Source organism: Carcharhinus amblyrhynchos, chromosome 8 (genome assembly GCF_965287045.1).
Source record: "Carcharhinus amblyrhynchos chromosome 8, sCarAmb.v2.hapA, whole genome shotgun sequence".
NCBI lineage: Eukaryota > Metazoa > Chordata > Chondrichthyes > Carcharhiniformes > Carcharhinidae > Carcharhinus > Carcharhinus amblyrhynchos.
Window position 1 is genome coordinate 59,387,648 of NC_137331.1, and position 109,207 is coordinate 59,496,854.

Consider the following 109,207-nt stretch of genomic DNA (forward strand, 5'->3'; position numbering starts at 1 on the left):
ACCAAAAACAAGAGGCATGGATTGGGAATTGGTTAGCAGAAAGGAAACAGACGATAAGAATAAACATGTATTTTTTAAACTGGCAGGCAGTGATTAATAGGGTTCCCCAGGGATTATTGCTTGTGTCCCAGCTATTCACAATATACATCAATGATTTGGATGAGTGAACCAAAAGTACTATTTCCAAGTTTACTGATGACACAAAACCTGGTGGGAATGAGGGTGTTAAGAGGCTTCAAGGTGATTTAGACAAGTTGAGTGAGTGGGAAAATACATGACAGTTACAACATCAGCAAATGTGAAGTTATCCACTTTGATAGAAATAATAGTAGGAGGGAATATTATTTAAAGGGTGAAAAGCTGCAGCATGCTACTGTGCAGAGGGACCTGGGGGCCCTTGTGCACGAATTGCAAAAACGCAGTCTGCAGGTGCAGCAGGTGATCAAGAAGGCGAATGGAATGTTGGCCTTTATCGCGAGGGGGATAGAATATAAGAGCAGAGAGGTCTTGCTGCAGTTGTACAAGGCACTGGTGAGGCCAAAACTGGAGTACTATGTGCAGTTTTGGTGCTCTTGTTTGTGTAAGGATATATTGGCCTTGGAGGGAATACAGAGAAGGTTCACCAGGCTGATACCGGAGATGAGGGGGTTAGCTTATGAGGAGAGATTAAATAGACTGGGCCTGTATTCGTTGGAGTTTAGAAGGCTGAGGGGGGATCTTATAGAGACTTACAAGATAATGAAGGGGCTAGATAGGATAGAGGTAGAGAGATTCTTTCTGCTTAGAAAGGAAAATAGAACTAGAGAGCACAGCCTCAAAATAAGTGGGGGGGGGAGGAGTTTAGAACGGAGTTGAGGAGGAACTTCTTCACTCAAAGGGTGGTGAATCTCTGGAATTCTCTGCCCATTGAAGTGGTGGAGGCTACCTCATTGAATATATTTAAGTCATGGGTAGATAGATTTCTGATAGACAAAGGAATTAAGAGTTATGGGGAGAAAGCAGGAAAGTGGAACTGAGCCACTTCAGATCAGCCACGAGCTTATTGAATGGCGGGGCAGGCTCGAAGGGCTAGATAGCCTACTCCTGCTCCTGTTTCTTATGACAGCTGAGGTATAATGTGGATAAATGTGAAGTTATAAACATAATGGCAGAATATTATTTAAATGATAGATTGTGAAATATTGATGTACAAAGGGACTTGGGTGTCCTTATACACCAGTCACTGAAAGCAAATATGCAGGTGCAGCAAGCAATTAAGAAAACAGATGTTGGTCTTCATTGCAAGAGGACTTGAGTCACCAACAAGGATGTCTTACTACTGCTGTATGGGGCCTTGGTGAAACCACACCTGGAATACTGTGTGCAATTTTGGTCTCCTTATCTAAGAATAGATATACTTGCCATAGATGGAGTGCAATGAAAGTTCACCAGACTGATTCCTGGGCTGACAGGATTGTCATATGAGCAGAGATTGGTTGACTGGGCCTCTATTCGCTAGAATTTAGAAGAGTGAGGGGATTGAATAGAAAATTCTGACAGGACTGGATATAATGAATGCAGGAATGATGTTTTCTCTGGCTGGGGGGATCTAGAACAAAGGTCAGAGTCTCAGGACATGAAATAGGCTATTTAGGACTCAGATGAAGAGAAACATCTTCTCTAAAAAGTGGTGAACCTGTGGAATTCTCGACCACAGAAGGCTGTAAAGGCCAAGTCGTTGAATATATTTAAGAAGGAAATATATAGATTTATTGACTCTAAAGGCATCATGGGTTATAGGGAGAATGTAGGAGTGAAGATCAACCATGAATGATCACATTGAATGACAGAGCAGGCATGAAGGGCCAAATGGCCTACTATTGCTCCTATTTTCTATGTTGAAACTTCAAAATCTACCGAATTGACTCTAAGTTGCATAGATTCGTCCTGAAGTAGATACAAGACTTACTTTCATCTTTTTTCATCACTTACTTTCATCTGTAAATGCAAGACTTACTCTCATCTTTTAAGTGAAATGTTGAGCTAAAGCCTTGTCAGCTTGTTCAGGTGAACATAAAGAGAAGCAGGGGAAACAGCAACACAAGGATAGCAGTAACACAGAAACCATTTAGTTTATATTCTATAGTTTACTGTGTGAAATGCCAGGGGAGGTTGGCTGGAACAGGCACACAATCTCGCACGCAAACCAGCATGGAGATAAAAACAAAACACTGCATGCAGCTGTCGTAAAACTAAAATACAAAAAATTTGAGTCATATAGATTAGAAACGTTATCCCTGCTTTCCTCTCCTTAAGATGCTGCCAGACCTGCCATGGAAATTGCAGCGGGCGGGACACGAACCATGCAAAGATCCGCTGACCTCGCGCAGGGTTTTCCGCTTTTAGGCAAGTGCGGTCTGTCCCAATACCTGTGACAGTAATAAATCAAACCAAAGTCTACACTTTTGATCACTTTGCGCCCGCCCCGCTCCCTGTTACTACAGCTATCACACAAGATGGCGCTGTCGCTGAAGGTCCGGAACTCAAAGCGGAATAGGAACTACAAAGACCAGAGTGCTCCGCGGAGACCCGCCCCTTTGTGGGGCGTGACGTGTAGGCCCCTCCCCGCCCCCGCTCCCCCCTCGCGCCTCCCCCGCCCCCCCGCCCCCCCGGCGGACGGTGGGCCTATGAACGGTCAGGACGCGTGCGCACATTCAAATGTTGACGGGGGATGTTTGAGAGGGAGGCTGGGCGCGAGATTTGGCGGGATATAGAAACGGAGCCGGAGAGCGGCAGGAGGAGCGGCGCTGGGCAGATACCGGGGGGCAAAGCGGGGATATGGTGACTCCACTGCTGGCACTCAGTCAGCCAACAGCAACCCTCAGCCGATGTCTTAACTACTGGAGACTGTCTATCTCGGAACCCCCGAGTGAGTGACAGACAGACAGAGAGAAGGCAGTGAGTCGGAGTCGGCAGGTACAAACCGTCCTTGTCAGTGATGGCCAAGCGAGCTCGGAGGTGAGTGAGTGCGCAGCTTCTCACCAAGCTCTCCAGAGCGGAGAATCCGGCAGCATTTCGACCACTGATAAAATGTGCTTTTACAGCCTGCAGCGGGTAATACTGGGACTGCGATCTTGGCAGCTTTTCTCCTACTATGTTTTTAAAAAAATACCGATTGCTTCCTTTTCGAGGTGACCTATGAACGAATAATTGCCATGGCGTGATGAGTTGGTTTTGCAAAAGTAAGCTTTACGCACCTTCATTTCCAATTGAAAAATGTTGCCTGGGAGCAGTTAAACTTGGCAGTGAAGTGTGCGGGGTGCAGCAGCAGGTATAACGTGTGAATTGGGTTATAATTATTTCATAAACTTTGATCTGTTGATTTGTCACCCATCCGTGTGTTCTTGCAGATGAAATCTGCCACATCATAACTGGGCGTTCTGCACAATACAGTATCATTGTGAAACTGATCGGAGAAGCCGGCCAAAAAGTAAAATTGGCAATACTGTAAGCCAATAGTTGCAATTACAAGAATTCAGGAAAAATCGTTGCAGGTTTTAGATGTCTGGTTTATTGGAGGGTTATGTTAGCCATGATCTGACGTTCCGATACAAATGAAATTATATAATAACATTATCCAGGTTTTGTTTTCTGTGCTGGATTAGAGGAGAGGAAGGCCAACTATCTTTCAAATTAAGTTCTAGGTTATTCTGCCTTAAATCGTAAGAGATTCCACTGTATGTTTATTGAAAGCTTGTTAAATATTTTGATCAGGATAGTTTAGTAAATAGCAACTTGAGTAGAATTTCTATCCTGTAAAATAAATTGCAGAAATATAAATCAAATGTTAATTTTTCCTGATACTCCTGGCACCTTAAATTGTTTACCTGAATTTTATTTATCTGAAATGATCAGTTAAATAAACTGATTAATTGAATCATGGAACAGGATGGAAGGAGGCTATTTAGCCTGATGTGTCCATGCTGCCTCTCTGCAAGAACAACTCATCTAGTCCTAATCCCCTACCCTCTCTCTGTAGTTCAGCACGGTTTATCTTCAGGTGCTTCTTCAATTCTGTTTTGAAAGCCACAACTTAACCTGCCTCCACCATACTCTTGGGCAGCGCAGACCAGATCCTAATCATTTGCTGTGTTTAAAATAAGATTTTCTTTGTGCTAGAGTATGTTCATTCACCTTAAATCTGCATCATTTGTTTCTTACTCTTCTGACATTGGGAATAGTTTCTCCTTATCCACTCTGTCTACATCCCTCATGATTTTGAACGCCGGCATCATATTTCCTCTCAACCTTCTCTTCTTCGAGGAGAACAGACCAAATTTCTCCAATCTATCCATATACTTCAAGATCCTCATCCTAAGAACCATTCTCAATGTTTTCTGAATCTTCTGTAAAGTTAATATTGCCTTTCTTTATTCTTCCTACCAAAATGTATCACTTCACACATTACATTACATTTCATCTGCCCATTCATCAGCCTACCCACATTCTCTTGAAGTTGATCACCCACTTCCTCATAGTTACCAATGCTTCTAAGTTTTGTGTAATCTGTAAATTTTTAAATTTGTGTCCTATGTACCAAAGTCTAGGTCTTTAATATAGATAAAGAATAACTGGAGTTCTAACACTGATTCCTGGTGACCCTCAACTCTTTCCAGTCACTTGGCCAACTTCGTATCCATGTTGCCACTGCTCCTTTTATCCAACGGGATTCAGCTTTGCTGACAAATAATATAAATCAGATTTAAGTTAGTTTTTCCTGATATACTTGTATGACACTTATTAAACACAAAATAAAAACAACATGCTGGAAATGCACAGCAGATCAGACAACTGTTTTTCTCTCCACAAATGCTACCTGACTTGAGTATTTTCAGCATTTTCTGTTTCTGTTTTGGGTAGTTAAACACTGTTTGTTTTAGCCAAATCTGTGCTAACTTTCCTTAGTGAATCCACATTTGTCCAAGTGACTGCTAATTTTGTCCTGAATTATCTTTTTTAAAAGCTTTCCAACCATCAGTAGTAATACACTGGTGGCACAGTGGTTAGCACTGCTGTCTCGCAGCACCAGGGACCTAGCTCAATTTCCAGCTTAGGTCACTGTCTCTGCAGAGTCTGCACATTCCTGTGTTTGCGTGGGTTTCCTCCATGTGCTCCTGTTTCCTCCCACAGTCCAAAAAACATGCTGGTTAGGTGCATTGTCCATGCTAAATTCTCCCTCAGTGTACTCGAACAGCCACTGGAATGTGATGACTAGGGGATTTTCTCAGTAACTTCATTGCAGTGTTAATGTAAGCCTACTTGTGACACTAATAAATAAGCTTTAAAACTTAATCCTCATACACTTTTTAAGTGTGTGTAACATTTGAAGTTCTCCAGTCGTTTCAATATCATTTATCTAAAGAGCATTGGAAGATTGTAGCTGATGCTTCTGCAATTTCTACTTTTGCTTTCCTCTTGCGGCCTACTTGCGACAGGTGCTTATCAACTTTAAAGTACAACAGCTTTTCTAATGCCTCTTCATCAAGTTTTAGCCCATCTAGCATCTGAACTTCTTCCTTCTTCACCGTGACTTGAGCAGCATATTATTCTTGGTAAGGATAAATACAAAGAACTCATTTCATACAGTCATGCCCTCCTTTGAATATGTCCCTTATTGATCCTAGTTGGTCTCATCGCTCCCCTTGCTACCCTTTTACTTCTTAAATGCCTGCTGAAGACTTTTAGATTCCTTTTTATACTAGTTGCCAGTCTCTTCTCATACTCCCTCAAATATTTCTTAATTCTAACCAAATTGACTCAGCCCTTGACTTCAAAACATCATCTGTCCCACACTTTGTCACCTTAATCAATGTTGCCACAGTTCTTCCTTTCTTTCCTTCCCTAAGTGCCTTATGTCCAGAAATATTTAGCACCCAATCCTATCTGGGTTTTCTAAGGGTGGGTTCCTGTTATTATTACAAAATCACATTCCCATGTAGCTATCTCCACCTACAGCTTGCACACCTTACTTACCACACCATGTACAGTAAACCTAATTTAGATCTTATTGTAATCCCTCTTAGTCTTGCCCCAGCTAAATTATTTCTTACACTCATGCCATACCAATCCTTCAAGCACCTCATTTCTCCTTGTGATGGTTGAAGTCATCTTTCCAGCTCCCCTCATGTCAATGTGAGGAAACTGCAATGGATAAAAGAAGCACCAACTTTGATCAGTCAGAAAATGGGATGGAAATCTCGTGCAGCTATATCCAGACCCAAATTCTGCCCCCATTCAACACAATTTGCACTGTAGGAAAAATCCATTCAGGCTCATTATGTCTATATTTTTGTTACTTTTGGGGAAAAAAAATTAAAGCTAATCTCTGGTGAAACCACATCAAGTACTATGGAATTATGTTAGAAGCAGTTCAGAGAGCATTCACTTGACTCATTCTTGGGATAAAGGGTTTATCTAATGAAGAAAGGTTAAACAGATTGGACCTTTAACCATTGGAGTTTAGAAGAATGAAAGGTGATCTTATTGAAATATTTAAGATCCTGATGGGACTTGGTAGGATGGATATTGGAAAATGTTTTCTCTTAAGGGGAAGATAAGAATTAGGGAACACAGTTTAAGAATAAGAGGTCTCCCATTTAAACCATAAGGAGAAATTGTCTTTTCTCGAGGATCATTAGTCTGTGAAATTCTCCTCCCCAAAAAGCAATGGAGGCTGAGTCATTGAATTTATTTAAGGCTGTTTTAGATGGATTTTTGATATCCAAGGGTTATGGGGGCCAGATTGGAAAGTGGAGTTGAGGACTATCTAATCCACTGAGCTATTATCCACTGGCAGAGCAGGCTTGAAAGGCCAGATGGCCTACTCCTCCTAAGTCCTGTGTTGACCTAGTTTTTGTCACCCCTCCTAATATCTAATGGTTCAGCATCTAATTTTGTCTGATTTAAGGATAGTAATAGGCCATTCGACCCCTCAGATCTTTTCCCTAATCACGGTGACTCCTTTTACTTTGCTTGTTTTTGTTTAACAAAAGTCTTATCTAAACTATTTTCAATTCATCCAGACTCAATAACATTTTAGGGGTGGAGTTCCAGACATCTTTCTCTTTGCATGATGAAGTACTCCATTACCTCTGAACTGTCCAATTTTAAGGTTATACCTCCTTGTTCTCACACTTGAGGGAAGTTTCTCTACCTGGCTTATCAAATCAATAATTCATGTTAAATACTGTCATTTGGTCGCCCCTTAATCTTCAGAGGAATATAAGTCTGGTGTGTACGATTTGCCATTATAATTTGGTTTTGTTAGCATTTTATTGAATTGTGCAGATATACTCTTGAGATGGGGTGCAGAGAATTGAATTCAGTACTCCAGATGCCGTCAAAACTTTATGTCACACAACTTCCATTCCTTTTGTATCTCAGCCCCCTTGAGATTGGACTAGGATGCTATTAACTTTTTGATTTTTGTACCTACTAAAAGTCCACAAATTTTTAGTGATTTCTGTGCATTGATCCCTGAATCACACTGCTCCTCCATAAATCCTAGCTTTTCACTTTTTAAAAGTTATGCTGATCTAACTTTCCTAGGCCTGAAATGGGATGACTTCATACTTCCCCATACTGAATTTCATCTGCCAGTTTTCCACACTCAATCCATCTGTGTCCTTTGCAACTTTGTGTTATTTATTGTGCACATTTTACTGTGTCTTTAATCTGTTCTTTCGCCTAAATCATTGATGAATATAATGAAAAGTTAAGACTGCTCTAGTGGCCACCTGTAATCGCGTCCTGCCAGTTTGAATATATACCCATTATTCATACTCTGACCATAGAACCATAGAACCCTACAGTGCCGAAAGAGGCCCTTTGGTCCATCGTGTCTGCACCAACCACAATCCCACCCAGCCCTACCCCCATATCCCTACATATTATACCCACTAATCCCTCTAACTTACGCATCCCTAGACACTAAGGGACAATTTCTTAGCATGGCCAATCAACCTAACCCCCTCCTGCTCAACTAATTACCTACCTATGCCAATAATTTGCCTTTAATTCATGACATGGAGATGCTGGCATTGGACTGGGCTGGGCATAGTAAGAAGTCTCTCAGCACCAGGTTAAAGTCCAACAGGTTTATTCGGAATCACAAGCTTCTGGAGCACTGCTCCTTCATCAGAGTCTCACCTGATGAAGGAACAGCGCTCTGAAAGCTCATGATTCCAAATAAACCCATTGGACTTTAACCTGATGTTGTGAGACATCTTACTTTTGCCTCTAATTCATCTCACTTTCATTCTTGCTAACAACCTCTTTTGCAGAACCATATTGAATGCTATCTGGAAGTCCCATATAAATAACATCTATAGACACTTGCTTATCTACCGCCTTAGTATCCTGAACCTATGTTGGGCTGAAGGGCCTGTTTCCATGCTGTAAACCTCTATGACTAGTCTATGATTCTAGTCAATAGATTATTTAGACATGACTTGATATTTACAAATGGATACTGGCTTTCTGATAGTTTATATTTTTCCAAATGCTTAGTAATTCTGTCCCTAATGGCATATGCTAGTAACTTTACAACAACAGACATTAGATTCACACATGTAGAATTCCCTGAGGCTTCGTCACTAAAAAAAGAATGCACGTGCTGTAGATTGTTTCCGTAGACTCAAGGGCAGTTAGTGATGGGCACAAAATACTAAACTTGCCAGTGACCCCCACGATCATGAATGAATTTTTAAAAAATTGTGCCATAGGAATTGATTTGAGGTTTAATGCAATGTCAGAGTAGTTTCGTATTTTGTACCAATTCCAATGATCTTGCATTGTCTATTTCCTTTCCTTTTTTTTGATTTTTCTATTATCCCTGCCCCATGCTACTGTCATTTCCTCCATTTGTTGCTTTCTTTGCACGTACAAAATTATGCATAATCAGCAAATAATTACTAAAAAAAAACCTCTATTTGAAATTACTGTTTGAACTTGTGCAATGTTTTGATCTTGCCCAAGTCTTTATGACCTAACTGTCTCAGAAAACTTGTTGTGTGGTGTAAACTCTAAACATTGTGCAAGCACCAGATGGTGCTATGCTGCTTAAGATAACTGCAATGCCCTTTCACAGTTTAGTGCTTTTGCATGCTGCAAGAATTGAAATTCATTGCCAACATTTGATTTATTGAACAGGTATATTCTGTAACATGGATGGTTGAACTTATTGAGTAAATGTTTGTGCATTTATTTGTTTTGTACAGAAAGATACATAGTACTTCTATCAATAGAGTGACCCCTAAAGAAGCTCAAGAATATTAGGCATCAGTCTGTTCAATGTTCTCCCAATTGTAAACAAAGAGAGGATTTGGAAACAGGCTGGTCATGTGACTGATGCAAGTCCCTCCAGACAATTCATTAAAAAATATAATTCACTAAGGTATCAGAAAAGAAAGGATCCCTTTTAAACAAAATAAAGCTGGAAGATTGCTGTGTTGGGGTACTTACGTGGCATTGCTTGAATCTATTTTACAGATTCTGTAGCTAGTTCAGCTCGTATCTGTCTCACATTGGCTACATTTCCCTACAGTGCAGCCAATGTGAGACCTTACTGTTAGTGCACATGGTAATGAAATAACCAGAAATTATGTTGGTTATGATTGTGGGTTGAATGCTCTCTAGAACACCAGAAAACATACTTTGTTCTTCAATATGATCATGGGCTATTTTGCACTCACCTGAGGGAGCAGATGGAAGTTTAACTTAATATCTTGTCTGAAAGATACCACTTCTGACAATGCAGCCTGCCCTCAATACTAAAGAGAGCTTAGTTTTTTTGTGTTCAAGCCTCTGCAGTGGATTTGACCCCTGCAGCCTTCTAACTCCAGAGATAAGTTGAAACATGGCTCCTTAAGTTATGAAAAAAAACTTTGCAAAGCACTTCAAATATGGGCAAATCTGAAGTGGGTTCAAACTAAAAACTAAAGGATTAGAAAGCTGTTAAGTGGGGTTTGAGGTGTTTCTTACAAGTGGAAATAGTGAAGGGAATGTTTAGGGAAGCAGAGTAAGAGCTGAGATATGGAAGATCAGTGGAACAGAATTTTTAGAACGAGGAATAGGGCTGCAGAAATAAGATGGGAATTTATAGATGAGGACAAGGATTTTGAATTTGCTGCTCAGGGCTTGAGAATCAATGCACAATAGAAAGAATGGAGGTGCTGACAAGCAGGAATTGATTGAGACAGGATGACTTGACATTGATTTTTAAAAATCGGAACTTATGTGGGAGTGAGTGATCTCTCCAAAGAGGAGAATGTTGAGAGTAGTTGCATCAAAATGATAAAGGTACATGCACTTCAACAGTGAAAAGGATCAGCTTAGTTCAAAAGTGGATAGTATTTTACAATGTGGCAGCAACTTAAAATCTTACAGAAAATTTGGAGAAAAGCTGATGCTAATATTAAAAAGAAACAAAGCGCTTTGACTTGAAAGGTAGCTCCACAAGCAGAAGTGCAGAAGGAAAATGGCCACAAAAGTTTCAAAAAATTTCTTGGAAACCTAAGGCAGAAATTTAAAATTCCTTACTGCAACAGAAGACTCCATTGCATCTCCTTTGGAAGTACTGCTTCAAATCCCAGAATAGAAAGTCAGCAAACCTAGCAAGCACCAGCTAAATTTTTTTGAAATTGCAGGCTACAACAAGTCCTGAGAAATCTTTTAAAAATTCAGTCAAAAGTGCAATCTGAAAAAACCTGTCACAGAAAACCAAGTAGACACCTTATCACATGACATAAGACATAAGAAATAGGAGCAGGAGTAGGCCATCTAGCCCTTCGAGCCTGCCCCGCCATTCAATAAGATCATGGCTGATCTGTCGTGTCTCAGTTCCACATTCCCGCCCTCTCCCCATAACCCTTAATCCCCTTGCCTATCAAAGACCTATCAACCCGCGTCTTAAATATATTTAGCGAGGCAGCCTCCACCACTTCAACGGGCAGAGAATTCCAGAGATTCATCACCCTTTGAGTGAAGAAGTTCCTCCTCAACTCTGTTCTAAACTGCCCCCCCTTTATCTTGAGGCTGTGCCCCCTAGTCCTACTGTCCTTTCTGAGTGGGAAGAGCCTCTCCACCTCTATCCTATCCATCCCATTCATCATCTTATATGTCTCAATGAGATCTCCCCTCATTCTTCTAAACTCTAACGAGTACAAGCCTAGTTTATTCAGCCTCTCCTCATAGCTCAACCCCCTCAACTCCGGTATCAGCCTAGTAAACCTCCTCTGCACCCCCTCCAAGGCCAAAATATCCTTGCGTAAGTGTGGCGCCCAAAACTGCACACAGTACTCCAGCTGCGGCCTCACCAGTGCCCTATACAGCTGCAGCAAGACCTCCCTACTTTTATATTCAATCCCCCTCGCTATGAAGGCCAGCATCCCATTTGCCTTCCTGACCACCTGCAAGCTGGGTTTTTACGACTTGTGCACAAGGACCCCGAGGTCCCTCTGCACCGTCGCATGCTGCAGTTTTTCGCCATGTAAGTAATAGTCCTTCCTACCATTATTCCTACCAAAGTGGACAACTTCACACTTGCCAACATTAAATTCCATTTGCCAGTTCCTGGCCCATTCGCCCAGCCTATCTAGATCCTTCTGTAGACTCTCACCACCCTCCGCACAATTTGCCGTTCCACCAATCTTGGTGTCATCAGCAAATTTCGACTCCATACACTCAGTTCCCTCCTCCAGATCATCTCTATAAATGGTAAATAGCTGAGGCCCCAGCACTGACCGCTGGGGCACTCCACTAGTCACCAACTGCCAATCTGAATAGCACCCATTGACCCCCACTCTCTGCCTCCTATTTGACAGCCAATCCCCTATCCACGCTAACACGCTACCCCCAACTCCATGCCCCCTGACCTTCTGTAATAATCCTTGTTATTACAGAAGATCATATGACATTTGAATTCACTTTGAAAAAATTATAACTAATTAATTGGATACTCTGGGAGAATTGCAACTTTGTAAACCTAACTAGTGAAAGGATTTGATGAATTTGTATTGAAGTCAGGCAGCCATTGTTGAGAATTTATTTGAAGCTATGCGTCCACTCCCTCACCCATTTGCTCACCTCTCAGCAGGATGCCCTGATCTTGGGACCTGTGGTTAAATCAACTGTAGGGCCTCTGCAAGAGTCTTGCAGACCCCAGTTGGGAACACCTATATTCAATAAAGACTTAGTAATCACGTGTATGACTACAAAGATTTTTTCGGACCTAAGCAATTACCTATCCAAGGTTTGGTTGGATTTGATGGCAGCACTTTAGACTCAGATGTTGGATCTGGTGTATCATTGGTCTAACAAGGGGCATTGGAAGTGAAGTCATGGTGGGGGTGAAGGTAAATGCTACAGGATCAGTGCAGGTTAGGGAGCTGTTTTTGTGTAGCAGCTACAAGATTAGGACTTCAGTTTGGGAGCAATGATAGAGTGAAATATATATCAAAACATTTTCATTTGAAAACTTCAAATTTCAGCATAGATTACCGGATTGTAGATTTTCTTCCTAACTCATTTCGAAAGATTGAGTGGGATGTAGAATATTTAAGTTATGCAACACAGAATGAAACTGCATTAGACTAGGGCGGTTATTTATTTTCAATAACAATTCCACATTTCTGGAAAAAAATTGCTCCATTCAAGATGCAAAAAATGTCATTGTTTTTAAGAATTTAACTAAATTATGAAGGCTTTTCTGAAATCTGGAATATGTATCATTGATAGGCTGAATGTGTTTCTTGTGTGGGTAGTTGCATCTGCTATTAGATGAAATATTGTTTCCAGCTGATCTACATTATGTATTGTTTTATATTCTATAAAAAAGTAATCTAAACTATTGAGGTAGACTTAATGTGATATGGAATTATTTGCAAAAGCAAACACAAGAAGTTGGTTGTGTTCTTTGTGTTCAGGATTATAAGAATTATTCCAATTGTTTGAAGTCATGTCATTGGTTGTAATTGACTCTTAATGAGGGCAGGAAATGTGTTCATTCATTAGGCTGAAGAGTGGAAACAGGTGCATGACTATTAGCCTTTTTTTTGTTATGATAGTTTAGGTTGGATCCTGTATCTGTACACTTCGTCAGATAAGAATTTAGCATGTTTGTCAAAGTGTTGACCTCTTCTTTGCTACAGTGGGTTATTGTCTCATTTCATCCTGGTCACTTGTAGAATGCATTTTGCTTGGCAGAGTAGTCTTCTATTTTCTTTCGTTCAACAACTCTGAAGGTGACGCTTTATTATTTTGATTTTGCACAATTCTCTCTCTGATTTTCTTCTGGCGCACTTAATTTAAAATGCAAACACTTGCTGCCACTGTACTGCGTGTTTGTGTTGCTTTTTGGACTCCTGATGTTGGTAATAATCACATTTTAAGTGTGGAAAGATTAGAGCTCTTTTGGCTTGATACTTACTATATTACCTTGTACAAAAAAGAGTCAATTTGAACTAGTTCTGTTACACATCACATGAGTCTCTAGCGTGACCATGAAATGTGATTCTCTGGAGTACTTGCACATAATTAGTTCCTAGCTCTTTACAGATATTTACAGATAATAGACTGGTATATAGCAGTAGTTTTGTTTTGATTGAGGAAGTGGTTAAAGCTTCCTGACAGCTGTTCAAAAGAGCCATGAGCTCAGCATAACACTGTTTCTCTCTTCAAAGATGCTGCCAGATCTGTTGAGTTTACCCAGCATTTTCTGCTTTTATTTCCAATTTCCAGCATGCACAGTATTTTGCTTTTGTATGATTCATTCTGAGGATTTTTACAGGATGAATACGTAGCTTGCACAGCTCAGATACTTGCACTTCAAGTTTGGTTCAGCAGATTGATTAAGCGCAGATAGTGAGGACAGGAGCAGCTGGGAATAGATGCTGTCTCCTGGGGCTTGTTGATGAAAAAGATATTGAGGGGCAGCATGTGGTTTTTGTAATTTGTCTAAGACTGCAAAGAAAATGGATGAGTCCATCTTGAGCATGAGTGGCAGAACTTTGCAATTAAGTTATTTGACATGGGTTGAGTGATCAATTCTGAACGTTAGTTGCAGCAGTCAAATTAACTCATGTACGACTAGGTAGGGTCAGGATGCCAATATGTCTGGCATTTTAAATAGGATGACCAGTACCTTGGACTTGAATGTCGCTAATCTGCAGAGTGTAGCTGGCCCATTAGACGGATGACTGGTAGAAAGGGATACGGGATGCAGCTGTAGCTGACTAGGCCAGCATTATTTGGCCTTGAGGACATGCTCTTGAACTGCTGTAGTCCATGTGGTGTAGGTACACCCAAAGCACTGTTTGGGATGGAGTTCCAGGATTTTGACCTAGTGACAATGAAGACAATATATTTCCCAGTCCCAATGGAGACACCTTCTTGGTGGTAGTGTTTCCAACTTGATACAGTTGGCCTTCTAGATGTTAGTGGTTGTGGGATTGGGAGGCGCAGTTCTAAAGAAGCTTGGTGAGTTCCTGCAGTGCGTCTTGTAGATGGGACACAGTGCTGTCATTGTATGTTGGTGGTGCAGGGATTGAATGGCACCCCATCCACAAACAATCAAGTGAGTTGCTGTTCTGGATGGTTTCAAGTTCCTCGTATTGTAGTTGCACTCATTCAGGCAAATATTCCATTCCTCTTTTGATTGTAAGGTGTAGAAAGGCTTTGTGGACTCAGGCGGTGAGTAACTTGCAGCAGGATTCCTAAGCTCTGACCTATTCTTGTAGTAAAAAGATTGACAACACCAGGTTTTAGTCCAACCGATTTATTTGATAGTAAACTATTTATTTGATAGTTTACTATCAAATAAATCGGTTGGACTAAAACCTGGTGTTGTCAGACTTTTTACTGGGTTTACCCCAGTCCAACGCCGGCACATCCACATCATGACTATTCTTGTAGTCACAGTATTTATATGACACTAAAATATTTATAGGATCGAGAGAAATGGCTTGTTCAGTTTCTGGTCAATGGTAACCTCCAAGATTTTCTTAGTGGGGAATTCAGCAATGATAATGCCATTGAATATCAATGTTTGTTGAATGTGCAAGGTTTATTTTGGAAATTCCTAATCCACAATAAATAAGTCTGTATTCCATAGTTAGAGAATCCTGGTGACTAGCAGTGCTATGACCTCCAGGAAAAAACACCTTAACCTTTTCTTTATGATGCTGTAATGTACTTTGGACCTGACTGTAGATGCTCCCCTGAGGTGAGTGGTTGAGTTGTCCAGAGCAACAAAATCAATGGTTTCAGCCGTAGTTTGTACTGAACTTATCATAGAATCCGACAGTGCAGGAAGAGGTCATTCGGTTCATCTAGCCTGCACCAACCACAATCCCATCCAGGCTCTATCCCCATATCCCTACATATTTACCACTAATCCCTCTAACCTTTGCATCCCAGGATAGCAAGGAGCAATTTAGAATGGCCAATCAACCTAGCCTGCACATCTTTGGACTGCCACTGCCACTCTGGTACATAAATAATGACCACTAGAGGGGGTAATGGATGTCACCCATTCTGGAAAGAAATCACATTTTCATTTGATTAAAAAATCTGGGGTTTTGTTCAATGATATCAGATTCATTTACCTGGATTTGCACCATCAGTTTGTGTACCTTATTCCGAATGCTTTATGTGTGAAGATACAAAGCCTTTAGGCTTGCCTTTTTGCCATTTCTAATTATAACTTTTCTTTGAACTGTTTGCCTCTCATCCTTAATTACCCTGTCTACTGTTTTTCCATTTTACTGTTCATTTATTACTGTCCTTGTTTCCCTTCCTCTTGTCACCCTGCTTAGAATGCCAACACTGCCAATCTAGTTTAAATCCTCCCCATCAGGTGCTACTTTTCAACTTACTTCCTAACTCCCTATATTCAGCTTTTAGGACCTCATCTCTTTTTTTTTAAACCAATGTTAGTGGTACTGATGTGTCCCAAATCCACTGGCTGTTCCCCCTCCAGAATGTCCTGTAGCCACTATGAGTCATCCTTGACCTGAGCACCAGAGAGGCAACTTACCATCCTGGAGTCTCGCTTGTGACGACATAAACAACTATCTATTCCTCTTACAGTTGAGTCCCCTATAACAATTGCGTCCCCTGTGCAGCCAGGCCAATTGGGCTGTTCCTGCTTTCTCCTGAGACACAAACCCTAAGTAGTTGGAGGTGCATCACATGGGCTCTGCTACTTCTCAGGCTATGATTGAAAGATTATGAAAAGCTTCAATATAGGTGGGATACTGGAAGCCTGGCTTCCAATAATGGCACGGCCTTTACTAATTTCCAGAATTCATGCTCCCCAATGGTGTCTGACGCATCCGAACTGCACCTTATCACCTGTCGACAAATGGACTAGCAGAACAGCCGATGCAAACCTTCAAAAATGGTATGGTGAAACAATGGGCAGCACCCATGGAGATTAGAGTGACACAATTTTTGTTCGTTTACAGGACCACACTGCACACAGCAGGTGTTGATCCAGTGGAGCTGTTAATGGGACGACAGCTTTGTAGCAGATTGAGCCTGCTATTCCCGAACTTGTTGTGGAGGGTGGAGTCCCAACAAGAAAACCAAAAAAGAAACTACAATTCTGCAAGGACAGAATGAAATTTTGCAATGGGTGATCTGGTTCACGTAAGGAACTTTGGGGATTGTCCTAGATGAGTCCCTGGGATTGATATGGAGAAAATGGGACCAGTATCTTAGAAACTTGATGTTCAGGATAAAATCTGAAAGAAGCATTTGCACCATCTCAGACTCAGGGAATCCTTGCTCAAGCAGCATCCGCCACCGGCCGTGGAGATGGTCACTGCCATTACCAATCCTCAGCATTGGTCCCCCTGGATAGTGAAGGTATAGATTCCGATGGAAGCTGAAGAAATTGCTCTCTGGACTGAAGCAGAACCTGAGAAGGAACCTGCATAAGTAATGCTGTGACACTCTCCGAAAGGGAAGATCCCCTGTTTGGTTTACACCATCTGAGCCAGCTCCGCCTTCAACAGATGTCTGGCTGAGCACCAAGGATCTTCTCACAGCTGGGGTGCTGAGAGAGGCGTGAACCTAAGAGGAGGAGGAATGTTATGGTCAAGAAGACCACAGGATTCTTCAGTAGATTTCTCCATAGGCTTTGTGGTATACAAGCTGCCAGCGTTGTAGGTCCTGAGGTGAAGATTATCTGGCTGTAAGTCGCAGGTGCGGCTCCTTCCTTTGGTGAACAATAAAAGCTGTTGGTAATGGGAAACTGGTATTTAACTGAATTACTACATGCTTCTCAAGTAGGGGGACCCAAAACTGTGCACAGTACTCCAGATGTAGTCTCACTAATGTTCTATGCATCCCAACTTAAACAACACATCCCAACTGCCAAAATTCTACCTGGCTTCCTTATTACCTGCTGCACCTGCATACTAATTTTCTGTGATTCGTGCATGAAGACACTTGGATTCGTCTGCAGTGAAACATTTTGAAGTTTCTCTCCATTTAGATAAGTTGCCTTTTTACCCCTCTGACTAGAATGAATAACCTCACACTTATCTACCTAAAGTTTTATCAGCTAGATTTGGCCCAGTCACCTTCCTATTCATTTATAAATTTTTAATTTCCTCATTGTAACTTGGTTTTCTATCTATTTTAATGTTTGCAAATTTGAGCGTAGTACCTTCTATCATTAATGTAGATTGTAAATAGTTGGGCCCCAAGGACTGAACCCAGTGTCATGCCACTAATAATAGTTTGCCAACCAGCAAAAGACCCATTTATCCCCACTCTCTGCTGTCTGTTGGTTAGCCAATCCTCTAACCAAACTAATATATTAGCTCAACTCTGTGGGATCTTCCCTTGTGTATTAACCTTTTGTGCAGCACCTTATCATGTCTTCTGGATGTCCAGATATACTACATCTACAGGGCCCCCATTTATCCCATTGCCTTGTTACATCTTCAAAGAACTTCAGCAAATTAGAGGGGGTTGATGGTTAGCTGAGTGTTTTTTAAACCAACGTTTTGTCTTGGAGATGTTTTAAGAAATTGTGAACTCTTAAGTGTATTTTTTTTAATGTTTCATTTTGATATAAAATACTTACAATTGATCTGATTTCAAAACCTCCTTGTAATTCGCAAATTGCAAAACCTTTCTGACGGTCGTTTCAAGTTTCACTTTAGGTTTTGGGCAACTCGGCACTAACCATCTGCCGTGCCATTTAAGAGGTCTCTCAACGCCAAAGTCCAACAGGTTTACTTGGTAGTGAATGCCATTAGCTTTCGGAACGCTGCTCCTTTGTCAGGTGAGTGGAAGTTCTAATCACAAATAGCGCATATAAAGACACTAACTCAATTTACAGAATAATGATTGGAATGCGAATCCTTATAGCTAATCAAGTCTTAAAGGTACAGACAATGCGAGTGGAGAGAGCTTAAGCACAGGCTAAAGAGATGTGTATTATCTCCAAACAGGACAGTTAGTGAGATTTTGCAAATCCAGTCAAGTTGTGGGGGTTACAGATAGTGTGACATGACCCAAGATCCTGGTTGACGCCATTCTCGTGTGCGGAACTCAGCTATCAGTCTCTGTTCAGCGACTCTGCGCTGTCATGTGTCATGAAGGCCGCCTTGGAGAACGCTTACCCGAAGATCAGAGGCTGAATGCCTGTGACCACTGAAGTGTTCCCCAACAGGGAGAGAATGGTCTTGACTGGTGATTGTCGAGCGGTGTTCATTCATCTGTTGTCGTAGTGTCTACATGGTCTCCCCAATGTACCATGCCCCGGGGCATCCTTTCCTGCAGCGTATCAGGTAAACAATGTTGGTTGAGTTGTAAGACTATCTACTGTGTACCTGCTACGTGAGAACACTATCCACCAGGTGCATGGTACATCTTTTGCAACTTGGCCAACATTGTGTACCTGATATACTGCAGGAAAGAATGTCCTGAGGCGTGGTACATTGGGGAGGCCATGCAGATGCTATGATAACAGATGAATGAACACTGCTCGACAATCACCAGGCAAGACTGTTCTCTCCCTGTTGGGGAGCACTTCAGCGTTCACAGGCATTTGGCCTCTGATCTTTGGGTAAGCGTTCTCCAAGGCGGCCTTCACAACAGCACAGTCGCTGAGAGAGAGTGATAGCCAAGTTCTGCACACAGGAGGACGGCCTCAACCAGGATCTTGGGTTCATGTCACACTATCTGTAATCCCCACAACTTGCCTGGACTTGCAAAATCTCACTAACTGTCCTGTCTGGAGACAATGCACATCTCTTTAACCTGTGTTTAACACTCTCTCCACTCACATTGTATGTACCTTTTAAGACTTGATTAGCTGTAAGGACTCGCATTCCAATCATTATTCTGTAAATTGAGTTTGTGTCTTTATATGCCCTATTTGTGATTAGAACTCCCACTCACCTGATGAAGGAGCAGCGTTCTGAAAGCTAGTGGTGTTTGCTACCAAATAAACCTGTTGGACTTTACCCTGGTGTTGTGAGACTTCTTACTGTGTTAACCCCAGTCCAATGCCGGCACTTCCACATCATAACACATTTAAAGCAGAGACGAGAAATTTCTTCTCCTGGAGGATCATTAATCTTAGGAATTCTATACCCCAGAGAGCAGTACTGGGTTATTTTGTACATTTTGAGGCTGAATTGGACAGACTTTTGATTTGCAAGGGAGTTGAGGATTATGTGGTACAGGCAGGAAAAGTAGAGCTAAAGCCACAATCAGATCAGCCATGATTGTATGTCTGAGCAGGCTGGGACAAATGGCCTGCTGCTGTTCTGCTCCTATTTCTTACAATCTTGGTTGAACATCTTACATGAAAGATGAAATCTCAGACAACAATGCTCTGAAGTGTCAACCTGGATTAAATTGTACACCTCCTGAAGTGGATCTTGAACGTAATGAGAGGAGAGAGTGCTACCATTCAGCCAATGGGCCCAACTTTGTATTCATTCTCCTGAGAGAGGAAAATGATAAAATACCAGGAGTACAAAATATAATTCATGGAAGGAAATGGTTGATTTAATGTAAGAAAGGGCATGGTAATGGAGGAAATAATGGGATTAAAGATAAATGAGTCTTCAGGACCTGATGGTTTCCACCCTGGGATATTTAAAAAAAAAGTGGGGAAAGTTATAATGGTTGTAACTCTGAAATTCTCTCTTGATTACAGAATTCTACCTTTTGGATTGGAAAATTTGCAAATGTCACCTTTTGTTAGGAAAGGAGGAAGGGAGGTGGCAGAACCTACTGACCTGCCAGTTTAACAAACTGGGGATTATTGGAATCCATCATCAGAGACGGGCCTTTTTTTTAAAAACTAAGTGCACATGTTTTGATGGAGTTGAAATTGGGCCTAGAATGACTGAACATTTGAGCAGGTATGAGTTGATCAAAGGGCGTTAACATGGATTTATGAAGGCTATGTCTGACTAACTCAATTGGTGTTTTTTTCAAAGAGTTCATGAATTGGTGGATAGTGGAGTGTCTGTGGATTTTGCCCATATAAATCAGATTCTAAGCAAGAGAATATCAGCAAAAATAAAGGTACACAGAATTGGGATTAATTTTTGTGTCATGGGTTTGTGACTAGTTGTAAGGTAGGAGATAGAACAGGGATGAAGGAAATATTCTTTGACTATCATGCTGGCACAATGGTTAACTACCTCATAGCTCCAGGAACTCCACATAAACATTCTTCCCATGTCTGTGTGGGTTTCCTCTAGGTGCTCCCACAGTCCAAAAATATGTAGGCTTGGTGGATTGACCATGCTAAATTGCGCCGCACTGTTCCAAGATATGTAAGCTAAATGGATTAGCCATGGTAAATACACGAGGTTACGGGAATAAGGCGGGGACTTGGGTAAGATACTCTGTCTGAGAGTTGGTGCAGGCTCAATGGGCGAAAAGGCCTCCAGTGATTTTTCTCTGTGCTGGGGCCTTATGTTCACCATATAAATTGCTTGGAAGAAGGAGTATAAAATTATATGTTCAAGTTTGCAGATTACTTTAACTAGGAGGCACATTAAGATGTGTTGACAGAAGGTGGAAATTGCAAAAGAATATAGATTCACAAGTTAAAATTGTGGCAGATGGAGTTCAACATGGGGGAAGTATGAGGCCATTCATTTGGATCCAAAAAAGACATCAGCATGTGTTCTGAATAGAAAGCGATTAGGAGCAAAGAATTTCCGTTATGCAGGTACACAAATCACTAAAAAGCTAACGACGAATACAAAAAGGGCTAATGAACATTACCTTTTTGTGGGTGCACACACATCTTTGAGTCAGAAGGTTATGGGTTCAAGTCTTTAGGGGCAGCACGATGACAGTGGTTAGCACTGCTGCCCTCAGCGCCAGGACCCAGGTTCAGTTCTGGCCTTGGGTCCCTGTCTGTGTGGAGTTTGCATTTCTCCCTGTGGCTGCATGGGTGGGTTTCCTCCAGATCTCTGGTTTCCTCCCACAGTCGAAAGATGAGCAGGTTAGGTGGATTGGCTATGGTAAATTGCCTCTTAGTGTCAGGGGGACCAGCAGGGTAAATATGTGAGGTTATGAGGATAGAGCCTGGGTGAGACTATGGTCGGGGCACATTTGATGGGCTGAATGGCCTCCTTCTGCACTGTGGAGATTCTATGACTCTAAGTCCTACTTCAGGACTTGAGCTCAGAATCCAGGCAAGAAAGACATCCCGTGCATTAATGGGGAAGTGTGGTACTGTTGGAAGTGCCATCTTTCAGAGGCTCCTTCTCCTCTCAGGTGGTGTGAAAGATCTGATAGTACTATTTTGATGAAGAGCAAGGAATCCTGGCAATATTGATCCCATAATCAGCATCACTAAAACATAAATTTCTGTTTCTGGAAATCTGTTATACATAAATTGACTGCTATATATCTGTAGTCATTATGGTGACTGTTTCTTTAAGACATCACAGCAGAAGAAGGTCATGTGAATTGAGACCCCAATGGGAACTGAGTGAGTGATCACTGCAGAGGGTGGAGTCTACTTTTGGGCAGAATGCATTTGGAAGCCATGTAATAAGCATGAGGTCTGGAGTAGCTGAGTAGGCTGTTCCATGGAAGCCTAGGGCTGCAAACCCTGATGTTAAGTTTCTCTTAATCAATACCTTTATGTTCCTAACAAAGTCTGAAGTCTCTTAACAATGCCTGGAATGCCACTACATAACAGTATCCTACATTATGACAATGATTACACCTCAAAGTACTTAATTGCCTTTAAATGCTTTCAGATATACTGTGTTTGTAAAATGCATATTATAAATGCAAGACTATCTTTTCTGAGATATTGTCTGGAAGCTGGGAATTTTTCATGAAGAGTAGTGGAAATCTGAAATCTCTTCCTGCAAAGACCTGTGGATCACAGGGCATTTGAAATGTTCACAACTTAGACTAGCAGAGTTTTATTAAATTAGGATATCAAAGGATATGGATAACAAGTGGAGAGGTATGGATGTGTAGATTGACTGACTGTAATCCGATCCAATGGCAAAACAAGCTTGAGGGGCTTAATGACCACCAGTTCTTGCTATCCCAATTACTTTTTGTTCAGGCTTATCAGTTGTGCCAACTTGAAACACTGGTATGTGGTAGTGTATCATGTTTATTTTTGGAATATTGTGAGGAGCCACATAAAACCACAGTGATGATCCAATCCAGTTGTTATATAACAACTGGATTGGATCATCACTGTGATATAACTTAATAAATATTCTTTAATAACTTAAATGTGTGGAATCTGCACATTCTCCCCACATCTGCATGCATTTCCTCCAGGTACCCCTGTTTACTCCCACAGTTCAAAGATGTGTAGGTTAGGGGACTTGCCAACTTTAAGGGCATTCAAATGGTCATTGGATAGGCGTATGGATAATACTGGAATAGTTTAGGTTAGAGAGTCATTGGATTGGTTCCACTGGTCGGCGCAACATCGAGGGCCGAAGGGCCTGTACTGCACTGTAATGTTCTATGTAAAAGAAAAATACATAATAAATGGATTACCGTACTCTAGAACACTAAATGCATGAATAACTATTGTAATTATTGGGGAGGCAATGGCCTAACAGTATTATCACTAGACAATTAACCCAGAAACTTGGCTGATGTTCTGGGGATCAGGGTTCGAATCCTGTCATGGCAGATGATGGAATTTGAATTCATTTTTAAAAAATCGGGAATTAAGAATCAATTGATGACCATGAAACCCTTGTCGATTATCGTTTAAAAAAACCCCATCTGGTTCACTAATGCCTTTTAGGGAAGGAAATCTGCCATCCTTACTTGGTCTGGCCTACATGTGACTCCAGCGCCAGCAATGTGGTTGACTCTTAACTGCCCTCTGAACAAGGGCAACTAATTGAAAATAAGGCTGTCAATCAATGCTGGCCAACTAGCGACACCCATGTCCCACGAATGAATAAAAACTAAACACAGTTTCTGTAGAATCTGTTATGTTCAAAGTATATCTTCTCTTTTCTCCCTTTATTATTTAAAACTCAAAGTGGCTGTCAACAAATCTCCATTTCTTTCCTTTTGTGGAGCTTAGCATTTCAGTAGCCCTGAATCACCAATCATTTGGGTAAGAACATAAGAAATAGGAGCAGGAGTAGGCCATCTAGCCCTTCGAGCCTGCCCCGCCATTCAATAAGATCATGGCTGATCTGAAGTGGATCAGGTCCACTTTCCTGCTTTCTCCCCATAACCCTTAATTCCCTTGTCTGAAAAACAGTCTCTACTTGAGGAGCTTAATCTTTCTATAGTGGTCATCTAAGTAAACTGTTTCTACTCCTAGAGCAATTTGTACGTGACCATCTTTAGATGCTCTCATGCCTTTGAAATAAGCTTACCATGTTTAGAAGTCTGCCTGCTCCTGGAAATGATGGCTGTCAGTATTGCCACGCAGTTTTTTATTGTTTAGATCATTTAAAATTCTTGCTAATGTTGCTAGGCAGATTTCTACCTTACTTTCATTTTAAATTTTTGTTATTGTCACTGCTGGGCAAATTCATAATGTGGTTAATAGAGTGTGCACTTGTCTGAGATACCCGTAGAACTATGACCAAGGAAAATCGGACTTGACGCTTGCCTATCTATCCTATAAAGATTAAAGAATTTACAAGTTATGACTGACAATTTTGATTGCTTTTTTGCCCTACAAAGAAGTGAATTATCCTGTCTTTATTTTGTTCCTTCTAAATCTTTAGTATTGTTTGTTGGGAGAGAAGGTGAAACTAAGACTAAACTTTTTTTTATTTGAATAATCTTGAAGGTTTTCATGATTAATTTCAATATGTAAAATAATAATGTAAGGCGTCTATCTGTTGGGAACAGTGACGATGATGATGATGAACATCTATTCCAAGATCGTGACCATGACATGCCTCAACAGAAAGGTACAAAGAAGCTCTGTAACAAAGTTAAATGGATACCTGATGAGGTAAATCTGGTCCTCGTAGAATATGTACATTTTTAAAATTATTTCTATAAGCTCAATATCTGCATGATTTTTAAAATTTTATAATCTACCATTTAGCTATTGCGATACAAAATGAAGATAATGTTGAATAATTTTAGAACCTAACTTCAACAAGAAATAATTCTATAGTTGAAATCTTGGGTGAAATTCTCCCAAAACATTTCAAGATGTTGTCACCAGTGGGAAAACCAATGAGATTCCCACTGGGTGCGTTGGTGCAATTCCGTTCGCAATCCAACTGCACTTAGAAATAGACCCAGGGGAGATTCTCGCTGAATTTGCCCATACTCAAGTTCTTTAGGAATTGGTCCTAAAGACACTGGCAAGGTTGGCTTCTCAGAGTCCCCCCCACAATGTGCACCGTCAGAGCATTCCCCCGACTACACGGGCGTTATTGGCCTTCAAGCTGCCCAGCATGGCCATCACAACTGGAGTGATTTGTGCCGGATTTCTGCTGCACCTGAGTGAGAAGTGCAAGAGCTGGAGAACTCAACTCCAAATTAACTCTGTATATTTAAATATGCTAATCTGATTCACACCTTCACTGGATTATGTCAGGGTGCAAGATCAGGGAGAATCCTAAAGGACGTTTTTGCTGGTGCTAACCATGCTATGGCCCTGCCCCTGTCACTTTCTGACCCTAGTGTAATTTGTGCATGAACAGGTGGGCAAGAGAATCGAACCCCTAGTTTGAGTGCACTGATAAATTGCTGAAGAGCTAAAGATTTAATTTTTGTTTGAATTCTCATGATTGAACCAATTAATAGGTACTTTCAACTAAATCAGTTAAATTCTTGGCTGTTAGTTTCTGTTGTAATCTCTGCAGTTCTAGACCACAGATAATGAATACTCTGCATTCTCTCATTTGTGATAAATAGGATGAGAAGTTAAAGAAGTTGGTAGAGGAACATGGTACAGAAGATTGGAGTTTCATTGCTAATCATTTTCTCGTAAGTGGAAGTATTTTTAATGTTTTATGATTTCAAATCATGTTTTTAAAAATTATTTCATGGGATATGGATGTTGCTGGTTAGGCCAGCATTTATTCTGATTATTGGTTTCCACACAAAGATCATAACAGTAGCTTTTAAGTAGCGTCTTAGGAGAAAAGCACATTAGAAAAACAGATGCACGGGAGAGTATTCCAGAGTTTGGGGTCTTGGCAACTGAAGTGAACACCAATGTGGTGGATCGATTAAAATTAGGGATGCGTAGGAGACCAGAATTATAGAAGTGCAGATATCTGAGGCTTGTGGGCCTGAAGGAGATTGCAGAGATTGAGAGAAGTGCGGGCACAACTCCATAAGAGCTCTGCAAGCATGTTATTAAATTCCTTCGTTCTTCAGTGAATTGGATCTTTAGTTGTAAATCCACATTGAAAATCTCCCTCTGGTTAATGTAACTAACTTGAAATTTGGCACATTTCTGGTTTATATTGCTAACCAAGGATTTTGGAACTGTTGCAGAACCGAACAGATGTCCAATGTCAGCATAGATGGCAAAAAGTTTTGAATCCAGAACTAATAAAAGGACCATGGACTAAAGAGGAAGATCAAAAGGTAAGAGTGTTTTAAATCTCAAACTTCTTAAAAATATACTACTGTCATAACTTTTCTATGATGTGGAGATGCTGGCGTTGGACTGGGGTAAACACAGTAAGAAGTCTCTCAACACCAGGTTAAAGTCCAACAGGTTTATTTGGTTGTAAATGCCATTAGCGTTCGGAATGCTGTTCCTTTGTCAGAAGAGTTCTGATTACACACAGGGCATGTAAAGGTGCACACAATTTACAGAGTACTGATTAGAATGCAAGTCTTTACAGCTAATCTGCTATTCAAGTCTTAAAGGTGCAAACAATGTGAGTGGAGATAGCATTAAGCATAGGTTAAAGAGATGTGTATTGTCTCCAGACAGGACAGTAAGTGAGATGTTGCAAGTTCAGGCAAGTCATGAGGGTTACAGATAGTGTGACATGAACCCAAGATCCCAGTTAAGGCTGTCCTCATGTGTGCGGAACTTGGCTATCAGTTTCCGCTCAGCGACTCTGTGCTGTCGTATGTCATGAAGGCCAACCTGGAGAACATTCTAGGAGAATCTTCCAAGCTGAAAATAATGTCGCATCTTCTTGTGCTGCCTAATTATCTATGAGAAAGGTAATTAAACTACAGTGTCCTAGTAAGCAGCTACATTATTTTCAGTTTGGAAGATCTCCTACTCCTACTCCTACTCCTACTCCTACCAAACCAAAGATCCATCTGAGCCTAGAACCCTCCTCCAGCGAGTGCCAGTGGAAGACCAGGAAGGTGCTGCAGGCTCTCGAGCGACTGCAGGTCAGAAGGATGGTGGAGGGAGAGCAGTGATCAAGGTAATTTGGGGGTGTGCTCTGCCGGGGGGGTTGCTGCCTGCATCCCAGGGGGGCCAAATCACAGGAGAGGGATTGCTGGGGTGGTTAGCAAGGGGCCTGCGAAGGATGTTCGAGGAGGATGGGCTTTGGAGTTCCCCTGCAGAATAGAAATCGGCTTCGGATTTTTATTCTGCAGGTTGCTTACAGCATGGATCCAGAATGGGCCCGAAAACGGTAAAGTGGGATTTGGCGATAGAGTTGGGTTCATTAAGTCGATCTAAATGCACGACCAGATCCACGCCCAAATCAGGTTTCGGTAAAGTCATGATCTGCTCAGATTCGGGTGCAGATTGCATTACAGGCCCAACGCCCAAATTTACCGCAATTTCACCCGAAGGGTGGGAATTTTTTGTAAAATCGGGCCCTAAATGTGCACTTTTAGTGACTGATATTGGTACTCCAACATTCCTTTGTTTCTCTACTCAATCTAGACTTGCACCTTCTGATCAACATGTGCTATCTCATTTATCGGTGAATTTTATTTGCCCATTCTGCAAGTTTATTAAGAAATTCCTGTAACTTATTGTAATCTTCCTGCGTTTTGACCATCGTCTGCAAATTTAGACATTGGCTGTAATTCTCTAGCTATTTACGCCCTGTCGCTGCTGCTAGAGGGTTTGGAGAATTTGGCACTCAGCCAAATCTGCGTTCCCTGCAGCGGGATGGAAGAATCCTGCCCATTGTAAGTGCAAATTGTTAATTTAAATTGTAAATATTAGTGGTCCCAGTACTGACATTTGTGGAGCACTACTTTGTACCTCCATATCGCAGGAACAATGATCCTTTACTCCTAATCTCTGGTTTCTGTTATGAAGGGAACTAACAGTCCATTCTGCCGCTTGTCCCTAACTTCATGTTCTCTCATCTTATTTATTAGTCTATTATGGGGAACTACCAACATGCTAGATGGGATAGATCTAGAATAGATCTAGTGGTTCAAAACTGGGCATCTGTGAGGTACAGTGGATCATCAGCAGCAGCCACACAATCTTTAACTACGTGAACCGGCATATTCTTCAATCTACCCTGGTTCAATTAAAAGTGTAGGAGTTGCACCAGACATACCTAAAAATGAGGTGTCAGTCTTGTGAAGCTACAGCTTAGTTGAGGTAAATCAAGAGGTAAAAGGGAAAGAATCAGTACTATTAGAGAAAAAGTAATGTAGATATCAGTGGGACTTGAGGCTGACGCGTCTCCTGGACCTGATGATCTGCATCCTCGGGTCTAAAAAGAAGTGGCTGCAGAGATAGTGCATACATTAGTTGTAAGCACCTCTGCTTGAGAAAGAAGGGAAGCAGAAATCAGGAAATTTATAGGCCAGTGAGCCTAAAGACTGTGGTTGGAAAAATGCTGGAATCCATTATTAAGAGTAGAGCAATCAGGCAATGCTGAAATTTTTTTTTTAATTTGATGAAGTAACCAGCAGAGTGGATAAAGGAGAATCAGTAGATGTAGTGTACTTGGTTCGTAAAAGGCATTCTATAAGAGACGACAAAATGTTGCTACACGAGTACTGGGGATGATTTTAGTGTGGTTAGAGAACTGGCTACCTAACAGGAAGCAGAGACAGGATAAATGGGTTATTTTCAAATCGGCAAACTAACTAGTGCAGTGCTGCAGGGATCCGTACTTGGGCTGCACCTGTTTATGATCTTTATTAGGGACTGAATGTACTGTAGCCAAATCTTCTGAAAAATCCAAGGTAGGAAGGAAGGCAAGTTGTGAGGAGGATGTAAAGAATCTGCAAAGAGATGTAGATATGTTAAGTGAGTGGGAATAAATTTGGCAAATGGAGTATAATGTGGGCAAAATGCAGTTGTCCACTTTGGCAGGAAGAATACAAAAAGCAGATTACCACTTCACTGAATCATACAATCCCTACAGTGCAGATGAAGCCATTTGCCCCATCAAGTCTGCACCGACAACAATCCCACCCAGGCCTGATGCCTGCAATCCCATTTATTCACCCTGCTAATCCCCCCGCCCAATCTTGGGACCCTAAGGGGCTATTTAGCATGGCCAGTCTGCCTAATTTAAATTAAATTAATTATTATTACTAAATCTAACCTAACCTAATCTTTCGGACTGTGGGAGGAAACTGGAGCATGTGAAGGAAATCTGTGCAGACATGGGGAGAACATGCAAATTCCACACAATCACCCGAGGCCAGAACTGAACACAGGTCCCTGGCGCTGTGAGGCAGCAGTGCTTGCCACTGTGCCGTGGTACCATCCACAATTTTTTTTCTGAAACTGAATGGAAAGGGACTACAGAATCCTGCAATACAAAGGGATCTGCGGGTCCTTGTACTGAATCACAAAGTCAATGTGTAAGCCCAGCAAGTAATTAAGAAGGTAAATTGAATGCTTACCTTTTATTGGAAGGGGAATGCAGTATAAAAGTAGGGAAGTCTTTCTACAACTGTATTGGGCATTGATGAGACCACACCTAGAATACTGTATACAGTTTAAGTTGCCTTATTTAAGGAGGGAAATGCTTGGGAGGCACTTCAGAGAAGATTTACTTTATTGATGGCAGGAGGTGAAAAATAAGATTTTGAGGAAGTTGGACAGGGTAGATGCTGAGAGAATGCTTCTGCTTGAGGGAATCTAAAACAAGGAAGTGCTGTTTTGAAATAAGGGGTCTCCCATTTAACCAGGCACGAGGAGGAATTTCTCTCTAGGGCGGAGAATTGCAAAAGTTCATCTCCCTCCAGTGGTGGCTAAATCATTTGAATATTATCAAGGCTGAGTTGGGCAGACTTTTGATTGACGAGGAAATAAAGGGAATTTGAAGTTAAGGCCACAATCCGATCAGCCGTGATCTTAATGACTGGCAGTGGTGTCATCCCGGAAAGCCAAATGACCGCCTCCTACTTCTTATTTCATAAAGTTAACAGATTTACAAAGAGGGAATCATGTTTGACAAATATGCTTTCTAACATATAACTAGTAAAATCGATGATGATCTACCAGTAGATGAGATATACTTGGCATTTCCAAACTGCATTTGGTGAAGTGCCACGAAGAAGGTTAATGCACAAGACAGAGGTTCATGGAGCTGGGATAATACTCAGTATGGATAGAGGATTGATTAATGGATAGGAAACAAAGTAGGGATAAATAGGGCATTTCAAATTGGTAGGCTGAGATTAGTGAAGTGATGCCAGGGCCTCAGCTATTTACAATTTCATGGATGAAGAATAAACAGTAATATATCTAGATTTACTAATGATACAGAGCTAGGTGGAAATATAAGTTGCGAGGAAGATACAAAGAGGTTGCAACAAGGTACAGGTTAAGTAAATAGACAAAACACTACTAGATGGAGTATAATGTGGGATTGTTCGCTTAGAGGTTATTCAGTTTGGTAGTAAGGATAGAAAAGCAGAATATATTTTAAAAGATGTCACACTTGTAAATGTTGATGTTCAAAAGGCTTGGATGTACTTGTACAAGAAATGCAGAAAGTTGGCATGCTATTGCAGCAAGTAGTTAGGAAGGCAAATGGAATGTTGACCTTTATTGCAAGGGGATTGGAGTACAAGAATAAAGAAGTTTTGCTACAATTGTATAGGGCTTTGGTGATTCCAAACTTGTGCATAATTTTGGTCTCCATTTTTAAGGAAAGATATACTTGGTATAGTAAAGACTCATTAGATTGGTCTCTAGGATGAGAGGATTGTTTGATGATGAAAGGATGTATAAACTGGGTTGATACTCTATGACGTTTAAAGAGAGGTGATGGCATTGAAACATACAAGATTCTGAAGGTGCTTGATATGGCAGATAGTGAGAGGTTATTTTCCTGACTGGGGAATCTAGAATACGGTGTCTCAATCTCCAGATAAAGGGCTGATCATTTAGCATTGAGATGGGAAAATTCTTCAAAGGGTTTTGAATCTTTGATGCTGAACCGTCTGCCAAGTGTTATAGATGTTCCATTGAGTATATTTCAGACTGAGACAGGTAAATTTTGGGGTCTCAAGGAGTCAAGGTATAAGCTGGAAAGTGGAATTGAGGAGCAGGATCAACCATGATGACATGGAATGGCGACAGGCAGGCTCATGGAGCTGCGTGGTTGGATCCTGCTCATGCTTCTTATGTTCCTTTATTATTATGAAATAAAAACTAGAAATACTCAGATCGTCAAGCAGTGATCGAAAAGAGGATCTTTTCTCATTTCCGTTTGATGACTGTCAGACTTTTGTAGGAAAGAAGGGTAGGAGAAACTATGAAGCTGGGCTAGCGCTTAATATAAAAAAGGATAGCAAGAGTTTTTATAAATATACAAAAAGGAAGAGGCTGGCTAGGGTGAACGTTGGTCCCTTAGAGGATGAGAAGGGGGACTTAGTGGTAGGGGATGGGGATATGGCTGAGGTCTTGAATAACTTTTTTGTTTCGGTCTTCACGGAAGAGGACGTGAATAATTTGCCGAATGTTAGAGATGGAAAGGTGGTAGGACTGGACGGTCTCGCTGACATTACTGTTACTAGAGAGGTGGTGCTCGACAGACTGGAGGGGCTGATTGTGGACAAGTCCCCAGGACCGGATGGAATGCATCCGAGGGTCCTGAAAGAAATGGCAGAGGTGATAGTGGATGCCTTGGTGGTTATTTTCCAGACGTCGCTGGATTCCGGGGAAGTGCCGGAAGATTGGAAAACGGCTAATGTTACGCTGTTGTTTAAGAAGGGTGCCAGGCAAAAGGCGGGGAATTATAGGCCTGTTAGTTTAATGTCTGTTGTAGGTAAAATGTTAGAATCCGTCATCAAGGAGGAAATAGCGAGGCATCTTGAGGGGAATTGCTTGATAGAGCAGACGCAGCACGGTTTCGTTAAAGGGAAGTCGTGTCTGACAAATTTACTGGAGTTCTATGAGGATGTGTCTAGGGCGGTGGATAGAGGAGAGCCGGTGGATGTGGTCTTTCTGGATTTTCAGAAGGCGTTTGACAAGGTACCTCAAGAGGTTATTGCAGAAGGTCACGGGGCATGGAGTTGGGGGTAGGGTGTTAGCGTGGATAGAGGACTGGTTGTCAAATAGGAGGCAGAGAGTGGGGGTCAATGGGTGCTATTCGGATTGGCGGATGGTGACTAGTGGAGTGCCCCAGGGGTCGGTGCTGGGGCCTCAGCTATTTACCATTTATATAGATGATCTGGAGGAGGGAACCGAGTGTAGGGTGTCGAAATTTGCTGATGACACCAAAATTGGTGGAAAGGCAAATTGTGCGGAGGGTGGTGAGAGTCTACAGAAGGATCTAGATAGGCTGGGCGAATGGGCCAGGAAATGGCAAATGGAATTTAATGTTGGCAAGTGCGAGGTGGTCCACTTTGGTAGGAATAATGGTAGGAAGGATTATTACTTACGGGGCGAAAAACTGCGGCAGGTGACGGTGCAGAGGGACCTCGGGGTCCTTGTGCATGAGTCGCAAAAACCCAGCTTGCAGGTGGTCAGGAAGGCGAATGGGATGCTGGCCTTCATTGCGAAGGGGATTGAATATAAAAGTAGGGAGGTCTTGCTGTGGCTGTATAGGGCATTGGTGAGGCCGCAGCTGGAGTACTGTGTGCAGTTTTGGGCGCCGTACTTACGCAAGGATATTTTGGCCTTGGAGGGAGTGCAGAGGAGGTTTACTAGGCTGATGCTGGAGTTGAGGGGGTTGAGCTGTGAGGAAAGGCTGAATAAACTAGGCTTGTACTCGTTAGAGTTTAGAAGAATGAGGGGAGATCTCATTGAGACGTATAAGATGATGAATGGGATGGATAGGATAGAGGTGGAGAGACTCTTCCCACTCAGAAAGGATAGTAGGACTAGGGGGCACAGCCTCAAGATAAAGGGGGGGCGGTTTAGAACGGAGTTGAGGAGGAACTTCTTCACTCGAAGGGTGGTGAATCTCTGGAATTCTCTGCCCGTTGAAGTGGTGGAGGCTACCTCGCTAAATATTTTTAAGACGCGGGTTGATGGGTTTTTGACAAGAGAGGGGATTAAGGGTTATGGGGAGAGGGCGGGAACGTGGAACTGAGCCAAGACAGATCAGCCATGAGCTTATTGAATGGCGGGGCAGGCTCGAAGGGCTAGTTGGCCTACTCCTGCTCCTATTTCTTATGTTCTTATTTCTTGTGTGTTAATATTTTGATTTTTGCAAAAAGTAATTTGACCCTGATTGAATTCAGTGTATGAAGTATAGAATCAGTTATTTGTGACATGTTCAAAATTTTGACTTTTCTTTTCCCTACCATCAATAGGTAATTGAGCTAGTTCAGAAATATGGTCCAAAACGATGGTCACTGATTGCCAAATACCTAAAAGGCAGGATTGGAAAGCAGTGCCGGGAAAGATGGCACAATCATTTAAATCCTGAAGTAAAAAAATCATCTTGGACAGAAGAGGAAGACAAGATCATTTATGAAGCACATAAGCGTCTAGGAAATCGCTGGGCTGAGATTGCAAAGTTGCTTCCTGGAAGGTAGATTTCTACAATTTTTTTAAAAGCTCTGTTTTGCCCAAGAAAGTTAAAGGAAATCCGTATTCTTTTGATTTTGAGATATTGTAAATGATGCTGAAGAATGGAATATCGGTGGTGTTTCTTTCTAAAAGTAGAGATCTAAAAGCAAAGAGCTAGGGTAAAGAGAAGTTTATTTTCCTAATCTATCTTCCATGATGTATTACCTCATTTCTCTCAATGCTGAATTGGATCCGACAGCCGTCTGCCCAAACGGCTAGCCTATGTTTTCTTCAGGTGTTCAGTTTTCTTAGCTCCAGTTTGGTGTCTTCAGCAAATATCAGTATGTCCCCTCAATCTATACCTATCCCTGTGGAACACTACTTAGTGCATATTTGTATTACAAGTAACTGTAACTTCCCTTTTTCTCCAACCGTATGTATATCTATGTGACCACATTCCCATTGGCTCTATTTGCTCTTATCGTCACTGTAAGTTTCTTAGGTGGCATTTTAGCTGAATGTTTATTGGTGATCCATATAAACCTCATCCATTTCTTCACTTAAATCAAGTTTCTGTAATTTCCTCAAATAATTGCATTAGGTTGGGTAAGCGTGTCCTGACTTGTAGGAGTCCTTGCTGATGAGACTTGAGCAGCTTTTATCTCCTCAAACACTTGGTAAATTCATTGCATTACAAACTCCAGTGGATTATCAACAACTGAAAAGTAATTGCTCAGTAATTTTATGTCTAATCCCTGTCTTCCTCTCTTTAAAAATGGGATCCAATCCGTTTTCACAACTTTCTTTTTCTGTGGGCTTTTGGGAAATTGAAATCAATGTTGACTTCTTTCTAAGCTTCCTTCAGGTCAATTGGATTCCAGTAATTTGGCTCCCAAAAAATTGTGGATACTTTGGTAAAATCACTCTTTTGAATAACAATGCTGTCAATAATACTCCTTTAGAGTCAGAGGTTTACAGAGAGTATAGAAAGTGCAGGAACCTAACCTTCAAGCAGAGCAAAGAAGGTGACAGTTATGAGAAGGGAGGTGGTCAATGCAGGACTGAGGGTGTTGTACCTAACGTTGGATGTGGGAATGGTCACTGAATGAATTGTGTTCAGTTCCATTTCCAACTCCGCAAACAATGATGTACTCAGTGCTGACATTCAGCAAAACCTGATTAAAATTCAGGCTTGGCATGTAAAATCCTTGCCACACAACGTCAGAAAGTGGCCATCTCTAACAAGAGAATCTAACCATCTCACTTTGACATTCAACAGTATTTGCATCTCCGAATCCCCCATCAATATCCTGGGGGTTGCAATTAATTGTCCAGAAAAAAACTGGACCAGCCACAAATACTGTGGCTTCTGACAGGTCAGAAACCTGAAAACCTCTGGAAATCTGAAATGTGGAACTCATGACTTGATTTCCCAAAGGCTGTCTACAATCTACTAGGCACAAATCAGGAGTGTGATAAAATACTTTCCACTTGTCTGGAGGAGCGCGGCTCCAACGACGCTCGAAGCTCAACACTATGAAAGATAAACCAGACTGCTTGATTGTCACCTATCATCACCTTCAAGCACTCATTCGCTCAGTAGCTAGTGCACAGTAGTAGCAGGATGTACTGTCTACAAGATGCACTGCAGCAACTTGCCAAGGCTTCTTTGTCAACACCTTCCATTCCTGGAACCACCACCACCTAGAAGGATATGGGCAGCACGTGATTGTAAATTCACCAGCTGACTAAGAGCTGTTGCTTGCATTCCCAACAACTGGCCAGGAGACGACAGCATATTTAAATGGGACACTGCTATTCACATCAGCATGGTCTTCAGAAGGCTGGGCTTTCCAAGTGTTACCATGTTTTTCTGCACTCTCCCTACCTTCCTACAATGATTCTGGTTCACAAGTATGTGTATATATTTTAAAAAAATGATTGCCATTTAACTCTTTTTGCAGTATTCCTATATTTAAAGTGATGTACACATGTTGTACTGTCACTTTAAAATTGGGAATGCTCAATTCTTTAACCTAAGCTCAGTACTATTTTTTTTTACCAAGTGTTCTGTTCACTGTCATCTGTTTACTGTAGCAATAATGTACAGAATTTTATCTGGTTTTATACAAATATATTAAATCTATACAGGACAGATAATTCAATCAAGAACCATTGGAATTCCACAATGAGAAGGAAAGTTGAACAGGAAGGATATTTGCAGGATGCTCCCAAATGCGACTTGCTTCCAAGCATACAACAGAAAGTGCCACCTCGGACACCTCTGAACACTGTGCAGTTCCAGAACCAGTTTTTCATTCCTGTGTCCACACAAGTAAATGACTTGCACTTTGTTTAACTGAGTAATTTATGAATTTAAATAAAATAGCATATTTGATGTTGGTTTAGATATTGCATCTTGAAAAGTCTTAAAATTGATTTACAGTATTTTTTTTCAGGCCCTCAGACATCAGTACTTGGGTGCAGAAGAATCATGCACAGAAAATACGACAACAGGTTTTGCTCAAGTAAGACATGACGTTTTTCTTTAATTTGATTTTAACATGATTTAAGAATACATACTACTCGCAACTGTTTAGTTTTTATGCATATATCATTATGCAGATGTTTAAAAAATTGTAAGGTTTAAGTTTAGACATTTATGTAAAATATATTTATGTTTGTCACATGCAATGAGCTTTTGAACTTTTTCTATCTATAAATTGCAACTTGCTCTGTCTTGGTTATCCATGATACTTCATACTATGTCTGGATTCGATGTGTTTTCAAAACTCAATTTGCTCTGTTTTACATAAATTAATATGGAATAAATAATAGCCAATTTTAAGATTTCTGGTTTCCTTTAAATATCAAAAAAATTGCATCTGCCTTCAAGGCTGTGATTCTGGTTGCACTGAGGCTGAAACATCCACAGTAAAATATTTTACTACCATTTTCATGTGGTGTTACTTGACTGGTTAATTTTGTTAAAATTTTATATTAACCCATTGCATCAGAATTTAAAGACGGTGTTATCATTGATAACCTTGCACCAGTTCATTCACTTGATAACCTTGCAAAAGATCATGCACTTGAAAGAAAGAGTAAACCTCACATTTTCATGTCTGTCTGTCTGTCTCTCTCTCCCTCTTCCTCTCTGTCACTCTCCATTTTGTTCTTTTCCTTTTTGTTCTCTTGTTACATGTTCATTTCAGCAACCATATGTTGATGATGATCCTGATAAAGAACAAAGAATAAAGGAACTTGAACTCCTCCTAATGTCAGCAGAAAATGAAGTCAGAAGAAAACGAGCAGGAGCTGTAAGGATTCTGTACACTCTCAACCTTTAGATTGCTTAGCCTTTTTCATCTGAGACTTGCTATTTCATCTGTGCTTTTTTCTTATTTAGCCTTTCATTGTGATGCTCTAGTTCCATTAACCCGTAGAATTGTATGTTAGGAATTAGTAAAATAACGTCTAACTACAAGAAGGCATAAAGAAGTTTTTTGACCCAATGAAGATGTAACTTTGGGATTCATGGTTTGATTTAGTAAAGATGTTTATGATCTTTTTAAATGGCTTAATTCTTCAGAAGTATTTTTTGAATTGAAGGCTAGCGTATGCTGACTTATATTTTATGAAGTTAGTGTATATTTTGATTGCAGGGTATTTGTGTGCATTGCTTTGATCAAATTTCTTGTCATGGTGGGGAACAATGCAGGTTTGGAAGTTAAGGTAATTTGTCCCTAGGCTCTTCAAATTAACTTGGTCTGAGAATGCAGCAAGAGTGTGACAACAATATCTTCAACATGAAACAGCCACATGAGAATTTGATGATGTGTCAGTAATAGATCTGGCACAAAAACCCCCCAGCAGAACTGGATATTAAATATGTCTGTGCAGAAAGTGTTCAGCAAATAAAGGGGAAGAGGCGGCATCATTGACTAGAGAGAGAGAGAGAGGATAGAATTTTCCATTTCGGAGACGAAGTGCAGTGGCAGGCAGGAAAGATGGTGTGATTCCTGCTAGATCATATGAAGCTGTGCAATCTTTGGCTTTTCAACTCATTGATTATACATCAGCAAGGAACTTGCTGAATCTCGTGGTAGGGCAGGCCAGAATTCGTCTGCCCCAACATTACTTCCTGAGGTCGAAGTCCTGGCACTATGTTTAAACAGGACCTACACAGATATTCACTCAGTGCAGGCCATTGAATACCTGAGACTTGGAGAGGGCTAAATGCAAACTATATTTACAACAGTACAGATAATATACAATGAATGAACACTTGTATTGCATTGTTCAGATTCTACATGGGATCTGAAAGAACCAAATGCTCTGCTCTGCAGTTCAGTGAGGCCTCCGTGGGGGTTCTCCTCTGGATTGTCCAGGAAAGGCAGAAGGTCCTCTTTCTTCTGGGTGGGAGCAAGAGGTCCTCTTAACTGACTGCGCCAGCCTGGGATGACGTTACCAGAAAGGTGAGTGCCTTTAGGAACCAAAAAAGCAATGTCCTGTAGTTCTGGAAAAATATGAATGATTTGATGTGCTCCACTGGGGTAAGTGAAACTTTTGCTCACTCTGAATGCGCTACCATAAAGGCATCAGGGAGTGTAAGGGTTGGAATCCACAGGGATGTCACACATGACCAGGGGATTGAACATTAGCATTTAATGCGTACCATCCATTTTAAACTCACTATCCCTTCACGGGGAGGACTCTGCTTACAGAAAAGGCATGCATGCTTCTGAACTGCTCTTTCGTCCATAGTGCTCAGAAACAATCCATTTGTCTTTTTGCAAGACAATTGTCCACGACAAAATGGAGAGAGCGAAGAGCACAGCGTTGACCTGAGAGTTGAGGACACTTTCCACCACCGTCTATTCCCACAGGAAAAGGTGAAGGATATCCTCCAGCAACACCCCAGCCCCAGACTTGCTCAGATGAGGATGCAGAAGACTAGCTGATGAAGATCTGTCACTGTGATCACCTGCACCTTCCACCAGCATAGGAGAAGCATCTCAGTGGAATTTAGTTCTAGAGTATGTTTGGGTTCACAATCCAGTGATCACCTCACAGATACAAGTCCACAATAGGTGGAGGCAGTGACTACTGAGGTCTCTGACATTCAGACTGCTGGAGACCAGGCCCTTGCTGAGTTAGAGTCCAATGTCAAGCCTCTGGATTGGCCATAAATAAATGCTGGAGATGCAGAGTCAGACAGGAGAACATTGGGCAGACATCAGACTGTGTCACCAGACTGGACTGAAGGACGGAGGAGTCCATCCATGTTCTATCTGGTGTTGTGGCTCCAGCATGTGAGCATGTCAAAATATCCCTGGGAAGGCTGGCACCTAGATGTAGCAGCAGGGAACAAATTTTTGAGTGCACAATGGTGACACGGATGTTCATTCACTGTGTATATTATCTGTACTATTGTAAATATAGTCTGCATTTAGCACTCTCCAAGTCTCAGATATTCAATGTGATGCAAGATCCTACGTTCATTCAAGAGACAAAATTTCTACTCCAAAAATGCTCCCACTGGACACCTCAGTTGCATTAACTCACTCACTCAATCTCGTCACGTTGGTTAGTCTTTATTTTCATATCTGCAACATGAACAAAGGCCTTCTATGTCAGGCAGGTAATATTTGGTCTCAGGACAATTGCTCATCAGTGGTGTCACACTGATGTCTGTAATTTGTAAATGTACCAAATATGTTGTGTGGTGAACGATATAATTTTTTCTGACATGCACTTTGTGATGGTGTTTATTTTATGACAGTGAGATTTTGAGAAAAGTAGTATTCATCTTCGAGAGCCGTAGACTTCCATGCCTCCCTGCAGCATATTTTCATTTCTGCTTTTAAGCCTGAACATTATTCATTTTTAGTTCCCACTCCATGCATGATGTTGAACGCTGGAAATTGTTTCCACTAGGTGACATTGAAAAGTCTACTAGAGGCAGACATTTCAGAGGCAGCTGTGTGATGTCAGAGGTGTGTGCTCATTCTGATGAAGCTGTCTAATTCCCTGTGAGGATCTTTCTTGGCTCCTGAACAGCTTCCTAGTGATGCTGTTCAGGATCCTTCAGTAAAGGCACAGTACTCAACTCGACGTGGAATTTATTGTATGACGGAGAGTACTCATTGACTTGGAAAGAAAGCACTGGCTTTTGAGATAGAAAATGTTGAGAACGACAAGGCTTTGGCACATGTCCTGAGTCCTCAGCAGGATTTATGAAGGCACAAAGTTGTCATTGACTGCTGTGTCAACACTGACTAGGTCACATCTCTCCCAAATAGACTTGGCAGGCTTGTGAACTGCAGGTTTGTGTGTTTTTAAATAAACAATGATTTCGCTGATCCACTCTGAGGACAATGCCAATGTAACTCGCAGCTTTGAGCGTATGTTGTAGAGTAACAGTTCACTTTGTCCTGATGTCCAGTAGCATACTGAGGCTTAGTAGCAAGATGAAGCCTCTGCATTATTCATCCATGATAGATGGTGCTGTCTGAATGTTGCTCCCCTTTGAGACAGTCAAGTGCTAACTATTGACTAATGTTTTTCCTGTTAATACTGCCTTGCTAAACTGTTGTCGTACTGGCATTTGTGCATCGTTTTGTGCAATTGCGTTTCAGCTGCTTGAAGGTTGCTATATGTGCTGACATGCTTGGTTGAAAGGCACGCACTAAGCGTAGATGTTTAAGGAGGTGCATAGTGAAGTGCTAGTCATATTCCACAGTGACCATATGGATCCCATGGCGACTGTGTCTTCCAAGGATGACCCTGTTGTTAGTGCTGAAGGTGACTTGCACTGCTTCCATGATTGAGATTGAGGAGCTTTCCTGATATGCTGGTGCTGAGAATGAAGATTTTGTTGTTCCCCTGTATCAAAACCTGAAGACAACATTGATTCTGAAAACTTCCTTTTGCCTTATTCCCCTTAATCTTGTAACTATGATGTTGTCACAGGCATGTATGCCACTTTGTGCCCAGGCAATGACATTTCTCATGTGTCTGGTCTGAATCCTTGATCAGAGTCATCATCCATGGAGACATCTAGCTCCTCAATGTCTCCCTCTGGCAAGACATCATCCAACCCCCCAGCTTTATAGCGCTAGGTTGTGCAAGGCACAACAAACTACTGTGATGTGTGTTCAGAACTCTGCCTGACTATTCCAAACATTGCAAACATGTCTTTAAGTAGCCAGTAGTTTGCTCTATTAAGGAACCTGTGACAGAATGTGCAGCATTTTATCTCTTAATTGCACTCTAGCTGATGAGTGGGTGGCATGAGCCACTTATTGCTGAGAAGCCATCCCCAAGGCCACTCAAATATCTCTGGCACCTGGGATTGACTCAGTGTGAAAGCTGTGCTAACATGCTAGATCTGCTTTCTGTGATCACAAATGTGTTGGAGAGTGAAATCATTTTCTATTAATGAATCTTCAAGGCTTCCGGGGAGTGCTCAAGGCCATGCGTGCTGTCGATAGCACCCTACACTTGTCGAAAACCTAAGATCATAGAAAATCACCAAGCTCTGATAGTCTGGCTTGCTTCATCCATGTGGAACTGCAAGTAATGGTGAGCTTTGTTGAGACGTCTGTCGTCTTCCTTGTGCATTTGTGGTTCTCCAACTGAGATTCTGTAAAGGTCTCCAATGGAGCTCTGGAAGGATCCGCTTCCATTCAGTGTGGTGGTAACCTTTAGAGTAACTTGCATTGGATGCCCTCAAGTCCATGCTGCCTGAGTTCCTCGTGAGAATGTGAGCTACCACACTCCTGGACAAGTGAAGCCTGGAGTGCAGCAGGGCTGCATCCTCTCTCCTATTCTGTTTCTCATTACCATCAACTGGATCATGTGTCAAACAACATTGGACTATCTCGAGGAAATTCAGTGGACCCTCTTCTAATATATCAGGAAGTCCTAACAATACAGTCTTGAGGCCAAAATCAGACTCTACAGCAGTAAAGTCAGTCCTGCTCAATGGATCTGGACCTGAATGCTGGGGGGCAGTGAAGACAGACATGACCACGTTGAACACCTTTCATAATAGTTGCCCTACATGAGATGTGTAACATTGGGCTGTTTGAATAAATAATTAAAAATGCAGTAAACTTTGGCAAGCAGGACTCAATATGTTGCCTTTGAGAAAGGGATAGTTTGGATACAGACAAAGTACATTTCCTCAAGGCTAGAAGGGCAACCAAAGCTAGGGCTCCCTGAATGTCAAAATGGTAAGATGAACTGGAGAAAGGGTGCATATGACAGATGTAAGTAGATAATACAACTGAGAACCAAGCTGAATATAGAATGTTGAGAGGGGAAGTGCGAAAAGTAAGGAGACAATATGAGACTGGCAGCAAATATAAAAGGTAATCCAAGAGTCTTCTATAAACACATAAATATTAAAAATGTAATATAAGGAGGGTTGGGGCTCTCTGATGAACATCTAAACGTAGAGGCACTTGTGTTTACCAAGGAAGCAGATGCTGCCGAACTCAGTGAAAGAGGTGGTTGTTGCGATACTAGTTTGGTTAAAAACTGATAAAGGAGGTATTAGAGCAATTAGTCATAGGCAGAGATGAATCTATGGAAGATTTGAAAAAAAATGACAATTTTAAAAGCAAAGCATTGCTTGATTGGAAGCCATTGTAAATCAGCAAACGCAGGATTGATAAGTCAATAGGATGCAAGGCCAATGGCAGCAGAGTTTTGAATGACCTCAAGTTGATGGAGTACAGAACATCAAATTAGTGCATGGGAATAGTTAATGAAAACTAAGCAGGAGAGGGTTTCAGCGGCAGTGAGCAGTGCCAAGATGGAGGCACTATTGGAGGTGGAAAGAGGTGGTCTTCATGATGGTGTGCAGATGTGATTGGGACATATATTCAAAGCAAAGGAGTTGTGCATTATTGGGGGGCAGGCAGGTAAGTGGGGTTCAAACCAAAATCCGATCAACCAAGATCTTATTGAATGGCGGAGCAAGTTTGAGAGATCTGATGGCCTTTTGCTTCTATTCTTTACATCTTCTTATGAAGCTCACCTTAGGGTCAGTTATGATATCGAATCAGCCTTTGGATTGCCAGATAAAGGAATCAGTGACTAGGGAATGGAGTTTGTAGAGGGGACTAAAGGCGATAGCTTTGGTCTTCCCAATATTTAATTGGAAGAAATTTCTGCTCATCTAGTAATGGATGCTGGGGAAACCGTGATAAATTAGCCACAGTGGAGGTAGTGAAGTAGAGCTGGGATAGTGCCAACGTATGTGTGAAAACTTGTTTTTACAGATATAGTTGCTGAGGTTGCATGTAGGTTTAAAAAAAAAACTGGCTGGAGCGGGTGTGGTGGTGGTTGCAGTGAGATATTGATCCTCTGGGGACAGCAAAGCTACTAGTGTGAGAGTGGGAAGACAAGATATTGCAGATAATGTTCTGTCTACAATTAGATAGGAATGCAACCAGACAGCTACACTCCCAATCTGCTGGGGGATGGTGGAGTGGCATGGGAGAAGTATGGTGTGGTCAACTATGTTAATGGTTTCAGGCAAATAGGAAAAGATAAGGAAGACTATTTTACCTTTGTCATTGTCATAGTCACATGCTGTTTGGTACCAGTGGTAAAGATCTTTTAATCAAGTGTATGATTAAAACCCTGAATTAATTAGTCCAATGGGAAGAAAAGTGTCAGATTTTCATTTTGGACATAATTGGATAGTCAAATCTTTGGGTAAGATTGAACTTGCAACTGTTGGTGTTTTACTTTCTTTTAGCAACTAACTCTGAATTTTGCTAGTTGGACAAGTAAGCACTTAAAGCACCTACCTTCAGATTGTAATTTGAATGTGAAACTGAACGTTGTATGTTTTACACATTCATTGAACTAAAGGTGACTCTAGGAAAACTGCTATTAGTAATTACATCCTTGGCAAAGCTGGCTTACACATCTGTTTAAGGAGTCTAACATTAGTCTTGTACAAATGACAGAATGTTTCAGAACTTTTGCAAACATTTAGGGTGATTTATCTAGAAATTTAGTAGCTGCATTTGGAGATTCATTATGAAACATGTTTTGCAAATGTGTGTAGAGTTTCACACTTTAGTTTCCAATTCAAGCTGAGGTAATTGAAACCTTCCAAAACCATATTACATAATTAGAATTTCAGTTAAGAAAAATGAATCTTTAAAAATTTAATTACATTATGGAGAACTCGCACGCTCTTGTGGTCTTAACTTTAAGACATACCTCTACGAATGTTGAACATACACTAAAACTATTTTCTGTTTTGACAAACTGAGCACATTTTAAATGTCATGGAGGTAGTTGTTCAGAAGCTAAAACATTTTTTGTTCAATTGGGTATTCTCCATGTGAATGAATTTTGTCTTGATGGGACACTATTTTGGTGGTTTTGACCATGGTGAATCAAATAATTGCTCATATGATATCTTAAAAACAATTCTTTGTATAAAAAAAACTATTGCAAAACAAATAATTTTAGAATAAGCTTATTTTTGTTTAATTGTTTTGTTTAGCCACAAGAAGCAACTGACTTTACATGCTGGTCAAGAAGTTTTTTTGGTGATGAAAGTTTATCCAGTACCTTGAGTAGCCTGGAGGATAAAGCAACTGAAACTTCTACCAAGGAGCAGCTCCAGGGGACAAGCACACCTGTACAGCAGGCATCCCTCAACCGTTTTCTTGCACAAGAGGAGAATTCAGCCCTCAATACACTACATTCAATTCCTGATTTTGCTAAGACATTTGAACTAATTGAAGCAGTAAGTTTGTCCTCTCCTATAATTAAATGTAGTAACACTAAATTCATTTGGCTACCAAATAATTAATAGTGGTACTTGGCAATGGTTTGTGCACTTTTAATACTTCGATGTGTATTATGCATAGATTCTAGCTTTAGTGAAAGATTTTTAATCCCCTCTGTAGATTTGTAGTTTATTTGCAGTAAAATGGCAGTTCCACTTCTCAAATTGCCAGTGCTGCCTTCGTATTATGTCACTCTTTTCAGAAAGAGTGAGATTTTTCAAAGTGATTGGACCTCTTGCACTGATTGTAGTGTGCAAGCTTCTTTAGAAACAAGAATGGACATGAATTATTTTGTGCCCTAGGCAAGGGGTTTCAATCTTCTGCTTTAGTGAGCCAGCTTCTCTGAGTATAGATGATGACAGGAAGAAGCTACAAGTGTAACCAAGGCAAGGTATTTTTGAGGGCAGGAGTTTTTGAATAAAGAAGGAAAGAGATGCAGTGAAAGCTTCTTTTCTAACTAATTGAAAACTAAAAGGAGTTACTTGGAGGGACAGGTAGGAACTTGCAAGGCTGTGCAGAGATAATAAATTGTGAAAGGGAATTCGCTGTAGTTCTCTTGGTGAGATAGTTACATTTCTCACTGCATAGTGCCCAAGTCATGAAGAAAATTCTGCTTGCATTTCCCTGTGCCATTATCTGTTTACACCCACAAGGAGATGAGGTCATTTTCCTTTAATGAATTTTCTCAACTACCATCTCTAGAATCCTTCTTTACTATACACATCTTTCTGAACCTCTGCAGTGTTGCTTCACTGATCTAGCACAAAATGTCATCTCTCTTTTAAGCTGCTGCAAAATCTTAAGACCCTGCAGCAGTGCATGATTTCCCATTCCTAATTGCTGAGTAGTTTAGTGCTGTCAGTTTGCCTGCCGCATGTAATTGAGATCAACCTGAGAAATTCAATCATCTGAGCAACAGTTTCTCTTGTGGTCCTTCCCCCCTCCCCCACTGGATTTAATGCTGACATATTCGAAATTAACCCTAATCTAACAAAAGTATGAGAGAACCTGAAATACCCATTGAATTAATTCATAGTGAGAGAGAGGCACTCATTTTTAATTTTAAAAAGTAAGTAAACTGGCTATTATGGCAATAATTTCAAATAAATGTGTAACTTAAAACTGTAGTTAATTTGATATATTTTTAAAAACTTAAATACTTGCTTACTTATGCTTTTATTTTTCTTCAAAGGTTTTATTGTGTGTAATCAATTGTATGTGGAACCTGAAGATTCTGAATTTGGATATTTATCACCAACAGACCACATCTTCAATAATAATGTAGAACTAAACAGCCACTGTAACCATAACAATAGAATATGATGACATCAATCTACTTGTATTCAAATTGCAACAACCTTCCTTCTCTCTATTTCTTATCCACCAATAAAGGGACTTGCATGATGTAGAAAGTTTGTTTAAGAATGCTAATTTAAAAAAAGGTTGTATGTCCTGCACTGTTATTTGATGGCCATACTGCTGATTCTAAATGTGAATTAAAATGAAACCTTTTGTTATAGCTTTTGTAGTTTTGAGTGTAACTAGATTTTTCCTTTTTCTCAGGACTCTGTAGTGTGGAATGAGCTAACTAGCTTTGACTTTGCTGAAGTCAATGAAAAGGCATCTGCTAAACAGACTCCGGCTAAATTTGAACGTTTGCAGCGCAGAGGTGGAATAGGTTATCGCTTTGATGGCCATGCCATTTCAGATCTGAGCAGAAGTACTTGCAGTAACAGCAGTGGGCAGGGTGAACTCATTCCTATAACGTCCCCTATTGTTGCCAAGTTCAGTACACCACCAACTATTTTGAGGAGGAAGAGGAAACTTCGGCTTGGCCCATCCCCATCCAGTGACTGTAACAGCGTTTCCTTCATGGACAACAGCACAACGAGCCCAAAAAGTACTCCAGTAAAAGCATTGCCCTTTTCTCCTTCTCAGGTAGAACTCTCACAGCTAATGTAATAAGTAGAGTAGACATCACTGTTTATGTTTAAAATCCTTTTAGTTTTAGTTTTTAGCATTATCAAAGCTTGTTTGGATATAGTTTAGTCCAGAAAAAGTAAGTGTAACATATTTAAATTAGGTTTAACTGACTTTTTAAACATCTAAGAATTGTACAATAAAAGCAGAAATGCTGGATTAATTCAGCTGGTCTGGCAGCATCCGTGGAGAGGGAAACACAGCTAACAGGTTTGTAGAAGGGGCAATGGACCCAAAACGTTGACTTTCTCTCCGCAGATGCTGCCAGACCCACTGAATTAATCCAACATTTTTTGTTTCTGTTTTTGTGATATTTTGCTTTTATTTAAAAATTATACATGATTGCTTTACAATTAGGAAAAGGCTAGCCAAATAAGTACAAAAAAAATACATAGTTAATTTATGAATAGGTTGCTATCTAATGCAATAAACGTTTGATCTTTAGAATCATTCAAAGTGAGTTAGATGAATATTATAGGGCAAAAGCTTAAAATGGAAATGAGTTTATGGCTTTTGACCAATGATGTTATTTCAAGAAGCTGATAAACTAGGTATCCTTTACTTAACCAAAGATGGTTTTATTGTAATTGAAAAACAAAATTTCTGGAAATAGCCACAGCACGTGTGTCAACATGTGTGGCAAGTCCAAGATAGTTAACATTTCAGGTGTTCGTCCTGTGTTGGAAATGGTTGTGGTGAAATTTTTAAACTAGATGATAACTTGTCTTTTATAGATGCTGACGTGCTTGCTGGATACTTCCAGCAATCTGTTTTATTTTTGTTATAATTGCAGTTGTTTGTAAACACTTGAAAATCTCAGAACTTGAGAATTAAATCTTTTTAATCTTTTTTCCTGCCCCAAAACTCCAGTTTTTTAATATCTGCACTGGCAATGATCATCTGAACCTTGATAATCCAGCACTTACTTCAACTCCAGTCTGTGGACAAAAGGTTCTGGTCACAACTCCATTACGGAAAGACCAAACACCTAGAGTTCAAAAAGAAAATGCAGGGTGAGTAGCTATAGGTCTTCCTGCCTCCTGATAGACAATTACTATTTGAAAAAATTTTGTTTTTTCCCATTTCTACGTCAAACCATCTTTTACGAAATCTTACATTCACGATATGCAGTCTTTAGATTACTAAGCATACGATATTTAGAATGCATTGTAATATTCAAGGAGCTCGTAATGTAGTTCTGTAAAAGTTAGAGCTTTGGATTGGAATGGCTCAGATGATTCACTCACCCACTTTTGTCCAGGGTTGTTTAGTGTTTCTGACAAGTGGATCCAAAAATTCAAATCACAATTTTAATTTTTGCAATTAAATTTTTTTATTTGTTTACTTCTGCCCTGCCCTGCAACCCACAGAAGAGGCTGGTTTCTTTTCTGAATCAGTACCAGTTTTGAAATGGATTTGGGACAGTCAACAGAATTAAATGTATTCTTCAAACCTATGCCTCAAAGTTGCCACAGGAAAATACCTGCATTTCCTTGCAATTTAAAAAAAAAATCACCAATTCCATTAAGAACTGTCATAAGCTGACTAGAGTCACATTTAAACAAAGATTAGCCTTGTGTCTCATCTTCCTCTCCATCGCTGCTTTCCTGCTATAAATAATGATCACCAATCTTTCAATAGTAGCAAGGGTTGCTGCAAGCTATCCCTTGGGTGGATGCAATACTGAAGAACCATTTTGTGTGCTGTTATTGAAGGTTAAATAGTGATCTCTTAAGACCTCTTGAGTTAGAAATTTTGCTACTGCATCTACATTGCTCTGCTGTATGGACTATAGTCATGCAATACCCAATAGTAGTACCTTTGTTTTGATATGGACAAAAGGATAAAAATGCATGGGCTAAATGGGAGGCTCTGAGAGCAGGCATCACTAAAGATGTCCCTAACTGCATATGACATGACCAGGCATTTCATATCAAGAATGTCTTTATGCGGAGTGTTCCCTCTAGTGAGCATTCAAAAAAAAATTAAAGCAGCCAAACACTCAAACAGAATTGCCTATGCAATCCAATTATCAGAGGAAATGCACTTCATGCATCATACCGAAGACTACACAAGAAAAAAAGGAAATGGAACAGGACAAAAAAACGCTAGAAAAGAAGCAGCTGATGGCTCATAAGTTGCAATAAATAATTAATTTACCACCTACTTATTCTTCCCCCGACTTCAAGTTCTTTACTTTTTGATACTTTTGCCAAGAGGAAATGTTGGTCAGCGTATGGTAGGAAGGAACAGAGCATAAGTGTGCACTCGCACGTAAGATTAGTGGTTGCAAAAATACAGAGTTGAGGCTCTGGTGAGACCACATCTGGAGTATTGTGAGCAATTTTGGACTCTGTATCTAAGTAAGGGTATGCTGGCCCTAGGGAGGGTCCAGAAGAGGTTGATGAGAATGATTCCAGGAATGAAAAGCTCGACGTATGAGGAAATCTGTGCTCAATGGAATTTAATACCCACTTTAAGGCTATAGCTTTATATTACCTTGGCTCTGTAGTTCTCTTGGGTTAGATAGTGTTTCTGATGGTACCTATTTTTGAACAATTTTGTTGTATTTTGAAAGCAGGTAACAAACATTTCTCATCCGACCTATGACATCCAAAGTCCTTTTCCAGACAAGGTGGTGTGTCATATTAGTAAACATCTGTTTTGTGGCTTTTCACACCCTGAGAGTTCCAGACAGTCAATATGTTGCCATGAGGAGCTATCACAAAATTAAAGGTCAATGAGATCCATTTCTTATTCATCTAGCAGCCATTGAGTTTTGATTCCTCTATTATTCATGGTCCTTTCTGTTGGTGGTCCATCTCTAACAAAGGAGTATATGTTTTTTTTTCACAAGTGGCTGTGATTGCCCATATGTATTTGGGTATTCGTTTAAATTTCGGGAACATCTGGAGCTACATATGGTCAAGTCACATGATATGGTACAGTCACCATAAATAGCTTTCAGCGTCCACTTTTTAAAAAAATTGGCTTCAATTTTTTTAATACCTTCATGTCTACAGTGGTACAGCCTTGGGGCATTTTTCTTTATTAACAGGGGGATATAAATGCAAGTTATTGTTACAAAGTGCTATCTTGATTATAAATTGGGAGGGTAGGTTCAGTGTTTCCTTCCAATATATTGATAGATTGTAAAATAATAGAGCTATCTTGTAAATGCAAGTGATCAATGTATTAATAGTGATTAGATAACAAATTGAATCTAGAAGCTATTTGTTTTCAATAAACTATTCACGAGTAACTCCTAGGGGAGATAAGCTAGTATCTGAATAAATATATATAATATGACATTCTTGAACTTGACTGAATTAATCATTTATTATACATAAAATGCTCTCTTTTTGCCAACTTGTAAGTGTATTAGGTTGGTGTCAAGAGATTCAAAGGGATGCTCAGCTTTTTTCAGAAAAAACAAAGCATTAATCTAATTGACCAAATCAAGTTTTCTTTGTGTTGCGTGGTTATTTGTAAAATCCATTCAAGTATATAATCTGATTTCTCTGTTTCCACTCACTCGCTTCAAAAACAAATGTGATCTCGTATTACAATTAAAGTAATTAGAAACTGTTCTTTACATCCTAATGACATTTAACACTGCAATCTGTGTCTTGTAGATTCAGGACCCCCACAATAAGACGAACTGTTTTAGATAGCACACCAAGGACACCTACCCCTTTTAAGAATGCACTTGCTGCCCAAGAAAAGAAATATGGGCCTCTAAGAATGGTGGTAAGTGCAGTTTTGTAGATTAATGCTTGTTGGCTTAGTTCTGTTCAGCACATTTGTCTGTCTTGAGGTTTTTCACTTCTTTTGTTCTTCCATTCAATTATCCATTTGTTATTTCACTTTATGAAGCATTCTCATGTAAACAGCTGAGTATTACTAATCCATTGGACTTTCCGATCATACCTACTGTCCTTCAACGGAAGGTTGCGTAAACATTATCAGGCTAACAGTTATGTCAAGATATGATGGCATGAAACTCCTTCATACAAAATAAATTTGGAAAGTAATTGTATACATACTAAAACATATATATTGGGGGTAGTGTATTGAGATGGATAGAAAACTAGCTGGGTGTCAGGAAACAGTAGAAATAAATAAGTCTTTTTCCAAATGGCACGCAGTGACTAGTGGGGTATTATAGGGTCAGTGTTGGGACCACAGCTATTTTCTATATATTAATTTATATGAGGGAACTAAATTTAATATTTCCAAATTTATAGATGACACAAAGCTAGGTGGGAGGGTGAGCTGTGAGGAAGATGCCTCATCCTCACCAACATGACTGCCGCAGATGCAGCTATCCATAACAGCATCGGTGGGAGTGACCACCGCACAGTCCTTTTGGAGATGAAGTCCTGTTTTCGCTGTGAGAATCCACTACATCATGTATGGCACTACCATCTTGCTAAATGGTTCAAATTGATCTAGCAACTCAACTGAGCATCTATGAAGGACATGGGCCAAAAGCAGCAGCAGAATTGTGCTTGGCTACAATCTGTAACCTTTGACCCAGTATAAACCCCATTCTACCATTGCCACCAAGATAGATGATCATCAGTTGGGGGAAATCGGTTCAGTAAGGGAGACACTACTGGATTGGGATTGAGGGGTAGTTGTGAAGAGAGGCTGCTGTGAGTGACTATATGGGGGAAAAAGGGTTACTAAATTTCAGGGGTGTTCATAAGGGGTTGTGAGTGATATGTGTCGGAAGGGTTGGGAATGTCGCTTTTAGGATGCAAACTGGCTAACACCATTGTTGAAGTAATTTTTATTGATAACATATTTAGCTTGAACACACATCTGCAGTGAATCTGAAGGTTGATCCTGACCATCTCTAACATGCTGTCTGACCTTCAACCCTATATCATGTGACCCCATACATAATACAGAGTGCACGCTTTAGTATTCAATACTGAAGCCCACAACCACATTCAGCTATTATCATGACATTTCCATTTTCTTAAACACAAAAAACACTTGTTTCTGTTAGAACAAAATAAGCTGTGAGTATAACTTATTTACGTACACAAAGGCCAGAATTCTCCAACTGTTCATGCCAGTAGGATTCTCTTATTCTACTGGCAGCACACCCCAGTCTGTGGGTTTCCCAGTGGTGTAGAGTGCTTTCAGTAGGAAATCCCATTGATGGTGGCGGGATCAGAAATTCTGTCACCAGCATACAGCACGCCACCTTCCACCACCAAGAAACACGCAGCTGGGAAGCTGGAGAATCTCACCGAGTCTCTCAATTATTTGTTCTCATTTTATTTTGGTCATTGTATTTTCTTTTGCTCATCTTTGTATCTCTGGCTTTTTCACAATTCTCCCACTGGATGGTCTGAAGGTTGACAGGTAATTTTGAAGGAAAAAGGGCCTTCTCAAGCTCTGTCGCTTTCGCCTTTTAGACAGTTTTCAGAACTCTCAGATTTTGTCTGGTTATTTATTGCTTCACTGGTGAACTCTAGATCTTGATCTTCAGGTGCACTTTTTGATTCAGAACAGGGTTGTGTTTTATTTGTTTTCTATAGAAATTTCCAGTTTCCCCTATACTGTTGTCTGAAGTCTGCACTATTAAGACCTTGGATCTCCTGTGATTCCTGTGACAGCAGCAAGATTCCAAAGCCTTTCCTGTTGAATCCCCACTGTCTCCCATGTTCAGTTCAGACAAAGGTCAGGCATCTTGTTTCTGCAGTCTGTTCACGCTGGGTCTATATACTGTAACTCATGACTGTGGAAATAGCCATTGGAAGCTTGGTTCTTAGTCTTCACTCCATCAGGAGCTATGCTGGAGATTGTCCAATGTCTTCTAATGGGGTATTCATGAAGACCAGCAGAGTCAGTAGGAGCTGGCTCACCTTCTTCACAATATGTCCATCATTCAGCTGGATTGTGGATATTTGGGACATGAAGTCCCAGTCCTCTGTAAATTTACAAAACTCGATGCTTGAGAAATGCGGACTGCTGAGTGAGATGAGCACTTGAGGTTTGCCATGGCAAGCAAAAATTTATTTCAAATGATTTATTACAGTGATGCTCTTACTATTATTTCTCAGCAGTACAGACTCAAAAAAAAAAAGTATTGAATGATAATTTACTGCTGATAGATACTCGCTGTTGTTAAATGTGAATGAATCCACTCCAGTTTTCTGCCAGGACCCCTCCTGGAACACTGGATGGATGAAGTGGTTATTTTTGTTGTGATTTACTGTACTTTTGGACACTATATACATATTCACCATTTCACTGGTTTGTGCTCCTGTCCCAGGCCAATACATTACATCTCGAGCTCTTCTCCTGCATCTTTCTCTGCGAGCTTTCGTGTAGAGGTTGCAATGTTTCGTTCCTTAGTGTTATAGGAATTTCTCCCTTGAAAAGTATCCCCTCTGCTACATAAGGTTCCTCACAAAAGTTCGAGTACTCTTTTACAGCAGAAGGGATTTTGCTTTAATGTGTGGGATAGCCAGTATGCACAATTTGCTGTAGTTTTCTCGGGGTGGCATTGTTCTTGGTCGCTTCTCTGATCTCCAGTTTGGTTACAGTCATGGGAAATTCTTTGTCAGTATGTGAACCTGTGCTTCTGCTTTTTTGTCCTCCTCTTCTGTGATGTATATTTCTTTTACCAGTTTGTATTTAACTCTGACCTGGTACTCCTGCAGATGCAGTAGTAATCTTTGGATTCTTTGATGTTCAGGGGTTTATAGCTTCCAAAGACTTTTGATTCCACCTCCATGTTTTCACCTTAGACAAACTGGTCGAAGCATTCTAAGCCAAACACCATTGCAAGCATTTCTTTCTATATTTGGGCACAATGCTGTTGTGTTCCAGTCATTGTCTTTGAACCGTACACCACTGGTACTACATTTTGCAAGAGGACATTCCCAGTCTGGTCTTTGAAGTGGCCACCAATATATTGAACAGTTGACTGATGTCAAACTTCTGGTGTTTGGGTCAGCATTGTCTTTGGACACTCAAAGCTTCTTGTAATGAATTTCCCAAGATAGATCACCATTCCCAAAAACTTTTCCAAGTCTTTCTTACATTCTGGGAGTTGCATGTTCATGATTACTTCAATTTTACTGTGGTCCAGCTTCAGTCCCTCATGTCCCAAGTACTTGAGTTCATGAAGACCTACTTTGCACTTTTCCATCTTCAACTTGAAGTTTCTTTCTCTCGCTCTACCAGCACTTGCCTTAGTCTATAGTCATGTTCTTCTCGTATGGCTCCCCAGACCACCACGTTGTCAATATAGGTTTCCACATCCTCTAACTCTTCAAACAGCTGCTTTTAGTGTTCTGTGGAACATCATAGAAGCTGAATTAATACCAAAGGTAAGCATAAAAACCTGTAGCACCCGTATAGTGTTAAAGGTACAAAAAGAGGAGATGCATTCATCCAGCTTGACCTGCCAGAAGCCTGAACTCGAATAGTATTTATAGAATCATTGGCCTCCTTCTGCAGAGATTCTTTCAGCTCATCAAGCCTGCACTAACAACAATCCCAACGAGGGCAAATGTGTAACCCACATATTTACCTGACACTAAGGGGCAATTTAGCATGGCCAATCAACCTAATCTGCACATCTTTTGAAGTGTGGAAGGAAATCGGAGCACCCAAAGGAATCAGTTAATTTGCACGTGATCTCTTCTACTGTGGGGAAACTGATGATGAATTCTGCACAAAAAATAATAAATGCTGGATAACCTCAGCAGGTCTGTCATCATCTATGGCGAGAAACAGAGTTAACATTTCAGGTCTGAATGATCCTTGTACAGAAGAAGGCTCTGTACAGCCTGGTTTAGATGTCCTGGATCCATAGAACCATACAGCACAGAAGAGGCCCATTTGAGTCTGCACCAATGCATTAAAAACTCCCACCTAATCCCATCTGCCAGCACTTGGCCCAGAGCTTTGAATGTTATGATGTGCCAAGTGCTCATGCAGATAATTTTTAAAGGATGTGAGGCAGCCTCCCTCCAGCACCCTCCCAGGCTGTGCATTCCAGACTCTCACCACACTCTGGGTATAAATGTTTTTCTTCACATTTCTGCCGCCTCCCCCCCCAAACCCCAAACCTCCTGCCCCTCACCTATGTCCCCTTGTAACAGATCCTTCAACTAAGGGGAACAGTTGCTCCTTATCCATTCCATCCATCTTTCTCATAATCTGTACACCTCGATCGGCTCACCCTCTGCTCCAACAAAAACAACCCAAGCCTATCCAATCTCTCTTCGTAACTTAAATGTTTCATCCCAGGCGGCAGTATCCTGGTGAATCTCCTCTGCATTTCCACTAGTGCAATCACATTCTTCCAATGTGGCAACCAGAGCTGCACACAATACTCGTGCTGGGACCTCAGAGTTCCATTTCAACTCCATAACTTGCCTGCTTTTGTAATCTGTTCCTTGATTGATAAAGGCAAGTGTCCCTTATCCAGACAGATTTGCAATTCCCAAAGATCTAATTTTTCTGTGATTAGAATTGGATTAACCCACTTTGTTAGTTCTTTAGTTTTCCTGATGATGTGAAGCTTCTCCATTCTGTTTAACTCTGCTTTCAGTCAGTCTATCAGCGTTACTGGTACTCTCCTGGGTGGGTGTGTTTTGGATGTTATTGTTTTTGTCAATCTTGGTGTGTTCTTTTAGGCAACCAATCCACTGAAAACTTTGCATTCAATCTGGATATCATCAATAATGACAGTAATTATTCACAATGAATGGAAGTGCTCAAGACTTTTTATAGTTCCCTTTAAGTGTGCATTTGCCCTCCACAGCAATTTCTTTATCTGTATAAGTACTCAGTTTCACTTTTGTTTTGTTTAGCTGTTTTCTTTACTTACCTGATATAGGCTTATGGCAGTGACATTTGCTTGTGCACCTATGTCAAGCTTGAAATTTACCATTATGTTGGCAATTTTTAAACCAATCTTCAAGTTGTCTTTGGAAATTATTGTTACTGCACCAAAAAATTGTCTTGTCATCGTCTGCAATGGTGTGCACTTTCTTCAATTTACACATCTTGATGAAATGATTTAGTTTATTACAGTTCTTGCACTGCTTTCTGTAAGCTGGACAACTGTGTGGTACATGCTCTGTCAGCATCAACTGCATTTAAATGTTTTAATAGCAATTTTGTTCTTTCTATTTTCAGGCTTTTTTTTCCCAGCAATGTTTCTGTTTAACTGCATCTAACTGCTTAATATTTTGTGGCTTATCACTTCTGTCCTTTTGTTTTAATCTGACATTTTGTTAACTCTGCTGTGCAGATATTGCCTGAGATCAACTTCTCTCAAAAGCCATTCTCTCAATCATTTGTGATCCTGCAAATTATTGGGAAGAGGGCTTGACTATGCTGGGGTGAGGGGGGCTGATTACAATATGCAACTGGGGGAGAAAGGAGCTTCACTGAGTCTTATCAGGGTATTAAATAAAGAACAACCCAGCACAGGAAACAAGCCCTTCGACCCAACGAGCCCGCGCCGCCATTTCAACGAAGCATTTTCCTACACCTACCCTGCCCCGTGTGCATGTGAATGGTACCCCTAATGTAGCCAGATTCAGGGGAGAATAGTGTAGGGTCAATTTGGTACACCAATCAGCCTAAGAGCACATCTTTGGGGTGTGGGAGGAAACCGGAGCACCCGAAGGAAACCCACACAACCACAGGGAGAATGCGCAAACTCCCACAGTCACAGGCCCAAATCCATGTATCTGCACAGCTAGCAGTGATAGTCACTGAGCTGTTGTGGTGCCTGCCTGCTGGTCCAGGATTAAGCACACACAATGACGCAAAGTACTAGGCCACTCTCGAAACCTCCGAGAGCAGCCCACGCATGACCCACCGTGTGCATGCCCCTCGTTTGACAACAAGGTGGACCGACACCTGTGGATTAAAAGACACAAAACATTAACATGTAATATTACATTTCCAGTGTCGTCCCAAGTCTCTGACCCTTTTTAATACTGTCTCCTATAACCCTCCATCTCTGTTTCACTCGTGCCTATCTAAGTAAACCTGGCGGATACTGAGGTGGAATGTCAGGCAATACAGCAGGATATAGATAGGTTGGTACATTGGGCAGATAGGTGGCAGATGGAATTTAATCCTGACAAATGCGAGGTGATGCATTTTGGAAGGAATAATGCAGAGAGGAGCTACGTGATAAAAGATAGACCGATTAGGAGTATAGAAATACAGAGGAACCTGGGAGTGCAGGTTCACAAGTCTATGAAGGTTGCGACACAAGTGGAGAAGGTTGTGAGGAAAGCTTATGGAATGCTAGCCTTTATAGGAAGGGGTATAGAGTACAGGAGCTGCTGTCTAATGCTTCAGTTGTACAGAACGTTGGTTAGACCGCATTTGGAGTACTGCGTCCAGTTCTGGTCACCTTACTACCGGAAGGACGTGGAGACTCTGGAGAGGGTGCAGAGGAGGTTTACCAGGATGTTGCCTGGCATGGAAGGACTGAGTTACGAGGAAAGGTTGGAGAAACTGGGACTTTTCTCCTTGGAAAGACGGAGATTGAGGGGAGACATGATAGAGGTATATAAGATACTGAAGGGAATAGATAGAGTCAATAGTGAGAGGCTGCTCCCTAGACTGGGTACAATTACGAGAGGTCATGATCTAAGGGTGAGGGGGGAGAAGTATAATTTGGATGTGAGAGGAAGGTTCTTCACGCAGAGGGTCATGGGGGTATGGAACGCGCTACGGAGTAGGGTGGTGGAGGCAGGCACGTTGGACTTGTTTAAGGTTTACTTTGATAGACACATGAGCGAAACAAGGATGGAGGGTTATAGTAGGGGGTATTAAATAGGGTCAGAGCCTCGGGAGACACCGGAAATGCAGACTTATATGTTAACGTTTTTGTCTTTTTATTCCGCAGGTGGAGGTCCACCTTGTTGTCAAACAAGGGGCATGCACACAGTGGGTCGTGCGTGGGCTGCTCTTGGAAGTTCCAGGAGTGGCCTAGTACTTCGTGTCGGTGTGTGTGCTTGATCCTGGACCGGTAGACGGGCGCCGCAACAGCTCAGTGACTAGCACTGCTAGCTGTACAGATACATGGATTTGGGCCTGTGTCTGTGGGAGTTTGCGCATTCTCCCTGTGGTTGCGTGGGTTTCCTCCGGGCGCTCCGGTTTCCTCCCACACCCCAAAGATGTGCTCTTAGGCTGATTGGTATACCAAATTGACACTATTCTCCCCTGAATCTGGCTAAGTTAGGGGTTCCACTCGCATACACTCAGGGCAGGGTAGGTGTAGGAGGATGCGGCGGCGTGGGCTCGTTGGGCCGAAGGGCCTGTTTCCTGTGCTGGGTTGTTCTTTGTTCTTTGTTTAAACAAGTCCAACGTGCCTGCCTCCACCACCTTACTTGGTAGCGCATTCCATACCCCCACGACCCTCTTCGTGAAAAACCTTCCTGTAGTATCCAAATTATACTTCTCCCCCCTCACCCTTAGATCGTGACCCCTCGTAATAGTTTTCCCCAATCTAGGGAAAAGCCTGCCACTGTTGACTCTATCTATTCCCTTCATTATTTTATACACCTCTATCAGATCCCCCCCCTTAATCTCCGTCTTTCTAAGGAGAAGAGCCCCAGTTTTTCCAATCTTTCCTCGTAACTCAGTCCTTCCATACCAGGCAGCATCCTGGTAAACCTCCTCTGCACTCTCTCCAGGATCTCCACGTCCTTCCGGTAGTAAGGTGACTAGAACTGGACGCAGTACTCCAAATGCGGTCTAACCAACACTCTGTACAACTGAAGCATTAGACGCCAGCTCTTATACTCTATACCCCTTCCTATAAAGGCTAGCATTCCATAAGCTTTCTTCACAACCTTCTCTACCTGTGTTGACACCTTCAGAGACTTGTGCACTTGCACTCCCAGGTCCCTCTGCATTTCTATACTCTTAATCGGTCTACCTTTTTATCATGTAACTCCTCCCTGCATTATTCCTTCCAAAATGCATCACCTCGCATTTGTCAGGATTAAATTCTATCTGCCCAGTATACCAACCTATCTATATCTTGCTGTGTCACCTGACAATCCACTTCAGTATCCGCCAAACCTGGCATCTTGGTGTCATCTGCAAACTTGCTGATCACACCATGTATGCCCTCTTCCAAGTCATTTATATATATTACAAAGAGAAGAGGTCCCAGTACTGAGCCCTGCGGCACACCACTGGTGACTGACCTCCAGCCAGAAAAGGACCCTTCCACTACTACTGTCTCCTGTTGCCCAGCCAGTTTTCAATCCATCTAGCTACCTGTCCTTCTATCCCATGTGCCTTAACTTTTTCTACCAGCCTACCGTGAGGGACTTTGTCAAACGCCTTACTGAAATCCATATAGATGACATCAACGGCTCGTCCATCGTCAACCGTTCTTGTCACCTCCTCAAAAAATTCTACCAGATTCGTAAGGCAAGACCTCCCCTGCACAAAGCCATGTTGCGCATCCCTAATCAGATCGCAACGCTCCAAATGCTTATACATCCTATCCCTAAGAATTTTTTCCAATAATTTTCCTACCACCGATGTCAAACTCACTGGTCAATAATTACCAGGGTTATCCCCACTGCCCTTTTTCAACAGCGGTACCACATTAGCTACCCTCCAGTCCTGTGGGACCTCACCTGTGTCCAAAGAAGAGACAAAGATTTGCGTCAGAGGCCCAGCAATTTCATCTTTCACCTCCCTAAGCAGCCTGGGATAAATACCATCAGGCCCTGGAGCTTTATCTGTTTTTATGCTACCTAAAAACCCTAGCACTTCCTCCCTCGTAATGGATTTTTCCTTCAAATGATCTACAGCTCCCTCCAAGACATTACACGACACCAAACCCCTCTCCTTCGTGAATACCGACGCAAAGTATTCATTCAGGATCTCCCCCATTCCCTCAGACTCGATGCATAGCTCCCCTCCTTTGTCCCTAAGAGGACCAATTTTCCCTCTAACCACTCTCTTGTTCCTAATATAAGAGTAAAATGCCTTTGGATTTTCCTTAATCCTATCAGCCAAAGCCAGTTCATGCCCTCTTTTTGCCCTTCTAACTCCCCTTTTAAGCTCCCTCCTACTCTCTATATTCCTCCAGCGCTCTCTCCGTTCCCAGTTGTTTCGACCTAACATATGCCTCTCTCTTTTTCCTGACCAAGTCTTCAATACCCCCTGTAATCCACGGCTCTCTAATCCTGCCTTTCCCATCCTTCCTCTTTGCTGGCACGTGCCTTTCCTGCAACATTATCAGTTTGCCCTTGAAAGCCTCCCACTTACCACCTGTGGACTTGCCTGCTAACAACCCCTCCCAATCAGTGTCCTTCAGCTCCCTCCTAATCCGGCTATAGCTCGCCTTCCCCCAGTTCAGCACCCTTCCCTTTGGACGGCACTCATCCCTTTCCATTTTTATCCTAAAATAGACAGACTTGTGGTCATTGTTAGCCACATGTTCGCCTACTGCAACCTCAACCACCTGACCCGGCTCATTACCCAACACTAAATCCAGTATAGCCCCCTCCCTAGTCGGGCTAGTTACGTACTGCTCCAAGGACCCTTCCAACACACATTTTACAAATTATGGAGAGCTTATTTGAAACCTAACTTGAGGATAACAAATAGTAAAATTTTTACAAGTACTTCAAAAACATTTTTTATATTTTTATATGTGCCAAGCCATAATACGTGAACTTTAATTATACTGAATGTCAATGCAGGTTTACTGGTGTTTTGTAGTTGCTGGCGTTTGGAGTCTTATGAATTTGCAAGAATTTTTTTAAATAGATTCTTTCATGGGATGTGGGCACTACTGGTTAGGTGAGCATTTGTTGACCATCTCTAGTTGGGTTTGAGAAGGTGGTAGTGAGGTAAAATGGGGTCACGTTGGAAAATAGTTTGTGGGCCATTGCTGCAGCCCTTTCCTTCACTTTGCATGTACACAATCCAGCAAAGTCATGTTCTGTTGTTCACTTTAATTTTACCCTATATTACATGCATCAGTTGACACATAGACTGGAATTTTCTAGCCCTGCCCAGCAGGAGTCAGTGGACCTTTGGCTGGCTTGTTGCACCCATCACAGGGAGGCACAGCCATTGCTTAACCAGAAGCCGATTTGTAGGCCAGTAAGTAGGCATGGGAGCTTGGTGCAGGTTTAGACACAGTCAGCAGAGTTCTAGATGACTCCCATGGCAAGTGGAACTTGGGAGGCTGCCAGAATTGAATTATAGTAGCCAAGTCTATAGATAACAAAGGCATGGGGTGTAATATTTCAGCAGCAAGTGAAATGAGGCAGGGGTGGAGTTCGGTGGTGCCATAGAGGTGGAAATAGGTGGTCTGAATAGTAGTGCAGATTTCTGGTTGGAAGCTCATCTTGAGACCAAATGGACACCAAGGTTCTGAACAATCTAGATCAGCCTTAAACAGTTGTCTGGTGGGGGTTGGAGCCGGGGAAGGAGTGAAGTTAATATTTTATGAACTATTTTCCTGTCAATTTCTTCACTTTGGCTCCTTTTCACATTATCTCTCATGACAATTCTGTGGAGTCTCAAATGTTTTTAAAATATTTTGCCTTTTGAGGACTTGTATTAAAAATTAATTCTTGATCCTATTTCATATATTATATTTTATAAAGGAACAAATAAATTTTAACACAAAAGGAAGTCTTAAAGTTATTTTAAACTATAATAGCTCTAAGCCGCTTGAACAGTTTAAACAGCTGCTATAATTTTAAATGAGAAAAATGTAATCACTCCTCTGTTTACCCAGCCACAGTCACTTGCGCACTTAGAAGAGGATATTCGAGAGGTCTTGAAGAAGGAGACTGGCACTGACATATTACTTGGAGAAGAAATGGATCCCATCTTCAAAATTTGTGAGCAAGAGGTGCTAATGTAGTTTCTTAGTTCTTGCAGCCTGAATAGTTTGATTATGGCTATTCTGACTGATTTGCAAATCCATGGTATTCATCTTTACTCCTGTTGTTTTCCCCACTCCTAACAAATCGCAGCACGTTGCTCCTTTCAAGAAAGTTCGAAAATCTCTTGTTTTAGACACATGGATCAAGGATGATCTTGGTACTCAAAAATTCACACAGACCTCTGTTTCAGATGTACAGGTGAGTTTATTAATGCATATTGGAAACTTTGCAAAGTAGTCATTTTTAGAAACAAATTAATTAAGCACTAGCATGTCTTAAAGAGAGAATTGATATGAGAACTGTTACAATTTGCAAAACAATTTGTTGCAATTAGCTCAAGTTTAACTTTCATATTAGTTATCATTGCTTCACCTGGTTGATGAAGTGGTTTCTTTCAGATACCTGCTTAACTACTTTCCTTACCATATAAACAGTTTTATTTAAATCAACTATTCATACTATGTGTTACAGTGGGGAAGCTCTGTGAGCTAATAAAATTGTACATTTACAATTTTTCTGAGATTATATCTATCACTGGAAAATTACTTTTTTTAGAATGCTGTCTTTCTGACAACCTGTTTTCTGATTTTGTTCTTGAGTTTTCCCCATGATTTCTTCTTGACAAAGTAGATGATTTGATCTTGGATCCTTACTGTTTTTATTATTTACCTGAATTCCAAAGAGATGAGCAAAACAAGATCTAGTAAATTTACCCATTGGCTATTAATTTCCTTCCTTTCCCAGTTCACAATCTTCTTGTAGGGAACTATCCATTTAGTCAGCAGGCTAGCGATATAACCTGCCATTACAAACTATCCACTCAACAGCCACAACTTGCGCAATAAAAATGAGTTTCACTAACAGACTACATCATGGACTGTTCATGTCGAGCCATTTGAATCGACTTACAGTATTTGGCAGTACCATATAGCAGTTACTGCACTGAAAATAGGCATGTTGCCTCATTAATAGTATCAGTTTGGCTTGAAATTTTATTGGTCAGAAGGTTGCGGATTAAAATCCCATTCCATAAATTTAACTGACACTTTGTTGCACTTCTGAGGGAACACTGTTTTATCAGAGGTGCAATCTTTCAGTTTAGATGTAAAACTGAAGACCCCTCTGCCTGCTCTTTAGACATGAAGGACGCTTAAATTATTTGAAAAAAAAGCAAGTTCTCTCAGTGGCTTGGCATATAATTATTCTTTATTATGCCATCAAAACAGATTAACTGGTCATTCTTATTCATTATTGTGGGACCTTGCTGTGTAAAATGGCAAATTATGTTGGATTTAATGCAGAAAAATTCAACTTGGGCTTAGTATATTTAACTAAATTTGAAGGGGTTCACTATGAAATTTTTAAACTTTCTACATACTTCCTCCTGCAACTGATTTAATTGTATTTTTTAGTAGCATTCATTTCAGAATGTGTTTAGAATTAGCAGAGCTATCCAAATGAAATATTCGTGAACAAGGTCTCAGCCTCTGGAGGATTACAGGGAAAATCCTTTTTTGGCTATCTGCTGAAAGAATTGATGATACTTTAGCATTTGTTTTAAAAATTGAAACCAGACATTGAATTTTATCCTTTAAAATAAAATTCCTTTTGGAGCCATTAATTCACATTTGGTATTATGGTAGCTTTAGATTTGTTCCATAATGGATTGCTGCTTTATTTCGAGGTCCATTGTTCATTCAACCTCTACATACAAATGGAATTATCAGTAACTTTTCCCTTTTTAAAGGTTCACCTGATATGTGACAGTTCCATTCTGTGAACCTTGATTCCATGTTACTTATACAACCTCTCTATTTCTAACCATTGACTCTCAAGGATAGGATAGAATTGCTCATCAGTTTGGAGAGTGAGGACGCCATTGCTTCTTTTGAGGCTTTGTGAGGGGTGAAATTTCTTGAGGTTAAAAGCCTCAAACTGCTTCTCAGGGATGTGGTATTAGGTGAGGAGAGATTTGGAATTGCTTATCCAATTTTTTTTTAAATATTGATTCATGGGACATGGGTGTCACTGGTTGGCCAGCATTTATTGCTCATCCCTAGTTGCCCTTGGGCAATTGAGAGTCAACTACATTGCTATGGCTCTGGCGTCACGTAGGCCAGATCTGGTAAAGACAGCATATTTCCTTTCCTAAAGCATCTTGGTGAACCAGATGAGATTTTCTGACATTTGACAATGGTTTCATGATCATGGGTAGATTTTTAATTCCAGACACTATCAAATTCCACTATTTGTCTTGACGGGATTCGAACCCAGGTCCCCAGAACATTAGCTGAGTTTCTGGATTAATGGTCTAACGATAATACTATTAGGCCATCGCCTCCCTCCATGGGATGGAGTGGGCAGGATTCTAAATTGCTTCTTGGTAACAGAAGAAGAACTGAGGTGTTTGATGTATTGCTTATTTTTTTGCCAACTCTACATGGCATTCTTGGCTCTTGCTCATTGCTGCAAAAAAATTATTAAATACTCTCCACTTGTCTGGGTGAGTGCAGTTCCAACAACATTCAAGAAATTCGACACCATATACAACAAAGCAACTTGCTTGATCGACACCTCATCCATCACCTTAAGCATTCAATCCCATACCATCAACACAATGCAGTGCAGCAACTCACCAAGGCTTCTTCAACAGCATCTTCCAAACCTGTGGCCTGTACCATCTCAGAGGATAAGGGCAGCAGATGCATGGAAACACTATCACCTTCAGGTTGTCCTCCAAGCCACACATTATCCTGACTTAGAACTATATTGTTGTTCCTTCACTGTCACTGGATTATAATCCTGGAATATTTTCCCTAACAGCACTGTGGCTGTTAACACCACATGGACTACAAGGGTTCAAGAAGATGAATCACCACCACCTTCTCCAGGGCAATTGAGATTAGCAATAAATGATGGTCTAGCCAGTGATATCCACATTCCATTAATGCATTTTTAAAAATCAGGTTTTGCTCTTTACAGAGGAATTGCAATGCTTCAGTTTTATCAGTCCCCTCCAGTATCTTCCTGTAATGACTTCAGCCAGGCTAATGTGGTTCGCTTGCTAGAGTATGAAACCCTAAGTTAATTTGAGTTTGTTTTTTTTTGTTTGGTATGAAAAGAACTACCCAATGAGTCTTCCCTACCAAAAAAGTACCTGATGAGTTTTCGTAAGTTAATTTTGTCTAATTTGTTGGTACACAGTAAAAAGTACCTGATGAGTCATAATTGATAGTTAAATCAGGGAGCCTCATGCTCCCTATTTAAAGCAGGTGTGTCAACCTCCTAGCCTGCATTCAGCAGGGAGCAACTGGAGAGCTGGCTGTGTACAGATGTATGGTGTAAATAAAGTAACTTCATTTACTTCCGCTTCCGTGCAGTTATTATATTTCCACTAAAGGGAATCATCACATGATTGCACATAAATCTTTAACTTTTGTATTATTCAGTGGGGATTTAAGTTGAATGGTGGTTCTCGTTCATGCGAACAGTTCATTTTGAAGCTTTTTGAAGCAGTTTATAAGTTTAAGGAATGATTGCTGTAAGATGTCAGCTCAGAGTAAGTATTTTGGCACTCTTCTTGTCTGGTTCATACCAGTGAAACAACATACTTCCATTTGTATAAAACAATTGAATGAAGATAGATGGATTGTCCACCATAGATATGATCATTTTTGTTCTTAGGATGTATGCGTTTATACATTATAATATGTTCAGTTTAGAAAATGCAGTTTCTTCAGGAAGGTTGATGAAATTTTGCATCCTTGTGTACTATGAAAAGCAATAGAAACCCTACAGTGCAGAAGGAGGCTATTTGGCCCATTGAGTCTGCATCGACAACAATCCCACCTACGCTCCATCCCTGTAACCCCACATTTACCCCACCAATCCCTCTAACCTAGTATCCCAGGACACTAAAGGGCAATTTAGCGTGACCAATGCACCTAACCCACACATCTTTGGACTGTGGGAGGAAACCAGAGCACCCAGAAGAAACCCACGCAGACACGGGGAGAATGTGCAAACCCCACACAGACAGGGACCCAAGCTGGGAATCAAACCCAGGACACTGGAGCTGTGAGGCAGCAGTGATAACTACTGTGCAAGATTAGTGACACTCTTTCACTGAGTTTTTTTTTTGCATCGGAGGTTACTTTGTTTACATATACTACCTTTTCCCACAAAAGGCAAAAAAACCTATTGGAAAAAGTCATTCAAGTTACAAGAACAATATGTAGCATTTATTTGGTGTCTTTAATTTTGAATATGTCGCACCACTATAAAGAATATCTCAAGCAAAATTGAACAGGAATTAAAAGATGTTCGGAAAAAATGACCAAATACTTAGCCAAAGAATTGAGCTGAAGTGGAGGGGGAGATTTTTTACTGGATGAAATTGTGGCTCATCCAAGATTGGAAGGGCAGTTCCACTGAGCTGGACAACAGAATAGGATCTTTGGAAAAGATGGTGTTTTTGATCTTTTTTGAAGACAAGCAATTGAGGCGTTCGAAGCGGGTTTGTGACTTAAATTTGTGCCGTGGCAAGGGTAAAAAGATGGATTTGGCTAGCATTAACAGTTAAATTTGTTTGCAAGATTTGTGATACAGAAGTAAAAGGTAACAGCAATACAAAGGTTGTTCATGTAAATTGGGAAGAATTATAGTTTGTGCAACCTAAGTGTAGTTGTACTCTTTGAATGAAGTTCAATATGCACCGACAGAGCATTTATATTGTCTAGTTCTTCCTGCATGTAGGGGAGGGCAAAATCAGATAAGCTGGTTTTCCTGATTTGCTATCGATGACTCTTGCTGGATTTGTGTGTCTGATTTTTGGGGCCTAACAAGAGTCAGTACCTTTTTAGGAGAGAATGAGGAAAAAGTGGCAAATCACAAAATTATAAAGTAAATATTGTTCTAATCAAAAGATGTATTTTTTAAAATTTTGCATTTTTGAAGCCTTTTTTCACAGCGAGGGGTAAAATTACAAGTGAGTCGATCTAGATTTGTCTTGCATGTCCACAGGTCTTTGGCATGAATCACTGGGTAAGTTTAAAAGTTGCTTGCTTATATGCCCTTTTTCATTAAGAAAGAATGGGGGAAATAAATTGCCTCCTTTACAGTCTGAGAGCCTGTTGACCAGCTCATTACTGAGGAAACTTTTAGGTTGCACAAACTATAATTCGGACATCATCACCACAAATACACAGAGCAGAAATGTTATCTTGTCTGAGATAAAGCAACAAAATACTTCAAAAGCTATATGGTTTGAAACTTTTATACTGGTAAGCTGTGGCACTGGTCTCTTTGAAAGTCTGTATGCATTACAGGAAAAACATTCCTTCATTTAAGTTTTTATACATGTTTCAGAGAAGTAATTAGTAATTTTTTTGGAGAAACTACAATTTGATCATGTGTCTCCCCATATATCCTAAGTACCTTCAGTTCTGGCTACTTGAGCCCAATGTTTACTGCAGATGGAAAAAAAACAGATGTCCCTCACAATCCACATAAATTTGAGTATAATGATGTCAGGTCACCTTAATTCTTCTATTATGGAAGGCAAGCAGGTCCAAAAGTCAGAAGCCCTCACTCCTTCCATCTCAGGCCAATTATCACATAATTGTGACAATTAAATGACCAATTCCCTGGTATTTTGCATAGCTTTTGTGGTTGTTGTAGGGGCTGCACAGCTAGCTGGGCGTCTCGGTGGGCTTTAGGATAGGTAAAAGCCAGCACCTTAAAGTGCTGCAGCTAATCTGTAGGAGAAGTCAGTGAAATTGTTTGACTTTGTGGACAGGTTTCCTGTTGTGCCAATGAAATGATCAACTTAAGGGGGTCATGAACCATAGAAGGGCAAATACTGGGCAGGCTGCAGCAAAACAAGCCAAAGATGTCATAGGAAAAGTCCATTCCAGTGGAGCCTCCTGTGATTTGAATGAAGGAAGGGGGAGAGGAAGGCTGCTGACCAGACAACCAATCTGCCAGCATTATGAGCTTCTTGGTAACTTTGAAGGCCCAGAAGCTCAGCAAAATGAACTTTGGAAAGTATGCAGAAGGAGAAAACACAACCTGATGGAAGGGTGTACAGGCATCATTCTAATTCCTTCCATAAGACCAAGTGTCATTGTCACAGAAAACTACGTCTCTCCATTTAGGTGATGACATCCACCTGTGACATGGTTTCTGGGGCGATAAGTTCCAACTGTGTGGGTAATATTTCAGCACCTGCAGCACTAAAATTAATGGCAGCTCTAAAGTTCTATGCTTCAGGGTCCTTTCGATGATCAGGGATTTTTGCAACATCTTGAAATCTTCAGCACCACTATTTCAAATTAGTGATTGGCACATTTTTAGAAGAGTGGAATTCTTGAGTCGAATTATACCCTCCCCCCACCCCGCCCTGCCATACCCCTTCCCCCAAGATGAGTTCTGAGCTGGGGGGAGGGGGAACTGCATCAAACTGAATGGATGGGATTCCTCCCAGATACCCTCCAAGCCTCAATGTTTAGGTTAATGGGTGCAGGCAGGATGGGAAAGTGATATTTGCATTTTACCCTAAAGTTCAGTGAGAGCAAGGTTTTCCTTACTCTGAAGGCTCATCAGAGTTGTCCTGTCCCGCTCAGTCCATGGCACTGCCCCCTCCACCCCCGAGACTTATCTTTTTGAAGGTCCCAGGACTCAGACAGAGGGCTGCTGCATTACTTCTGTCCATGCACCATTCTGCTTGGTTGGTTCAAGGGCTGTTGGCCAATCTTCCAAGGGTGGGTAGAGGTCCCACCCACTGCCAATCAACATGAAGTAAATGTTAAATGGCAGTGGGAGTTAGAGAGTTGGCAACTCTGTTAGTTTCAACAATGACTTAGAGGCAGAATGTAAGGTGACACATCACCATAGTGTCACACGTGGTGGCCACCAGAGACTGTTAGGGAGAGGCACTGATTTCAGCTGAGGTTATGCAAGCCTTTCCCAACCACCAGTATGGACATGCCATCTGACTTCTGCTGAGCCCTATTAAGCACATGCTGAGGAATCCGAAAGGCTTGTTTCTACAAACACTCTTAGAAGGGCATCTGATTTTCGTTTGAAGGTGAGATGGCATTGCAACCCTTTTTAATTTAAGGTAATGTCCAGTCCATATATAAACAGGAGACAACCGCAGAATGTGTCAAATAAAGACCAGATGAGCCATACAACCCTTTCAGCTTTACTCACCCAGTGGACACCCATATTAGTCCTTCTGGGTCTACAGTGACTTTTTTTGTTCATTGACAAATATTGCACCATGGTGTTACTCCATTGTTGCCAGTGATGTTGGAGGCAGGCTATAGTACATGGTACTCTATTGGCTAAGATGACCTTGATGGGCATGCTTTGCTCACATGAGGAGAGTGACTGTGTCTTCTATCACTGAGGCATCCTGAAGTGCTGGTGTCACTGGAAGAAGGACAAGGGAGCTGCTTTCATCACCACAAGTGCATTGCTAGTTGCAGATAGCTCCTCTGTCACCATGAGGTACCAATAACCCTCCCTGTTTACCAGCAAATAATAGGGACTTTGCATGGCTGAGATCATTAACGGTACGTGGGTGCATAACCAGAAATCCCTAATTGAGCTTTAGTTCTGGCTACTGCCTGAGAGTCGCTGATCTTGGTGATGGAAGCTGCATGTTAAAAAGTGAGTGTGTTTGCAGCACATGTATCCTGGATAGACTTCTTCAGTGTCTGTACCTGAGGTGTGCATGTCCACTGGAATTTCCATGAGATTTTCATGCACCTCCCTTTGGATATTCAACATCTGTTGTCTCATGGACATCTGCAGAGGCTGCTCATTTGTCTGGGCTCAGCATCTTCCTGGTCTCTCTCACTGCCCCGAGAATCAAAGACCTGGACTATCAGTGGCTCCGGTAGCTGGTCTGACTGTTGTCCAGTGCTTAAAACCAGTTGGTGCATCCATCTCAGCCAACTCACACAAATCCACTGTGGTCAATGTCTGAGCTTGTATTGTGTGGAGTAAGGATGGTGTGAGTCACCCTCAGTTCCTGTTCTTTCTCTGAGGTCAATGCCAGTCCCTCAGGCTGCCAAGTAACAGCTCAAAGAATATGATAGTTGACTACATCTCAACAACGAGGAAGAGCACTGAGAAGGTTCCCTAGATTGCGGCCTATAAATCTGCCTTTGAAGCCTCAAAAATCTTTCCAAACTTATGTTGACTTCTACACAGGTATAAAATGTAAACCACAGGTTGCCATTTTGAAATGTGAAAAGCATAACAGTGAATTAATTCAATCCACAATCAATGATTAAAAACCATCAAACATATTGTCTTAACCATTTGATGATGAGTTCATTAAATTCATTGAGTCACTTTGGCTGTGGTATAATCATAAGGATCATTCTCTGGATCTGATGTGGCACTTTGTTTCAGAATTGTTATGCCTCAACAAATCATCCTTGCTGTCCACTAAATTTGATACTCTTTTTTAAACAGTCTGATAATCTTGCATTAATAGCATTTCATGATTTGATGACAAAACTGCACAGAACATCACTGGACAGCATGTATATTTCTACTCTTTCTGAAGGGTTTTTCCTCTGTCAAGCATCCACCCACTTTATTTGGCATGAATGTGTTTTCTCAATGGCTCATTGAGACACACATCCAAAGGTTGAACTACAGTTGTTAGATCCCCAGTATAACTGCAATTTGGGTGTTATTCCTTTGCTCACGCTCGCATTGCTTAAATGGAATCTGAACATGTTCCACACTGGTGTGTCCTTCATCAAAGCCTCGAGCCAGCCTATTGCACATTCATCGATCCGCATGCAACTCCACTCCATCCTCGTTCATCCAACCATTTCATGGATATGCCCAGAAACTCTTGTGGGGAATTTGATTTTGCCATTGTTTTGCATTTGAAAATTACCATTGATTTTAATGGTGTTATTGCTGGACTAATAAGAGATTAGTCCACATCTAGCCATGAATAGTGGTGAACCAGTAAACAACTTACTGGAGGAGGAGGCTCTGCAAATATCCCCATCCTGAAATGATGAAGGAGTGCAGCACATCTGTGTAAAAGATGAGGCTAAAGCATTTTCAATAATATTCAGCCACAAGTGCCAAATGGATGATCTCTGCTTTCTCTGGAGCCCCCCAGCATCACAAATGTCAGTCTTCAGCCAATTTGATTCGCTCCGTCATATCAAGAAACGGCTGAAGGCACTGGATACCGCAAAGGCTATGAGCCCTGACAATATTCCAGCAATAGTCCTGAAGTCTTGTGCACCAGATCTTGCCGTGCCCCTAGCTATGTTGTTCCAGTGCATCTACAACACTGGCATCTATCAGTTGAAACTTGTCCAGCTATGTCCTGTACACAGGAATCAGGACAGATTCAAGCTGGCCAATTATCACACCCATCGATCTACACTGTCAATCATTGGCAGTGCTATCAAGTGGCATTTACTTGGTAGTCACCTGCTCACAGGTGCTCAGTTTGGATTCTGCCAGAATTATTCAGCTCCTTACTTTGTTACAGTCTTGGTTCAAACATGGATGAAAGAGCTGAATGCCAGAGATGATATGAGAGTGACTGCCCTTGACATCAAGGCAGCAATTAACCAAGTATGGCTTCAAGGAGCCCTAGCAAAACTGGAGACAATGGGAATTAGGGAAGACTCTGCTCTGGATGAGGTCATATCTGGCTCAGAGGGAGATGGTTGTGGTGGTTGCAGGTCAATCATCTTGCCTCCAGGCTATCACAGCATGAATTCCTCAGGGTAATATCCTAGACTGAGGGATCCTATGTATGCTTAGTTCTGTTTGCTTCAGTATACGCAAAGACTTCATTTTTGCAAATACATCATTTTAAGATATTTCTGCCTATGTAACTAACTCTGCTAAGCTTAAAAAATTGACTGTTAAACTACATTTTAAAACTCAGAAGGCATGCTGGGTTCACTGAAAATTGGTTGCATTCCTGAAAAGTACACAGCAAACACAACAAATTTTGATAACAGCTGCAAAACCTGTTTTCTGTAGACACAGACACACATTGTGTGCAAGGACATACAATAATGAGATAAGAATTAACATATAGTTTGGAACTGTGTGTTCAGTTGGCAGTTTGTTTTTAAATTCACTGTATCTCACTACAAGTTTTTTTTTGTACAGCAGCTGACAGTAAAAGCCAGTCCCAACTCCCTAGACTGTCAGTGGGCGTGATACATGATGCTTGGAGCAGATGTAATCGCTACTCATTACACTGTGCACACATCCATCTGTTCCCTGTCCCTGCAGATTAGACCATTGCCAGCATTAACTGCTGCCTCTTCTCTGCCAACCAACCTGGCCCTCTAGTGACTGGCCAGATCCAGGATGTCCTCCTCCATAGTGACTGTAAGGCTAAACCAGTCAATATTATCTCATGGTGGCAATCCATCAAAGGAGACATCCTGAGAGGATCTGGAGCATATGGTTTCATGATTTTCAAAAGTAATTTTAGGCAACTTATCTAATGCCCATTGAAGCTTTTTCTTGCAATGGATTCAATCCTGTAGACCTGGTTTCCCAATACTGGAGGTTGACGTAATACCAAGTTTTATGTATTTGATATTAAAAGTCATCTTCAATGTTGACTTTGAAGCTTCTTGTCTTCTGAAAACCAAGAACGTACATTCGTTAGGGATAGCATGGGTGCTGGAAGAATCAGGAAATGTGGTGCAGAAATGGAACTGTGTGTCATCAATATACACGTGGGAGCTGACTCCACATTTCCATATAATGCCAATGGCCAGTTTGTAGACTCAAGTGCCAAGGATAGACCCTTGTGGGAGTCTAAAGATAATGATACAAAGGTAGAAAATTAAGTTGTTGCTTGAGATGCTTTAGCGCTACTGGATAGGCTAGAGCAGAAGTGAATAAGAGCAATCAAGATCTGAGTAATGGAGAAGTGTTGAAGGAAGAATGGTGTGGCGACTCTGTTTAAACATGCTGAGGTTGAAGAGGGATAATACACTATGGTTACAAAGGATGCCACTTGTACCTTTGCATTCCTCCAATCAGGTTTCTGTTCCTTCTTCAGCATTGCTGGACATTGATCTGAATGGGCAAACGTTTGGGAGACAGCACAATGTCTAAGGGGTTTTGGAGAGGCAAGGAAAATTGGAGATGAGCTGAGTGTGCACCGTAGATCTGGCATAAGTGGAATTGAAACCTATGTATGAACAGTAAATTCAGAGAAGTGTGAAAAGGCAAATCGTGAAGATCAGCTTGGATGAAATAGCTAGTCTGTAAAACGTGTAGAGAAGATAGGGATGCACAAATCAGGAGCAATGGCAGAAAGTTGAGTCAATCCAGCTAGGGTGATGGCACTTTCTGAAAGACAAGTGGAGCAGATCAAAACCTACAGACAAGGGAAGCAAGTGGATATCAATGAAGGGATTGTTCAATACGGGAGTAAAATATTGAGCAATATAGGAGTCATCAGGAATGATCAAAGCTAGTTCAGTCCACAAAAGCAAGTCTTGTGCTAAAATACAGGCAGTCTAACAGAAGAGTGATCTTGGTAGGAAGCTCTGGTGCTGTTGGAGGTCACAGCAAAGTCTAAACCTAGCAAATAATGGAATTCACTTCGAGAGCAGATTTGTGCCCAGGACATAATACATATTGATTGCAAAGCCTAGAATGTTCTGGAGTTTAAATGTTTTCAGGATAGAGATATCTGCTACAAGTGTTCATGTTAAAAGTTTACAGAACTATATTTGATGAGAAAGGAACCAAAGTTAAGCTTTCCACCATCTACTGGGAGGCACATCTTACCAAAGGGATATCCTTTGTCCTCCTTGTGGTGTTTGAGTAGCATAGGAATATTTTGGATGTATTAGCTGTTTCCCAATGCACCAATTGTTGGTACAATTGGCAATGAAGCTCACTTGTTCATTTTTGTCGGGAAATGAGCAGGTTGTATTACTAAAAGTGCTATACCAAGGGGAGAACAGGCAACTTGTAATGGTACAAAGCTAATATTTGCATGATAAATAACTCTTTTTTTATAGGATATATTCAGGACTAAAAGATTTCCTCTCAGGACGTACAGATACTATCACCAATGAGGTTTAATAATAAAATCCTTTTCAAAACAGGGAAGATGTAATAAATTAAGAGGAGAGCACAAAGCAAGAGCAAGAGAACCAACTAGCAACTAAGGGTAAAATCGGAGCACGGCCTCCACAGTTGTGACTCAGTCACAAGTGCTCTCACCTCTGAGTCAACAAAGTTTCAGATTCAAGTTCCACTCCAGATTTTGATCACAAAAATAGATTATTTAGCCATTATTCTATTGCTGTTTGTGGGAGTTTGCTGTCTGCAAATTAGTTGCAGTGTTTCCCATGTTACAGCCGTCACTATATTTTGGAAGTACTTCATTGCTATCAAGTGCTTTGTGATTTTTTTTTTTAAAAAAGCACCATAGAAATGCAAGTCATTTTTCTTTCACATTCAAATCTTAAAACATTCATGGTGGGATTTAAATTTGTGGTCTCTGAATGATTAGTCCAGGCCTTGGGATTCAAATCTCATTTACATAATCAATACACTACTGTAACCACATAAATGGATATTGGGCCTGATTTTGTTCCCAATGCAAGGTACATAGGATCTGATCATGGGAGGAAGTGGTTTCACTGAACATGAGAAGATAGCGACAGCACATTGCATAATTGTAACTAGATAACGTCTCCTTATCACACAAGAAGGTAATTGGCCAGCTTCTAGAGGTGAGATATTTAAATAGAGGGCTTTAAAAAGCTGTAAGATGGTATAGGAATAATTAATGAATTCAATGAATTAATGGATAACCAACTACTCTGGTTGTTTTTTAAGTTGTCACAAATTTGGAGGATGCCTTTTTCAATGTATGATTCATTTTGTTTTGTATAATACACAGATGAGCAGTGAATGGGAAGCAGTAGCTTGTGGGAAGACAGAAGATCAGCTAATAATGACTGAACAGGCTCGGAGGTACCTGAATGCATATAATGGCAGCAACACAAGCAGGAGTCTGATCCTATAACTCGCCACTGAGAAAACCCTATCAATCTACACTAAAACGGATTCAGATTTTGAGCTGAAGTTTTTTTTATCATAAACTTAACTCCTAACCCACCTAGGTTTGATTTCTATGAAGAGGTTAGAGTCTGTTTAAAAATTCTGACATGTACAAAAAACCTAACCAAAACTAAAATGAAGCTGCTTTTGCTAAATGTAATATGTGCTTATATTTAAAGCCAAATGAAACACAATGGATGTAAAAGTGGAGAAAAGTACTGTCTTGAGTTGCACTCTTTTGTCTTGAATATGCTGTAAAAAGAACAGACTAAATGCTATTGATGGATATAATGTCATATAATGGGTAATTGTCATGTAGTTATATTTTTGCAACTGACCCAAATTCTTAATGAACAGTGACCAATTAAGATTTGTTGCTTGTAATCAAGCATAAAAAAATTAAACCAACTAATATCAGCTATTTGGCAATTGGCAAAACCAAGAGAATTCCCTATTGTATGGTATCCTTTATTTTGAACATATGTTAATATATGATCAAATAAATGTAAGTGAAGCTTAAAACCAAGTGTTTTTATAATGTAAGTAGACAGGATGAAGATTTTTTTTCCAGTATTTAACGCAAGTCTCTGAAACGTGAGATAGCATCTTGAATGTATTGTATGTAGAAGCAAGGAAAAGTTGTTAATTGAGAGGAAAGGGTACATTTTCTTAAATTATTTTCAGCTTAATAGTATTTATGTGTATGGATTGCGCACCCAGGGAGACGCTGTTGATTCCTGTTTATAAGAAATGATTACTGCTGGTTACACATTGCAAAATATGCACATCTGTTAACATGCATTTTCTTCATATTTAGACACTTAACAAATGCAAATATCTTGAAAAATAACCATCAAAATGGACTGGTTAATTGGGGGGGGATGCAGGGATTTGTATTCATTTTCAGTTGTCTCCTTATTCCCTTGAGTTCTTGGATCCAAAGCATGGGCAGAAGGGAGAAAACTTTCCTAATCTATCTTTTGCATAAAATAACTGCTGATTAAAGCTCCTGCTTGAAACTGCCCTTGCACTACTTTCCGCACTCTCTCTCTCTCTTCCCCCCACCCCCGACTCCTTCTCACCATATCTCCTAGGAGAGGAGGTGGGTGAAGAAAAAACATGAACTGCGCACAAACTTCTTTCTTAAGCATCTTACAGTAGCATATCCTGCCTTTGTAAGTATAGATGAGTTAGTACCATTCCACTTTCCAATCTATGGTCACAATTGCAATATCATTCATACTCTGCACTTAAATGTTTCACCAATAATGGATGTGCACCAATGCTGCCTTGTTAAATTGAAAACTGACTGAACAACCAAAGGACATGAAATGCTGCTGTTGATCTAGTCTGCTGTTTATTCTTTTTAGCAAGATATTGCATGCAGGTCCATTATTAGTGAGTTGCACCTTAAGATTGCAATTCATAATTAACCAGTTTTTCACAAAAGTTATGCTTCCATAAATGTACTGTAAACAAAGATGTTCTGTTTAATACAAGAAGCATTAACTCCACCAATTGCAATCTACCTTTGGTGAAGAAAGGTTGCAGTTTTGGGAGGAGTAGAAGTCCAGAAGATGTTCATCTATTTTTGTTTTCATTACATCACATCTGATTGGTATCCTTTTCATGGCATAATGATATTATTATCATTACATTATATATTTAATGGTGAGAGGAAATCTTTTCAGCAACTTTAAAGCTGGAAAGAAATTGTATATATTGCGCTACAACTTCAGCAGACAATCTTTTAAACTCCTATCAGATTAATTTGATTTTGGTTATCTTTGGAATATTTCCATTGTACAAACCTAATTAGCCATTTTTAATCGATTGGGTTAAATCTTTAGTGCATTTTTCATATTGCCTCACCTTATTGCAGTTCATGTAACTATAATGACGTATCATCTTCATAATATTGAAGTTTCTTCAATATTATGGTATCAGTATATTGCAGCAAACGGGAGGGGAAAAACATATCCTCAAGCTCAGTATTGATTTTTTTAAAAAAAAATTTAAGTTTGTTTACTTTATAAGATATAAATTTAAAACCAAGCCGTCTAATCTTAAAATGTATCTCAGAAGAAAGGAAAACTTGTTTGATCTCATTGAATGTTAAAAACCGATTTCCTAGATTTAAAATGAACCTTTGGTCCCATGCCTAGGTAAAGCATTAGCTTCAACTTTCCTGAACTGAAGGTATTTGCACTTTTATTTTAAAGAAATTTATGTATGCATTTTTTTTTGTAGAAGAGTTTTAGTTATATGGATCTGCAGAGTACAAATGTGTGCATGGAGATGTAGCACTGACATGTAAAAAAACAAAATAGTACATAGTTATTAAATAGCTATAAAATATTTAGACACTCTTTCCTCTCCTGAGTTGTACTGCTATGCACAATAGCAGGATTATGCTTGCTGCTACTGAGAGATGGAAAAGGGAGCATCTGATGCACTGTGTATAGAATGTACATAGTTTGTATGATGGAAACAGTGATTCTGTAACACTTAACAGCTATTTTATGTGTGATGGTTCTATCTTGCATGCTGTGTTGGCTAAGCACATTTTAATTGGACACTTTTTGAAGGTTGTGTTTTTGATTTTTTTTATTTTAGGTGGTTTTGTTTCTGCAGGGTTGAAGTTTTGAATGTCATACATGTAGCAGTTAGATAAATCCTGCAGTTGCTCCGATTGCATAGTCTCTACAGATTTGCGTAACACCAGTTTTGATTCAGTCTTGCATTATTCGCAGATGCTGCATTAATACGGAAAGGTTATTTAGTTATGCCATTATACTGCCAAATGGGTTAAGCTTCTGCAGTGATCTGTTGTCACCTTTTATTAGACTGGTGCATGTCCTTCCTTTTGCCAGGATCAAAAAACGGTGCACCAACTGTCCATGTAGAGCATATGTATGTTGTCAAAATAAATTGCTGTGTGCTATCATGTAGTTGTGTACCTTTTTAAAAGTTTTATCTGAAAAGACAAATAAAAATGAAAAACAGCTAAAATCAGATAAAATTAATTAGACATTGAGTTGGTGTCTGAGCCCACTGTCCTAACATCATGCTTCACTAGTCACATAACATAGGCTTCGCCTTCTGCTAGTCACACATCACTGATTCCAAACTACTCAAATTATTCAACAGGGCATGAGTGTTTTAACATGCATGGGAAATTTTATCACACTGGATTTAAGTTCTTCCTTGCAGCCCAAGTAAAACCTAGTGTGGTACTGTAAACCAAAACAGACATAGGAAATAGATTGCAAGGTGGGCTAACTGAGTTGTTTCACTTTTTTGCTATTAAAGAATTTGAAAACCCATATCACATGCCAATTAACTACAAACCAAGTAGTTCCAGGTTCATTGCCTGGTCTGTGGTAAGTTTCTTAATTTTTGGCAGGTATAGTTCAGTAGACTGGCCATGCTAAATTGCCCTCAATGTCCAAATATGGATAGGTTAGATGAGTTAGACATGGTTAATGCTCGAGGGTGGGGGGGAGGGTGGAGGAGAGTGGTTGACACTGGGTAAGATGCTCTTCTGTAGAGCCAGTGCAGATTTGATAGGATGAATAGCCTCCTTCACCATAAGGATTTAATGGTACAACAGGACTTGATGCCTTCAGGATATGGAGGAAATCAAATGGTTTACTTTGTCTAAAGAATATTTATAAAATATGTAAAAGGTACATTACATCAGGTGCAATATAAAATATTATTTTGGTACCTTGGTATATGTCTACTGTTAACCATTCTCTGGTGCATACAGTCAGGGACTTTACACTGCTTCCAGTCCCCCTGTACTAAGGTGGAAGGACCTTAGACAATAACCTTTTCCCATTGATCCTTTCCAACAACTGCCACAAATTTTTGCACATCTTCAGCTCTTAGACTTACCCTGCAGAAAACAGCTGACAGGGAGGCCCCTTCTCACCACCAATTAAACTACGTCTTGGTACTTGTTTGAAAGTTCTGGCATTAAGGCTTTCTGCCAAATAGCTTAGACCATAAGCTCAAGGAACCATCTGCTAGTGTCCACTATCTCCTTTGCCTGCAGGGCTTCAAGGACATTATGTGCACAATCTCAGCATGATGGATTTGTTGTCAAAGGTGTTTTTTCAAGGGACAGTTGATGTTACAGTATCCAACTGATTTGGGTATTTTGTGGCAATGTGGCCTGACCCATTCTTTGCAACAGCAGGGACAGATAGAACTTCAGCACGTAGTGAGACTTGATGTTTGTATACCAAGAATCTACACGCAGCTTGATGTGGCCACATACACACACACACACACACACACACACACACACATGTTATCATTAGCTTAAGAAAAACGTTGCGTATGTTTTCTTACCCTTCTTTGTCCAAAAATTTGAATATTGTAACTGCAGCAAAGGTCAATTTTTGATCTCCAGATAAAGCAGAAGCTGGCTTGGGTGAATGCAGGAGTAGGGTATGGACCAGACTTGTGCCATATAGAGCAACATGGAGCACCTTTCATTTAATTACTAATTTCCTGTCGGTAACGAAGAGGAACTGTTGCTTTCACGTGCCCAGTTTTGTTCCATGTATGTACATTTTTGACATATATTCCAGCCCCTCCAAACCATATCTCCAGCATCTTCAGGTTGGCTGATCTGGCATCAAAGCAGACAAAGGATTAATTGGCCCAGTTCTCAAAGAATATAGCCTTACTTTAGTTGGAATTTACTTCAGCTTACAAAGCCTATTTGAACCTGTTGCAAATGTTCTTCAGTCTGTGAACCAACAGCATAAATAAGTAGGAGACAGTAATTCATGAGAGGCTTTGATCTGAGTGCCTCCAATGCCTGGGATTCTTAACCCTCTATAAATAGACTCAGCTAAAGATTTGATACATCTCACCAACAGTACGGGAGTGAGGATAGCTCTGTTTGACTCCAAGTTTGATCAAAAACTTTCCAATTCCTACCCATTGATTGAAACTGCTGCTGCAGTTTGTATCGAGCAGTTGGATCCAATTGCTGATTCTCTCCCTAAACTCCATTTTCGACAGCACAACTCTCATCGAGGTGTGCATCACCCAAACCAGCCTCCCATCCATTGATTCTTCTTGCTGCCTTAGAAAAGCAGCCAGCACAATCAAGGACCCTACGCACTTTGGACATGCTCTCTGTCAGGTAAAAGATACAGAAGTCTGAGATCACATACCAACTGACTCAAGAACAGCTTCATCCCTGCTGCCATCAGACTTCCATGTATAAAACTGATCTTTCTCTACACCCTAGCTTGATTGGAACACTATATTCTGCACCCTCTCCCCTATGTACTCTGAATGGTATGTTTTGTCTGTACAGCACGCAAACAATATTTTTTACTATCCTAATAAATGTGACGAATCAAAAACTGATCTAAGCTGATGACGCAGGTGTCTAAGCCCTCCCCCCATCCCCCAAATCTCATATTACTTTAAGAATTATGATCACCTAACAGATCTTTAACGGCTACTGTGCAGTTCTGGTCAGGATACATCACAACCTCTCAATCAGACTTGACTCAACTGTTGATGGACCACAAAATTCTGCCCAAGGTCATGTTTAGCAGTGAAATGGGTCTCCAATTTCTGATTTTTTTTCTCTCCTCCCCTTTCATTTGTAAATTAGGGTAATGATGCAGAAATGCTGCTGGCCAAAACTATACTCCCAACATGTTTGGACACAAACAATGCCTCAGAATTAAACTTGATCAATAAACTGTCACTTCTGGGAGTTTTAGTCATCTCAAGGGACCTGGCAAACTTTTTCAGTTAATCCAGAGTTCATGATTTGTTCAGATTCTCTATATACTGTTGTGTGAGACCTCTGATCCTGGGGACTAAGCTGATAATATGTCCTATGAGTCCAACATTGCAATGAATTTGAGCACATAATAGAATGACACCAAGGAAACACTGCGTTGCCAGAGGTTCTTTTGCATAAGAAACTAAACAAATGACACTATTCAAAGAATTGGGTCCTTAACCACCACCCTTAAAACAAATTAACCAGTAATTTATTTCATTTCAAATTTGTAATGTTACTTGCCTGTAACAACAGAACTAATTATGAACTGCATGATACAAATTCAAGGGACTCAACATATGAGAAATATGGGTGACATTTAGAATTAGCCAAAAGGCAACAACGGTAATGAGCTATTTAAGAGAAACTCTGAAGGGAGAAGAGAAAGAGGAGGAGGAAAGAGAAGAAAACAAAAGGTGAACTCAGTATAACTTGGGAGTAAAATATACAAAGGAATAAACAACATAAAGCAGCAAACCGAACCAGACAGGATTGGACAGTGTGACAGCACATCAGATGGGATTGTATGTAACGGTTCTGATGCGCTGCAGACAGAAACAAATACTTACGGGTAAGGCAATAGCAAGAAGAAACAATTACATATTCAACAACACAATGTCCAACAATTTACTATGATCAATACCACTGGAGATTCTAAGATATTTTTTGTCTTGAGCGTTTGATGATGTTTTAGACATTTTAAGGACTGGCCTAATTTTAGAGGGGGATAAGACCATAAGATATAGGAGCAGAATTAGGCCACTTGATCTGTCGAGTCTGCTTTGCCATCCCTTCATGGCTGATAATTTTCTCAACCCCATTCACTTGCTTTTTCCCCGTAACAATTGATCCATCTACCAATCAAGAACCTATCTATCTCTGTTTTAAATGCACTCAATGACCTGAACTCCATAGCCTTCTGTGGCAATAAATTCCATAGATTCACCACTCTCTGGCTAAAGAAATCTCTCCTCATCTCAGTCCTAAAGGGTCATTCCTTAACTCTGAGGCTGTGCCCTTGGGTCCTAGTTTTTCCGACTAATGGAAACAACTTCTCTATGTCCATTTTATCTGGGCCTTTCATTATTCTGTAAGTTTCTATGAGATTCCACTCCCACCTCTATATTCCATCGAGTACAGACCCAGAGTCCTCAGATGCTCCTCATATGTCAAGCTTTTCATTCCTAGGATCGTTCTCATGAATCTCCTCTGGACCCTCTCTAAGGCCAACACATCCTTCCTTACATACAGAGCCCAAAGTTGCTTGTAATTTTCTAAACGTGGTCTCATCAGAGCCTTATAAAGCCTCAGAATACTTCTGTATTCTCGTTCTCACGAAATGAATGCTAATGTTGCATTTGCTTTCCTAACTACCAAATCAACCTGCAAGTTGACCTTAAGAGAATCTGAACTAATTCTCCCAAGTCCCTTTGTGTTTCCGATTTCTGAATTTTCTCCCCATTAGAAAATAGTCTACGCCTCTATTCTTCCTACCAAAGTGCATAATCTCAAGCTTTCCCATGTTGTATTCTATCTGCCACTTCTGTGCTCATTCTCCTATCCTGTCAAGTCGTTCTGCAACCTTCCCGCCTCTTCAATACTACCTGTCCTTCTGCCCATCTTTGTGCTATCTGCAAACTCAGCCACAATGCTCTCAGTTCCTTCATCTAGATCATTTATGTATGGAGTGAAAAGGTGTGGTCCTAACACTGACCCCTGTGGAACTCCATTAGTTACTGGCTGCCATCCTGAAAAAGACCCCTTTATCCCCACTCTGTGCCGTCTACCAGTCAACCAATTGTCTATCCATGCTAATACCATGGCCCTCTATTGCAGAACTTACTTATCCTAGTCTGCTCAATATAGATGATACATAGATGATTTGAAGTTGGGGACGAAGTATAGTGTGTCAAAATTCGCAGATGACACAAAGATGAGTGACAGAGCAAAGTGTGCAGAGGACGCTGAAAATCTGCAAAGGGATATAGATAGTCTGAGTGGGCAAGAGTCTGGCAGATGGAGTACAATGTTGGTAAATGTTAGGTCATCCATTTTGGTAGGAGTAACAGCAGAGGGACCTGTGTGTCCTTGTGAATGAATCACAGAAAGTTGGTTTGCAGGTGCAGCAGCTAATTAAGAAGGCAAATGGAATTTTGTCCTTCATTGTTAGAGGGATGGAGTTTAAAAACAGCAAGGTTATGTTGCAGCTGTATAAGGTGCTTGTGAGGTTACACCTAGAATACTGTGCACAGTTTTGGTCTCCTTATTTAAAAGATATATTGGCACTGGAAGGGGTGCAGAGGAGATTCACTAGGTTGATTCTGGAGTTGAGAGGATTAGCTTATGAGGAGAGACTGCGTAGATTGGGACTATACTCACTGAAATTCAGAAGAATGGGGGAAGATCTTGTAGAAAAATATAGGATTATGAAGGGAGTAGATAAGATAGAAGCAGGAAAGTTGTTTCAACTAGCAGGTGAAGCTAGAACTGGGGGCATGGCCTCAAAATAACAGGGAACAGATGTAGGACTGAGTTGAGGAGGAACTTCTTCACACAAACGGTTGTGAATCTGTGGAATTCCATGCCCAATGAAGCAGTTGAGACTACCTTTTTGAGTGTTTTTAAGGCAAGGGTAGATAAATTTTTGAACAGTAATGGAATTGAGGGTTATTGTGAGTGGGCAGGTACTTGGAGCTGAATCCGTGAAAAGATCAGCATGATCTTATTGAATGGTGGAGTAGGCTCAAAGGACCAGATGGCCTACCCCTGCTCCTAGTTCTTATGTTCTTATATCACCACTGCTGCTGCTGCTCTTTTATCTTTCCGCTGGTCTTGTTCTTTGTTTACCTGAATCTATGTCTGCAAGCACTAAGGCAAAAAAAGCTCAACTTTATCACATCCCTGTTCATGAACCTCTGCCATTTCTGCTGCTTCAGGCAATTTCACATGAAAAAAGAATGGAGGGAACAGGGATGCAGAATTTACAGAAAAGGAGTGAGTTTTGACACAGAGAGGAAAAGACAAGACAAGACAAGGCATAAATGTAATTGGAAAGAAAAAGTTGAGGCAAAATCAGACATAAAATTTCAGGCACAGTAGCAAGACAATAAGGCAAATGTGGAGCTGGAGATATTTAAATAGAGCAAGAAATTCAGATAAGATAAAGAACAAATTACTGCAGATGATGGAATCTGAAACCCAAAATAGAAAATGTTGGAAAATCTCAGCAGGTCTGGCAGCATCTGTGGAGAAAGAATAGAGCCAATATTTCAAGTCTGGATGACTCTTCATCAGAGTTGAAGACAATAGAACATAGGATGAGATTTATCCCGTTATGGGGGGCTGTTGGAGCACTAGGGGCTGAATAGAGGGCCAGAAATAGGTGGCGGGTAGGGTGATTTACAAAGATGTCATGGACAAATAGACAAAAGAAATGTAAATGGTGATGATCATGGCTAAGAAAGATGCTGAGAGAGGCACATTAAAAGTATTAAATGGGAGAACAAAGGTAAGCAATGTTACAAAGGACAACCTGGCACAGGAAACAAATAGCCCTAGTGGGGGCTGGGGGTTGGGGGGGGGGGGGGGGGGGTGGTGTGGAGACTGGAGATGGTGGTAAGGGGGAAAAAGATGGAAAGCGGGATGAAAGCTGGGATAGAAAAATGAATCAATTGAAGAAATAAAAATAAATTGATAGAAATAAAAAATTGGAGGACAGAGTTCACAGTCTGAAGTTACTGAACTTCATATTAAGTGCAGAAGGCTGTAACATGCCTAATTGGAAAATGAGGCACTGTTCCTCCAGTTTGTGTTGGATTCAGGAATATTGCATTAGCGTTCACATGTGTAGGGAAAAAATAAATGCTGGGGCATACTGGGACAAAACACCCAAAATATATGAAGAGAGTGGGAAAAAGGCAGAAAGGTTGGATAATGTTTAGGCATTGACAGAGACAGAACCACAGATACACAGACAGAAAAAAAAAATTGAGGATATACTTTTTTTTAATTCATTTTCAGAATGTCAGCACCACTGCAAGGTTGACATTTGTTGCCTATCCCAAATTACATAAGACCAACTCACAAGGGTAATGATATATAAGGGTATCAGAAACATAAAAATTAAATCATTTTTCCTCATCTCCATCTTATATTAGCACAATGGTTAGCACTGCTGCCCCACAGCGCCAGAGACCTGGGTTCAATTCCAGGCTTGGATCACTGTGCAGAGTCTGCACCTTCTCCCTTTGCCTGCATGATTTCCCCCTGGTGCTCCAGGTTCCTCCCACAATCCAAAAGATGTGCTGGGTAGGCACGTTGGCCTTGCTAAATTCTCCCTCAGTGTACCCAAACAGACGCTGGAGTGTGGCGACTAGGGGATTTTCACAGTAACTTAATTGCAGTATTAACATAAGCCTAATTGTGCCACTAATAAATAAACTATATAAGAGACCTCTTATTTTTAAACTGTGTCCCCTGGTTCTGGTCTCTCCCACAAAGGGAAACATTCTCTCAGCATCTACCTTGTTAAAACCCCTCAGGATCATATATGTTTCAGTAGGATCACCTTTCATTCTTCTAAACTTCAATGGTCCAACCTTTACTCATAAGAAAACCCCTTCATCCCAAGTACCAGAGAAAATTCCTCATTTCACTGAACAAGTTGAGATCTTCACAATCTTAACCATTCAATATTTGCCAGCTACAGCACAGAATTTGCAAGAATTTCAAGAGGCTCAAATGTGAGATGAGGAAGGTGTGCAGATTCACACCTACTACTCGGATCAATGGTCAGGGTATGTTTCCAGTAATTTCTTCTTGAGGTAGTACTTTGAACACTACGGTCATATCAGCTTTAATGAAGACCTTATTGGCCATGAATGGTTGGCAGCTCCACAAGTTCTTCAATTGGAGGTCCTCCAGATAATTCACTAAGGATATTTTGATATTACCAAAGTATCAGGCCAGGGGACAATAATCCATATGGTGCTCAGGTATTTTATGCTGTATCAAATATAAGGTCTCCAAGCTGTGTCACCAGTCTCATTCACAGCCAGGAGCAGAAAGAGCCATAGTGACCTCTTTTCCATCCAGACCATGGTATGGACCTATTTGAGTTCCATGGGAAAGTATTTCTTACAAATTTAGATAATTATTCCCTCTGGACCAATGTGCCAAAGCTACATGCTTCACCTCTGAAGCTGTTGTAGCCTCTCTGAAGAAGATCTTTTTCATGCGTGGCATTCCAAACATTGTCATCTCTGACAATGGAATACAATTTACAAATGAGCATTTCTGATTCTTTGCAGTATCATATGGAGTTGTCCATGCCAAGGTACCCTCAGGTAATGGAGCAGTATGTGCCAATAACCACTTCTCCAGATAAAATAACGATTTTGAGTTAGCCCTGCTCAGCTACCGCTCTAGCATGGGTGAAGAATGGCTTCGCCCCTGTGAGTTTTTGATGGCTGTAGGACAAGAACCCAACTTCCTTCCCTTCCTCACACATTAATGCCAAATGACACAGTAAAGGAGCACAAGTGTACCTGACAGAACAAAGAAGGTTATAGAGCAGGTCAAATCTGCACTTTTAGCAAATGACAAGGCCTCAAGACCTGTCCACATTCGAAAGGGGCGAGATGGTATAGATCAGGGACCAACAGCAAAAAGGTACCATAAGGGAAAGGTTGCTATGACCAAGATCATATCTTGTCCAGACAGAATCTGGTATCATCCAAAGAAATAGGAGTGCCTTGATTTTGATGAACAAGAAACCATTAGTCAAAACAGCTGCATACGCTGATCCTCAGGAGGAAACTATTACTAAAGAAACAATATTAAAGGACCTTCTGAGAATGGATTTGGAGTGAATGTTAAATGTCACAATGTTAAAATGGCGGCGCGGGCTTGTTGGGCCAAAGGGCCTGTTTCCTGTGCTGTGTTGTTCTTTGTTCTTAGAACAGATCCTCAACAACCTCAAAAAAAAGCTCCTTACATACTTGGGGTGATCACCAACCATGCTTGTGGTAAAACCACCACAAAGATTACCAGTGTAAAAACGAGACTTTGAGCGAGTGTGGGAGGATGTGTACAAAGAATATAGAGATAAATATTTGGGGAGGGATATAGAGTAAATGATTAACTCTAACACCACTCTAAAACAATAGCTACTTAGCATGTGTAAAGGAGTTATTTAATTGTGTCACACAGAAGAGAATGAAGAGAATCTAAGAGATGAACAGTAGCTCTGCCCCAGTAACCCTGAACGTGAGAGGGGTCCAAAACATTGATCATGGTCGACCGAGAGCTGATTTCCAGTTGACTGCGCACTTTCTGTGCACAATGCACCATATACATGATCTGTGGAAAAGGTAAGAGTAAACTTTATATGATGATACAACAGAAGCTAAATTATATATTTACTGTTGTACATTTTTTGTGGAGACAACTGCAAAAATCCTGTATGAGATGCTTCCCATATTTTGAAAAGCAGAATGGAATTAGCATGTATTTAGAACACTTTCACCTGTTAACTGGGTTGGCAGTGGGTTAAACATCAGCTTTCCAACTTTGAACACAGATTTTACCCAGGCAGATGAAATATAATATTTATATCACTGGTACTCATTGACAAAATGTATATGCCTAATGGTGTTTGGATTCTCTTGCTTAAGCCTACACATACAATTCAGAATAGATCATAGAAGTATTGATAGTTTACTATGCTGGCGGAGGATGCTGGAAGAGTAAACTATTTGCTTATAAGGAAGCTAGAGTAGCCATGTTCCATCGTGTTCTGCAGCTTGCTCAGGAAGACAAGCAGCAGAGAAAATTGTGGGCTTTTCCATGGATGCTCCAAACTATTCAGGCTGCTTGTCACCCTCTAAACCAATTGATTGAACCACTGATCTGACCATTTGCAGGTAGAAATACCTTTTTTTTAAAGAATTTCAGCTCTTCCCATTTGGTGCTTCACCAGTTTCTCTCTTCCATTACTATCTTGCACCAACCTTCCACTGTTGATATCAGGGCTAGACCTTGATATTGTTGGAATAGCTGATGCAGGGTGTTGTGAGCTAGCCACTGGCTTCACTATTCTTGCCTTTGGATACCCAGAGTAACAGAAGGAGAACAGTTTTGAATGTTGGCAGTAAGACACCTTTTCCTACATTCCACTAGCAGCCTCTTATGAGCACGTCTCCACCCTGTGTCCCACGCATGCCTCCATGACCAAAGACAAGACTGAAAACCTGAGGGAAGTATTTAGTGAAACCATTCAGGAAAAAGGAATGGCAAGATGAATGGTGTCAGATCCTTTACATCATGACCCACCACAAAATGTATGAAGGCCACTCTAAGATCATGCATCATTTGTACTACAGCCTGCATAATCTTCATAGATCTACGTAGCCAAGAGAGTGCGTAGACAAAAGGGAACTGACCTGCATAGATTCCAGTCACATTTTCACATTAAGCCATTCGAGACAAAAACTCAGGAACATGTTTAGCTTTACAAATTCAGCATAATTCAGGGCAGAAATACACCAAACATTCTTAAAAGATTAATACAAAATTCCTCCCAGAATAGGCCACAAACAATTTCAACCCCAACCAACATGGCCAGTAGTCTGCAGGAACAACTCATTGAATTTCTCAGCATAATTAATACCCAGAAACCCATGACCAAACTGACTTTCATTTCCTCTTTCATTTCTCTGGGTGCAAGCATTGTCCTGGAGAAACCCCACAAAGTAATCCTCAAGTAAACACCAGACAATTAAAATATACAGTGGCCTGATGAAATATATTAGTTGATCGCCTGTGCTGTTGCAGATCAAGTTAGACAATAATACAGTTTGAGTTTACTCTGTCTCTGATGCCTTTGTGTTGCTTGTTAAGACCACTGGAAATTATAAGACAGTTATGTTTTGAACTTTGTACTTTAATTCAAGGTAAGGTGGCATGGTGGAGAGGTTAACCTAATACAAAGTCTGCCCAGTGACAAGCTCAAGTGACCTCAGAATCACAAAATTGTTATGGCAAGAAGGAGGCCACCTTGTCTGCACGTGCTCTCCAAATGAGTAATTCACCGAATACCATTTATCCTTCCTTATGCTGGAACCTTACACATTCTTCCTTTTCAGTCTAATTCCCCTTTTAACATTTCAATTGAACCTGCCTCCATCACATTCTCAGGCTGAGCATTCTAGACCCTAACCATTTGCTGCATGATAAAATTTCTCCCCTTATTGCTTTTGCTTCTTTTACTAATTACTTTAAATCTGTGCCCTCTCTTTCTTGATTCTTTTACGAGTGGAAACAATTTCTCCCTATCTGCTCTATCCAGACTCCTCATGATTTTGAATATCTCTATCAAATCTCCTCTCAGCCTTTCTTTCTCTAAACAGTCTTAACTTCTCCAATTTATCTTTGTAACTGAAGTTCATCATCTCTGGAACCATTTTTATGAATCTTCCTTGCATTGTCTCTACTGCATCCACATCTAGAACTGGATGGAATATTCTAGCTGAGGGCAATTAATGAAATATAAAATTCAGCAGAATTTTCTTGCTCTTGTACTCTATGCCCCTATTAATCAAGCTCAGAATACTGTATGCCTTGTCAACTACTCTCTCAACCTGTCCTACAATCTTCAATTATGTTTGCATATATACACCATGGCCCCTCTGTTCCTCCACTTCCTTTAGAATTGTACCTTTTATTTTGTATTGTCTCATTACTTACCACCTCACACTTCTCTGCATTGAACTTCATCTGCCACCTGTTTGCCCACTACCCAGCTCACAGTTCACAATGCTTCATTGTGTTGTATCATCTGCAAACTTTGAAATTGTGTCCTATATACCAAGGTCTAGGTCATTAATATATATCAGGAAAAGCAAGGTTCCAACATTGATGCCTGGGGGCATCCACAACAAACCTTTCAACAGCCAGGAAAATATCCCCTAACCACTACATTCTGTTTCCTAATACTTAGTCGATTCTGTTTCCATGTTGCCATGAGCTATGACTTTGCTCACATGTCTGTCATGTAACATTGTATCAAATGCCTTTTGGAAGTCCATGTACACCGCACCAATGCAATACCTTCATTAACTTTCTCTGCTATCTCATCAGAAAACTTTAGCTAGTTAGTCAAATGTGATTTACCCTTAGGAAGTCCATGCTGGCTTTCTTTAATTAACACACATTTGTTATTAATTTTGTTTCAAAGTATTGTTTCTAGAAATATACCCATCACCAAAGTTAAACTGACTGTCGCTGAATTTATCTTCATATCCTTTTCTGAACAAGGGTGTAATGTTTGCAATTCTCTTCTCTTTTGACACCACCCATGAGTTTAAGACTGAAAAATTATAGCCAGCACCTTTGCAATTTCCTCTTGCATTTCCCTCAATATCCTTGGATTCATCTCATCTAGAACTTGTGCCTTATCAACTTTAAGTCCAGATAACCTATCCAGTACCACCTTCTTTTCAATTTTAAACCCATCATATATGTTTGAAATACTTCATCTTTCAGCATGGTCTGGATACCATCTTTTTCATTTGTCAAAAAAGGTGCAAAGTATTTATTTAGTACCTCAGCTATGCCCTCTACCTGCATGTGTCAATCCTCTTTTTGGGGGCCTTACTCTTATTTTTACCACCCTTTACTACTTATATGCCTGAAAAGATTTGGGAGTTTCTTTTATACTAGCTGCTGGCCTCTTCTCATTCTTCCTTGTTGCTTCTCTTATTTACTTCTTCACCTCTTTGCTAAATTTCTATATTCAGCCTGGTTCTCAATTGTAGTATCAATCTGACACCTGCCATTAGCACACTTTTTCTCTCTATCTTAATTTTGATCTACTTTGTCATCCAGGGAACTCTGGATTTGCTTGCCCTACTTTTCCCTTTGGAGGGCATATAGCTTGATTGTGCTCGAATCACCTGTCTTTTGAAGTTTGCCCATTGATCAACTATTGCTCCTGCTGCCAACATCTGCCTCCAGATCCATTCTTATCCCACTGAAGTTGGCTTTCTCCCAGTTAATTACTCTTACTTGACTGTTCCTTATCCTATTCCATTGTCAGTCTAAAATGTATGAGACAATGATCACTGTCCCTTTAATTTTCATCTAGTGACAGTTGATCTCTTGGCCCACTTCATTCCATTGAACCAGGTCTAGCAGTGCCTCCCTCCTCATTGGACTGGAAGCATAACTGGTTGCCATGGAGAAGGGGCTCTGGCTGAAACTTATTGAAAGTAAGTTGCAAGATTTACTCAGTAAACACAAAGAAGGTAGCTATTCTTGCTGTTTGCACATTCACTTACTCAAAGGGAGTCAGACCGGGAAAGAAGATCAACAAGAAGTGCAGCTCTGCCAGACAAAAGAAAAGAATAATTTTGGGTTAACACCAAGCGGAAGGCTGCTATGTATTTTCCCACTCACTCAGCTTGTCCAAATCACACTGAAACATCTCTGCATCCTCCACACAGCTCACCCTTCCACCCAGCTTTGTGTTATCTGCAAATTTGGAGATATTTCCTTTAGTTCCCTCATTTAAACCATTAATATATGTCGTAAATAACTGGGGTTCTAGCACTGATCTTTGTGGTACCCCACTAGTCACTGCCTGTCATTCGAAAAAGGACCTGTTTATTCCTATTCTTTGTTTCCAGTCTACCAACCAGTTTTCTATCCATCTCAATACACTACCCTCAATCCCATATACTTTAATTTTATATGTTAATCCCTTATGTACGACTTTGTTGATAGCCTCTGAAAGTCCAAATAAACTACATCCACTGGTTTCCCCTCTCAAGCCTACTAGTTACATCCTCAAAGCATTCTAGCAGATTTGTTAAGCATGAGTTCCCTTTTGTAAGACCATAAGATATAGGAGCAGAATTAGGCCTTTTGGCCCATCGAGTCTGCTCTTCCAATCAATCATGGCTGATACGATTCTCATCTCCATCCTCCTGCCTTCTCCATGTAACCCTTGATCCCCTTGTTTACCAAGAACCAATTTATCTCTGTCTTAAAGGCAATTAATGACCTGGCTTCCACAGCATTCTGTGGCAATGAGTTCCAAAGATTCACCACCCTCTGGCTAAAGAAATTCCTTCTCATTCAGCCTTACTCTGTCTGATTCTACCACTGTTTACCAAATACCCTGCTATAAAATCTTTGATAATGGTCTCTAGAATTTTCCCACTATTGACATCAGGCTAACTGGTTTATAACTCTTTGTTTTCTCTCTACCTCCCTTTTTAAACAGTGGGTTTACATTATCTATCCTCCAATCTATATGAATTGTTCCAGAGTTTATAGAATCCTGGAAGATGACCATCAATGCAACCACTATTTCTAGACCACTTCCTTAAGTAACCTAGGATATAGATTATCAGGCCCTGAGGATATATTGGCCTTCAATCCCATCAATTTCCTTATCACCATTACTCTATTAATACTGATTCCCCTTCGTCTCTCCGTCTCACTAGCCCTGTGTGGTCCAACATTTCAGGTATGTTATTTGTGCCTGAAGACAGAATCAAAGTACTTATTTAGTTGGTCAGCCAGTTCTTTGCTCCCCATTATAAATTCCTCTGTTTCTGACTCAAAGCTGCTGAACTCAACATTGAGTCATGAGGGCTACAAAAGCCTCCCCTTTTTACACTATCCCATACATTGCAGAGCATGTTTAACATCCCAACCTACACCAGGCCATCTGCCCTTTATTCTTAAAGTTGCTACATTTTGTTGCAATCTCTCACAATTTTGTTTTAATTATCTAATACATTCTTCTTTTCTTTAGCTCTAAGAGTCAAAAGGATCATATTTGGTTATGCCTCCTGGCCTATTTCCAGGATTATTTGTTTTATTTATAATTTGGAATGATGACTAATTGGGAAAACAACTTTTCAGAGAAACTGGAAAATATTCTAATTATATAATTTAATGATGAAGGAGAACCTAGAATTGTTAGCCCTTGTCTGGATACTTTTTTGTGTCCAGAAAGGGGATGATTAGGATTTGGCCTGTTGGGTACTCTCTTTCAAAATATGGAAAAGGATAGCAGTACTGCTTTAATCTCCATCTTTGTAATTTATCTACTGGGTAATACCTAACCTTAAACATTAGTTGATCTGCACTTTGAGATTGTAATGATTACTTTTCTCTTATGTCTAATCTGCATATTGTTGATTGTAATCTTCATCGAAAAAAAATCAACAATTCTTTAAAAGTTAACAAAAGCATTTTGTAGTTGAAAGAAATAACAAAGTACATCTCCCCACCCCCGCCTCATACAATAATAATCCCCCATCTAAGTAACATGCCCCGTAACACATGAATTATTGTAAAGCATACAATGTATCAGACTTTGGTATCTAACTGTAAGAATTTTCTATCAATAGTGCAAATTTGACTTAAAGAATTGACGTTTAATAGATCATTGACCTATTACATAAGAACATAAGAAATAGGAGCAGGAGTAGGCCATCTAGCCCTTCGAGCCTGCCCCGCCATTCAATAAGATCATGGCTGATCTGTCGTGGCTCAGTTCCACATTCCCGCCCTCTCCCCATAACCCTTAATCCCCTCTCTTATCAAAAACCCATCAACCCACGTCTTAAAAATATTTAGCGAGGTAGCCTCCACCACTTCAACGGGCAGAGAATTCCAGAGATTCACCATCCCATTCAGCTAATGCAATTTCAATATTTTACGTCACTTCTAAAGGGAAATAATTATCGTTTAATAAAATAATAACTTTTACTTTTCCCACACAATATTCTCAAAATGTTGTATTTATGAGTTAAAAAATACAAATGGTCCACATTGTCAAAGGATCAGAATAGCTAAAATTTCCACTTGCTCATCCCGCCAGAAACATGAAATGAAATAGGCCATTAACTTCCAAACAAATGCAAAGACTAAATTTGTTTAATGTTATATAAATGAACAATAAACTACTGTTGGGAAAACTGGATTCAGAGTTGCAACAAGACATTGAAGAGGGTCTTACAAAACGATGCAATTCCTATGTCAGCAGGTTTATCTTGATCACATATTTAAATTTGACAAATTCAAAGAAAGAAGCCGTATGCTACCATTGTGGTGGGTCCAGCTTCAGTACTTGAATTCTGGCTTTTTAAGAATAAGAAGTTCAGAAATGTTAATTTACAAGTGTGAAAGGCAGTAAGCGTACCATAAAGCAATGCATTTGTGACCTATTGTTCAGCCAGTCTGTTACACTAATAGAAAGATTCTGCTGCTGTCTGTCCTTGTGCACAGTCCATGCTGTGACTTTGGCACAGCTTCTATTTAGTTTTAATTCAGAAAACCAGTTAAGCAAACAATAGTTTGTTGTGCCAGTTATACCTTGTGGAAATATATTTAACATTACAAAAGAAATATAAAAACTGATATACTGATTCACCTCAAGAAAAGCCTAGATGGAAGATATTGATTTCAGTATTATCCTCCTTCCCATTTTCTTGTTTTCCCTTTTAGTTATCTGTGCTGTGCATCATCCCATCAACACAGAATGTGAACAGGCAACCTGTTCCCAGGCTTCTGCCAATGAAACTATTCAGATAAGCTATTCGCAGTTCAAGATGGAAACATGTCAATTTAACTGCGCATCTTCTGAACAACTTGGTGAAAGTAAAGATAAATTATGGAGACAAGATAAAGGTTATAGAAGACAAAAAACTGAATGCTATCTAACTAAGGATTAACAAATGTAGTGAAGAAATAAACAAGGAAAGAGTTGAAAAAAAGTAGTATCTTGCAAAAACTTTACGCTAGATTGAAGTTTTTTAATGCCTCCAAGTCAGAAGATCATAGTTTCAAACTTTAATCTGGAGAGCACACTTACATCTGCCCTCTCATGTGGATATAAAAGATTCCACAATGCTATTCACCTGGCAAAAAGGACAACAGTCATTTCCACTGAAACAGCTTGTCTAGTCACTTTTATTGTTGTTTGTGGGACCTTGCTGTGTGCAAATTTGCTGCTGCATTTCATTACATTAAATAATGTCTGCACTCCAAAAGTAGGTCGTTGGTAGTAAAGACTTTGGGACATACAGAAGGTAGTGAAAGGTGCTACACAAATGCAATTTCTTCCTTTTTATTTTTGCACAATTCTTTTCATTAGGGCTAATTAGCACTTCCAATTTTAAGGCCTGATGTTTTGGGTTGTTTACAATGTCGGGACTCATTTTTTGTAAAACAGTTATGTCAAAAGTTTGTACACATGAAAGAAATAAAGCTATTTATGACATGAACTTATGTCTTTGGTATGTGTATTGTTATGCCCTGGCTTCTGCCATTGAAACTGTTCAGATATGGAGCAATCAGCAGTACCACGAGGTAGAAATGTGTCAATTTAACTACAGGATTTTTGAATAACTTGATGAAAATAAAGATAATTTATGGAGTCAGCTTAGATAAAGATTAAAGGAGACAAGAAGCTACCGTAAAGACATATTATAGTCCAACCTTCAAATGCTTAATTCATTGTGGACCCTTTGAAATTGGTCATTTTCAAAAAGGAAAACCAATGTGTTGCTTTGGTCAGATGACCTGGCTTGTGTATTCAAAACTGCCTCACAAGGACAAAAGAATACATGACTAAGAATTGTCAAGTGTACCAATCCTGAACCATCAGGAGATATTCCTGAATTGAATAAGTCTTTTGCAACGAAGAAAGTGATGGTCTTAATCACCCCCCCAACCCCCAAATCAGAAGGAGTGTCTCAGAACAATAAAACAGAATATGGCTAATCAACCCAAGGCCACCACCATATTTGGAAAAAGAATATTGAGGAGTCACATGGTAGAATAGCCATGCATGTCTCCTTTTGATTTTTAAATGCTGTCTATAGAGAGACAAGGTAGAAAGGGCAATAGCATCTACACTTGAAGCACTGAAGACTATAGCATTTAAGGTCTCCAAGCCTACTCCTTTTTGGTCCCACCAATACACCAAATTGACTTCCTGTTGCTGAGACTGCCAGCAACAGATGATTCATTCCTTCAAGAGAATCCTGAAACGGACTTTGGCTGTTGAATTCACTTCAGCTACCCTTCAGGAGTGAAGACATCTTCATAAGGCCTGCAATGTGTGTTTTCTACAAGACAAGTATGAACTATTCCAGTTTATAATCTGTAAAAGTTCATAATTCTCTTCAACTGTACTTTCCTGAAGTGTGTTTGTGTGTATGCTTTAGATTTCAGAGTGAGTGCATAAATAAACAATCAATTTATTTAAGTGCACAGAAAGCTTACTGCTCATTATTCAAACTGTCCACTCACTCATGGGTTTTTAAAAAACATGCCTTTCTTTCAGAAGCATACTCATTGTGGACAATTGAGAAAAGGATAGGGATTTCAGCAGTTCTCTCTCTCTGTCCACAACAATGGGATTTTCTGACTTCCCCTCAGGAGGCAGTCTGCCATTCACCAGTGGCGGGATCTTTGGTCCTACAAGTGGCAATGGGATTTCCTGCTGAATCTACCCCATTCTGCTGGGAAACCCATGACAGAAGTTCTTGTCAGTAGGACTGGAAGATCCCACTGGCGTGAAAGGCAGGAATGTTCCAGTTGAATAAAGCAAATCTGTGAATGGAGAAATACAATGTGCACAATATATGCCCCTGCCTACATCAAGGGGATGAAGTGGAAATGACTGAGAGCTTCATGTTCCTAAGTGTCCACATAACCAACAACCTACACTGATCCCTCCATGCCGACACTATAGTTAAGAAAGCCTACCAACACCTCTACTTTCTCAGAAGACTAAGGAAATTTGGCATATCCTCACCATAGAAAGCATACTTTCTGGTTGTAACACAGCTTGGTATGGCTCCTGCTCTGCCCAAGACCACAAGAAACTGCAAAACGTCATGAATGTTGCCCAGTCCATCACGCAAAGTAGCTTCCCATTCACTGACTCTGTCTATACTTCTCGCTGCCTTGGGAAAGCAGCCAGTATAATCAAGGACCCCACGCACCCCAGATGTACTCTGTTCCACACTCTTCCATTGGAAAAAAGATGCAAAAGTCTGATACTTTTATGTCTCAGATGACTCAAGAACAGTTTCTTCTCTTTTGCCATCAGACTTTTGAATGGACCTACTTCATATTAAGTTGATCTTCCCCTACACCCTAGCTATGACTGTAACAGTATATTCTGCACTCTCTTCTTTCCTTCTCTATGTATGGTTTGCTTTGTCTGTATAGTGTGCAAGAAACAAAACTTTTCACTGTATACCAAGAGAATAATAAATCAAACCAAATCAAATTATATGCAGAATAGCAGTTAAATATATAACAACAATTTGCATTTATAATAAAATGCCCCATGGCACTTCACAGGAGCATTATAAATCAAAATGTGACAAAATTTTAGGGCATGTGGCCAAAAGCTTGGTCAAAGAGGTGGGAGCTGGAAGGTTTAGAAGGATAATGTGTCAGTTTACAAGCAAAAGAGAAAAGGGTAGATTTTTAGAATCTTAAAGTAAGTCAATTTCAACCAAACAGTCAGGAAAAACAAAAAAATGTACTTAGCTGTGTACATAAAGAGTGCGGCATGGGTTGATACAAAGAACAGAAAACCCATCGTAATATTTAAGTCAATAACCTTGATGAGCACCTCTGACATGCAACTACAAAGCCAGTTCATTTGCTGCTAAAACCTTGGCCTTGCCAGGGTAAATCAGCACTGCTTAGTAACATACCATGTTGGGAGATAAAGGTTGTTGCTGTGAACAGAAAATTGTTCTGGCAACAAAATTTATAAGCTGCATGGAGCACATGCCATTTAGAGGTAGTGAGCAATGAAAATAGAGAGTGTGTGAGGAAGTTAGGTCACTACAGAAAAATGCATCTCCTCTGTGATATTAATGAACCAGACAACTTGCTCCAGGCCAGGAAATGACCAAATTCATTGGCAACAAGTGAGCTAAACAATGGGCTTTTTTTGTTCACCAGTTAACAGTGAAACTGCTGTGCAGGTGTAATCATGTACATTTATGGAAGAGCTGTCTTAAATGCAAAGTTTTCACATCATATGAATAAAAAGACCAAGAGACAAAATGTCAGGAAGCTCAGAATGCAGGTTCTGAATGAATCAGAAGCTGAATATTAATAAATTAATGAAATCAGCTCAAAAGTCCAAAGCAGTGCCAGAGCAGCATGTGGTGGGGGCGGTTCTATAAAATGGGGTTTGCTCAAATACCCTCCTGCCTCTGTCACAGTGCTAACCTTTGTGTACGTCAGACACCAGATGGGAGTCAATTACCAGGGTGACAAGGGGGAATCATCTGGCAGACACTTGCAAAAGTCTGCTGCTGTCTATTGTTTGGCAGGAAAGCAAAGGTTCCTGCTGAATTCTTTAAATGAACAAACTGGTCCCTTTTCAGCATTAGGTGCTCTGTTTATTTCAGTTGTACTAGAGTCATTGTAAATGGAAAGAGAAAATCTAAAATACGATTGACCTTTTGGAAAACGTTTTTGATTCCAAACGTATGCATTGGTTAGTGTGATCTCATTCTGGATTGCCAATTGTGGTTTGTTGCTATGTAAATACGAATGTCTGAAAGTCAGACCGAATCGGCAGTGATCTCACCACTGAAGTGAATTATATCTGTTTGCATATTTTAAAAAAATGTCAGTGGAATTTGAGCATTCAACTTCATACTGGTGAGCAATGGCTAATCTCTTAAACACATCAGAACCTGATTCAATGTACAGGAGACTTTGTTATTAAGAATTTGCATATTCAAATAAATTAAAAATCAGATCAGTGTGACAAACATTTTGATATGTTTCTAACTAATGGCTACCCCTCGGAGTGAGGAAGATACTTGCCATGAAGAGAGAGAGAAGTGGAGGAAAGGGGGAGAGAGAGCGACTGTATGAGACAGGGAGTGAAGTCAGTAAAAGATAAACAAGGTGGGATAAGGAAAGTAAAGGGCTAAGGAAGAAACAGCATTAAAAATAATCCAAAACCCACATTCCACAATGACTAATGATTGACTGCCAGTCAGTTAGTCAGTCATCCACATACAGGAGATCTCATCTGGTTGTGTACAAGACCTTGATCACTGCCTTCAGCCTGTGGTGTTGAAATCCTTCTCCTCGAATCTGAATCTACTCAGTTTGAACCCCTGGTGGGAAGTTTCCTTGATCATGTCAGGGATGACTGCTAGGAAGATGGAGAAAAGGGTGAGTACAAACACATGTCTTTGTTCGGTAGTTCTGACAGGAAAGGCATCAGAGAGAAGTCCATTGCAGAGAATAGTGGCAGTCATTCTGTCATAGAGAAGCTGCATAACCTCAATGTATTTCCATAGAAAACCAATGCAGCTCAGGGTCTTCCAGAGGGCTTGATTGATTTGAAGACCTTTGTTAGATTGGTATAAGCCAAGAACTTGGTTTTTCTTGCATCATTTCCCTTGGATCTACTGAATGGTAAAAATTGGCTACAGAAGGTTAGGGTGCACGGAGTTGGGGGTAAGGTGTTAGTGTGGATCGAGGATTGGTTGTCTAATAGGAAGCAGAGAGTTGGAATCAATGGGTGCTTTTCTGGTTGGCAGTTGGTGACTAGTGGAGTGCCGCAGGGATCGGTGCTGGGGCCTCAACTGTTTACCATTTACATCGATGATCTGGAGGAGGGGGCTGAGTGTAGGGTAACGAAATTTGCTGATGACACGAAGATGAGTGGAAAATCAAATTGCGTGGAGGGTGCGGAAAGTCTGTAGAGAGATCTGGATAGGCTGAGTGAGTGGACGAGGACATGGCAGATGGAGTATAATGTTAGCAAATGTGACGTTATCCACTTTGGTAGAAATAATAGGAGGAGGGATTATTACTTAAAAGGCAAAAAAGCTGCAGCATGCTACGGTGCAGAGGGACCTGGGGGTCCTTGTGCACGAATCGCAAAAACCCAGTCTGCAGGTGCAGCAGGTGATCAAGAAGGCGAATGGAACGTTAGCCTTTATAGCGAGGGGGATAGAATATAAAAGTAGGGAGATCTTGCTGCAACTGTACAGGGTACTGGTGAGGCCGCAGCTGGAGTGCTGTGTGCACTTGCGGAAGGATATATTGGCCTTGGAGGGAGTGCAGAGAAGGTTCACTAGGCTGATATCGGAGATGAGGGGATTAGCCTATGAAGAGAGATTGAATAGACTGGGTCTGTACTTGTTGGAGTTTAGAAGGCTGAGGGGGGATCTTATAGAGACATATAAGATAATGAAGGGCATAGATAGGGTGGAGGTAGAGAGATTCTTCCCACTTAGAAAGGATAGCAGGACTAGAGGGCACAGCCTCAAAATAAGGAGGGGGGGGGCAGTTTAGATCAGAGTTGAGGAGGAACTTCTTCACTCAAAGGATGGTGAATCTCTGGAATTCTCTGTCCGGTGGAGGCTACCTCGCTGAATATATTTAAGTCACGGGTAGATAGGTTTCTGATAGACAAGGGAATTAAGGGTTATGGGGAGAAAGCGGGAAAGTGGAACTGATTCACTTCAGATCAGCCATGATCTTACTGAACGGCAGGGCAGGCTTGAAGGGCTAGATGGCCTACTCCTGCTCCTATTTCTTTTGTTCTTAAGTTCTTATGACCCATCGTGCCTCACGATGCAGGGAAACTATCTTGGGGTTATGTAGAAAGGTCATTGGGACTCGAAACGTTAACTCTGTTTGTCTCCACAGATGCTGCCAGATCTGCTGAGATTATCCAGTAGAACAGCTTCCGAAAGGGGAAGTAAGCTGTCTGGTCGAATCCGGCCTGGATCTTGCCTGTGATTGTGGGAGTTAATCTACATATAGACAGTTGTCACATTCAGTTCTGTTTTTCTTCTTGAAGATTTATCACCTCTGCATTCCTTAGGTCTTCTCGGATTCAAATTTTCCAGGAGGAGGGCAGCTCTCTTCTGATAAAGCATATTTTCAATTGTGATATCAGGGTCATCAAATTAGTCCTGATGATGGTGACTGGTGGAGCCCAGTGCAGGATGAAAGGATGCTCATCTTGAGGTAATCTCAGATGGCTGCACTAGATGCACTGGCCTGGAGGAGAATGATGCATTTGACTGAAGAACTTGCCGGAAGGTTTCATAGATGTTCCTTTCCTGGAGGGAGTTTGTATTGAATGTCCCATGGCAGCCTTTGCGTACCTATGCTGACATTGCAGGGGCCATAATTTAATGATAAATGAACCAGGCAATGATTGGTCCAACAGTCATCTGTGCTATGCATCGTTTGTGATGCAGATGCTGCTTTGATTGTGGATGTTGGCATAATCTATCAGATGTCATTGTTGAAGAATAGGGGAGCTGCCAGATTGTCTTATATCTGTTGTGTTGGTGGAGCACAGAGTTGGTCATTAGAGGTCATTTGGAGTCTGAGTATGAAAAGCTGGGAATGGAATTACAAAGTAGAACCGACAAGGTGGTCATCTCTGGGCTACTGCCTGAACTGAGTGCAGATGGGCGTAGGGTTGATAGGATTAAGGAAGTGAATGGGTGGCTCAGGGATTGGTGTGGGAGGAATGGGTTTGAATTTATGGGGCATTGGCACCAGTATCGGGGTAGGTGGGACCTGTTCGGGCGGGATGGGGTTGGTCTGAACCGTGCTGGGACCAGAGTGCTGGCGAATCGTGTAAAGAGGACTGTAGACAGGGCTTTAAACTAATTGGGGGGGGGGGGTGCAAGGGTAGGTGACATTACAAGGCCTAAAGTTAAGGAGAGGGTACAGGTAAGGGTGGAGGCTGAGGATGTCCCAATAATAAAGGGAGTAGGGGGCGTGAGTATGAATAGGGTCCAGGGGAAGGCTGGGATGAAGGCACTTCATCTGAATGCACGAAGCATTCAGAATAAAGTGGATGAGCTGGTGGCGCAGATCGACACAAATGGATATGATCTGGTGGCCATTACACAGACGTGGCTGCAAGGTGACAGGGACTGGGAGCTGAATGTCCAGGGGTATCAAGTGTTTAGGAAGGATAGGCGGGAGGAAAAAGGGGGGGGGGGAGTAGCTCTGCTGATTAAGGATAGCATCAGGGTGGTAGCAAGGGATGATATTGGAGCCAAAGAGCAGAAAGTGGAATCGTTGTGGGTAGAGATTAGAAACAGCAAAGGGAGGAAGACGCTGGTGGGTGTCGTCTATAGGCCCCCGAATAATGATCTGGAGGTGGGGCGGGCTGTTAACGCGCAAATAAGTGCGGCGTGCAGGAATGGGACAGCCGTAATTATGGGGGATTTCAATCTGCGTATTGATTGGTCGACCCATGTTGGACGCGGTGGGCTCGAGGAGGAGTTCTTGGAATGCTGCCGGGATAGTTTCCTTGAACAGTGTGTGTTGGAGCCGACAAGGGAGCAAGCTGTTTTGGATCTGGTGTTATGTATGAGGCGGGTAGAATCAGGGACCTTGCGGTGAAGGATCCTCTTGGGGAGAGTGATCATTGTATGGTGGAGTTTCTGGTGCAGGTGGAGGAGGACAAAGTGGGTTCCCGGACACGCGTCCTTTGTTTGAACAGAGGGGAGTACGGTAGGATGAGAGAGGAATTGGCGAATGTGGACTGGGGGAGCACGTTGGAAGGTAGGTCTGCTGAGGGGCAGTGGAGGATTTTTAAGGAGATCTTTCTTGGTGCTCAGCAGAAATTTATTCCGATGGTCAAAAAGGACTGTAGGAGGAGAGGTAATCAGCCGTGGATAACGAAGGAGGTGAAGGAAAGTGTTAAATTAAAAGCGGAGGCATTTAGAGTAGCTAAGAGTAGTGGGCGAGAAGAGGATTGGGAGAGGTTTAAATGTCAACAAAGATTGACAAAGAAATTGATAAAGAAGGGTAGGAGAAACTATGAAGCTGGGCTAGCGCTTAATATAAAAAAGGATAGCAAGAGTTTTTATAAGTATATAAAAAGGAAGAGGCTGGCTAGGGGAACGTTGGACCCTTAGAGGATGAGAAGGGGGACTTAGCGGTAGGGGATGGGGAAATGGCTGAGGTCTTGAATAACTTTTTTGTTTCGGTCTTCACAGAGGAGGACGTGAATAATTTGCCGGGTGTTAGAGATGGAACGGTGGTAGGACTGGAGGGTCTCAATGAAATTACTGTTACTAGAGAGGTGGTGCTCGACAGACTGGAGGGGCTGATTGTGGACAAGTCCCCAGGACCGGATGGAATGCATCCGAGGGTTCTGAAAGAAATGGCGGAGGTGATAGTGGATGCCTTGGTGGTTATTTTCCAGACGTCGCTGGATTCTGGGGAAGTGCCGGAAGATTGGAAAGCGGCTAATGTTACGCCGTTGTTTAAGAAGGGTGCCAGGCAAAAGGCGGGGAATTATAGGCCGGTTAGTTTAACGTCTGTTGTAGGTAAAATGTTAGAATCCGTCATCAAGGAGGAAATAGCGAGGCATCTTGAGGGGAATTGCTTGATAGAGCAGATGCAGCATGGTTTCGTTAAGGGGAAGTTGTGTCTGACAAATTTACTTGAGTTCTATGAGGATGTGTCTAGGGCGGTGGATAGAGGAGAGCTGGTGGATGTGGTGTTTCTTGATTTTCAGAAGGCGTTTGACAAGGTACCTCACAAGAGGTTATTGCAGAAGGTCAGGGGACATGGAGTTGGGGGTAGGGTGTTAGCGTGGATAGAGGACTGGTTGTCAAATAGGAGGCAGAGAGTGGGGGTCAATGGGTGCTATTCGGATTGGCGGTTGGTGACTAGTGGAGTGCCTCAGGGGTTGGTGCTGGGGCCTCAGCTTTTTACCATTTATATAGATGATCTGGAGGAGGGAACCGAGTGTATGGTGTCGAAATTTGCTGATGACACCAAGATTGGTGGAAAGGCAAATTGTGCGGAGGGTGTGGAGAGTCTGCAGAAGGATCTAGATAGGCTGGGCGAATGGGCCAGGAACTGGCAAATGGAATTTAATGTTGGCAAGTGCGAGGTGGTCCACTTTGGTAGGAATAATGGTAGGAAGGACTATTACTTACGTGGAGAAAAACTGCAGCAGGCGGCGGTGCAGAGGGACCTCAGGGTCCTTGTGCATGAGTCGCAAAAACCCAGCTTGCAGGTGCAGCAGGTGGTCAGGAAGGCGAATGGGGTGCTGGCCTTCATAGCGAGGGGGATTGAATATAAAAGTAGGGAGGTCTTGCTGCGGCTGTATAGGGCATTGGTGAGGCCGCAGCTGGAGTACTGTGTGCAGTTTTGGGTGCCGTACTTACGCAAGGATATTTTGGCCTTGGAGGGAGTGCAGAGGAGTTTTACTAGGCTGATTCCGGAGTTGAGGGGGTTGAGCTATGAGGAGAGGCTGAATAAACTAGGCTTGTACTCGTTAGAGTTTAGGAGAATGAGGGGAGATCTCATTGAGACATACAAGATGATGAATGGGATGGATAGGATAGAGGTGGAGAGACTCTTCCCGCTCAGAAAGGACAGTCGGACCAAGGGGCACAGCCTCAAGATAAAGGGGGGGTGGTTTAGAACGGAGTTGAGGAAGAACTTCTTCACTCAAAGGGTGGTGAATCTCTGGAATTCTCTGCCTGTTGAAGTGGTGGAGGCTACCTCGCTAAATATTTTTAAGAAGAGGGTTGATGGGTTTTTGATAAGAGAGGGGATTAAGGGTTATGGAGAGAGGGCGGGAATGTGGACCTGAGCCACGACAGATCAGCCATGATCTTATTGAATGGCGGGGCAGGCTCGAAGGGCCAGATGGCCTACTCCTGCTCCTATTTCTTATGTTCTTATGTTCTGAGCATTCTACTCACTTTGTCCTAATCATCCCTTTCCAGACACATCCAACTCTGGCACTAAAATATCTGAGGAAGACTAGTTTTTATAATTTGGACACCACATCAGGTACTGTCTAATTCTGCATGAACAGATCCTTGATGGTCTCCTCAAAATCCAGAATATTGACCACACTATACGCATTGATCACGGTTGTGATGTGTCCATATAGAAGACAAGGGTGGAGGGCCATCAATTGTTTGTTTAGCCTCACCAGTTACCCCAGCAACCTGTTGGCAAGTCATTCCAGATGGCAAATTCAACTCAATCAATGTGTTTCTCCATGGGACACTTGACTTTCCAGAAGAAGGTGAAGCCACCGTACACCTTCCCCATGGTGCCTTGCCCATCTAAGAGTAAATGTCAATCTTGACATTTGCAAGTTTCCTTACAATAATGGCAGTTCATCTTTGTTTGTCTTCAATGTCCATGGTGGGAGCAAACATTCCAGGTCATAAAGACTAGGGTCTGCTTACATAAGAACTAGGAACAATTTAGCCCTTTGAGGCTGCTCCACCATTCAATACAATCATGGCTGATCTCGTCGTGACTTCAACTCCACTTTTCTGTCCATTCCCCATAACCCTTCAGCCCATTACTAATTAAAAATGTCTATCTCCTTAAACTTACTCAATGTCCCAGCATCTACTACACTCTAGGGTAGTGAATTTCATGATTCATGACCCTTTGAGAGAAATAGTTTCTCCTCAACTCTGTTTTCAATCTGCTACCCCTCATCCTAAAACTTTGATCTTTTGTTCTAGGTTGCCCCACAAGAGGAAGCTCTATGTCAATTCCTTTTACAATCACACATACCTCAATTAGATCTCTTCTCATTTTTTTAAACTTTAGAGAGTATGGGCCTAAACTACTCAATCTATCTTCATAAGACAAACCCCTCATTTCTGGAATCAATCTAGTGAATATCCTCTGAACCGCCTCCAATGCCATTACACTCTTCCTCAAATAAGGGGGCCAAAACACCACATAGTACTCAAGGCGCAGTCTCATGAATGCCTTGTAGAACTCTACAAGGCATTCATGAGACTGCAGGAACATTTCCTAACTTTTATACTTTATTGCTTTAGCTACAAATGCCAAGATTCCATTTGCTTTTCTTATTACCCACTCTACCTGCATACCAGTTTTCTCTGACTCGTGCATGAGGGCACCCAGATCCCTCTGCACCAATACTTGTGACTCTTTCAGGGATTTTCAGTGTTCTTATTTTCTCGATCGCAGAAGAGTGATCCTGCTGGGTGTGGTTGTCCAGCCAGAAAGGGGTGTGTTTAAGGCACTATGGTGGGTGAGCAGATGAGATCTTAATGAAGGCCTGCCCAGTCACTGTATCTGTTACCGAGAAGCACTGCTGTCTTATCCAGGCACTTCGCAACCATCAAGTATACAAGTATCACAGCCACTGTGCAGATTTAAAGCCAGATATATTAGTTGCTTTTCACCTGTCGCACAGGGTTTAAAAAAAAAGAGAGAAAAGAGTAGGCAAGAAGAAAAATGAAAGGAAGAATAACCTGTGACAAGAACCTGTGCATACAGGGCAGAATTTTCTCATTTCTTTTGTCAGCTTGGGTGAGAAAAGCAGTGTGTAGCCTACTGGCTGCTTTGTTGGCTTTTCCCACTGAAGTTTTGAACACTGAAGAAAAATCCAGGAGGCAGGTTCTACAATACCATGCTGGCGAAACAGGTTCATTCAGAGTCTAACCCGCCAGCAACTTAGGTTCCTGAGAGATTAAAAAAAGTAAAAAGTATAGGAATGCCTCCCACAGACATAGAAGCTACCCACCCTGAACGTCCCCAGAGCAAGCCCACTGCCCCTGGCACTGTCCAGGCATGACCCTCTTCCCAGTACTTCCTTGTCCGTATTCAGCAGATTCTGTTTGCCAGTTCTCCATTTTTAAAAACCTGTTGTAAGCTCGGATCACATGGCATCACTCCTCAAGGGCGGTTGGGGGTGGGGGGGGGGGTGCTGTGAGGAGAAGAGAGAGGGTGACTTTCCCCTGTGGGGGGATGTTTCAGCAGGGAGGCCACTAACCACATTTAATACATTCAAATGGGGTTCCTGTCATTGCATGGCAGGAACCCATTACCTCATAGGTGGGGATTGGGGACAATCAGTTGCAGAAATCCCTCCAGCATTAAAGTCATTTTGAGACTCCCCCTTGATTCTCTGTGCCCTCCACCATCCCGGCCCACTGAAAACAGGGTGGAAAATTCCCCTCCCCGTGTAGAATCTTTTAATGTGTGGAGACTGCTGTACCTGTAGCTATCCCAAGTGGAGACTTAACAGGAGGTGGCTTGAGCCATGGCCCAGGAGATCTAGGTTGACAGGTGAATGGGCTTCCTGATGCACCTCTACCCACCATTGAGAATTAAGGATTTGAAGGGGATCTTCTTCCACCTGATCCACCATTAAGGACTTGGATGCTTTTGTGTCACGTTTTGTCTGGAGTCACTTTCTAGGCCTGTTCATGAAGGGAGACCTACTGGGAGCATTAGTCTCCAGACAACATAATCTTGGGTTCACTGGCCCACACAAGCCCCTCCATCATAAGACGGTAAGATCCATGGAAGGGATATACTTCCACATTAAGTTTGTTATTTGAATTTGCGTATTATACTCCTCTTAATAAAAACTATTGTACCAAGATAAACAGTTGAGGGAGATCAGAATGACTGAAAACTGTAGAAGGGAAAACTTGTGTATGTCTTTTCGCAAAACTTACTTGCAGAATACAAATGACATAATAGGGTACTAGTCTATAGTCCGATGCTGCAATGTACTCCTCACAATAAAATACTTGCAATGAGCTCACTTAACATTCTTAACGTATCTGATTGATGTTAAACAAAATAAAATTCTATCATTTGCATTTGAGCCTCCTATGCACCACTTAATATCAGCCTCAACTCTGCTCTCTTACCATACACTATGATTTTTGCCCATCCCCTCAGTCCTAATTTTTTTGGTGAGATCCACCCTTAACCTCCTCAGCATCTAGGCCCTTGGCACTCAACTGCTCCCAGTCTAATGCTTACTAAGGTCATCCATTTCCCTCTTTCCCCAGGGAGTTCTCTTTCCTCAGTCACATCCATCCTTATAAATTTTTAAAAATCTAAACCGGAACTAAAACTGAAACTTGAACTCCTGCTCCATTTCTGTGCTCTCCAACTGAGAAACAAATGAACAATAGAAACAGGGGTAGATTATTTGGCCTCTCGAGCCTGTTCTGCCATTCGGTGAAATCATGACTAGCCTGTGACCCAACTCTCACATACTACCTTTGTTGCATATCCTTCAATTATTTTGACTAATAACTATCTGTCAATCTCCATTTTAAAATTATCAATTGATTTAGCATCAATTGCTGTTTGTGGAATTGGGTTCCAAACTTCGACCACCCTGTCTGTGCAGAAGTATTTCCTAATTCTAGCCTTGCAATGTCTAGTTCTAAATTTTTAGATTGTGTCCGCTCATCCTAGAGGTGCACCCCTGGTAGTGGAAATAGTTTCTCTTCATTTACCAAGTCTACTCCCTTTATTGCCTGAAAAACTGTGATCAAATCACCTCTTAACCATATAAACTGCAAGAAGTACAATGCTAGTTTATGTATTTCTCATAAGTTAATCTTTGTCCAAGAATCATTCCAGTAAACCTATGTTGCACTCTCTCTGAGGCCAGTGCCAGGGCAGTGCACAGCTATGTCCCTGACCATTTGGGGTTTCAATGGCCTTCAAGCCCCTGGAAAGGTCATCATGACTGGTCTCTGTTTGAAGAGACCAGTATTGATTCACACTGAGTTCCCGCTGTGCCCGAAGGTCGGAGAATTGCAGGAGCTGGGAGAATTCAGCTCTAAACTGACCCTGCACATTTAAATAATTTACTGATGCTGGTCTAATTCACACCATTGTTGGGCATGAACCAGAATATGTTCAGGTGCAGGGCTGGGTGGATTTGAAAGGGAGTTCTTCCTGGTGCTAAATGTGCTACGATCGTCTCCCTGCAACATGGCCCCAGTACAGTCTGTGTATGAGTGCTCCAGGCCAGAGAATTGTGGCCAATAAAATAAAAAACAGTCTTGAAGCTGCCACACTCCTTCACCTACAACCCATAGCCTGTTCTTGTCAACTCAGCTCCACCTAGCTCACATAGCCCCTGACGCAGTCCATGCCAACCTATGCGTCTACTCCCACCCCCATGGACCCTTATAGCTCCATGACAATCGACCAACTTACACTAACCCTTGCCTCTATGTTGCACTCTCTCTGAGGCCATCATCTTTTTTGCCTTACAACCTCTGTGCAAACTCACAGTGTCCACCATAAGACCATCTCAGGAGCCATGCTGAAATGTACTAAAATTAAGTATCTACTACATTATATAAAAGAAATTTGATTAAAAGATCATTCAATAGATTTAAATTCTTTGAAGTTCTTAACCCCTGATTAAAGAAACAAACATTTGTATTCATAACTCCACATCAAAGACAACTAACCATATAATAACCCCTTGGAATTATCAAACTGTGAACCCACATGCTTCTCGTGGTGATAATGATGGGTTGTGGAAGAAGTCAAGCAGTAACAATAATATAATGATAGCCCGCAAGCTTGTGTCAACAAGCAGCTATTGAAATTGCATGGACAATTTCTTTTTTAACTCTGAGACACAGGAGGTTGTGGTTTATTTCAAATTGAAAGAACATGGGTTTTAAATAACATGACAACTTAACAGTTCGTAAATTGTATTTTTTTTGCATATTGATATCTACTCTTAAAAATTATAAGTCACACACTGTAGAAAGTAGACTTTGCACCAGCAAAAATAGGGTCATTTTGAATTCAGCACGGAGGTCAAATGGCCCTAATGGGCTTCCCAGTTGTGTGAATCACATCCTATCCTCTTTCCTCTACCAGGATAAATGGCTGGGCATTGTTTTTTGTTAGAGTGAATAATTGCGAACAAACATCTTAAAACTGTTCTGATTATTTAACCAATCATTTCAGGCCCAATGCAGGATGCAACATGTCTGAATGTTTCATTTGCATATCATGATTTCTAATGCCAGACTCTCAAGACAAACCTGGTTCTGCAGAAAGTTAGTCATTGGGTCAAATTTTAAAAGAAAAATTCTAAGTGTCAGCTAGCATGGAAATGGGAGAATTTTTACTCCCACTTTGATGCACTTAGTGCATGAAAAAATGGGCTAGACTGTTTTGAGCTACTAGAGGCAGTGGGTGGGGCTTAAATTGCCAGCCAGCTTGATCAGGCAGCAGAGGGAGCCATATGTTCAATTGCAGACCTCTGTGGCCGCACATGTTCAATTGCAGCAGCAGAGAC

At 41.0% G+C, this 109,207-nt stretch overlaps 1 protein-coding gene across 2 annotated transcripts; it reads left to right on the plus strand.

The window, feature by feature from the left end:
- The first annotated feature begins 2,787 nt into the window (after positions 1–2,787).
- On the plus strand, positions 2,788–75,249 carry mybl1 (MYB proto-oncogene like 1). 2 transcript variants are annotated; one of them, XM_080194891.1, is made up of 15 exons: positions 2,788–2,997; positions 24,394–24,499; positions 25,417–25,488; positions 26,005–26,097; positions 33,181–33,401; positions 35,531–35,714; positions 35,839–35,907; positions 36,595–36,699; positions 43,917–44,162; positions 45,769–46,143; positions 47,056–47,198; positions 49,821–49,935; positions 60,968–61,084; positions 61,209–61,316; positions 74,065–75,249. In XM_080194891.1, exons 1-15 carry the CDS (start codon positions 2,978–2,980, stop codon positions 74,188–74,190), a joined length of 2,100 nt encoding a protein of 699 aa, XP_080051017.1. In that variant the 5' UTR covers positions 2,788–2,977; the 3' UTR covers positions 74,191–75,249. The 2 variants fall into 2 exon arrangements, with proteins under 2 accessions (XP_080051017.1, XP_080051018.1); XM_080194892.1 differs by lacking the exon at positions 36,595–36,699.
- Positions 75,250–109,207: the final 33,958 nt, after the last annotated feature.

Bases quoted from the DNA above. Each gene is read 5' to 3' on its own strand.
- mybl1 (XM_080194891.1), top strand. From the start codon at position 2,978: ATGGCCAAGCGAGCTCGGAG. The intron at 44,163-45,768 runs GTAAGTTTGTCC...CCTTTTTCTCAG, and splicing joins CATTTGAACTAATTGAAGCA to GACTCTGTAGTGTGGAATGA. The intron at 46,144-47,055 runs GTAGAACTCTCA...CCAAAACTCCAG, and splicing joins TGCCCTTTTCTCCTTCTCAG to TTTTTTAATATCTGCACTGG.